At 41.8% G+C, this 144,179-nt stretch overlaps 1 protein-coding gene across 3 annotated transcripts; it reads right to left on the bottom strand.

Moving 5' to 3' along the window:
• Positions 1-71,597: 71,597 nt before the first annotated feature.
• On the bottom strand, positions 71,598-138,708 carry LOC139415896 (ankyrin repeat domain-containing protein 46-like). Of its 3 annotated transcripts, none has more exons than XM_071164046.1 (6): positions 138,606-138,708; positions 135,599-135,684; positions 134,487-134,743; positions 133,884-134,042; positions 124,149-126,507; positions 71,598-71,826 (listed from the first exon to the last, which is right to left on the bottom strand). In XM_071164046.1, the coding sequence occupies exons 2-5, from the start codon at positions 135,650-135,652 to the stop codon at positions 126,291-126,293; spliced, it is 687 nt and encodes a 228-aa protein (XP_071020147.1). In that variant the 5' UTR covers positions 135,653-135,684; positions 138,606-138,708; the 3' UTR covers positions 71,598-71,826; positions 124,149-126,290. The 3 variants fall into 3 exon arrangements, with proteins under 3 accessions (XP_071020147.1, XP_071020145.1, XP_071020148.1); XM_071164044.1 differs by lacking the exon at positions 71,598-71,826 and adding an exon at positions 75,919-76,147; XM_071164047.1 differs by lacking the exon at positions 71,598-71,826 and adding an exon at positions 113,504-113,724.
• Between the last annotated feature and the right edge of the window lie 5,471 nt (positions 138,709-144,179).

Below are 144,179 nucleotides of genomic sequence, written 5' to 3'. Positions count from 1 at the left end.
AGCTAAAATATAATTCACCGCTGTAAAACAAATGGTGTCTCATATCGTCTCTCTTTCTACTACCTTACTATTTGTATTGTATTGCCAGAAACATGATTTTAGACCATGGTCATGGAAAATGTTTAAAAAGATTGTTGAGTTCCTTCAGTTCTGTACAGTACTAATTAGAGTGTGGAAATGGCTTTAAACACAATTTTAGGCCATGTTCATGGAAAAATGTTTTAAAAGATTGTTGACAGTTGTAACACAAATGGTGTCTCCAATCATCTCTCCTTACAGTTCTGTACAGTACTAATTAGAGTGTGGAAATGGCTTTAAACACAATTTTAGGCCATGTTCATGGACAACTGTTTCAAAAGCTATTTCACATGTGTAACACACAAATATTGTCACCTACCAACTGTCCTTCTAGATCTGTAATAGTTGCATTGTGGACAATGTAACGGTTTTGACTTGAGGTTATTATTTATAGGGGTGCCAGGTAGGTTGTGCCTACCAGAGAAAACATTGGTTTCTCCTTTTGGTTTGGGAGGGAATGAGTCCCATCTGGTCCGTCAAGTCTACACCAATACAAAGGACTTATGTAAAAGTCAGGATGGAAATAAACTTTTCATAAACCTTAAAACATTGGAAAGAACTTCAAAAACAACTATATTCTTTTGCGTGGGTTGTATTAGCAACATCAATGATTACACACACATATAATAATATCACAATGAGTTCTGGTTCTCCTAGAAATGTCCTGTACCTCGGGCCTAAAAAGAGTCCAGCCCGGTAAAGGAGTTCAGGGAACTCCCGTGACCTTAGTCACGCAATGTTTGTCCGTTCATTCAAGTGTAGCGTAAACCCAGTATTAATCATACAATCAATATAACAATTATTTTACCACCGAACTTTAAAGCGTATCAACTCTTACTAAGTCCTCAACTACAACTAACTACATAAATCATCACAGTATACCTCACATCAAAACAAATGAAATACCGTATACAAAAAAGGTTGTAGTCAGTCGGTCAGTCAGACAATCCAATCCGCCAACAAATTATTCGTTGGAGCTCTCGCTCATATAGTAAGTAGCACGTACACAGTATACAGTAAAACAGTCACAAATAGAATATAAATAAATATAAATAGAACAACAACTAAAAGTTCAGAGTGGTAGGATTATAATAACACTACAGCCATGAATGCTAAAGTGTTAAAAACAGCAGTCAGATAAAAGCTATTCTTGAACCTGGTAGTGGAGGTGCTGCTGTCCTTCCTCCACACAGTAAGCCTGCCCGACTGTCCTGTACCTCCCTCTGGATGGCAGCGGTGGCAGAGTAGAGAGAAACCGACGAAGTGTGTAAATCATGCTGGTGGCTGGTAGCGGAGTCGAGTAGAGAGAGATCTTGGATTCACCGAGTGATAGCCGTACAGAATATTCCCTTTACTCAATATCTGACGGTCCATAGACTAAAGAGAAGGAGAGATGGTGAGAGACTGGTCCGTTCAGAGAACAGGGGGGAAACAGGCTCACGGGCTCTCCTCCATCTGTCCTTACAACATTACGCTTGTCCAACCAGTAGCGGGGCAAGTCTGGGTGAACAGGATAGAGTGTCAACAAATTACATGGGGTGGCAGCGGAGTGCGCGTAATGTGGGTGTGGTGTAGAGCGCGTGGTTGGGGCAGCCTTCTGACATTGAGGAAGTGAAAGACTCTCGGCCGAAGATCCTTAAGGAGCTAAAGCCCATATAGAGGAGGTGTTCCGCGGCTTCACTGGCAGCGCTCCCGATACGCTCACAGCCCAGCCGTTCTCCTCCTGACCGACACCACTACAGCTGCTACTCGGAGTTAAGACGCTTTTTCATTGTCAAAGCAACAGACTAATCCAACTACCATAACGATGTCCCTGTGTCCTCTGTTCCCTTTTCTTAAATATCGTCAAATATACACTATCATTCTGTACATTATACTATCGTTATATTTATGTGGTACCGAAATTCTGTTAAATTATCTGCTAAAACCAAGTTAGTTTAGTTAGTTAATATATTATTTACGTTATATTTGTGAAACGTATTAGTGTGTAATGTAATGTTCTTATAAGAAAATAAAAAATAAGAGTTGAGTTCCTTCAGTTCTGTACAGTACTAATTAGAGTGTGGAAATGGCTTTAAACACAATTTTAGGCCATGTTCATGGAAAAATGTTTTAAAAGATTGTTGACAGTTGTAACACAAATGGTGTCTCCAATCATCTCTCCTTACAGTTCTGTACAGTACTAATTAGAGTGTGGAAATGGCTTTAAACACAATTTTAGGCCATGTTCATGGACAACTGTTTCAAAAGCTATTTCACATGTGTAACACACACATATTGTCACCTACCAACTGTCCTTCTAGATCTGTAATAGTTGCATTGTGGACAATGTAACGGTTTTGACTTGAGGTTATTATTTATAGGGGTGCCAGGTAGGTTGTGCCTACCAGAGAAAACATTGGTTTCTCCTTTTGGTTTGGGAGGGAATGAGTCCCATCTGGTCCGTCAAGTCTACACCAATACAAAGGACTTATGTAAAAGTCAGGATGGAAATAAACTTTTCATAAACCTTAAAACATTGGAAAGAACTTCAAAAACAACTATATTCTTTTGCGTGGGTTGTATTAGCAACATCAATGATTACACACACATATAATAATATCACAATGAGTTCTGGTTCTCCTAGAAATGTCCTGTACCTCGGGCCTAAAAAGAGTCCAGCCCGGTAAAGGAGTTCAGGGAACTCCCGTGACCTTAGTCACGCAATGTTTGTCCGTTCATTCAAGTGTAGCGTAAACCCAGTATTAATCATACAATCAATATAACAATTATTTTACCACCGAACTTTAAAGCGTATCAACTCTTACTAAGTCCTCAACTACAACTAACTACATAAATCATCACAGTATACCTCACATCAAAACAAATGAAATACCGTATACAAAAAAGGTTGTAGTCAGTCGGTCAGTCAGACAATCCAATCCGCCAACAAATTATTCGTTGGAGCTCTCGCTCATATAGTAAGTAGCACGTACACAGTATACAGTAAAACAGTCACAAATAGAATATAAATAAATATAAATAGAACAACAACTAAAAGTTCAGAGTGGTAAGATTATAATAACACTACAGTCATGAATGCTAAAGTGTTAAAAACAGCAGTCAGATAAAAGCTATTCTTGAACCTGGTAGTGGAGGTGCTGCTGTCCTTCCTCCACACAGTAAGCCTGCCCGGCTGTCCTGTACTTCCCTCTGGATGGCAGCGGTGGCAGAGTAGAGAGAAACCGACGAAGTGTGTAAATCATGCTGGTGGCTGGTAGCGGAGTCGAGTAGAGAGAGATCTTGGATTCACCGAGTGATAGCCGTACAGAATATTCCCTTTACTCAATATCTGACGGTCCATAGACTAAAGAGAAGGAGAGATGGTGAGAGACTGGTCCGTTCAGAGAACAGGGGGGAAACAGGCTCACGGGCTCTCCTCCATCTGTCCTTACAACATTACGCTTGTCCAACCAGTAGCGGGGCAAGTCTGGGTGAACAGGATAGAGTGTCAACAAATTACATGGGGTGGCAGCGGAGTGCGCGTAATGTGGGTGTGGTGTAGAGCGCGTGGTTGGGGCAGCCTTCTGACATTGAGGAAGTGAAAGACTCTCGGCCGAAGATCCTTAAGGAGCTAAAGCCCATATAGAGGAGGTGTTCAGCGGCTTCACTGGCAGCGCTCCCGATACGCTCACAGCCCAGCCGTTCTCCTCCTGACCGACACCACTACAGCTGCTACTCGGAGTTAAGACGCTTTTTCATTGTCAAAGCAACAGACTAATCCAACTACCATAACGATGTCCCTGTGTCCTCTGTTCCCTTTTCTTAAATATCGTCAAATATACACTATCATTCTGTACATTATACTATCGTTATATTTATGTGGTACCGAAATTCTGTTAAATTATCTGCTAAAACCAAGTTAGTTTAGTTAGTTAATATATTATTTACGTTATATTTGTGAAACGTATTAGTGTGTAATGTAATGTTCTTATAAGAAAATAAAAAATAAGAGTTGAGTTCCTTCAGTTCTGTACAGTACTAATTAGAGTGTGGAAATGGCTTTAAACACAATTTTAGGCCATGTTCATGGAAAAATGTTTTAAAAGATTGTTGACAGTTGTAACACAAATGGTGTCTCCAATCATCTCTCCTTACAGTTCTGTACAGTACTAATTAGAGTGTGGAAATGGCTTTAAACACAATTTTAGGCCATGTTCATGGACAACTGTTTCAAAAGCTATTTCACATGTGTAACACACAAATATTGTCACCTACCAACTGTCCTTCTAGATCTGTAATAGTTGCATTGTGGACAATGTAACGGTTTTGACTTGAGGTTATTATTTATAGGGGTGCCAGGTAGGTTGTGCCTACCAGAGAAAACATTGGTTTCTCCTTTTGGTTTGGGAGGGAATGAGTCCCATCTGGTCCGTCAAGTCTACACCAATACAAAGGACTTATGTAAAAGTCAGGATGGAAATAAACTTTTCATAAACCTTAAAACATTGGAAAGAACTTCAAAAACAACTATATTCTTTTGCGTGGGTTGTATTAGCAACATCAATGATTACACACACATATAATAATATCACAATGAGTTCTGGTTCTCCTAGAAATGTCCTGTACCTCGGGCCTAAAAAGAGTCCAGCCCGGTAAAGGAGTTCAGGGAACTCCCGTGACCTTAGTCACGCAATGTTTGTCCGTTCATTCAAGTGTAGCGTAAACCCAGTATTAATCATACAATCAATATAACAATTATTTTACCACCGAACTTTAAAGCGTATCAACTCTTACTAAGTCCTCAACTACAACTAACTACATAAATCATCACAGTATACCTCACATCAAAACAAATGAAATACCGTATACAAAAAAGGTTGTAGTCAGTCGGTCAGTCAGACAATCCAATCCGCCAACAAATTATTCGTTGGAGCTCTCGCTCATATAGTAAGTAGCACGTACACAGTATACAGTAAAACAGTCACAAATAGAATATAAATAAATATAAATAGAACAACAACTAAAAGTTCAGAGTGGTAAGATTATAATAACACTACAGTCATGAATGCTAAAGTGTTAAAAACAGCAGTCAGATAAAAGCTATTCTTGAACCTGGTAGTGGAGGTGCTGCTGTCCTTCCTCCACACAGTAAGCCTGCCCGACTGTCCTGTACCTCCCTCTGGATGGCAGCGGTGGCAGAGTAGAGAGAAACCGACGAAGTGTGTAAATCATGCTGGTGGCTGGTAGCGGAGTCGAGTAGAGAGAGATCTTGGATTCACCGAGTGATAGCCGTACAGAATATTCCCTTTACTCAATATCTGACGGTCCATAGACTAAAGAGAAGGAGAGATGGTGAGAGACTGGTCCGTTCAGAGAACAGGGGGGAAACAGGCTCACGGGCTCTCCTCCATCTGTCCTTACAACATTACGCTTGTCCAACCAGTAGCGGGGCAAGTCTGGGTGAACAGGATAGAGTGTCAACAAATTACATGGGGTGGCAGCGGAGTGCGCGTAATGTGGGTGTGGTGTAGAGCGCGTGGTTGGGGCAGCCTTCTGACATTGAGGAAGTGAAAGACTCTCGGCCGAAGATCCTTAAGGAGCTAAAGCCCATATAGAGGAGGTGTTCCGCGGCTTCACTGGCAGCGCTCCCGATACGCTCACAGCCCAGCCGTTCTCCTCCTGACCGACACCACTACAGCTGCTACTCGGAGTTAAGACGCTTTTTCATTGTCAAAGCAACAGACTAATCCAACTACCATAACGATGTCCCTGTGTCCTCTGTTCCCTTTTCTTAAATATCGTCAAATATACACTATCATTCTGTACATTATACTATCGTTATATTTATGTGGTACCGAAATTCTGTTAAATTATCTGCTAAAACCAAGTTAGTTTAGTTAGTTAATATATTATTTACGTTATATTTGTGAAACGTATTAGTGTGTAATGTAATGTTCTTATAAGAAAATAAAAAATAAGAGTTGAGTTCCTTCAGTTCTGTACAGTACTAATTAGAGTGTGGAAATGGCTTTAAACACAATTTTAGGCCATGTTCATGGAAAAATGTTTTAAAAGATTGTTGACAGTTGTAACACAAATGGTGTCTCCAATCATCTCTCCTTACAGTTCTGTACAGTACTAATTAGAGTGTGGAAATGGCTTTAAACACAATTTTAGGCCATGTTCATGGACAACTGTTTCAAAAGCTATTTCACATGTGTAACACACACATATTGTCACCTACCAACTGTCCTTCTAGATCTGTAATAGTTGCATTGTGGACAATGTAACGGTTTTGACTTGAGGTTATTATTTATAGGGGTGCCAGGTAGGTTGTGCCTACCAGAGAAAACATTGGTTTCTCCTTTTGGTTTGGGAGGGAATGAGTCCCATCTGGTCCGTCAAGTCTACACCAATACAAAGGACTTATGTAAAAGTCAGGATGGAAATAAACTTTTCATAAACCTTAAAACATTGGAAAGAACTTCAAAAACAACTATATTCTTTTGCGTGGGTTGTATTAGCAACATCAATGATTACACACACATATAATAATATCACAATGAGTTCTGGTTCTCCTAGAAATGTCCTGTACCTCGGGCCTAAAAAGAGTCCAGCCCGGTAAAGGAGTTCAGGGAACTCCCGTGACCTTAGTCACGCAATGTTTGTCCGTTCATTCAAGTGTAGCGTAAACCCAGTATTAATCATACAATCAATATAACAATTATTTTACCACCGAACTTTAAAGCGTATCAACTCTTACTAAGTCCTCAACTACAACTAACTACATAAATCATCACAGTATACCTCACATCAAAACAAATGAAATACCGTATACAAAAAAGGTTGTAGTCAGTCGGTCAGTCAGACAATCCAATCCGCCAACAAATTATTCGTTGGAGCTCTCGCTCATATAGTAAGTAGCACGTACACAGTATACAGTAAAACAGTCACAAATAGAATATAAATAAATATAAATAGAACAACAACTAAAAGTTCAGAGTGGTAAGATTATAATAACACTACAGTCATGAATGCTAAAGTGTTAAAAACAGCAGTCAGATAAAAGCTATTCTTGAACCTGGTAGTGGAGGTGCTGCTGTCCTTCCTCCACACAGTAAGCCTGCCCGGCTGTCCTGTACATCCCTCTGGATGGCAGCGGTGGCAGAGTAGAGAGAAACCGACGAAGTGTGTAAATCATACTGGTGGCTGGTAGCGGAGTCGAGTAGAGAGAGATCTTGGATTCACCGAGTGATAGCCGTACAGAATATTCCCTTTACTCAATATCTGACGGTCCATAGACTAAAGAGAAGGAGAGATGGTGAGAGACTGGTCCGTTCAGAGAACAGGGGGGAAACAGGCTCACGGGCTCTCCTCCATCTGTCCTTACAACATTACGCTTGTCCAACCAGTAGCGGGGCAAGTCTGGGTGAACAGGATAGAGTGTCAACAAATTACATGGGGTGGCAGCGGAGTGCGCGTAATGTGGGTGTGGTGTAGAGCGCGTGGTTGGGGCAGCCTTCTGACATTGAGGAAGTGAAAGACTCTCGGCCGAAGATCCTTAAGGAGCTAAAGCCCATATAGAGGAGGTGTTCAGCGGCTTCACTGGCAGCGCTCCCGATACGCTCACAGCCCAGCCGTTCTCCTCCTGACCGACACCACTACAGCTGCTACTCGGAGTTAAGACGCTTTTTCATTGTCAAAGCAACAGACTAATCCAACTACCATAACGATGTCCCTGTGTCCTCTGTTCCCTTTTCTTAAATATCGTCAAATATACACTATCATTCTGTACATTATACTATCGTTATATTTATGTGGTACCGAAATTCTGTTAAATTATCTGCTAAAACCAAGTTAGTTTAGTTAGTTAATATATTATTTACGTTATATTTGTGAAACGTATTAGTGTGTAATGTAATGTTCTTATAAGAAAATAAAAAATAAGAGTTGAGTTCCTTCAGTTCTGTACAGTACTAATTAGAGTGTGGAAATGGCTTTAAACACAATTTTAGGCCATGTTCATGGAAAAATGTTTTAAAAGATTGTTGACAGTTGTAACACAAATGGTGTCTCCAATCATCTCTCCTTACAGTTCTGTACAGTACTAATTAGAGTGTGGAAATGGCTTTAAACACAATTTTAGGCCATGTTCATGGACAACTGTTTCAAAAGCTATTTCACATGTGTAACACACAAATATTGTCACCTACCAACTGTCCTTCTAGATCTGTAATAGTTGCATTGTGGACAATGTAACGGTTTTGACTTGAGGTTATTATTTATAGGGGTGCCAGGTAGGTTGTGCCTACCAGAGAAAACATTGGTTTCTCCTTTTGGTTTGGGAGGGAATGAGTCCCATCTGGTCCGTCAAGTCTACACCAATACAAAGGACTTATGTAAAAGTCAGGATGGAAATAAACTTTTCATAAACCTTAAAACATTGGAAAGAACTTCAAAAACAACTATATTCTTTTGCGTGGGTTGTATTAGCAACATCAATGATTACACACACATATAATAATATCACAATGAGTTCTGGTTCTCCTAGAAATGTCCTGTACCTCGGGCCTAAAAAGAGTCCAGCCCGGTAAAGGAGTTCAGGGAACTCCCGTGACCTTAGTCACGCAATGTTTGTCCGTTCATTCAAGTGTAGCGTAAACCCAGTATTAATCATACAATCAATATAACAATTATTTTACCACCGAACTTTAAAGCGTATCAACTCTTACTAAGTCCTCAACTACAACTAACTACATAAATCATCACAGTATACCTCACATCAAAACAAATGAAATACCGTATACAAAAAAGGTTGTAGTCAGTCGGTCAGTCAGACAATCCAATCCGCCAACAAATTATTCGTTGGAGCTCTCGCTCATATAGTAAGTAGCACGTACACAGTATACAGTAAAACAGTCACAAATAGAATATAAATAAATATAAATAGAACAACAACTAAAAGTTCAGAGTGGTAAGATTATAATAACACTACAGTCATGAATGCTAAAGTGTTAAAAACAGCAGTCAGATAAAAGCTATTCTTGAACCTGGTAGTGGAGGTGCTGCTGTCCTTCCTCCACACAGTAAGCCTGCCCGGCTGTCCTGTACATCCCTCTGGATGGCAGCGGTGGCAGAGTAGAGAGAAACCGACGAAGTGTGTAAATCATACTGGTGGCTGGTAGCGGAGTCGAGTAGAGAGAGATCTTGGATTCACCGAGTGATAGCCGTACAGAATATTCCCTTTACTCAATATCTGACGGTCCATAGACTAAAGAGAAGGAGAGATGGTGAGAGACTGGTCCGTTCAGAGAACAGGGGGGAAACAGGCTCACGGGCTCTCCTCCATCTGTCCTTACAACATTACGCTTGTCCAACCAGTAGCGGGGCAAGTCTGGGTGAACAGGATAGAGTGTCAACAAATTACATGGGGTGGCAGCGGAGTGCGCGTAATGTGGGTGTGGTGTAGAGCGCGTGGTTGGGGCAGCCTTCTGACATTGAGGAAGTGAAAGACTCTCGGCCGAAGATCCTTAAGGAGCTAAAGCCCATATAGAGGAGGTGTTCAGCGGCTTCACTGGCAGCGCTCCCGATACGCTCACAGCCCAGCCGTTCTCCTCCTGACCGACACCACTACAGCTGCTACTCGGAGTTAAGACGCTTTTTCATTGTCAAAGCAACAGACTAATCCAACTACCATAACGATGTCCCTGTGTCCTCTGTTCCCTTTTCTTAAATATCGTCAAATATACACTATCATTCTGTACATTATACTATCGTTATATTTATGTGGTACCGAAATTCTGTTAAATTATCTGCTAAAACCAAGTTAGTTTAGTTAGTTAATATATTATTTACGTTATATTTGTGAAACGTATTAGTGTGTAATGTAATGTTCTTATAAGAAAATAAAAAATATTGTATACAGGAACTCTTGAACAAAAACAGCAGCAGTATAAACCTTGTTAGGAGCAGTCCATTTTCGGGAAAGGGGGAGGAGTCTAACCGAAGATGTTACCTTTATAAAGAACGTCTTTGCTGAGTGAAAATAAATTAGAGCGAAGCTGCCAAGCAACAATAAAGTACCCTGAAGCCAGATTGAGTGTTTGAGAGCTGCCTTGATTATGAAGGGGAAAAGTGTAATGACTGTTTTCCTGTTTGCACTTGTTGCAAAATACTCCTTGTCCCATCCTATCAATTTAACAGTGATGTTGAATGACCCAGTTACACTCTGCTCTGGATCATGCCATGGTGGTGTCATCGAGTTGAGGCGTTATCAGGAATCTCAATCAGGGTCCATCATCACGAAGATGGTTGCTAAACTTGACGGAGATAATTTAACCACAGGTGAATGATTTTTTAAGAAGAGGTTTGAAAACAGGGATGGAAAATTCTCTCTAACCATCTCCTCAGCTGAGTACAATGACATGGGGTTGTACGAGTGTGTCTGTGGCGAGTACAACCAGCATGTAAATCTACAAGTTTTGGTCCCCAAAGAAAAATCTGCCCATGTTGGAGAAAAAGACACACTTGTCTGCCATGGCTTAACTAATAAAATGACTAAGGACAGTGAGATATATGTCCAGTGGATGAAAGATGGACAGAATGTGTCTACCATCAGTGCAGGGAATATAACCTATGGCTCTGGGTATAAGGACAGGGTATCTGTGTCCATGGATGGTTACCGAAAGGGAGACATTCTCCTCAACCTCACCGACTTACGCCTTTCTGATCAGGGGACATACTGGTGCTTCTTCGGTCCTGACCACCAGAGAGGAAATCCAGGAGCTGTCATTCTCACTATCACACCAAAAGGAAAGCACGACGACAACACAGGAATGCAAACATGGGTGAAGGTGGTGGTGGTGTTGGTGGTTGTTTTGGTGATCATCCTAGTTGCTGTTTACTGTTTTCTTGGAGGTAGATTGAAAGAGACAATGGCTGCTTGGTTTAAAGGGACTTGGTTGAGATCTCAGTTCAGTCCCTGTCCAGAAGGGGAACAGGGTGGGGAGCATCTCTCTGTCACCATAAGTGAAAGTGAATCAGAGACAGAAGAAGACAGGACTGGGACAAGGACATGTTTTGTCCCCTATGCACCTGCCTGTATCATCAGAGCCCTGTCAGGACCTCCCTCTACCACCGGCCTTGTTACCAAGGCTACTGCCGGACCTCCCTCTACCCCAGGCCTTGTTATCAAGGCTACTGATGGACCTCCCTCTACCACAGGCCTTGTTATCAATGGTACTGATTGACCTCCCTCTATCCCAGGCCTAGTTAACAATGGTACTGTTCGACCTCCCTCTATCCCAGGCCTTGTCACCAATGGTACTGAATGACCTCCCTCTATCCCAGGCCTTGTTACCAAGACTACTGATGGACCTCCCTATAATATCTATTTCATGATTGTTTACTGTCTCCAGTTTGTTTAATAAAATGTTAAACTTGAACTTTTGGGAGTTGAATGTATTTTGTACATGATCAATTCATTTTACACATTATGGATATACCTCAAATGTTATTCTACAAGATCCAGACACAAAACAATCGTAAAACTACATGCTTTACAATATGTGATGATGGATACTGTACCTCTGTGTGCTATGTAGGTCTACTATGATGGATGCTATGATTGACAAAGCAAAGAACATAACATCATATTAGAAATTATCTTTGTAGAATGTGGTTTCTATATTTTACAGCTATTGTAGCCTAACTATTTTTAACAATGTTTTAAATGCAGCTAAAATATAATTCACCGTTGTAAAACAAATGGTGTCTCATATCGTCTCTCTTTCTACTACCTTACTATTTGTATTGTATTGCCAGAAACATGATTTTAGACCATGGTCATGGAAAATGTTTAAAAAGATTGTTGAGTTCCTTCAGTTCTGTACAGTACTAATTAGAGTGTGGAAATGGCTTTAAACACAATTTTAGGCCATGTTCATGGAAAAATGTTTTAAAAGATTGTTGACAGTTGTAACACAAATGGTGTCTCCAATCATCTCTCCTTACAGTTCTGTACAGTACTAATTAGAGTGTGGAAATGGCTTTAAACACAATTTTAGGCCATGTTCATGGAAAAATGTTTTAAAAGATTGTTGACAGTTGTAACACAAATGGTGTCTCCAATCATCTCTCCTTACAGTTCTGTACAGTACTAATTAGAGTGTGGAAATGGCTTTAAACACAATTTTAGGCCATGTTCATGGACAACTGTTTCAAAAGCTATTTCACATGTGTAACACACAAATATTGTCACCTACCAACTGTCCTTCTAGATCTGTAATAGTTGCATTGTGGACAATGTAACGGTTTTGACTTGAGGTTATTATTTATAGGGGTGCCAGGTAGGTTGTGCCTACCAGAGAAAACATTGGTTTCTCCTTTTGGTTTGGGAGGGAATGAGTCCCATCTGGTCCGTCAAGTCTACACCAATACAAAGGACTTATGTAAAAGTCAGGATGGAAATAAACTTTTCATAAACCTTAAAACATTGGAAAGAACTTCAAAAACAACTATATTCTTTTGCGTGGGTTGTATTAGCAACATCAATGATTACACACACATATAATAATATCACAATGAGTTCTGGTTCTCCTAGAAATGTCCTGTACCTCGGGCCTAAAAAGAGTCCAGCCCGGTAAAGGAGTTCAGGGAACTCCCGTGACCTTAGTCACGCAATGTTTGTCCGTTCATTCAAGTGTAGCGTAAACCCAGTATTAATCATACAATCAATATAACAATTATTTTACCACCGAACTTTAAAGCGTATCAACTCTTACTAAGTCCTCAACTACAACTAACTACATAAATCATCACAGTATACCTCACATCAAAACAAATGAAATACCGTATACAAAAAAGGTTGTAGTCAGTCGGTCAGTCAGACAATCCAATCCGCCAACAAATTATTCGTTGGAGCTCTCGCTCATATAGTAAGTAGCACGTACACAGTATACAGTAAAACAGTCACAAATAGAATATAAATAAATATAAATAGAACAACAACTAAAAGTTCAGAGTGGTAAGATTATAATAACACTACAGTCATGAATGCTAAAGTGTTAAAAACAGCAGTCAGATAAAAGCTATTCTTGAACCTGGTAGTGGAGGTGCTGCTGTCCTTCCTCCACACAGTAAGCCTGCCCGACTGTCCTGTACCTCCCTCTGGATGGCAGCGGTGGCAGAGTAGAGAGAAACCGACGAAGTGTGTAAATCATGCTGGTGGCTGGTAGCGGAGTCGAGTAGAGAGAGATCTTGGATTCACCGAGTGATAGCCGTACAGAATATTCCCTTTACTCAATATCTGACGGTCCATAGACTAAAGAGAAGGAGAGATGGTGAGAGACTGGTCCGTTCAGAGAACAGGGGGGAAACAGGCTCACGGGCTCTCCTCCATCTGTCCTTACAACATTACGCTTGTCCAACCAGTAGCGGGGCAAGTCTGGGTGAACAGGATAGAGTGTCAACAAATTACATGGGGTGGCAGCGGAGTGCGCGTAATGTGGGTGTGGTGTAGAGCGCGTGGTTGGGGCAGCCTTCTGACATTGAGGAAGTGAAAGACTCTCGGCCGAAGATCCTTAAGGAGCTAAAGCCCATATAGAGGAGGTGTTCCGCGGCTTCACTGGCAGCGCTCCCGATACGCTCACAGCCCAGCCGTTCTCCTCCTGACCGACACCACTACAGCTGCTACTCGGAGTTAAGACGCTTTTTCATTGTCAAAGCAACAGACTAATCCAACTACCATAACGATGTCCCTGTGTCCTCTGTTCCCTTTTCTTAAATATCGTCAAATATACACTATCATTCTGTACATTATACTATCGTTATATTTATGTGGTACCGAAATTCTGTTAAATTATCTGCTAAAACCAAGTTAGTTTAGTTAGTTAATATATTATTTACGTTATATTTGTGAAACGTATTAGTGTGTAATGTAATGTTCTTATAAGAAAATAAAAAATATTGTATACAGGAACTCTTGAACAAAAACAGCAGCAGTATAAACCTTGTTAGGAGCAGTCCATTTTCGGGAAAGGGGGAGGAGTCTAACCGAAGATGTTACCTTTATAAAGAACGTCTTTGCTGAGTGAAAATAAATTAGAGCGAAGCTGCCAAGCAACAATAAAGTACCCTGAAGCCAGATTGAGTGTTTGAGAGCTGCCTTGATTATGAAGGGGAAAAGTGTAATGACTGTTTTCCTGTTTGCACTTGTTGCAAAATACTCCTTGTCCCATCCTATCAATTTAACAGTGATGTTGAATGACCCAGTTACACTCTGCTCTGGATCATGCCATGGTGGTGTCATCGAGTTGAGGCGTTATCAGGAATCTCAATCAGGGTCCATCATCACGAAGATGGTTGCTAAACTTGACGGAGATAATTTAACCACAGGTGAATGATTTTTTAAGAAGAGGTTTGAAAACAGGGATGTAAAATTCTCTCTAACCATCTCCTCAGCTGAGTACAATGACATGGGGTTGTACGAGTGTGTCTGTGGCGAGTACAACCAGCATGTAAATCTACAAGTTTTGGTCCCCAAAGACAAATCTGCCCATGTTGGAGAAAAAGACACACTTGTCTGCCATGGCTTAACTAATAAAATGACTAAGGACAGTGAGATATATGTCCAGTGGATGAAAGATGGACAGAATGTGTCTACCATCAGTGCAGGGAATATAACCTATGGCTCTGGGTATAAGGACAGGGTATCTGTGTCCATGGATGGTTACCGAAAGGGAGACATTCTCCTCAACCTCACCGACTTACGCCTTTCTGATCAGGGGACATACTGGTGCTTCTTCGGTCCTGACCACCAGAGAGGAAATCCAGGAGCTGTCATTCTCACTATCACACCAAAAGGAAAGCACGACGACAACACAGGAATGCCAACATGGGTGAAGGTGGTGGTGGTGTTGGTGGTTGTTTTGGTGATCATCCTAGTTGCTGTTTACTGTTTTCTTGGAGGTAGATTGAAAGAGACAATGGCTGCTTGGTTTAAAGGGACTTGGTTGAGATCTCAGTTCAGTCCCTGTCCAGAAGGGGAACAGGGTGGGGAGCATCTCTCTGTCACCATAAGTGAAAGTGAATCAGAGACAGAAGAAGACAGGACTGGGACAAGGACATGTTTTGTCCCCTATATGCCTGTATCATCAGAGCCCTGTCAGGACCTCCCTCTACCACCGGCCTTGTTACCAAGGCTACTGCCGGACCTCCCTCTACCCCAGGCCTTGTTATCAAGGCTACTGATGGACCTCCCTCTACCACAGGCCTTGTTATCAATGGTACTGATTGACCTCCCTCTATCCCAGGCCTAGTTAACAATGGTACTGTTCGACCTCCCTCTATCCCAGGCCTTGTCACCAATGGTACTGAATGACCTCCCTCTATCCCAGGCCTTGTTACCAAGACTACTGATGGACCTCCCTATAATATCTATTTCATGATTGTTTACTGTCTCCAGTTTGTTTAATAAAATGTTCAACTTGAACTTTTGGGAGTTGAATGTATTTTGTACATGATCAATTCATTTTACACATTATGGATATACCTCAAATGTTATTCTACAAGATCCAGACACAAAACAATCGTTAAACTACATGGTTTACAATATGTGATGATGGATACTGTACCTCTGTGTGCTATGTAGGTCTACTATGATGGATGCTATGATTGACAAAGCAAAGAACATAACATCATATTAGAAATTATCTTTGTAGAATGTGGTTTCTATATTTTACAGCTATTGTAGCCTAACTATTTTTAACAATGTTTTAAATGCAGCTAAAATATAATTCACCGTTGTAAAACAAATGGTGTCTCATATCGTCTCTCTTTCTACTACCTTACTATTTGTATTGTATTGCCAGAAACATGATTTTAGACCATGGTCATGGAAAATGTTTAAAAAGATTGTTGAGTTCCTTCAGTTCTGTACAGTACTAATTAGAGTGTGGAAATGGCTTTAAACACAATTTTAGGCCATGTTCATGGAAAAATGTTTTAAAAGATTGTTGACAGTTGTAACACAAATGGTGTCTCCAATCATCTCTCCTTACAGTTCTGTACAGTACTAATTAGAGTGTGGAAATGGCTTTAAACACAATTTTAGGCCATGTTCATGGACAACTGTTTCAAAAGCTATTTCACATGTGTAACACACAAATATTGTCACCTACCAACTGTCCTTCTAGATCTGTAATAGTTGCATTGTGGACAATGTAACGGTTTTGACTTGAGGTTATTATTTATAGGGGTGCCAGGTAGGTTGTGCCTACCAGAGAAAACATTGGTTTCTCCTTTTGGTTTGGGAGGGAATGAGTCCCATCTGGTCCGTCAAGTCTACACCAATACAAAGGACTTATGTAAAAGTCAGGATGGAAATAAACTTTTCATAAACCTTAAAACATTGGAAAGAACTTCAAAAACAACTATATTCTTTTGCGTGGGTTGTATTAGCAACATCAATGATTACACACACATATAATAATATCACAATGAGTTCTGGTTCTCCTAGAAATGTCCTGTACCTCGGGCCTAAAAAGAGTCCAGCCCGGTAAAGGAGTTCAGGGAACTCCCGTGACCTTAGTCACGCAATGTTTGTCCGTTCATTCAAGTGTAGCGTAAACCCAGTATTAATCATACAATCAATATAACAATTATTTTACCACCGAACTTTAAAGCGTATCAACTCTTACTAAGTCCTCAACTACAACTAACTACATAAATCATCACAGTATACCTCACATCAAAACAAATGAAATACCGTATACAAAAAAGGTTGTAGTCAGTCGGTCAGTCAGACAATCCAATCCGCCAACAAATTATTCGTTGGAGCTCTCGCTCATATAGTAAGTAGCACGTACACAGTATACAGTAAAACAGTCACAAATAGAATATAAATAAATATAAATAGAACAACAACTAAAAGTTCAGAGTGGTAAGATTATAATAACACTACAGTCATGAATGCTAAAGTGTTAAAAACAGCAGTCAGATAAAAGCTATTCTTGAACCTGGTAGTGGAGGTGCTGCTGTCCTTCCTCCACACAGTAAGCCTGCCCGACTGTCCTGTACCTCCCTCTGGATGGCAGCGGTGGCAGAGTAGAGAGAAACCGACGAAGTGTGTAAATCATGCTGGTGGCTGGTAGCGGAGTCGAGTAGAGAGAGATCTTGGATTCACCGAGTGATAGCCGTACAGAATATTCCCTTTACTCAATATCTGACGGTCCATAGACTAAAGAGAAGGAGAGATGGTGAGAGACTGGTCCGTTCAGAGAACAGGGGGGAAACAGGCTCACGGGCTCTCCTCCATCTGTCCTTACAACATTACGCTTGTCCAACCAGTAGCGGGGCAAGTCTGGGTGAACAGGATAGAGTGTCAACAAATTACATGGGGTGGCAGCGGAGTGCGCGTAATGTGGGTGTGGTGTAGAGCGCGTGGTTGGGGCAGCCTTCTGACATTGAGGAAGTGAAAGACTCTCGGCCGAAGATCCTTAAGGAGCTAAAGCCCATATAGAGGAGGTGTTCCGCGGCTTCACTGGCAGCGCTCCCGATACGCTCACAGCCCAGCCGTTCTCCTCCTGACCGACACCACTACAGCTGCTACTCGGAGTTAAGACGCTTTTTCATTGTCAAAGCAACAGACTAATCCAACTACCATAACGATGTCCCTGTGTCCTCTGTTCCCTTTTCTTAAATATCGTCAAATATACACTATCATTCTGTACATTATACTATCGTTATATTTATGTGGTACCGAAATTCTGTTAAATTATCTGCTAAAACCAAGTTAGTTTAGTTAGTTAATATATTATTTACGTTATATTTGTGAAACGTATTAGTGTGTAATGTAATGTTCTTATAAGAAAATAAAAAATATTGTATACAGGAACTCTTGAACAAAAACAGCAGCAGTATAAACCTTGTTAGGAGCAGTCCATTTTCGGGAAAGGGGGAGGAGTCTAACCGAAGATGTTACCTTTATAAAGAACGTTTTTGCTGAGTGAAAATAAATTAGAGCGAAGCTGCCAAGCAACAATAAAGTACCCTGAAGCCAGATTGAGTGTTTGAGAGCTGCCTTGATTATGAAGGGGAAAAGTGTAATGACTGTTTTCCTGTTTGCACTTGTTGCAAAATACTCCTTGTCCCATCCTATCAATTTAACAGTGATGTTGAATGACCCAGTTACACTCTGCTCTGGATCATGCCATGGTGGTGTCATCGAGTTGAGGCGTTATCAGGAATCTCAATCAGGGTCCATCATCACGAAGATGGTTGCTAAACTTGACGGAGATAATTTAACCACAGGTGAAGGATTTTTTAAGAAGAGGTTTGAAAACAGGGATGGAAAATTCTCTCTAACCATCTCCTCAGCTGAGTACAATGACATGGGGTTGTACGAGTGTGTCTGTGGCGAGTACAACCAGCATGTAAATCTACAAGTTTTGGTCCCCAAAGAAAAATCTGCCCATGTTGAAGAAAAATACACACTTGTCTGCCATGGCTTAACTAATAAAATGACTAAGGACAGTGAGATATATGTCCAGTGGATGAAAGATGGACAGAATGTGTCTACCATCAGTGCAGGGAATATAACCTATGGCTCTGGGTATAAGGACAGGGTATCTGTGTCCATGGATGGTTACCGAAAGGGAGACATTCTCCTCAACCTCACCGACTTACGCCTTTCTGATCAGGGGACATACTGGTGCTTCTTCGGTCCTGACCACCAGAGAGGAAATCCAGGAGCTGTCATTCTCACTATCACACCAAAAGGAAAGCACGACGACAACACAGGAATGCCAACATGGGTGAAGGTGGTGGTGGTGTTGGTGGTTGTTTTGGTGATCATCCTAGTTGCTGTTTACTGTTTTCTTGGAGGTAGATTGAAAGAGACAATGGCTGCTTGGTTTAAAGGGACTTGGTTGAGATCTCAGTTCAGTCCCTGTCCAGAAGGGGAACAGGGTGGGGAGCATCTCTCTGTCACCATAAGTGAAAGTGAATCAGAGACAGAAGAAGACAGGACTGGGACAAGGACATGTTTTGTCCCCTATGCACCTGCCTGTATCATCAGAGCCCTGTCAGGACCTCCCTCTACCACCGGCCTTGTTACCAAGGCTACTGCCGGACCTCCCTCTACCCCAGGCCTTGTTATCAAGGCTACTGATGGACCTCCCTCTACCACAGGCCTTGTTATCAATGGTACTGATTGACCTCCCTCTATCCCAGGCCTAGTTAACAATGGTACTGTTCGACCTCCCTCTATCCCAGGCCTTGTCACCAATGGTACTGAATGACCTCCCTCTATCCCAGGCCTTGTTACCAAGACTACTGATGGACCTCCCTATAATATCTATTTCATGATTGTTTACTGTCTCCAGTTTGTTTAATAAAATGTTCAACTTGAACTTTTGGGAGTTGAATGTATTTTGTACATGATCAATTCATTTTACACATTATGGATATACCTCAAATGTTATTCTACAAGATCCAGACACAAAACAATCGTTAAACTACATGGTTTACAATATGTGATGATGGATACTGTACCTCTGTGTGCTATGTAGGTCTACTATGATGGATGCTATGATTGACAAAGCAAAGAACATAACATCATATTAGAAATTATCTTTGTAGAATGTGGTTTCTATATTTTACAGCTATTGTAGCCTAACTATTTTTAACAATGTTTTAAATGCAGCTAAAATATAATTCACCGTTGTAAAACAAATGGTGTCTCATATCGTCTCTCTTTCTACTACCTTACTATTTGTATTGTATTGCCAGAAACATGATTTTAGACCATGGTCATGGAAAATGTTTAAAAAGATTGTTGAGTTCCTTCAGTTCTGTACAGTACTAATTAGAGTGTGGAAATGGCTTTAAACACAATTTTAGGCCATGTTCATGGAAAAATGTTTTAAAAGATTGTTGACAGTTGTAACACAAATGGTGTCTCCAATCATCTCTCCTTACAGTTCTGTACAGTACTAATTAGAGTGTGGAAATGGCTTTAAACACAATTTTAGGCCATGTTCATGGACAACTGTTTCAAAAGCTATTTCACATGTGTAACACACAAATATTGTCACCTACCAACTGTCCTTCTAGATCTGTAATAGTTGCATTGTGGACAATGTAACGGTTTTGACTTGAGGTTATTATTTATAGGGGTGCCAGGTAGGTTGTGCCTACCAGAGAAAACATTGGTTTCTCCTTTTGGTTTGGGAGGGAATGAGTCCCATCTGGTCCGTCAAGTCTACACCAATACAAAGGACTTATGTAAAAGTCAGGATGGAAATAAACTTTTCATAAACCTTAAAACATTGGAAAGAACTTCAAAAACAACTATATTCTTTTGCGTGGGTTGTATTAGCAACATCAATGATTACACACACATATAATAATATCACAATGAGTTCTGGTTCTCCTAGAAATGTCCTGTACCTCGGGCCTAAAAAGAGTCCAGCCCGGTAAAGGAGTTCAGGGAACTCCCGTGACCTTAGTCACGCAATGTTTGTCCGTTCATTCAAGTGTAGCGTAAACCCAGTATTAATCATACAATCAATATAACAATTATTTTACCACCGAACTTTAAAGCGTATCAACTCTTACTAAGTCCTCAACTACAACTAACTACATAAATCATCACAGTATACCTCACATCAAAACAAATGAAATACCGTATACAAAAAAGGTTGTAGTCAGTCGGTCAGTCAGACAATCCAATCCGCCAACAAATTATTCGTTGGAGCTCTCGCTCATATAGTAAGTAGCACGTACACAGTATACAGTAAAACAGTCACAAATAGAATATAAATAAATATAAATAGAACAACAACTAAAAGTTCAGAGTGGTAAGATTATAATAACACTACAGTCATGAATGCTAAAGTGTTAAAAACAGCAGTCAGATAAAAGCTATTCTTGAACCTGGTAGTGGAGGTGCTGCTGTCCTTCCTCCACACAGTAAGCCTGCCCGACTGTCCTGTACCTCCCTCTGGATGGCAGCGGTGGCAGAGTAGAGAGAAACCGACGAAGTGTGTAAATCATGCTGGTGGCTGGTAGCGGAGTCGAGTAGAGAGAGATCTTGGATTCACCGAGTGATAGCCGTACAGAATATTCCCTTTACTCAATATCTGACGGTCCATAGACTAAAGAGAAGGAGAGATGGTGAGAGACTGGTCCGTTCAGAGAACAGGGGGGAAACAGGCTCACGGGCTCTCCTCCATCTGTCCTTACAACATTACGCTTGTCCAACCAGTAGCGGGGCAAGTCTGGGTGAACAGGATAGAGTGTCAACAAATTACATGGGGTGGCAGCGGAGTGCGCGTAATGTGGGTGTGGTGTAGAGCGCGTGGTTGGGGCAGCCTTCTGACATTGAGGAAGTGAAAGACTCTCGGCCGAAGATCCTTAAGGAGCTAAAGCCCATATAGAGGAGGTGTTCCGCGGCTTCACTGGCAGCGCTCCCGATACGCTCACAGCCCAGCCGTTCTCCTCCTGACCGACACCACTACAGCTGCTACTCGGAGTTAAGACGCTTTTTCATTGTCAAAGCAACAGACTAATCCAACTACCATAACGATGTCCCTGTGTCCTCTGTTCCCTTTTCTTAAATATCGTCAAATATACACTATCATTCTGTACATTATACTATCGTTATATTTATGTGGTACCGAAATTCTGTTAAATTATCTGCTAAAACCAAGTTAGTTTAGTTAGTTAATATATTATTTACGTTATATTTGTGAAACGTATTAGTGTGTAATGTAATGTTCTTATAAGAAAATAAAAAATATTGTATACAGGAACTCTTGAACAAAAACAGCAGCAGTATAAACCTTGTTAGGAGCAGTCCATTTTCGGGAAAGGGGGAGGAGTCTAACCGAAGATGTTACCTTTATAAAGAACGTCTTTGCTGAGTGAAAATAAATTAGAGCGAAGCTGCCAAGCAACAATAAAGTACCCTGAAGCCAGATTGAGTGTTTGAGAGCTGCCTTGATTATGAAGGGGAAAAGTGTAATGACTGTTTTCCTGTTTGCACTTGTTGCAAAATACTCCTTGTCCCATCCTATCAATTTAACAGTGATGTTGAATGACCCAGTTACACTCTGCTCTGGATCATGCCATGGTGGTGTCATCGAGTTGAGGCGTTATCAGGAATCTCAATCAGGGTCCATCATCACGAAGATGGTTGCTAAACTTGACGGAGATAATTTAACCACAGGTGAATGATTTTTTAAGAAGAGGTTTGAAAACAGGGATGGAAAATTCTCTCTAACCATCTCCTCAGCTGAGTACAATGACATGGGGTTGTACGAGTGTGTCTGTGGCGAGTACAACCAGCATGTAAATCTACAAGTTTTGGTCCCCAAAGAAAAATCTGCCCATGTTGGAGAAAAAGACACACTTGTCTGCCATGGCTTAACTAATAAAATGACTAAGGACAGTGAGATATATGTCCAGTGGATGAAAGATGGACAGAATGTGTCTACCATCAGTGCAGGGAATATAACCTATGGCTCTGGGTATAAGGACAGGGTATCTGTGTCCATGGATGGTTACCGAAAGGGAGACATTCTCCTCAACCTCACCGACTTACGCCTTTCTGATCAGGGGACATACTGGTGCTTCTTCGGTCCTGACCACCAGAGAGGAAATCCAGGAGCTGTCATTCTCACTATCACACCAAAAGGAAAGCACGACGACAACACAGGAATGCCAACATGGGTGAAGGTGGTGGTGGTGTTGGTGGTTGTTTTGGTGATCATCCTAGTTGCTGTTTACTGTTTTCTTGGAGGTAGATTGAAAGAGACAATGGCTGCTTGGTTTAAAGGGACTTGGTTGAGATCTCAGTTCAGTCCCTGTCCAGAAGGGGAACAGGGTGGGGAGCATCTCTCTGTCACCATAAGTGAAAGTGAATCAGAGACAGAAGAAGACAGGACTGGGACAAGGACATGTTTTGTCCCCTATATGCCTGTATCATCAGAGCCCTGTCAGGACCTCCCTCTACCACCGGCCTTGTTACCAAGGCTACTGCCGGACCTCCCTCTACCCCAGGCCTTGTTATCAAGGCTACTGATGGACCTCCCTCTACCACAGGCCTTGTTATCAATGGTACTGATTGACCTCCCTCTATCCCAGGCCTAGTTAACAATGGTACTGTTCGACCTCCCTCTATCCCAGGCCTTGTCACCAATGGTACTGAATGACCTCCCTCTATCCCAGGCCTTGTTACCAAGACTACTGATGGACCTCCCTATAATATCTATTTCATGATTGTTTACTGTCTCCAGTTTGTTTAATAAAATGTTAAACTTGAACTTTTGGGAGTTGAATGTATTTTGTACATGATCAATTCATTTTACACATTATGGATATACCTCAAATGTTATTCTACAAGATCCAGACACAAAACAATCGTTAAACTACATGGTTTACAATATGTGATGATGGATACTGTACCTCTGTGTGCTATGTAGGTCTACTATGATGGATGCTATGATTGACAAAGCAAAGAACATAACATCATATTAGAAATTATCTTTGTAGAATGTGGTTTCTATATTTTACAGCTATTGTAGCCTAACTATTTTTAACAATGTTTTAAATGCAGCTAAAATATAATTCACCGTTGTAAAACAAATGGTGTCTCATATCGTCTCTCTTTCTACTACCTTACTATTTGTATTGTATTGCCAGAAACATGATTTTAGACCATGGTCATGGAAAATGTTTAAAAAGATTGTTGAGTTCCTTCAGTTCTGTACAGTACTAATTAGAGTGTGGAAATGGCTTTAAACACAATTTTAGGCCATGTTCATGGAAAAATGTTTTAAAAGATTGTTGACAGTTGTAACACAAATGGTGTCTCCAATCATCTCTCCTTACAGTTCTGTACAGTACTAATTAGAGTGTGGAAATGGCTTTAAACACAATTTTAGGCCATGTTCATGGACAACTGTTTCAAAAGCTATTTCACATGTGTAACACACAAATATTGTCACCTACCAACTGTCCTTCTAGATCTGTAATAGTTGCATTGTGGACAATGTAACGGTTTTGACTTGAGGTTATTATTTATAGGGGTGCCAGGTAGGTTGTGCCTACCAGAGAAAACATTGGTTTCTCCTTTTGGTTTGGGAGGGAATGAGTCCCATCTGGTCCGTCAAGTCTACACCAATACAAAGGACTTATGTAAAAGTCAGGATGGAAATAAACTTTTCATAAACCTTAAAACATTGGAAAGAACTTCAAAAACAACTATATTCTTTTGCGTGGGTTGTATTAGCAACATCAATGATTACACACACATATAATAATATCACAATGAGTTCTGGTTCTCCTAGAAATGTCCTGTACCTCGGGCCTAAAAAGAGTCCAGCCCGGTAAAGGAGTTCAGGGAACTCCCGTGACCTTAGTCACGCAATGTTTGTCCGTTCATTCAAGTGTAGCGTAAACCCAGTATTAATCATACAATCAATATAACAATTATTTTACCACCGAACTTTAAAGCGTATCAACTCTTACTAAGTCCTCAACTACAACTAACTACATAAATCATCACAGTATACCTCACATCAAAACAAATGAAATACCGTATACAAAAAAGGTTGTAGTCAGTCGGTCAGTCAGACAATCCAATCCGCCAACAAATTATTCGTTGGAGCTCTCGCTCATATAGTAAGTAGCACGTACACAGTATACAGTAAAACAGTCACAAATAGAATATAAATAAATATAAATAGAACAACAACTAAAAGTTCAGAGTGGTAAGATTATAATAACACTACAGTCATGAATGCTAAAGTGTTAAAAACAGCAGTCAGATAAAAGCTATTCTTGAACCTGGTAGTGGAGGTGCTGCTGTCCTTCCTCCACACAGTAAGCCTGCCCGACTGTCCTGTACCTCCCTCTGGATGGCAGCGGTGGCAGAGTAGAGAGAAACCGACGAAGTGTGTAAATCATGCTGGTGGCTGGTAGCGGAGTCGAGTAGAGAGAGATCTTGGATTCACCGAGTGATAGCCGTACAGAATATTCCCTTTACTCAATATCTGACGGTCCATAGACTAAAGAGAAGGAGAGATGGTGAGAGACTGGTCCGTTCAGAGAACAGGGGGGAAACAGGCTCACGGGCTCTCCTCCATCTGTCCTTACAACATTACGCTTGTCCAACCAGTAGCGGGGCAAGTCTGGGTGAACAGGATAGAGTGTCAACAAATTACATGGGGTGGCAGCGGAGTGCGCGTAATGTGGGTGTGGTGTAGAGCGCGTGGTTGGGGCAGCCTTCTGACATTGAGGAAGTGAAAGACTCTCGGCCGAAGATCCTTAAGGAGCTAAAGCCCATATAGAGGAGGTGTTCCGCGGCTTCACTGGCAGCGCTCCCGATACGCTCACAGCCCAGCCGTTCTCCTCCTGACCGACACCACTACAGCTGCTACTCGGAGTTAAGACGCTTTTTCATTGTCAAAGCAACAGACTAATCCAACTACCATAACGATGTCCCTGTGTCCTCTGTTCCCTTTTCTTAAATATCGTCAAATATACACTATCATTCTGTACATTATACTATCGTTATATTTATGTGGTACCGAAATTCTGTTAAATTATCTGCTAAAACCAAGTTAGTTTAGTTAGTTAATATATTATTTACGTTATATTTGTGAAACGTATTAGTGTGTAATGTAATGTTCTTATAAGAAAATAAAAAATATTGTATACAGGAACTCTTGAACAAAAACAGCAGCAGTATAAACCTTGTTAGGAGCAGTCCATTTTCGGGAAAGGGGGAGGAGTCTAACCGAAGATGTTACCTTTATAAAGAACGTTTTTGCTGAGTGAAAATAAATTAGAGCGAAGCTGCCAAGCAACAATAAAGTACCCTGAAGCCAGATTGAGTGTTTGAGAGCTGCCTTGATTATGAAGGGGAAAAGTGTAATGACTGTTTTCCTGTTTGCACTTGTTGCAAAATACTCCTTGTCCCATCCTATCAATTTAACAGTGATGTTGAATGACCCAGTTACACTCTGCTCTGGATCATGCCATGGTGGTGTCATCGAGTTGAGGCGTTATCAGGAATCTCAATCAGGGTCCATCATCACGAAGATGGTTGCTAAACTTGACGGAGATAATTTAACCACAGGTGAAGGATTTTTTAAGAAGAGGTTTGAAAACAGGGATGGAAAATTCTCTCTAACCATCTCCTCAGCTGAGTACAATGACATGGGGTTGTACGAGTGTGTCTGTGGCGAGTACAACCAGCATGTAAATCTACAAGTTTTGGTCCCCAAAGAAAAATCTGCCCATGTTGAAGAAAAATACACACTTGTCTGCCATGGCTTAACTAATAAAATGACTAAGGACAGTGAGATATATGTCCAGTGGATGAAAGATGGACAGAATGTGTCTACCATCAGTGCAGGGAATATAACCTATGGCTCTGGGTATAAGGACAGGGTATCTGTGTCCATGGATGGTTACCGAAAGGGAGACATTCTCCTCAACCTCACCGACTTACGCCTTTCTGATCAGGGGACATACTGGTGCTTCTTCGGTCCTGACCACCAGAGAGGAAATCCAGGAGCTGTCATTCTCACTATCACACCAAAAGGAAAGCACGACGACAACACAGGAATGCCAACATGGGTGAAGGTGGTGGTGGTGTTGGTGGTTGTTTTGGTGATCATCCTAGTTGCTGTTTACTGTTTTCTTGGAGGTAGATTGAAAGAGACAATGGCTGCTTGGTTTAAAGGGACTTGGTTGAGATCTCAGTTCAGTCCCTGTCCAGAAGGGGAACAGGGTGGGGAGCATCTCTCTGTCACCATAAGTGAAAGTGAATCAGAGACAGAAGAAGACAGGACTGGGACAAGGACATGTTTTGTCCCCTATGCACCTGCCTGTATCATCAGAGCCCTGTCAGGACCTCCCTCTACCACCGGCCTTGTTACCAAGGCTACTGCCGGACCTCCCTCTACCCCAGGCCTTGTTATCAAGGCTACTGATGGACCTCCCTCTACCACAGGCCTTGTTATCAATGGTACTGATTGACCTCCCTCTATCCCAGGCCTAGTTAACAATGGTACTGTTCGACCTCCCTCTATCCCAGGCCTTGTCACCAATGGTACTGAATGACCTCCCTCTATCCCAGGCCTTGTTACCAAGACTACTGATGGACCTCCCTATAATATCTATTTCATGATTGTTTACTGTCTCCAGTTTGTTTAATAAAATGTTAGACTTGAACTTTTGGGAGTTGAATGTATTTTGTACATGATCAATTCATTTTACACATTATGGATATACCTCAAATGTTATTCTACAAGATCCAGACACAAAACAATCGTAAAACTACATGCTTTACAATATGTGATGATGGATACTGTACCTCTGTGTGCTATGTAGGTCTACTATGATGGATGCTATGATTGACAAAGCAAAGAACATAACATCATATTAGAAATTATCTTTGTAGAATGTGGTTTCTATATTTTACAGCTATTGTAGCCTAACTATTTTTAACAATGTTTTAAATGCAGCTAAAATATAATTCACCGTTGTAAAACAAATGGTGTCTCATATCGTCTCTCTTTCTACTACCTTACTATTTGTATTGTATTGCCAGAAACATGATTTTAGACCATGGTCATGGAAAATGTTTAAAAAGATTGTTGAGTTCCTTCAGTTCTGTACAGTACTAATTAGAGTGTGGAAATGGCTTTAAACACAATTTTAGGCCATGTTCATGGAAAAATGTTTTAAAAGATTGTTGACAGTTGTAACACAAATGGTGTCTCCAATCATCTCTCCTTACAGTTCTGTACAGTACTAATTAGAGTGTGGAAATGGCTTTAAACACAATTTTAGGCCATGTTCATGGAAAAATGTTTTAAAAGATTGTTGACAGTTGTAACACAAATGGTGTCTCCAATCATCTCTCCTTACAGTTCTGTACAGTACTAATTAGAGTGTGGAAATGGCTTTAAACACAATTTTAGGCCATGTTCATGGACAACTGTTTCAAAAGCTATTTCACATGTGTAACACACAAATATTGTCACCTACCAACTGTCCTTCTAGATCTGTAATAGTTGCATTGTGGACAATGTAACGGTTTTGACTTGAGGTTATTATTTATAGGGGTGCCAGGTAGGTTGTGCCTACCAGAGAAAACATTGGTTTCTCCTTTTGGTTTGGGAGGGAATGAGTCCCATCTGGTCCGTCAAGTCTACACCAATACAAAGGACTTATGTAAAAGTCAGGATGGAAATAAACTTTTCATAAACCTTAAAACATTGGAAAGAACTTCAAAAACAACTATATTCTTTTGCGTGGGTTGTATTAGCAACATCAATGATTACACACACATATAATAATATCACAATGAGTTCTGGTTCTCCTAGAAATGTCCTGTACCTCGGGCCTAAAAAGAGTCCAGCCCGGTAAAGGAGTTCAGGGAACTCCCGTGACCTTAGTCACGCAATGTTTGTCCGTTCATTCAAGTGTAGCGTAAACCCAGTATTAATCATACAATCAATATAACAATTATTTTACCACCGAACTTTAAAGCGTATCAACTCTTACTAAGTCCTCAACTACAACTAACTACATAAATCATCACAGTATACCTCACATCAAAACAAATGAAATACCGTATACAAAAAAGGTTGTAGTCAGTCGGTCAGTCAGACAATCCAATCCGCCAACAAATTATTCGTTGGAGCTCTCGCTCATATAGTAAGTAGCACGTACACAGTATACAGTAAAACAGTCACAAATAGAATATAAATAAATATAAATAGAACAACAACTAAAAGTTCAGAGTGGTAAGATTATAATAACACTACAGTCATGAATGCTAAAGTGTTAAAAACAGCAGTCAGATAAAAGCTATTCTTGAACCTGGTAGTGGAGGTGCTGCTGTCCTTCCTCCACACAGTAAGCCTGCCCGACTGTCCTGTACCTCCCTCTGGATGGCAGCGGTGGCAGAGTAGAGAGAAACCGACGAAGTATGTAAATCATGCTGGTGGCTGGTAGCGGAGTCGAGTAGAGAGAGATCTTGGATTCACCGAGTGATAGCCGTACAGAATATTCCCTTTACTCAATATCTGACGGTCCATAGACTAAAGAGAAGGAGAGATGGTGAGAGACTGGTCCGTTCAGAGAACAGGGGGGAAACAGGCTCACGGGCTCTCCTCCATCTGTCCTTACAACATTACGCTTGTCCAACCAGTAGCGGGGCAAGTCTGGGTGAACAGGATAGAGTGTCAACAAATTACATGGGGTGGCAGCGGAGTGCGCGTAATGTGGGTGTGGTGTAGAGCGCGTGGTTGGGGCAGCCTTCTGACATTGAGGAAGTGAAAGACTCTCGGCCGAAGATCCTTAAGGAGCTAAAGCCCATATAGAGGAGGTGTTCCGCGGCTTCACTGGCAGCGCTCCCGATACGCTCACAGCTCAGCCGTTCTCCTCCTGACCGACACCACTACAGCTGCTACTCGGAGTTAAGACGCTTTTTCATTGTCAAAGCAACAGACTAATCCAACTACCATAACGATGTCCCTGTGTCCTCTGTTCCCTTTTCTTAAATATCGTCAAATATACACTATCATTCTGTACATTATACTATCGTTATATTTATGTGGTACCGAAATTCTGTTAAATTATCTGCTAAAACCAAGTTAGTTTAGTTAGTTAATATATTATTTACGTTATATTTGTGAAACGTATTAGTGTGTAATGTAATGTTCTTATAAGAAAATAAAAAATATTGTATACAGGAACTCTTGAACAAAAACAGCAGCAGTATAAACCTTGTTAGGAGCAGTCCATTTTCGGGAAAGGGGGAGGAGTCTAACCGAAGATGTTACCTTTATAAAGAACGTCTTTGCTGAGTGAAAATAAATTAGAGCGAAGCTGCCAAGCAACAATAAAGTACCCTGAAGCCAGATTGAGTGTTTGAGAGCTGCCTCGATTATGAAGGGGAAAAGTGTAATGACTGTTTTCCTGTTTGCACTTGTTGCAAAATACTCCTTGTCCCATCCTATCAATTTAACAGTGATGTTGAATGACCCAGTTACACTCTGCTCTGGATCATGCCATGGTGGTGTCATCGAGTTGAGGCGTTATCAGGAATCTCAATCAGGGTCCATCATCACGAAGATGGTTGCTAAACTTGACGGAGATAATTTAACCACAGGTGAAGGATTTTTTAAGAAGAGGTTTGAAAACAGGGATGGAAAATTCTCTCTAACCATCTCCTCAGCTGAGTACAATGACATGGGGTTGTACGAGTGTGTCTGTGGCGAGTACAACCAGCATGTAAATCTACAAGTTTTGGTCCCCAAAGAAAAATCTGCCCATGTTGGAGAAAAAGACACACTTGTCTGCCATGGCTTAACTAATAAAATGACTAAGGACAGTGAGATATATGTCCAGTGGATGAAAGATGGACAGAATGTGTCTACCATCAGTGCAGGGAATATAACCTATGGCTCTGGGTATAAGGACAGGGTATCTGTGTCCATGGATGGTTACCGAAAGGGAGACATTCTGCTCAACCTCACCGACTTACGCCTTTCTGATCAGGGGACATACTGGTGCTTCTTCGGTCCTGACCACCAGAGAGGAAATCCAGGAGCTGTCATTCTCACTATCACACCAAAAGGAAAGCACGACGACAACACAGGAATGCAAACATGGGTGAAGGTGGTGGTGGTGTTGGTGGTTGTTTTGGTGATCATCCTAGTTGCTGTTTACTGTTTTCTTGGATGTAGATTGAAAGAGACAATGGCTGCTTGGTTTAAAGGGACTTGGTTGAGATCTCAGTTCAGTCCCTGTCCAGAAGGGGAACAGGGTGGGGAGCATCTCTCTTCCACCATAAGTGAAAGTGAATCAGAGACAGAAGAAGACAGGACTGGGACAAGGACATGTTTTGTCCCCTATGCACCTGCCTGTATCATCAGAGCCCTGTCAGGACCTCCCTCTACCACCGGCCTTGTTACCAAGGCTACTGCCGGACCTCCCTCTACCCCAGGCCTTGTTATCAAGGCTACTGATGGACCTCCCTCTACCACAGGCCTTGTTATCAATGGTACTGATTGACCTCCCTCTATCCCAGGCCTAGTTAACAATGGTACTGTTCGACCTCCCTCTATCCCAGGCCTTGTCACCAATGGTACTGAATGACCTCCCTCTATCCCAGGCCTTGTTACCAAGACTACTGATGGACCTCCCTATAATATCTATTTCATGATTGTTTACTGTCTCCAGTTTGTTTAATAAAATGTTAAACTTGAACTTTTGGGAGTTGAATGTATTTTGTACATGATCAATTCATTTTACACATTATGGATATACCTCAAATGTTATTCTACAAGATCCAGACACAAAACAATCGTTAAACTACATGGTTTACAATATGTGATGATGGATACTGTACCTCTGTGTGCTATGTAGGTCTACTATGATGGATGCTATGATTGACAAAGCAAAGAACATAACATCATATTAGAAATTATCTTTGTAGAATGTGGTTTCTATATTTTACAGCTATTGTAGCCTAACTATTTTTAACAATGTTTTAAATGCAGCTAAAATATAATTCACCGTTGTAAAACAAATGGTGTCTCATATCGTCTCTCTTTCTACTACCTTACTATTTGTATTGTATTGCCAGAAACATGATTTTAGACCATGGTCATGGAAAATGTTTAAAAAGATTGTTGAGTTCCTTCAGTTCTGTACAGTACTAATTAGAGTGTGGAAATGGCTTTAAACACAATTTTAGGCCATGTTCATGGAAAAATGTTTTAAAAGATTGTTGACAGTTGTAACACAAATGGTGTCTCCAATCATCTCTCCTTATAGTTCTGTACAGTACTAATTAGAGTGTGGAAATGGCTTTAAACACAATTTTAGGCCATGTTCATGGACAACTGTTTCAAAAGCTATTTCACATGTGTAACACACAAATATTGTCACCTACCAACTGTCCTTCTAGATCTGTAATAGTTGCATTGTGGACAATGTAACGGTTTTGACTTGAGGTTATTATTTATAGGGGTGCCAGGTAGGTTGTGCCTACCAGAGAAAACATTGGTTTCTCCTTTTGGTTTGGGAGGGAATGAGTCCCATCTGGTCCGTCAAGTCTACACCAATACAAAGGACTTATGTAAAAGTCAGGATGGAAATAAACTTTTCATAAACCTTAAAACATTGGAAAGAACTTCAAAAACAACTATATTCTTTTGCGTGGGTTGTATTAGCAACATCAATGATTACACACACATATAATAATATCACAATGAGTTCTGGTTCTCCTAGAAATGTCCTGTACCTCGGGCCTAAAAAGAGTCCAGCCCGGTAAAGGAGTTCAGGGAACTCCCGTGACCTTAGTCACGCAATGTTTGTCCGTTCATTCAAGTGTAGCGTAAACCCAGTATTAATCATACAATCAATATAACAATTATTTTACCACCGAACTTTAAAGCGTATCAACTCTTACTAAGTCCTCAACTACAACTAACTACATAAATCATCACAGTATACCTCACATCAAAACAAATGAAATACCGTATACAAAAAAGGTTGTAGTCAGTCGGTCAGTCAGACAATCCAATCCGCCAACAAATTATTCGTTGGAGCTCTCGCTCATATAGTAAGTAGCACGTACACAGTATACAGTAAAACAGTCACAAATAGAATATAAATAAATATAAATAGAACAACAACTAAAAGTTCAGAGTGGTAAGATTATAATAACACTACAGTCATGAATGCTAAAGTGTTAAAAACAGCAGTCAGATAAAAGCTATTCTTGAACCTGGTAGTGGAGGTGCTGCTGTCCTTCCTCCACACAGTAAGCCTGCCCGACTGTCCTGTACCTCCCTCTGGATGGCAGCGGTGGCAGAGTAGAGAGAAACCGACGAAGTGTGTAAATCATGCTGGTGGCTGGTAGCGGAGTCGAGTAGAGAGAGATCTTGGATTCACCGAGTGATAGCCGTACAGAATATTCCCTTTACTCAATATCTGACGGTCCATAGACTAAAGAGAAGGAGAGATGGTGAGAGACTGGTCCGTTCAGAGAACAGGGGGGAAACAGGCTCACGGGCTCTCCTCCATCTGTCCTTACAACATTACGCTTGTCCAACCAGTAGCGGGGCAAGTCTGGGTGAACAGGATAGAGTGTCAACAAATTACATGGGGTGGCAGCGGAGTGCGCGTGATGTGGGTGTGGTGTAGAGCGCGTGGTTGGGGCAGCCTTCTGACATTGAGGAAGTGAAAGACTCTCGGCCGAAGATCCTTAAGGAGCTAAAGCCCATATAGAGGAGGTGTTCCGCGGCTTCACTGGCAGCGCTCCCGATACGCTCACAGCCCAGCCGTTCTCCTCCTGACCGACACCACTACAGCTGCTACTCGGAGTTAAGACGCTTTTTCATTGTCAAAGCAACAGACTAATCCAACTACCATAACGATGTCCCTGTGTCCTCTGTTCCCTTTTCTTAAATATCGTCAAATATACACTATCATTCTGTACATTATACTATCGTTATATTTATGTGGTACCGAAATTCTGTTAAATTATCTGCTAAAACCAAGTTAGTTTAGTTAGTTAATATATTATTTACGTTATATTTGTGAAACGTATTAGTGTGTAATGTAATGTTCTTATAAGAAAATAAAAAATATTGTATACAGGAACTCTTGAACAAAAACAGCAGCAGTATAAACCTTGTTAGGAGCAGTCCATTTTCGGGAAAGGGGGAGGAGTCTAACCGAAGATGTTACCTTTATAAAGAACGTTTTTGCTGAGTGAAAATAAATTAGAGCGAAGCTGCCAAGCAACAATAAAGTACCCTGAAGCCAGATTGAGTGTTTGAGAGCTGCCTTGATTATGAAGGGGAAAAGTGTAATGACTGTTTTCCTGTTTGCACTTGTTGCAAAATACTCCTTGTCCCATCCTATCAATTTAACAGTGATGTTGAATGACCCAGTTACACTCTGCTCTGGATCATGCCATGGTGGTGTCATCGAGTTGAGGCGTTATCAGGAATCTCAATCAGGGTCCATCATCACGAAGATGGTTGCTAAACTTGACGGAGATAATTTAACCACAGGTGAAGGATTTTTTAAGAAGAGGTTTGAAAACAGGGATGGAAAATTCTCTCTAACCATCTCCTCAGCTGAGTACAATGACATGGGGTTGTACGAGTGTGTCTGTGGCGAGTACAACCAGCATGTAAATCTACAAGTTTTGGTCCCCAAAGAAAAATCTGCCCATGTTGGAGAAAAAGACACACTTGTCTGCCATGGCTTAACTAATAAAATGACTAAGGACAGTGAGATATATGTCCAGTGGATGAAAGATGGACAGAATGTGTCTACCATCAGTGCAGGGAATATAACCTATGGCTCTGGGTATAAGGACAGGGTATCTGTGTCCATGGATGGTTACCGAAAGGGAGACATTCTCCTCAACCTCACCGACTTACGCCTTTCTGATCAGGGGACATACTGGTGCTTCTTCGGTCCTGACCACCAGAGAGGAAATCCAGGAGCTGTCATTCTCACTATCACACCAAAAGGAAAGCCCGACGACAACACAGGAATGCCAACATGGGTGAAGGTGGTGGTGGTGTTGGGGGTTGTTTTGGTGATCATCCTAGTTGCTGTTTACTGTTTTCTTGGAGGTAGATTGAAAGAGACAATGGCTGCTTGGTTTAAAGGGACTTGGTTGAGATCTCAGTTCAGTCCCTGTCCAGAAGGGGAACAGGGTGGGGAGCATCTCTCTGTCACCATAAGTGAAAGTGAATCAGAGACAGAAGAAGACAGGACTGGGACAAGGACATGTTTTGTCCCCTATGCACCTGCCTGTATCATCAGAGCCCTGTCAGGACCTCCCTCTACCACCGGCCTTGTTACCAAGGCTACTGCCGGACCTCCCTCTACCCCAGGCCTTGTTATCAAGGCTACTGATGGACCTCCCTCTACCACAGGCCTTGTTATCAATGGTACTGATTGACCTCCCTCTATCCCAGGCCTAGTTAACAATGGTACTGTTCGACCTCCCTCTATCCCAGGCCTTGTCACCAATGGTACTGAATGACCTCCCTCTATCCCAGGCCTTGTTACCAAGACTACTGATGGACCTCCCTATAATATCTATTTCATGATTGTTTACTGTCTCCAGTTTGTTTAATAAAATGTTAAACTTGAACTTTTGGGAGTTGAATGTATTTTGTACATGATCAATTCATTTTACACATTATGGATATACCTCAAATGTTATTCTACAAGATCCAGACACAAAACAATCGATAAACTACATGGTTTACAATATGTGATGATGGATACTGTACCTCTGTGTGCTATGTAGGTCTACTATGATGGATGCTATGATTGACAAAGCAAAGAACATAACATCATATTAGAAATTATCTTTGTAGAATGTGGTTTCTATATTTTACAGCTATTGTAGCCTAACTATTTTTAACAATGTTTTAAATGCAGCTAAAATATAATTCACCGTTGTAAAACAAATGGTGTCTCATATCGTCTCTCTTTCTACTACCTTACTATTTGTATTGTATTGCCAGAAACATGATTTTAGACCATGGTCATGGAAAATGTTTAAAAAGATTGTTGAGTTCCTTCAGTTCTGTACAGTACTAATTAGAGTGTGGAAATGGCTTTAAACACAATTTTAGGCCATGTTCATGGAAAAATGTTTTAAAAGATTGTTGACAGTTGTAACACAAATGGTGTCTCCAATCATCTCTCCTTACAGTTCTGTACAGTACTAATTAGAGTGTGGAAATGGCTTTAAACACAATTTTAGGCCATGTTCATGGAAAAATGTTTTAAAAGATTGTTGACAGTTGTAACACAAATGGTGTCTCCAATCATCTCTCCTTACAGTTCTGTACAGTACTAATTAGAGTGTGGAAATGGCTTTAAACACAATTTTAGGCCATGTTCATGGAAAAATGTTTTAAAAGATTGTTGACAGTTGTAACACAAATGGTGTCTCCAATCATCTCTCCTTATAGTTCTGTACAGTACTAATTAGAGTGTGGAAATGGCTTTAAACACAATTTTAGTCCATGTTCATGGACAACTGTTTCAAAAGCTATTTCACATGTGTAACACACAAATATTGTCACCTACCAACTGTCCTTCTAGATCTGTAATAGTTGCATTGTGGACAATGTAACGGTTTTGACTTGAGGTTATTATTTATAGGGGTGCCAGGTAGGTTGTGCCTACCAGAGAAAACATTGGTTTCTCCTTTTGGTTTGGGAGGGAATGAGTCCCATCTGGTCCGTCAAGTCTACACCAATACAAAGGACTTATGTAAAAGTCAGGATGGAAATAAACTTTTCATAAACCTTAAAACATTGGAAAGAACTTCAAAAACAACTATATTCTTTTGCGTGGGTTGTATTAGCAACATCAATGATTACACACACATATAATAATATCACAATGAGTTCTGGTTCTCCTAGAAATGTCCTGTACCTCGGGCCTAAAAAGAGTCCAGCCCGGTAAAGGAGTTCAGGGAACTCCCGTGACCTTAGTCACGCAATGTTTGTCCGTTCATTCAAGTGTAGCGTAAACCCAGTATTAATCATACAATCAATATAACAATTATTTTACCACCGAACTTTAAAGCGTATCAACTCTTACTAAGTCCTCAACTACAACTAACTACATAAATCATCACAGTATACCTCACATCAAAACAAATGAAATACCGTATACAAAAAAGGTTGTAGTCAGTCGGTCAGTCAGACAATCCAATCCGCCAACAAATTATTCGTTGGAGCTCTCGCTCATATAGTAAGTAGCACGTACACAGTATACAGTAAAACAGTCACAAATAGAATATAAATAAATATAAATAGAACAACAACTAAAAGTTCAGAGTGGTAAGATTATAATAACACTACAGTCATGAATGCTAAAGTGTTAAAAACAGCAGTCAGATAAAAGCTATTCTTGAACCTGGTAGTGGAGGTGCTGCTGTCCTTCCTCCACACAGTAAGCCTGCCCGACTGTCCTGTACCTCCCTCTGGATGGCAGTGGTGGCAGAGTAGAGAGAAACCGACGAAGTGTGTAAATCATGCTGGTGGCTGGTAGCGGAGTCGAGTAGAGAGAGATCTTGGATTCACCGAGTGATAGCCGTACAGAATATTCCCTTTACTCAATATCTGACGGTCCATAGACTAAAGAGAAGGAGAGATGGTGAGAGACTGGTCCGTTCAGAGAACAGGGGGGAAACAGGCTCACGGGCTCTCCTCCATCTGTCCTTACAACATTACGCTTGTCCAACCAGTAGCGGGGCAAGTCTGGGTGAACAGGATAGAGTGTCAACAAATTACATGGGGTGGCAGCGGAGTGCGCGTGATGTGGGTGTGGTGTAGAGCGCGTGGTTGGGGCAGCCTTCTGACATTGAGGAAGTGAAAGACTCTCGGCCGAAGATCCTTAAGGAGCTAAAGCCCATATAGAGGAGGTGTTCCGCGGCTTCACTGGCAGCGCTCCCGATACGCTCACAGCCCAGCCGTTCTCCTCCTGACCGACACCACTACAGCTGCTACTCGGAGTTAAGACGCTTTTTCATTGTCAAAGCAACAGACTAATCCAACTACCATAACGATGTCCCTGTGTCCTCTGTTCCCTTTTCTTAAATATCATCATATATACACTATCATTCTGTACATTATACTATCGTTATATTTATGTGGTACCGAAATTCTGTTAAATTATCTGCTAAAACCAAGTTAGTTTAGTTAGTTAATATATTATTTACGTTATATTTGTGAAACGTATTAGTGTGTAATGTAATGTTCTTATAAGAAAATAAAAAATATTGTATACAGGAACTCTTGAACAAAAACAGCAGCAGTATAAACCTTGTTAGGAGCAGTCCATTTTCGGGAAAGGGGGAGGAGTCTAACCGAAGATGTTACCTTTATAAAGAACGTCTTTGCTGAGTGAAAATAAATTAGAGCGAAGCTGCCAAGCAACAATAAAGTACCCTGAAGCCAGATTGAGTGTTTGAGAGCTGCCTTGATTATGAAGGGGAAAAGTGTAATGACTGTTTTCCTGTTTGCACTTGTTGCAAAATACTCCTTGTCCCATCCTATCAATTTAACAGTGATGTTGAATGACCCAGTTACACTCTGCTCTGGATCATGCCATGGTGGTGTCATCGAGTTGAGGCGTTATCAGGAATCTCAATCAGGGTCCATCATCACGAAGATGGTTGCTAAACTTGACGGAGATAATTTAACCACAGGTGAAGGATTTTTTAAGAAGAGGTTTGAAAACAGGGATGGAAAATTCTCTCTAACCATCTCCTCAGCTGAGTACAATGACATGGGGTTGTACGAGTGTGTCTGTGGCGAGTACAACCAGCATGTAAATCTACAAGTTTTGGTCCCCAAAGAAAAATCTGCCCATGTTGGAGAAAAATACACACTTGTCTGCCATGGCTTAACTAATAAAATGAGTAAAGGACAGTGAGATATATGTCCAGTGGATGAAAGATGGACAGAATGTGTCTACCATCAGTGCAGGGAATATAACCTATGGCTCTGGGTATAAGGACAGGGTATCTGTGTCCATGGATGGTTACCGAAAGGGAGACATTCTGCTCAACCTCACCGACTTACGCCTTTCTGATCAGGGGACATACTGGTGCTTCTTCGGTCCTGACCACCAGAGAGGAAATCCAGGAGCTGTCATTCTCACTATCACACCAAAAGGAAAGCACGACGACAACACAGGAATGCAAACATGGGTGAAGGTGGTGGTGGTGTTGGTGGTTGTTTTGGTGATCATCCTAGTTGCTGTTTACTGTTTTCTTGGAGGTAGATTGAAAGAGACAATGGCTGCTTGGTTTAAAGGGACTTGGTTGAGATCTCAGTTCAGTCCCTGTCCAGAAGGGGAACAGGGTGGGGAGCATCTCTCTTTCACCATAAGTGAAAGTGAATCAGAGACAGAAGAAGACAGGACTGGGACAAGGACATGTTTTGTCCCCTATGCACCTGCCTGTATCATCAGAGCCCTGTCAGGACCTCCCTCTACCACCGGCCTTGTTACCAAGGCTACTGCCGGACCTCCCTCTACCCCAGGCCTTGTTATCAAGGCTACTGATGGACCTCCCTCTACCACAGGCCTTGTTATCAATGGTACTGATTGACCTCCCTCTATCCGAGGCCTAGTTAACAATGGTACTGTTCGACCTCCCTCTATCCCAGGCCTTGTTACCAAGACTACTGATGGACCTCCCTATAATATCTATTTCATGATTGTTTACTGTCTCCAGTTTGTTTAATAAAATGTTAAACTTGAACTTTTGGGAGTTGAATGTATTTTGTACATGATCAATTCATTTTACACATTATGGATATACCTCAAATGTTATTCTACAAGATCCAGACACAAAACAATCGTTAAACTACATGGTTTACAATATGTGATGATGGATACTGTACCTCTGTGTGCTATGTAGGTCTACTATGATGGATGCTATGATTGACAAAGCAAAGAACATAACATCATATTAGAAATTATCTTTGTAGAATGTGGTTTCTATATTTTACAGCTATTGTAGCCTAACTATTTTTAACAATGTTTTAAATGCAGCTAAAATATAATTCACCGTTGTAAAACAAATGGTGTCTCATATCGTCTCTCTTTCTACTACCTTACTATTTGTATTGTATTGCCAGAAACATGATTTTAGACCATGGTCATGGAAAATGTTTAAAAAGATTGTTGAGTTCCTTCAGTTCTGTACAGTTGTTGACTAACAGTACTAATTAGAGTGTGGAAATGGCTTTAAACACAATTTTAGGCCATGTTCATGGAAAAATGTTTTAAAAGATTGTTGACAGTTGTAACACAAATGGTGTCTCCAATCATCTCTCCTTACAGTTCTGTACAGTACTAATTAGAGTGTGGAAATGGCTTTAAACACAATTTTAGGCCATGTTCATGGACAACTGTTTCAAAAGCTATTTCACATGTGTAACACACAAATATTGTCACCTACCAACTGTCCTTCTAGATCTGTAATAGTTGCATTGTGGACAATGTAACGGTTTTGACTTGAGGTTATTATTTATAGGGGTGCCAGGTAGGTTGTGCCTACCAGAGAAAACATTGGTTTCTCCTTTTGGTTTGGGAGGGAATGAGTCCCATCTGGTCCGTCAAGTCTACACCAATACAAAGGACTTATGTAAAAGTCAGGATGGAAATAAACTTTTCATAAACCTTAAAACATTGGAAAGAACTTCAAAAACAACTATATTCTTTTGCGTGGGTTGTATTAGCAACATCAATGATTACACACACATATAATAATATCACAATGAGTTCTGGTTCTCCTAGAAATGTCCTGTACCTCGGGCCTAAAAAGAGTCCAGCCCGGTAAAGGAGTTCAGGGAACTCCCGTGACCTTAGTCACGCAATGTTTGTCCGTTCATTCAAGTGTAGCGTAAACCCAGTATTAATCATACAATCAATATAACAATTATTTTACCACCGAACTTTAAAGCGTATCAACTCTTACTAAGTCCTCAACTACAACTAACTACATAAATCATCACAGTATACCTCACATCAAAACAAATGAAATACCGTATACAAAAAAGGTTGTAGTCAGTCGGTCAGTCAGACAATCCAATCCGCCAACAAATTATTCGTTGGAGCTCTCGCTCATATAGTAAGTAGCACGTACACAGTATACAGTAAAACAGTCACAAATAGAATATAAATAAATATAAATAGAACAACAACTAAAAGTTCAGAGTGGTAAGATTATAATAACACTACAGTCATGAATGCTAAAGTGTTAAAAACAGCAGTCAGATAAAAGCTATTCTTGAACCTGGTAGTGGAGGTGCTGCTGTCCTTCCTCCACACAGTAAGCCTGCCCGACTGTCCTGTACCTCCCTCTGGATGGCAGCGGTGGCAGAGTAGAGAGAAACCGACGAAGTGTGTAAATCATGCTGGTGGCTGGTAGCGGAGTCGAGTAGAGAGAGATCTTGGATTCACCGAGTGATAGCCGTACAGAATATTCCCTTTACTCAATATCTGACGGTCCATAGACTAAAGAGAAGGAGAGATGGTGAGAGACTGGTCCGTTCAGAGAACAGGGGGGAAACAGGCTCACGGGCTCTCCTCCATCTGTCCTTACAACATTACGCTTGTCCAACCAGTAGCGGGGCAAGTCTGGGTGAACAGGATAGAGTGTCAACAAATTACATGGGGTGGCAGCGGAGTGCGCGTAATGTGGGTGTGGTGTAGAGCGCGTGGTTGGGGCAGCCTTCTGACATTGAGGAAGTGAAAGACTCTCGGCCGAAGATCCTTAAGGAGCTAAAGCCCATATAGAGGAGGTGTTCAGCGGCTTCACTGGCAGCGCTCCCGATACGCTCACAGCCCAGCCGTTCTCCTCCTGACCGACACCACTACAGCTGCTACTCGGAGTTAAGACGCTTTTTCATTGTCAAAGCAACAGACTAATCCAACTACCATAACGATGTCCCTGTGTCCTCTGTTCCCTTTTCTTAAATATCGTCAAATATACACTATCATTCTGTACATTATACTATCGTTATATTTATGTGGTACCGAAATTCTGTTAAATTATCTGCTAAAACCAAGTTAGTTTAGTTAGTTAATATATTATTTACGTTATATTTGTGAAACGTATTAGTGTGTAATGTAATGTTCTTATAAGAAAATAAAAAATATTGTATACAGGAACTCTTGAACAAAAACAGCAGCAGTATAAACCTTGTTAGGAGCAGTCCATTTTCGGGAAAGGGGGAGGAGTCTAACCGAAGATGTTACCTTTATAAAGAACGTTTTTGCTGAGTGAAAATAAATTAGAGCGAAGCTGCCAAGCAACAATAAAGTACCCTGAAGCCAGATTGAGTGTTTGAGAGCTGCCTTGATTATGAAGGGGAAAAGTGTAATGACTGTTTTCCTGTTTGCACTTGTTGCAAAATACTCCTTGTCCCATCCTATCAATTTAACAGTGATGTTGAATGACCCAGTTACACTCTGCTCTGGATCATGCCATGGTGGTGTCATCGAGTTGAGGCGTTATCAGGAATCTCAATCAGGGTCCATCATCACGAAGATGGTTGCTAAACTTGACGGAGATAATTTAACCACAGGTGAAGGATTTTTTAAGAAGAGGTTTGAAAACAGGGATGGAAAATTCTCTCTAACCATCTCCTCAGCTGAGTACAATGACATGGGGTTGTACGAGTGTGTCTGTGGCGAGTACAACCAGCATGTAAATCTACAAGTTTTGGTCCCCAAAGAAAAATCTGCCCATGTTGGAGAAAAAGACACACTTGTCTGCCATGGCTTAACTAATAAAATGACTAAGGACAGTGAGATATATGTCCAGTGGATGAAAGATGGACAGAATGTGTCTACCATCAGTGCAGGGAATATAACCTATGGCTCTGGGTATAAGGACAGGGTATCTGTGTCCATGGATGGTTACCGAAAGGGAGACATTCTCCTCAACCTCACCGACTTACGCCTTTCTGATCAGGGGACATACTGGTGCTTCTTCGGTCCTGACCACCAGAGAGGAAATCCAGGAGCTGTCATTCTCACTATCACACCAAAAGGAAAGCACGACGACAACACAGGAATGCCAACATGGGTGAAGGTGGTGGTGGTGTTGGTGGTTGTTTTGGTGATCATCCTAGTTGCTGTTTACTGTTTTCTTGGAGGTAGATTGAAAGAGACAATGGCTGCTTGGTTTAAAGGGACTTGGTTGAGATCTCAGTTCAGTCCCTGTCCAGAAGGGGAACAGGGTGGGGAGCATCTCTCTGTCACCATAAGTGAAAGTGAATCAGAGACAGAAGAAGACAGGACTGGGACAAGGACATGTTTTGTCCCCTATGCACCTGCCTGTATCATCAGAGCCCTGTCAGGACCTCCCTCTACCACCGGCCTTGTTACCAAGGCTACTGCCGGACCTCCCTCTACCCCAGGCCTTGTTATCAAGGCTACTGATGGACCTCCCTCTACCACAGGCCTTGTTATCAATGGTACTGATTGACCTCCCTCTATCCCAGGCCTAGTTAACAATGGTACTGTTCGACCTCCCTCTATCCCAGGCCTTGTCACCAATGGTACTGAATGACCTCCCTCTATCCCAGGCCTTGTTACCAAGACTACTGATGGACCTCCCTATAATATCTATTTCATGATTGTTTACTGTCTCCAGTTTGTTTAATAAAATGTTAAACTTGAACTTTTGGGAGTTGAATGTATTTTGTACATGATCAATTCATTTTACACATTATGGATATACCTCAAATGTTATTCTACAAGATCCAGACACAAAACAATCGTTAAACTACATGGTTTACAATATGTGATGATGGATACTGTACCTCTGTGTGCTATGTAGGTCTACTATGATGGATGCTATGATTGACAAAGCAAAGAACATAACATCATATTAGAAATTATCTTTGTAGAATGTGGTTTCTATATTTTACAGCTATTGTAGCCTAACTATTTTTAACAATGTTTTAAATGCAGCTAAAATATAATTCACCGTTGTAAAACAAATGGTGTCTCATATCGTCTCTCTTTCTACTACCTTACTATTTGTATTGTATTGCCAGAAACATGATTTTAGACCATGGTCATGGAAAATGTTTAAAAAGATTGTTGAGTTCCTTCAGTTCTGTACAGTACTAATTAGAGTGTGGAAATGGCTTTAAACACAATTTTAGGCCATGTTCATGGAAAAATGTTTTAAAAGATTGTTGACAGTTGTAACACAAATGGTGTCTCCAATCATCTCTCCTTACAGTTCTGTACAGTACTAATTAGAGTGTGGAAATGGCTTTAAACACAATTTTAGGCCATGTTCATGGAAAAATGTTTTAAAAGATTGTTGACAGTTGTAACACAAATGGTGTCTCCAATCATCTCTCCTTACAGTTCTGTACAGTACTAATTAGAGTGTGGAAATGGCTTTAAACACAATTTTAGGCCATGTTCATGGAAAAATGTTTTAAAAGATTGTTGACAGTTGTAACACAAATGGTGTCTCCAATCATCTCTCCTTATAGTTCTGTACAGTACTAATTAGAGTGTGGAAATGGCTTTAAACACAATTTTAGGCCATGTTCATGGACAACTGTTTCAAAAGCTATTTCACATGTGTAACACACAAATATTGTCACCTACCAACTGTCCTTCTAGATCTGTAATAGTTGCATTGTGGACAATGTAACGGTTTTGACTTGAGGTTATTATTTATAGGGGTGCCAGGTAGGTTGTGCCTACCAGAGAAAACATTGGTTTCTCCTTTTGGTTTGGGAGGGAATGAGTCCCATCTGGTCCGTCAAGTCTACACCAATACAAAGGACTTATGTAAAAGTCAGGATGGAAATAAACTTTTCATAAACCTTAAAACATTGGAAAGAACTTCAAAAACAACTATATTCTTTTGCGTGGGTTGTATTAGCAACATCAATGATTACACACACATATAATAATATCACAATGAGTTCTGGTTCTCCTAGAAATGTCCTGTACCTCGGGCCTAAAAAGAGTCCAGCCCGGTAAAGGAGTTCAGGGAACTCCCGTGACCTTAGTCACGCAATGTTTGTCCGTTCATTCAAGTGTAGCGTAAACCCAGTATTAATCATACAATCAATATAACAATTATTTTACCACCGAACTTTAAAGCGTATCAACTCTTACTAAGTCCTCAACTACAACTAACTACATAAATCATCACAGTATACCTCACATCAAAACAAATGAAATACCGTATACAAAAAAGGTTGTAGTCAGTCGGTCAGTCAGACAATCCAATCCGCCAACAAATTATTCGTTGGAGCTCTCGCTCATATAGTAAGTAGCACGTACACAGTATACAGTAAAACAGTCACAAATAGAATATAAATAAATATAAATAGAACAACAACTAAAAGTTCAGAGTGGTAAGATTATAATAACACTACAGTCATGAATGCTAAAGTGTTAAAAACAGCAGTCAGATAAAAGCTATTCTTGAACCTGGTAGTGGAGGTGCTGCTGTCCTTCCTCCACACAGTAAGCCTGCCCGACTGTCCTGTACCTCCCTCTGGATGGCAGCGGTGGCAGAGTAGAGAGAAACCGACGAAGTGTGTAAATCATGCTGGTGGCTGGTAGCGGAGTCGAGTAGAGAGAGATCTTGGATTCACCGAGTGATAGCCGTACAGAATATTCCCTTTACTCAATATCTGACGGTCCATAGACTAAAGAGAAGGAGAGATGGTGAGAGACTGGTCCGTTCAGAGAACAGGGGGGAAACAGGCTCACGGGCTCTCCTCCATCTGTCCTTACAACATTACGCTTGTCCAACCAGTAGCGGGGCAAGTCTGGGTGAACAGGATAGAGTGTCAACAAATTACATGGGGTGGCAGCGGAGTGCGCGTAATGTGGGTGTGGTGTAGAGCGCGTGGTTGGGGCAGCCTTCTGACATTGAGGAAGTGAAAGACTCTCGGCCGAAGATCCTTAAGGAGCTAAAGCCCATATAGAGGAGGTGTTCCGCGGCTTCACTGGCAGCGCTCCCGATACGCTCACAGCCCAGCCGTTCTCCTCCTGACCGACACCACTACAGCTGCTACTCGGAGTTAAGACGCTTTTTCATTGTCAAAGCAACAGACTAATCCAACTACCATAACGATGTCCCTGTGTCCTCTGTTCCCTTTTCTTAAATATCGTCAAATATACACTATCATTCTGTACATTATACTATCGTTATATTTATGTGGTACCGAAATTCTGTTAAATTATCTGCTAAAACCAAGTTAGTTTAGTTAGTTAATATATTATTTACGTTATATTTGTGAAACGTATTAGTGTGTAATGTAATGTTCTTATAAGAAAATAAAAAATATTGTATACAGGAACTCTTGAACAAAAACAGCAGCAGTATAAACCTTGTTAGGAGCAGTCCATTTTCGGGAAAGGGGGAGGAGTCTAACCGAAGATGTTACCTTTATAAAGAACGTCTTTGCTGAGTGAAAATAAATTAGAGCGAAGCTGCCAAGCAACAATAAAGTACCCTGAAGCCAGATTGAGTGTTTGAGAGCTGCCTTGATTATGAAGGGGAAAAGTGTAATGACTGTTTTCCTGTTTGCACTTGTTGCAAAATACTCCTTGTCCCATCCTATCAATTTAACAGTGATGTTGAATGACCCAGTTACACTCTGCTCTGGATCATGCCATGGTGGTGTCATCGAGTTGAGGCGTTATCAGGAATCTCAATCAGGGTCCATCATCACGAAGATGGTTGCTAAACTTGACGGAGATAATTTAACCACAGGTGAAGGATTTTTTAAGAAGAGGTTTGAAAACAGGGATGGAAAATTCTCTCTAACCATCTCCTCAGCTGAGTACAATGACATGGGGTTGTACGAGTGTGTCTGTGGCGAGTACAACCAGCATGTAAATCTACAAGTTTTGGTCCCCAAAGAAAAATCTGCCCATGTTGGAGAAAAAGACACACTTGTCTGCCATGGCTTAACTAATAAAATGACTAAGGACAGTGAGATATATGTCCAGTGGATGAAAGATGGACAGAATGTGTCTACCATCAGTGCAGGGAATATAACCTATGGCTCTGGGTATAAGGACAGGGTATCTGTGTCCATGGATGGTTACCGAAAGGGAGACATTCTGCTCAACCTCACCGACTTACGCCTTTCTGATCAGGGGACATACTGGTGCTTCTTCGGTCCTGACCACCAGAGAGGAAATCCAGGAGCTGTCATTCTCACTATCACACCAAAAGGAAAGCACGACGACAACACAGGAATGCAAACATGGGTGAAGGTGGTGGTGGTGTTGGTGGTTGTTTTGGTGATCATCCTAGTTGCTGTTTACTGTTTTCTTGGAGGTAGATTGAAAGAGACAATGGCTGCTTGGTTTAAAGGGACTTGGTTGAGATCTCAGTTCAGTCCCTGTCCAGAAGGGGAACAGGGTGGGGAGCATCTCTCTGTCACCATAAGTGAAAGTGAATCAGAGACAGAAGAAGACAGGACTGGGACAAGGACATGTTTTGTCCCCTATGCACCTGCCTGTATCATCAGAGCCCTGTCAGGACCTCCCTCTACCACCGGCCTTGTTACCAAGGCTACTGCCGGACCTCCCTCTACCCCAGGCCTTGTTATCAAGGCTACTGATGGACCTCCCTCTACCACAGGCCTTGTTATCAATGGTACTGATTGACCTCCCTCTATCCCAGGCCTAGTTAACAATGGTACTGTTCGACCTCCCTCTATCCCAGGCCTTGTCACCAATGGTACTGAATGACCTCCCTCTATCCCAGGCCTTGTTACCAAGACTACTGATGGACCTCCCTATAATATCTATTTCATGATTGTTTACTGTCTCCAGTTTGTTTAATAAAATGTTAAACTTGAACTTTTGGGAGTTGAATGTATTTTGTACATGATCAATTCATTTTACACATTATGGATATACCTCAAATGTTATTCTACAAGATCCAGACACAAAACAATCGTTAAACTACATGGTTTACAATATGTGATGATGGATACTGTACCTCTGTGTGCTATGTAGGTCTACTATGATGGATGCTATGATTGACAAAGCAAAGAACATAACATCATATTAGAAATTATCTTTGTAGAATGTGGTTTCTATATTTTACAGCTATTGTAGCCTAACTATTTTTAACAATGTTTTAAATGCAGCTAAAATATAATTCACCGTTGTAAAACAAATGGTGTCTCATATCGTCTCTCTTTCTACTACCTTACTATTTGTATTGTATTGCCAGAAACATGATTTTAGACCATGGTCATGGAAAATGTTTAAAAAGATTGTTGAGTTCCTTCAGTTCTGTACAGTACTAATTAGAGTGTGGAAATGGCTTTAAACACAATTTTAGGCCATGTTCATGGAAAAATGTTTTAAAAGATTGTTGACAGTTGTAACACAAATGGTGTCTCCAATCATCTCTCCTTACAGTTCTGTACAGTACTAATTAGAGTGTGGAAATGGCTTTAAACACAATTTTAGGCCATGTTCATGGACAACTGTTTCAAAAGCTATTTCACATGTGTAACACACAAATATTGTCACCTACCAACTGTCCTTCTAGATCTGTAATAGTTGCATTGTGGACAATGTAACGGTTTTGACTTGAGGTTATTATTTATAGGGGTGCCAGGTAGGTTGTGCCTACCAGAGAAAACATTGGTTTCTCCTTTTGGTTTGGGAGGGAATGAGTCCCATCTGGTCCGTCAAGTCTACACCAATACAAAGGACTTATGTAAAAGTCAGGATGGAAATAAACTTTTCATAAACCTTAAAACATTGGAAAGAACTTCAAAAACAACTATATTCTTTTGCGTGGGTTGTATTAGCAACATCAATGATTACACACACATATAATAATATCACAATGAGTTCTGGTTCTCCTAGAAATGTCCTGTACCTCGGGCCTAAAAAGAGTCCAGCCCGGTAAAGGAGTTCAGGGAACTCCCGTGACCTTAGTCACGCAATGTTTGTCCGTTCATTCAAGTGTAGCGTAAACCCAGTATTAATCATACAATCAATATAACAATTATTTTACCACCGAACTTTAAAGCGTATCAACTCTTACTAAGTCCTCAACTACAACTAACTACATAAATCATCACAGTATACCTCACATCAAAACAAATGAAATACCGTATACAAAAAAGGTTGTAGTCAGTCGGTCAGTCAGACAATCCAATCCGCCAACAAATTATTCGTTGGAGCTCTCGCTCATATAGTAAGTAGCACGTACACAGTATACAGTAAAACAGTCACAAATAGAATATAAATAAATATAAATAGAACAACAACTAAAAGTTCAGAGTGGTAAGATTATAATAACACTACAGTCATGAATGCTAAAGTGTTAAAAACAGCAGTCAGATAAAAGCTATTCTTGAACCTGGTAGTGGAGGTGCTGCTGTCCTTCCTCCACACAGTAAGCCTGCCCGACTGTCCTGTACCTCCCTCTGGATGGCAGCGGTGGCAGAGTAGAGAGAAACCGACGAAGTGTGTAAATCATGCTGGTGGCTGGTAGCGGAGTCGAGTAGAGAGAGATCTTGGATTCACCGAGTGATAGCCGTACAGAATATTCCCTTTACTCAATATCTGACGGTCCATAGACTAAAGAGAAGGAGAGATGGTGAGAGACTGGTCCGTTCAGAGAACAGGGGGGAAACAGGCTCACGGGCTCTCCTCCATCTGTCCTTACAACATTACGCTTGTCCAACCAGTAGCGGGGCAAGTCTGGGTGAACAGGATAGAGTGTCAACAAATTACATGGGGTGGCAGCGGAGTGCGCGTAATGTGGGTGTGGTGTAGAGCGCGTGGTTGGGGCAGCCTTCTGACATTGAGGAAGTGAAAGACTCTCGGCCGAAGATCCTTAAGGAGCTAAAGCCCATATAGAGGAGGTGTTCAGCGGCTTCACTGGCAGCGCTCCCGATACGCTCACAGCCCAGCCGTTCTCCTCCTGACCGACACCACTACAGCTGCTACTCGGAGTTAAGACGCTTTTTCATTGTCAAAGCAACAGACTAATCCAACTACCATAACGATGTCCCTGTGTCCTCTGTTCCCTTTTCTTAAATATCGTCAAATATACACTATCATTCTGTACATTATACTATCGTTATATTTATGTGGTACCGAAATTCTGTTAAATTATCTGCTAAAACCAAGTTAGTTTAGTTAGTTAATATATTATTTACGTTATATTTGTGAAACGTATTAGTGTGTAATGTAATGTTCTTATAAGAAAATAAAAAATATTGTATACAGGAACTCTTGAACAAAAACAGCAGCAGTATAAACCTTGTTAGGAGCAGTCCATTTTCGGGAAAGGGGGAGGAGTCTAACCGAAGATGTTACCTTTATAAAGAACGTCTTTGCTGAGTGAAAATAAATTAGAGCGAAGCTGCCAAGCAACAATAAAGTACCCTGAAGCCAGATTGAGTGTTTGAGAGCTGCCTTGATTATGAAGGGGAAAAGTGTAATGACTGTTTTCCTGTTTGCACTTGTTGCAAAATACTCCTTGTCCCATCCTATCAATTTAACAGTGATGTTGAATGACCCAGTTACACTCTGCTCTGGATCATGCCATGGTGGTGTCATCGAGTTGAGGCGTTATCAGGAATCTCAATCAGGGTCCATCATCACGAAGATGGTTGCTAAACTTGACGGAGATAATTTAACCACAGGTGAAGGATTTTTTAAGAAGAGGTTTGAAAACAGGGATGGAAAATTCTCTCTAACCATCTCCTCAGCTGAGTACAATGACATGGGGTTGTACGAGTGTGTCTGTGGCGAGTACAACCAGCATGTAAATCTACAAGTTTTGGTCCCCAAAGAAAAATCTGCCCATGTTGGAGAAAAAGACACACTTGTCTGCCATGGCTTAACTAATAAAATGACTAAGGACAGTGAGATATATGTCCAGTGGATGAAAGATGGACAGAATGTGTCTACCATCAGTGCAGGGAATATAACCTATGGCTCTGGGTATAAGGACAGGGTATCTGTGTCCATGGATGGTTACCGAAAGGGAGACATTCTCCTCAACCTCACCGACTTACGCCTTTCTGATCAGGGGACATACTGGTGCTTCTTCGGTCCTGACCACCAGAGAGGAAATCCAGGAGCTGTCATTCTCACTATCACACCAAAAGGAAAGCACGACGACAACACAGGAATGCCAACATGGGTGAAGGTGGTGGTGGTGTTGGTGGTTGTTTTGGTGATCATCCTAGTTGCTGTTTACTGTTTTCTTGGAGGTAGATTGAAAGAGACAATGGCTGCTTGGTTTAAAGGGACTTGGTTGAGATCTCAGTTCAGTCCCTGTCCAGAAGGGGAACAGGGTGGGGAGCATCTCTCTGTCACCATAAGTGAAAGTGAATCAGAGACAGAAGAAGACAGGACTGGGACAAGGACATGTTTTGTCCCCTATGCACCTGCCTGTATCATCAGAGCCCTGTCAGGACCTCCCTCTACCACCGGCCTTGTTACCAAGGCTACTGCCGGACCTCCCTCTACCCCAGGCCTTGTTATCAAGGCTACTGATGGACCTCCCTCTACCACAGGCCTTGTTATCAATGGTACTGATTGACCTCCCTCTATCCCAGGCCTAGTTAACAATGGTACTGTTCGACCTCCCTCTATCCCAGGCCTTGTCACCAATGGTACTGAATGACCTCCCTCTATCCCAGGCCTTGTTACCAAGACTACTGATGGACCTCCCTATAATATCTATTTCATGATTGTTTACTGTCTCCAGTTTGTTTAATAAAATGTTAAACTTGAACTTTTGGGAGTTGAATGTATTTTGTACATGATCAATTCATTTTACACATTATGGATATACCTCAAATGTTATTCTACAAGATCCAGACACAAAACAATCGTTAAACTACATGGTTTACAATATGTGATGATGGATACTGTACCTCTGTGTGCTATGTAGGTCTACTATGATGGATGCTATGATTGACAAAGCAAAGAACATAACATCATATTAGAAATTATCTTTGTAGAATGTGGTTTCTATATTTTACAGCTATTGTAGCCTAACTATTTTTAACAATGTTTTAAATGCAGCTAAAATATAATTCACCGTTGTAAAACAAATGGTGTCTCATATCGTCTCTCTTTCTACTACCTTACTATTTGTATTGTATTGCCAGAAACATGATTTTAGACCATGGTCATGGAAAATGTTTAAAAAGATTGTTGAGTTCCTTCAGTTCTGTACAGTACTAATTAGAGTGTGGAAATGGCTTTAAACACAATTTTAGGCCATGTTCATGGAAAAATGTTTTAAAAGATTGTTGACAGTTGTAACACAAATGGTGTCTCCAATCATCTCTCCTTACAGTTCTGTACAGTACTAATTAGAGTGTGGAAATGGCTTTAAACACAATTTTAGGCCATGTTCATGGAAAAATGTTTTAAAAGATTGTTGACAGTTGTAACACAAATGGTGTCTCCAATCATCTCTCCTTACAGTTCTGTACAGTACTAATTAGAGTGTGGAAATGGCTTTAAACATTTTAGGCCATGTTCATGGAAAAATGTTTTAAAAGATTGTTGACAGTTGTAACACAAATGGTGTCTCCAATCATCTCTCCTTATAGTTCTGTACAGTACTAATTAGAGTGTGGAAATGGCTTTAAACACAATTTTAGGCCATGTTCATGGACAACTGTTTCAAAAGCTATTTCACATGTGTAACACACAAATATTGTCACCTACCAACTGTCCTTCTAGATCTGTAATAGTTGCATTGTGGACAATGTAACGGTTTTGACTTGAGGTTATTATTTATAGGGGTGCCAGGTAGGTTGTGCCTACCAGAGAAAACATTGGTTTCTCCTTTTGGTTTGGGAGGGAATGAGTCCCATCTGGTCCGTCAAGTCTACACCAATACAAAGGACTTATGTAAAAGTCAGGATGGAAATAAACTTTTCATAAACCTTAAAACATTGGAAAGAACTTCAAAAACAACTATATTCTTTTGCGTGGGTTGTATTAGCAACATCAATGATTACACACACATATAATAATATCACAATGAGTTCTGGTTCTCCTAGAAATGTCCTGTACCTCGGGCCTAAAAAGAGTCCAGCCCGGTAAAGGAGTTCAGGGAACTCCCGTGACCTTAGTCACGCAATGTTTGTCCGTTCATTCAAGTGTAGCGTAAACCCAGTATTAATCATACAATCAATATAACAATTATTTTACCACCGAACTTTAAAGCGTATCAACTCTTACTAAGTCCTCAACTACAACTAACTACATAAATCATCACAGTATACCTCACATCAAAACAAATGAAATACCGTATACAAAAAAGGTTGTAGTCAGTCGGTCAGTCAGACAATCCAATCCGCCAACAAATTATTCGTTGGAGCTCTCGCTCATATAGTAAGTAGCACGTACACAGTATACAGTAAAACAGTCACAAATAGAATATAAATAAATATAAATAGAACAACAACTAAAAGTTCAGAGTGGTAAGATTATAATAACACTACAGTCATGAATGCTAAAGTGTTAAAAACAGCAGTCAGATAAAAGCTATTCTTGAACCTGGTAGTGGAGGTGCTGCTGTCCTTCCTCCACACAGTAAGCCTGCCCGACTGTCCTGTACCTCCCTCTGGATGGCAGCGGTGGCAGAGTAGAGAGAAACCGACGAAGTGTGTAAATCATGCTGGTGGCTGGTAGCGGAGTCGAGTAGAGAGAGATCTTGGATTCACCGAGTGATAGCCGTACAGAATATTCCCTTTACTCAATATCTGACGGTCCATAGACTAAAGAGAAGGAGAGATGGTGAGAGACTGGTCCGTTCAGAGAACAGGGGGGAAACAGGCTCACGGGCTCTCCTCCATCTGTCCTTACAACATTACGCTTGTCCAACCAGTAGCGGGGCAAGTCTGGGTGAACAGGATAGAGTGTCAACAAATTACATGGGGTGGCAGCGGAGTGCGCGTAATGTGGGTGTGGTGTAGAGCGCGTGGTTGGGGCAGCCTTCTGACATTGAGGAAGTGAAAGACTCTCGGCCGAAGATCCTTAAGGAGCTAAAGCCCATATAGAGGAGGTGTTCCGCGGCTTCACTGGCAGCGCTCCCGATACGCTCACAGCCCAGCCGTTCTCCTCCTGACCGACACCACTACAGCTGCTACTCGGAGTTAAGACGCTTTTTCATTGTCAAAGCAACAGACTAATCCAACTACCATAACGATGTCCCTGTGTCCTCTGTTCCCTTTTCTTAAATATCGTCAAATATACACTATCATTCTGTACATTATACTATCGTTATATTTATGTGGTACCGAAATTCTGTTAAATTATCTGCTAAAACCAAGTTAGTTTAGTTAGTTAATATATTATTTACGTTATATTTGTGAAACGTATTAGTGTGTAATGTAATGTTCTTATAAGAAAATAAAAAATATTGTATACAGGAACTCTTGAACAAAAACAGCAGCAGTATAAACCTTGTTAGGAGCAGTCCATTTTCGGGAAAGGGGGAGGAGTCTAACCGAAGATGTTACCTTTATAAAGAACGTCTTTGCTGAGTGAAAATAAATTAGAGCGAAGCTGCCAAGCAACAATAAAGTACCCTGAAGCCAGATTGAGTGTTTGAGAGCTGCCTTGATTATGAAGGGGAAAAGTGTAATGACTGTTTTCCTGTTTGCACTTGTTGCAAAATACTCCTTGTCCCATCCTATCAATTTAACAGTGATGTTGAATGACCCAGTTACACTCTGCTCTGGATCATGCCATGGTGGTGTCATCGAGTTGAGGCGTTATCAGGAATCTCAATCAGGGTCCATCATCACGAAGATGGTTGCTAAACTTGACGGAGATAATTTAACCACAGGTGAAGGATTTTTTAAGAAGAGGTTTGAAAACAGGGATGGAAAATTCTCTCTAACCATCTCCTCAGCTGAGTACAATGACATGGGGTTGTACGAGTGTGTCTGTGGCGAGTACAACCAGCATGTAAATCTACAAGTTTTGGTCCCCAAAGAAAAATCTGCCCATGTTGGAGAAAAAGACACACTTGTCTGCCATGGCTTAACTAATAAAATGACTAAGGACAGTGAGATATATGTCCAGTGGATGAAAGATGGACAGAATGTGTCTACCATCAGTGCAGGGAATATAACCTATGGCTCTGGGTATAAGGACAGGGTATCTGTGTCCATGGATGGTTACCGAAAGGGAGACATTCTCCTCAACCTCACCGACTTACGCCTTTCTGATCAGGGGACATACTGGTGCTTCTTCGGTCCTGACCACCAGAGAGGAAATCCAGGAGCTGTCATTCTCACTATCACACCAAAAGGAAAGCACGACGACAACACAGGAATGCCAACATGGGTGAAGGTGGTGGTGGTGTTGGTGGTTGTTTTGGTGATCATCCTAGTTGCTGTTTACTGTTTTCTTGGAGGTAGATTGAAAGAGACAATGGCTGCTTGGTTTAAAGGGACTTGGTTGAGATCTCAGTTCAGTCCCTGTCCAGAAGGGGAACAGGGTGGGGAGCATCTCTCTGTCACCATAAGTGAAAGTGAATCAGAGACAGAAGAAGACAGGACTGGGACAAGGACATGTTTTGTCCCCTATGCACCTGCCTGTATCATCAGAGCCCTGTCAGGACCTCCCTCTACCACCGGCCTTGTTACCAAGGCTACTGCCGGACCTCCCTCTACCCCAGGCCTTGTTATCAAGGCTACTGATGGACCTCCCTCTACCACAGGCCTTGTTATCAATGGTACTGATTGACCTCCCTCTATCCCAGGCCTAGTTAACAATGGTACTGTTCGACCTCCCTCTATCCCAGGCCTTGTCACCAATGGTACTGAATGACCTCCCTCTATCCCAGGCCTTGTTACCAAGACTACTGATGGACCTCCCTATAATATCTATTTCATGATTGTTTACTGTCTCCAGTTTGTTTAATAAAATGTTAAACTTGAACTTTTGGGAGTTGAATGTATTTTGTACATGATCAATTCATTTTACACATTATGGATATACCTCAAATGTTATTCTACAAGATCCAGACACAAAACAATCGTTAAACTACATGGTTTACAATATGTGATGATGGATACTGTACCTCTGTGTGCTATGTAGGTCTACTATGATGGATGCTATGATTGACAAAGCAAAGAACATAACATCATATTAGAAATTATCTTTGTAGAATGTGGTTTCTATATTTTACAGCTATTGTAGCCTAACTATTTTTAACAATGTTTTAAATGCAGCTAAAATATAATTCACCGTTGTAAAACAAATGGTGTCTCATATCGTCTCTCTTTCTACTACCTTACTATTTGTATTGTATTGCCAGAAACATGATTTTAGACCATGGTCATGGAAAATGTTTAAAAAGATTGTTGAGTTCCTTCAGTTCTGTACAGTACTAATTAGAGTGTGGAAATGGCTTTAAACACAATTTTAGGCCATGTTCATGGAAAAATGTTTTAAAAGATTGTTGACAGTTGTAACACAAATGGTGTCTCCAATCATCTCTCCTTACAGTTCTGTACAGTACTAATTAGAGTGTGGAAATGGCTTTAAACACAATTTTAGGCCATGTTCATGGAAAAATGTTTTAAAAGATTGTTGACAGTTGTAACACAAATGGTGTCTCCAATCATCTCTCCTTACAGTTCTGTACAGTACTAATTAGAGTGTGGAAATGGCTTTAAACACAATTTTAGGCCATGTTCATGGAAAAATGTTTTAAAAGATTGTTGACAGTTGTAACACAAATGGTGTCTCCAATCATCTCTCCTTACAGTTCTGTACAGTACTAATTAGAGTGTGGAAATGGCTTTAAACACAATTTTAGGCCATGTTCATGGACAACTGTTTCAAAAGCTATTTCACATGTGTAACAACTGTTTCAAAAGCTATTTCACATGTGTAACACACAAATATTGTCACCTACCAACTGTCCTTCTAGATCTGTAATAGTTGCATTGTGGACAATGTAACGGTTTTGACTTGAGGTTATTATTTATAGGGGTGCCAGGTAGGTTGTGCCTACCAGAGAAAACATTGGTTTCTCCTTTTGGTTTGGGAGGGAATGAGTCCCATCTGGTCCGTCAAGTCTACACCAATACAAAGGACTTATGTAAAAGTCAGGATGGAAATAAACTTTTCATAAACCTTAAAACATTGGAAAGAACTTCAAAAACAACTATATTCTTTTGCGTGGGTTGTATTAGCAACATCAATGATTACACACACATATAATAATATCACAATGAGTTCTGGTTCTCCTAGAAATGTCCTGTACCTCGGGCCTAAAAAGAGTCCAGCCCGGTAAAGGAGTTCAGGGAACTCCCGTGACCTTAGTCACGCAATGTTTGTCCGTTCATTCAAGTGTAGCGTAAACCCAGTATTAATCATACAATCAATATAACAATTATTTTACCACCGAACTTTAAAGCGTATCAACTCTTACTAAGTCCTCAACTACAACTAACTACATAAATCATCACAGTATACCTCACATCAAAACAAATGAAATACCGTATACAAAAAAGGTTGTAGTCAGTCGGTCAGTCAGACAATCCAATCCGCCAACAAATTATTCGTTGGAGCTCTCGCTCATATAGTAAGTAGCACGTACACAGTATACAGTAAAACAGTCACAAATAGAATATAAATAAATATAAATAGAACAACAACTAAAAGTTCAGAGTGGTAAGATTATAATAACACTACAGTCATGAATGCTAAAGTGTTAAAAACAGCAGTCAGATAAAAGCTATTCTTGAACCTGGTAGTGGAGGTGCTGCTGTCCTTCCTCCACACAGTAAGCCTGCCCGACTGTCCTGTACCTCCCTCTGGATGGCAGCGGTGGCAGAGTAGAGAGAAACCGACGAAGTGTGTAAATCATGCTGGTGGCTGGTAGCGGAGTCGAGTAGAGAGAGATCTTGGATTCACCGAGTGATAGCCGTACAGAATATTCCCTTTACTCAATATCTGACGGTCCATAGACTAAAGAGAAGGAGAGATGGTGAGAGACTGGTCCGTTCAGAGAACAGGGGGAAACAGGCTCACGGGCTCTCCTCCATCTGTCCTTACAACATTACGCTTGTCCAACCAGTAGCGGGGCAAGTCTGGGTGAACAGGATAGAGTGTCAACAAATTACATGGGGTGGCAGCGGAGTGCGCGTAATGTGGGTGTGGTGTAGAGCGCGTGGTTGGGGCAGCCTTCTGACATTGAGGAAGTGAAAGACTCTCGGCCGAAGATCCTTAAGGAGCTAAAGCCCATATAGAGGAGGTGTTCCGCGGCTTCACTGGCAGCGCTCCCGATACGCTCACAGCCCAGCCGTTCTCCTCCTGACCGACACCACTACAGCTGCTACTCGGAGTTAAGACGCTTTTTCATTGTCAAAGCAACAGACTAATCCAACTACCATAACGATGTCCCTGTGTCCTCTGTTCCCTTTTCTTAAATATCGTCAAATATACACTATCATTCTGTACATTATACTATCGTTATATTTATGTGGTACCGAAATTCTGTTAAATTATCTGCTAAAACCAAGTTAGTTTAGTTAGTTAATATATTATTTACGTTATATTTGTGAAACGTATTAGTGTGTAATGTAATGTTCTTATAAGAAAATAAAAAATATTGTATACAGGAACTCTTGAACAAAAACAGCAGCAGTATAAACCTTGTTAGGAGCAGTCCATTTTCGGGAAAGGGGGAGGAGTCTAACCGAAGATGTTACCTTTATAAAGAACGTCTTTGCTGAGTGAAAATAAATTAGAGCGAAGCTGCCAAGCAACAATAAAGTACCCTGAAGCCAGATTGAGTGTTTGAGAGCTGCCTCGATTATGAAGGGGAAAAGTGTAATGACTGTTTTCCTGTTTGCACTTGTTGCAAAATACTCCTTGTCCCATCCTATCAATTTAACAGTGATGTTGAATGACCCAGTTACACTCTGCTCTGGATCATGCCATGGTGGTGTCATCGAGTTGAGGCGTTATCAGGAATCTCAATCAGGGTCCATCATCACGAAGATGGTTGCTAAACTTGACGGAGATAATTTAACCACAGGTGAAGGATTTTTTAAGAAGAGGTTTGAAAACAGGGATGGAAAATTCTCTCTAACCATCTCCTCAGCTGAGTACAATGACATGGGGTTGTACGAGTGTGTCTGTGGCGAGTACAACCAGCATGTAAATCTACAAGTTTTGGTCCCCAAAGAAAAATCTGCCCATGTTGGAGAAAAAGACACACTTGTCTGCCATGGCTTAACTAATAAAATGACTAAGGACAGTGAGATATATGTCCAGTGGATGAAAGATGGACAGAATGTGTCTACCATCAGTGCAGGGAATATAACCTATGGCTCTGGGTATAAGGACAGGGTATCTGTGTCCATGGATGGTTACCGAAAGGGAGACATTCTGCTCAACCTCACCGACTTACGCCTTTCTGATCAGGGGACATACTGGTGCTTCTTCGGTCCTGACCACCAGAGAGGAAATCCAGGAGCTGTCATTCTCACTATCACACCAAAAGGAAAGCACGACGACAACACAGGAATGCAAACATGGGTGAAGGTGGTGGTGGTGTTGGGGTTGTTTTGGTGATCATCCTAGTTGCTGTTTACTGTTTTCTTGGAGGTAGATTGAAAGAGACAATGGCTGCTTGGTTTAAAGGGACTTGGTTGAGATCTCAGTTCAGTCCCTGTCCAGAAGGGGAACAGGGTGGGGAGCATCTCTCTGTCACCATAAGTGAAAGTGAATCAGAGACAGAAGAAGACAGGACTGGGACAAGGACATGTTTTGTCCCCTATGCACCTGCCTGTATCATCAGAGCCCTGTCAGGACCTCCCTCTACCACCGGCCTTGTTACCAAGGCTACTGCCGGACCTCCCTCTACCCCAGGCCTTGTTATCAAGGCTACTGATGGACCTCCCTCTACCACAGGCCTTGTTATCAATGGTACTGATTGACCTCCCTCTATCCCAGGCCTAGTTAACAATGGTACTGTTCGACCTCCCTCTATCCCAGGCCTTGTCACCAATGGTACTGAATGACCTCCCTCTATCCCAGGCCTTGTTACCAAGACTACTGATGGACCTCCCTATAATATCTATTTCATGATTGTTTACTGTCTCCAGTTTGTTTAATAAAATGTTAAACTTGAACTTTTGGGAGTTGAATGTATTTTGTACATGATCAATTCATTTTACACATTATGGATATACCTCAAATGTTATTCTACAAGATCCAGACACAAAACAATCGTTAAACTACATGGTTTACAATATGTGATGATGGATACTGTACCTCTGTGTGCTATGTAGGTCTACTATGATGGATGCTATGATTGACAAAGCAAAGAACATAACATCATATTAGAAATTATCTTTGTAGAATGTGGTTTCTATATTTTACAGCTATTGTAGCCTAACTATTTTTAACAATGTTTTAAATGCAGCTAAAATATAATTCACCGTTGTAAAACAAATGGTGTCTCATATCGTCTCTCTTTCTACTACCTTACTATTTGTATTGTATTGCCAGAAACATGATTTTAGACCATGGTCATGGAAAATGTTTAAAAAGATTGTTGAGTTCCTTCAGTTCTGTACAGTACTAATTAGAGTGTGGAAATGGCTTTAAACACAATTTTAGGCCATGTTCATGGAAAAATGTTTTAAAAGATTGTTGACAGTTGTAACACAAATGGTGTCTCCAATCATCTCTCCTTACAGTTCTGTACAGTACTAATTAGAGTGTGGAAATGGCTTTAAACACAATTTTAGGCCATGTTCATGGACAACTGTTTCAAAAGCTATTTCACATGTGTAACACACAAATATTGTCACCTACCAACTGTCCTTCTAGATCTGTAATAGTTGCATTGTGGACAATGTAACGGTTTTGACTTGAGGTTATTATTTATAGGGGTGCCAGGTAGGTTGTGCCTACCAGAGAAAACATTGGTTTCTCCTTTTGGTTTGGGAGGGAATGAGTCCCATCTGGTCCGTCAAGTCTACACCAATACAAAGGACTTATGTAAAAGTCAGGATGGAAATAAACTTTTCATAAACCTTAAAACATTGGAAAGAACTTCAAAAACAACTATATTCTTTTGCGTGGGTTGTATTAGCAACATCAATGATTACACACACATATAATAATATCACAATGAGTTCTGGTTCTCCTAGAAATGTCCTGTACCTCGGGCCTAAAAAGAGTCCAGCCCGGTAAAGGAGTTCAGGGAACTCCCGTGACCTTAGTCACGCAATGTTTGTCCGTTCATTCAAGTGTAGCGTAAACCCAGTATTAATCATACAATCAATATAACAATTATTTTACCACCGAACTTTAAAGCGTATCAACTCTTACTAAGTCCTCAACTACAACTAACTACATAAATCATCACAGTATACCTCACATCAAAACAAATGAAATACCGTATACAAAAAAGGTTGTAGTCAGTCGGTCAGTCAGACAATCCAATCCGCCAACAAATTATTCGTTGGAGCTCTCGCTCATATAGTAAGTAGCACGTACACAGTATACAGTAAAACAGTCACAAATAGAATATAAATAAATATAAATAGAACAACAACTAAAAGTTCAGAGTGGTAAGATTATAATAACACTACAGTCATGAATGCTAAAGTGTTAAAAACAGCAGTCAGATAAAAGCTATTCTTGAACCTGGTAGTGGAGGTGCTGCTGTCCTTCCTCCACACAGTAAGCCTGCCCGACTGTCCTGTACCTCCCTCTGGATGGCAGCGGTGGCAGAGTAGAGAGAAACCGACGAAGTGTGTAAATCATGCTGGTGGCTGGTAGCGGAGTCGAGTAGAGAGAGATCTTGGATTCACCGAGTGATAGCCGTACAGAATATTCCCTTTACTCAATATCTGACGGTCCATAGACTAAAGAGAAGGAGAGATGGTGAGAGACTGGTCCGTTCAGAGAACAGGGGGGAAACAGGCTCACGGGCTCTCCTCCATCTGTCCTTACAACATTACGCTTGTCCAACCAGTAGCGGGGCAAGTCTGGGTGAACAGGATAGAGTGTCAACAAATTACATGGGGTGGCAGCGGAGTGCGCGTAATGTGGGTGTGGTGTAGAGCGCGTGGTTGGGGCAGCCTTCTGACATTGAGGAAGTGAAAGACTCTCGGCCGAGGATCCTTAAGGAGCTAAAGCCCATATAGAGGAGGTGTTCCGCGGCTTCACTGGCAGCGCTCCCGATACGCTCACAGCCCAGCCGTTCTCCTCCTGACCGACACCACTACAGCTGCTACTCGGAGTTAAGACGCTTTTTCATTGTCAAAGCAACAGACTAATCCAACTACCATAACGATGTCCCTGTGTCCTCTGTTCCCTTTTCTTAAATATCGTCAAATATACACTATCATTCTGTACATTATACTATCGTTATATTTATGTGGTACCGAAATTCTGTTAAATTATCTGCTAAAACCAAGTTAGTTTAGTTAGTTAATATATTATTTACGTTATATTTGTGAAACGTATTAGTGTGTAATGTAATGTTCTTATAAGAAAATAAAAAATATTGTATACAGGAACTCTTGAACAAAAACAGCAGCAGTATAAACCTTGTTAGGAGCAGTCCATTTTCGGGAAAGGGGGAGGAGTCTAACCGAAGATGTTACCTTTATAAAGAACGTCTTTGCTGAGTGAAAATAAATTAGAGCGAAGCTGCCAAGCAACAATAAAGTACCCTGAAGCCAGATTGAGTGTTTGAGAGCTGCCTTGATTATGAAGGGGAAAAGTGTAATGACTGTTTTCCTGTTTGCACTTGTTGCAAAATACTCCTTGTCCCATCCTATCAATTTAACAGTGATGTTGAATGACCCAGTTACACTCTGCTCTGGATCATGCCATGGTGGTGTCATCGAGTTGAGGCGTTATCAGGAATCTCAATCAGGGTCCATCATCACGAAGATGGTTGCTAAACTTGACGGAGATAATTTAACCACAGGTGAAGGATTTTTTAAGAAGAGGTTTGAAAACAGGGATGGAAAATTCTCTCTAACCATCTCCTCAGCTGAGTACAATGACATGGGGTTGTACGAGTGTGTCTGTGGCGAGTACAACCAGCATGTAAATCTACAAGTTTTGGTCCCCAAAGAAAAATCTGCCCATGTTGGAGAAAAAGACACACTTGTCTGCCATGGCTTAACTAATAAAATGACTAAGGACAGTGAGATATATGTCCAGTGGATGAAAGATGGACAGAATGTGTCTACCATCAGTGCAGGGAATATAACCTATGGCTCTGGGTATAAGGACAGGGTATCTGTGTCCATGGATGGTTACCGAAAGGGAGACATTCTGCTCAACCTCACCGACTTACGCCTTTCTGATCAGGGGACATACTGGTGCTTCTTCGGTCCTGACCACCAGAGAGGAAATCCAGGAGCTGTCATTCTCACTATCACACCAAAAGGAAAGCACGACGACAACACAGGAATGCAAACATGGGTGAAGGTGGTGGTGGTGTTGGGGGTTGTTTTGGTGATCATCCTAGTTGCTGTTTACTGTTTTCTTGGAGGTAGATTGAAAGAGACAATGGCTGCTTGGTTTAAAGGGACTTGGTTGAGATCTCAGTTCAGTCCCTGTCCAGAAGGGGAACAGGGTGGGGAGCATCTCTCTGTCACCATAAGTGAAAGTGAATCAGAGACAGAAGAAGACAGGACTGGGACAAGGACATGTTTTGTCCCCTATGCACCTGCCTGTATCATCAGAGCCCTGTCAGGACCTCCCTCTACCACCGGCCTTGTTACCAAGGCTACTGCCGGACCTCCCTCTACCCCAGGCCTTGTTATCAAGGCTACTGATGGACCTCCCTCTACCACAGGCCTTGTTATCAATGGTACTGATTGACCTCCCTCTATCCCAGGCCTAGTTAACAATGGTACTGTTCGACCTCCCTCTATCCCAGGCCTTGTCACCAATGGTACTGAATGACCTCCCTCTATCCCAGGCCTTGTTACCAAGACTACTGATGGACCTCCCTATAATATCTATTTCATGATTGTTTACTGTCTCCAGTTTGTTTAATAAAATGTTAAACTTGAACTTTTGGGAGTTGAATGTATTTTGTACATGATCAATTCATTTTACACATTATGGATATACCTCAAATGTTATTCTACAAGATCCAGACACAAAACAATCGTTAAACTACATGGTTTACAATATGTGATGATGGATACTGTACCTCTGTGTGCTATGTAGGTCTACTATGATGGATGCTATGATTGACAAAGCAAAGAACATAACATCATATTAGAAATTATCTTTGTAGAATGTGGTTTCTATATTTTACAGCTATTGTAGCCTAACTATTTTTAACAATGTTTTAAATGCAGCTAAAATATAATTCACCGTTGTAAAACAAATGGTGTCTCATATCGTCTCTCTTTCTACTACCTTACTATTTGTATTGTATTGCCAGAAACATGATTTTAGACCATGGTCATGGAAAAATGTTTAAAAAGATTGTTGAGTTCCTTCAGTTCTGTACAGTACTAATTAGAGTGTGGAAATGGCTTTAAACACAATTTTAGGCCATGTTCATGGAAAAATGTTTTAAAAGATTGTTGACAGTTGTAACACAAATGGTGTCTCCAATCATCTCTCCTTACAGTTCTGTACAGTACTAATTAGAGTGTGGAAATGGCTTTAAACACAATTTTAGGCCATGTTCATGGACAACTGTTTCAAAAGCTATTTCACATGTGTAACACACACATATTGTCACCTACCAACTGTCCTTCTAGATCTGTAATAGTTGCATTGTGGACAATGTAACGGTTTTGACTTGAGGTTATTATTTATAGGGGTGCCAGGTAGGTTGTGCCTACCAGAGAAAACATTGGTTTCTCCTTTTGGTTTGGGAGGGAATGAGTCCCATCTGGTCCGTCAAGTCTACACCAATACAAAGGACTTATGTAAAAGTCAGGATGGAAATAAACTTTTCAGAAACCTTAAAACATTGGAAAGAACTTCAAAAACAACTATATTCTTTTGCGTGGGTTGTATTAGCAACATCAATGATTACACACACATATAATAATATCACAATGAGTTCTGGTTCTCTTAGAAATGTCCTGTACCTCGGGCCTAAAAAGAGTCCAGCCCTGTAAAGGAGTTCAGGGAACTCCCGTGACCTTAGTCACGCAATGTTTGTCCGTTCATTCAAGTGTAGCGTAAACCCAGTATTAATCATACATTCAATATAACAATTATTTTACCACCGAACTTTAAAGCGTATCAACTCTTACTAAGTCCTCAACTACAACTAACTACATAAATCATCACAGTATACCTCACATCAAAACAAATGAAATACCGTATACAAAAAAGGTTGTAGTCAGTCGGTCAGTCAGACAATCCAATCCGCCAACAAATTATTCGTTGGAGCTCTCGCTCATATAGTAAGTAGCACGTACACAGTATACAGTAAAACAGTCACAAATAGAGTATAAATAAATATAAATAGAACAACAACTAAAAGTTCAGAGTGGTAAGATTATAATAACACTACAGTCATGAATGCTAAAGTGTTAAAAACAGCAGTCAGATAAAAGCTATTCTTGAACCTGGTAGTGGAGGTGCTGCTGTCCTTCCTCCACACAGTAAGCCTGCCCGACTGTCCTGTACCTCCCTCTGGATGGCAGCGGTGGCAGAGTAGAGAGAAACCGACGAAGTGTGTAAATCATGCTGGTGGCTGGTAGCGGAGTCGAGTAGAGAGAGATCTTGGATTCACCGAGTGATAGCCGTACAGAATATTCCCTTTACTCAATATCTGACGGTCCATAGACTAAAGAGAAGGAGAGATGGTGAGAGACTGGTCCGTTCAGAGAACAGGGGGGAAACAGGCTCACGGGCTCTCCTCCATCTGTCCTTACAACATTACGCTTGTCCAACCAGTAGCGGGGCAAGTCTGGGTGAACAGGATAGAGTGTCAACAAATTACATGGGGTGGCAGCGGAGTGCGCGTAATGTGGGTGTGGTGTAGAGCGCGTGGTTGGGGCAGCCTTCTGACATTGAGGAAGTGAAAGACTCTCGGCCGAAGATCCTTAAGGAGCTAAAGCCCATATAGAGGAGGTGTTCAGCGGCTTCACTGGCAGCGCTCCCGATACGCTCACAGCCCAGCCGTTCTCCTCCTGACCGACACCACTACAGCTGCTACTCGGAGTTAAGACGCTTTTTCATTGTCAAAGCAACAGACTAATCCAACTACCATAACGATGTCCCTGTGTCCTCTGTTCCCTTTTCTTAAATATCGTCAAATATACACTATCATTCTGTACATTATACTATCGTTATATTTATGTGGTACCGAAATTCTGTTAAATTATCTGCTAAAACCAAGTTAGTTTAGTTAGTTAATATATTATTTACGTTATATTTGTGAAACGTATTAGTGTGTAATGTAATGTTCTTATAAGAAAATAAAAAATATTGTATACAGGAACTCTTGAACTAAAACAGCAGCAGTATAAACCTTGTTAGGAGCAGTCCATTTTCGGGAAAGGGGGAGGAGTCTAACCGAAGATGTTACCTTTATAAAGAACGTCTTTGCTGAGTGAAAATAAATTAGAGCGAAGCTGCCAAGCAACAATAAAGTACCCTGAAGCCAGATTGAGTGTTTGAGAGCTGCCTTGATTATGAAGGGGAAAAGTGTAATGACTGTTTTCCTGTTTGCACTTGTTGCAAAATACTCCTTGTCCCATCCTATCAATTTAACAGTGATGTTGAATGACCCAGTTACACTCTGCTCTGGATCATGCCATGGTGGTGTCATCGAGTTGAGGCGTTATCAGGAATCTCAATCAGGGTCCATCATCACGAAGATGGTTGCTAAACTTGACGGAGATAATTTAACCACAGGTGAAGGATTTTTTAAGAAGAGGTTTGAAAACAGGGATGGAAAATTCTCTCTAACCATCTCCTCAGCTGAGTACAATGACATGGGGTTGTACGAGTGTGTCTGTGGCGAGTACAACCAGCATGTAAATCTACAAGTTTTGGTCCCCAAAGAAAAATCTGCCCATGTTGGAGAAAAATACACACTTGTCTGCCATGGCTTAACTAATAAAATGACTAAGGACAGTGAGATATATGTCCAGTGGATGAAAGATGGACAGAATGTGTCTACCATCAGTGCAGGGAATATAACCTATGGCTCTGGGTATAAGGACAGGGTATCTGTGTCCATGGATGGTTACCGAAAGGGAGACATTCTCCTCAACCTCACCGACTTACGCCTTTCTGATCAGGGGACATACTGGTGCTTCTTCGGTCCTGACCACCAGAGAGGAAATCCAGGAGCTGTCATTCTCACTATCACACCAAAATAAAAGCAGGACGACAACACAGGAATGCAAACATGGGTGAAGGTGGTGGTGGTGTTGGTGGTTGTTTTGGTGATCATCCTAGTTGCTGTTTACTGTTTTCTTGGAGGTAGATTGAAAGAGACAATGGCTGCTTGGTTTAAAGGGACTTGGTTGAGATCTCAGTTCAGTCCCTGTCCAGAAGGGGAACAGGGTGGGGAGCATCTCTCTGTCACCATAAGTGAAAGTGAATCAGAGACAGAAGAAGACAGGACTGGGACAAGGACATGTTTTGTCCCCTATGCACCTGCCTGTATCATCAGAGCCCTGTCAGGACCTCCCTCTACCACCGGCCTTGTTACCAAGGCTACTGCCGGACCTCCCTCTACCCCAGGCCTTGTTATCAAGGCTACTGATGGACCTCCCTCTACCACAGGCCTTGTTATCAATGGTACTGATTGACCTCCCTCTATCCCAGGCCTAGTTAACAATGGTACTGTTCGACCTCCCTCTATCCCAGGCCTTGTCACCAATGGTACTGAATGACCTCCCTCTATCCCAGGCCTTGTTACCAAGACTACTGATGGACCTCCCTATAATATCTATTTCATGATTGTTTACTGTCTCCAGTTTGTTTAATAAAATGTTAAACTTGAACTTTTGGGAGTTGAATGTATTTTGTACATGATCAATTCATTTTACACATTATGGATATACCTCAAATGTTATTCTACAAGATCCAGACACAAAACAATCGTTAAACTACATGGTTTACAATATGTGATGATGGATACTGTACCTCTGTGTGCTATGTAGGTCTACTATGATGGATGCTATGATTGACAAAGCAAAGAACATAACATCATATTAGAAATTATCTTTGTAGAATGTGGTTTCTATATTTTACAGCTATTGTAGCCTAACTATTTTTAACAATGTTTTAAATGCAGCTAAAATATAATTCACCGTTGTAAAACAAATGGTGTCTCATATCGTCTCTCTTTCTACTACCTTACTATTTGTATTGTATTGCCAGAAACATGATTTTAGACCATGGTCATGGAAAAATGTTTAAAAAGATTGTTGAGTTCCTTCAGTTCTGTACAGTACTAATTAGAGTGTGGAAATGGCTTTAAAGACAATTTTAGGCCATGTTCATGGAAAAATGTTTTAAAAGATGATTGTTGACAGTTGTAACACAAATGGTGTCTCCAATCATCTCTCCTTACAGTTCTGTACAGTACTAATTAGAGTGTGGAAATGGCTTTAAACACAATTTTAGGCCATGTTCATGGACAACTGTTTCAAAAGCTATTTCACATGTGTAACACACACATATTGTCACCTACCAACTGTCCTTCTAGATCTGTAATAGTTGCATTGTGGACAATGTAACGGTTTTGACTTGAGGTTATTATTTATAGGGGTGCCAGGTAGGTTGTGCCTACCAGAGAAAACATTGGTTTCTCCTTTTGGTTTGGGAGGGAATGAGTCCCATCTGGTCCGTCAAGTCTACACCAATACAAAGGACTTATGTAAAAGTCAGGATGGAAATAAACTTTTCATAAACCTTAAAACATTGGAAAGAACTTCAAAAACAACTATATTCTTTTGCGTGGGTTGTATTAGCAACATCAATGATTACACACACATATAATAATATCACAATGAGTTCTGGTTCTCTTAGAAATGTCCTGTACCTCGGGCCTAAAAAGAGTCCAGCCCTGTAAAGGAGTTCAGGGAACTCCCGTGACCTTAGTCACGCAATGTTTGTCCGTTCATTCAAGTGTAGCGTAAACCCAGTATTAATCATACAATCAATATAACAATTATTTTACCACCGAACTTTAAAGCGTATCAACTCTTACTAAGTCCTCAACTACAACTAACTACATAAATCATCACAGTATACCTCACATCAAAACAAATGAAATACCGTATACAAAAAAGGTTGTAGTCAGTCGGTCAGTCAGACAATCCAATCCGCCAACAAATTATTCGTTGGAGCTCTCGCTCATATAGTAAGTAGCACGTACACAGTATACAGTAAAACAGTCACAAATAGAGTATAAATAAATATAAATAGAACAACAACTAAAAGTTCAGAGTGGTAAGATTATAATAACACTACAGTCATGAATGCTAAAGTGTTAAAAACAGCAGTCAGATAAAAGCTATTCTTGAACCTGGTAGTGGAGGTGCTGCTGTCCTTCCTCCACACAGTAAGCCTGCCCGACTGTCCTGTACCTCCCTCTGGATGGCAGCGGTGGCAGAGTAGAGAGAAACCGACGAAGTGTGTAAATCATGCTGGTGGCTGGTAGCGGAGTCGAGTAGAGAGAGATCTTGGATTCACCGAGTGATAGCCGTACAGAATATTCCCTTTACTCAATATCTGACGGTCCATAGACTAAAGAGAAGGAGAGATGGTGAGAGACTGGTCCGTTCAGAGAACAGGGGGGAAACAGGCTCACGGGCTCTCCTCCATCTGTCCTTACAACATTACGCTTGTCCAACCAGTAGCGGGGCAAGTCTGGGTGAACAGGATAGAGTGTCAACAAATTACATGGGGTGGCAGCGGAGTGCGCGTAATGTGGGTGTGGTGTAGAGCGCGTGGTTGGGGCAGCCTTCTGACATTGAGGAAGTGAAAGACTCTCGGCCGAAGATCCTTAAGGAGCTAAAGCCCATATAGAGGAGGTGTTCAGCGGCTTCACTGGCAGCGCTCCCGATACGCTCACAGCCCAGCCGTTCTCCTCCTGACCGACACCACTACAGCTGCTACTCGGAGTTAAGACGCTTTTTCATTGTCAAAGCAACAGACTAATCCAACTACCATAACGATGTCCCTGTGTCCTCTGTTCCCTTTTCTTAAATATCGTCAAATATACACTATCATTCTGTACATTATACTATCGTTATATTTATGTGGTACCGAAATTCTGTTAAATTATCTGCTAAAACCAAGTTAGTTTAGTTAGTTAATATATTATTTACGTTATATTTGTGAAACGTATTAGTGTGTAATGTAATGTTCTTATAAGAAAATAAAAAATATTGTATACAGGAACTCTTGAACTAAAACAGCAGCAGTATAAACCTTGTTAGGAGCAGTCCATTTTCGGGAAAGGGGGAGGAGTCTAACCGAAGATGTTACCTTTATAAAGAACGTCTTTGCTGAGTGAAAATAAATTAGAGCGAAGCTGCCAAGCAACAATAAAGTACCCTGAAGCCAGATTGAGTGTTTGAGAGCTGCCTTGATTATGAAGGGGAAAAGTGTAATGACTGTTTTCCTGTTTGCACTTGTTGCAAAATACTCCTTGTCCCATCCTATCAATTTAACAGTGATGTTGAATGACCCAGTTACACTCTGCTCTGGATCATGCCATGGTGGTGTCATCGAGTTGAGGCGTTATCAGGAATCTCAATCAGGGTCCATCATCACGAAGATGGTTGCTAAACTTGACGGAGATAATTTAACCACAGGTGAAGGATTTTTTAAGAAGAGGTTTGAAAACAGGGATGGAAAATTCTCTCTAACCATCTCCTCAGCTGAGTACAATGACATGGGGTTGTACGAGTGTGTCTGTGGCGAGTACAACCAGCATGTAAATCTACAAGTTTTGGTCCCCAAAGAAAAATCTGCCCATGTTGGAGAAAAATACACACTTGTCTGCCATGGCTTAACTAATAAAATGACTAAGGACAGTGAGATATATGTCCAGTGGATGAAAGATGGACAGAATGTGTCTACCATCAGTGCAGGGAATATAACCTATGGCTCTGGGTATAAGGACAGGGTATCTGTGTCCATGGATGGTTACCGAAAGGGAGACATTCTCCTCAACCTCACCGACTTACGCCTTTCTGATCAGGGGACATACTGGTGCTTCTTCGGTCCTGACCACCAGAGAGGAAATCCAGGAGCTGTCATTCTCACTATCACACCAAAATAAAAGCAGGACGACAACACAGGAATGCAAACATGGGTGAAGGTGGTGGTGGTGTTGGTGGTTGTTTTGGTGTTCATCCTAGTTGCTGTTTACTGTTTTCTTGGAGGTAGATTGAAAGAGACAATGGCTGCTTGGTTTAAAGGGACTTGGTTGAGATCTCAGTTCAGTCCCTGTCCAGAAGGGGAACAGGGTGGGGAGCATCTCTCTGTCACCATAAGTGAAAGTGAATCAGAGACAGAAGAAGACAGGACTGGGACAAGGACATGTTTTGTCCCCTATGCACCTGCCTGTATCATCAGAGCCCTGTCAGGACCTCCCTCTACCACCGGCCTTGTTACCAAGGCTACTGCCGGACCTCCCTCTACCCCAGGCCTTGTTATCAAGGCTACTGATGGACCTCCCTCTACCACAGGCCTTGTTATCAATGGTACTGATTGACCTCCCTCTATCCCAGGCCTAGTTAACAATGGTACTGTTCGACCTCCCTCTATCCCAGGCCTTGTCACCAATGGTACTGAATGACCTCCCTCTATCCCAGGCCTTGTTACCAAGACTACTGATGGACCTCCCTATAATATCTATTTCATGATTGTTTACTGTCTCCAGTTTGTTTAATAAAATGTTAAACTTGAACTTTTGGGAGTTGAATGTATTTTGTACATGATCAATTCATTTTACACATTATGGATATACCTCAAATGTTATTCTACAAGATCCAGACACAAAACAACTGAATCAATCGTTAAACTACATGGTTTACAATATGTGATGATGGATACTGTACCTCTGTGTGCTATGTAGGTCTACTATGATGGATGCTATGATTGACAAAGCAAAGAACATAACATCATATTAGAAATTATCTTTGTAGAATGTGGTTTCTATATTTTACAGCTATTGTAGCCTAACTATTTTTAACAATGTTTTAAATGCAGCTAAAATATAATTCACCGTTGTAAAACAAATGGTGTCTCATATCGTCTCTCTTTCTACTACCTTACTATTTGTATTGTATTGCCAGAAACATGATTTTAGACCATGGTCATGGAAAATGTTTAAAAAGATTGTTGAGTTCCTTCAGTTCTGTACAGTACTAATTAGAGTGTGGAAATGGCTTTAAACACAATTTTAGGCCATGTTCATGGAAAAATGTTTTAAAAGATTGTTGACAGTTGTAACACAAATGGTGTCTCCAATCATCTCTCCTTACAGTTCTGTACAGTACTAATTAGAGTGTGGAAATGGCTTTAAACACAATTTTAGGCCATGTTCATGGAAAAATGTTTTAAAAGATTGTTGACAGTTGTAACACAAATGGTGTCTCCAATCATCTCTCCTTACAGTTCTGTACAATACTAATTAGAGTGTGGAAATGGCTTTAAACACAATTTTAGGCCATGTTCATGGAAAAATGTTTTAAAAGATTGTTGACAGTTGTAACACAAATGGTGTCTCCAATCATCTCTCCTTACAGTTCTGTACAGTACTAATTAGAGTGTGGAAATGGCTTTAAACACAATTTTAGGCCATGTTCATGGAAAAATGTTTTAAAAGATTGTTGACAGTTGTAACACAAATGGTGTCTCCAATCATCTCTCCTTACAGTTCTGTACAGTACTAATTAGAGTGTGGAAATGGCTTTAAACACAATTTTAGGCCATGTTCATGGACAACTGTTTCAAAAGCTATTTCACATGTGTAACACACAAATATTGTCACCTACCAACTGTCCTTCTAGATCTTTAATAGTTGCATTGTGGACAATGTAACGGTTTTGACTTGAGGTTATTATTTATAGGGGTGCCAGGTAGGTTGTGCCTACCAGAGAAAACATTGGTTTCTCCTTTTGGTTTGGGAGGGAATGAGTCCCATCTGGTCCGTCAAGTCTACACCAATACAAAGGACTTATGTAAAAGTCAGGATGGAAATAAACTTTTCATAAACCTTAAAACATTGGAAAGAACTTCAAAAACAACTATATTCTTTTGCGTGGGTTGTATTAGCAACATCAATGATTACACACACATATAATAATATCACAATGAGTTCTGGTTCTCCTAGAAATGTCCTGTACCTCGGGCCTAAAAAGAGTCCAGCCCAGTAAAGGAGTTCAGGGAACTCCCGTGACCTTAGTCACGCAATGTTTGTCCGTTCATTCAAGTGTAGCGTAAACCCAGTATTAATCATACAATCAATATAACAATTATTTTACCACCGAACTTTAAAGCGTATCAACTCTTACTAAGTCCTCAACTACAACTAACTACATAAATCATCACAGTATACCTCACATCAAAACAAATGAAATACCGTATACAAAAAAGGTTGTAGTCAGTCGGTCAGTCAGACAATCCAATCCGCCAACAAATTATTCGTTGGAGCTCTCGCTCATATAGTAAGTAGCACGTACACAGTATACAGTAAAACAGTCACAAATATAATATAAATAAATATAAATAGAACAACAACTAAAAGTTCAGAGTGGTAAGATTATAATAACACTACAGTCATGAATGCTAAAGTGTTAAAAACAGCAGTCAGATAAAAGCTATTCTTGAACCTGGTAGTGGAGGTGCTGCTGTCCTTCCTCCACACAGTAAGCCTGCCCGACTGTCCTGTACCTCCCTCTGGATGGCAGCGGTGGCAGAGTAGAGAGAAACCGACGAAGTGTGTAAATCATGCTGGTGGCTGGTAGCGGAGTCGAGTAGAGAGAGATCTTGGATTCACCGAGTGATAGCCGTACAGAATATTCCCTTTACTCAATATCTGACGGTCCATAGACTAAAGAGAAGGAGAGATGGTGAGAGACTGGTCCGTTCAGAGAACAGGGGGGAAACAGGCTCACGGGCTCTCCTCCATCTGTCCTTACAACATTACGCTTGTCCAACCAGTAGCGGGGCAAGTCTGGGTGAACAGGATAGAGTGTCAACAAATTACATGGGGTGGCAGCGGAGTGCGCGTAATGTGGGTGTGGTGTAGAGCGCGTGGTTGGGGCAGCCTTCTGACATTGAGGAAGTGAAAGACTCTCGGCCGAGGATCCTTAAGGAGCTAAAGCCCATATAGAGGAGGTGTTCCGCGGCTTCACTGGCAGCGCTCCCGATACGCTCACAGCCCAGCCGTTCTCCTCCTGACCGACACCACTACAGCTGCTACTCGGAGTTAAGACGCTTTTTCATTGTCAAAGCAACAGACTAATCCAACTACCATAACGATGTCCCTGTGTCCTCTGTTCCCTTTTCTTAAATATCGTCAAATATACACTATCATTCTGTACATTATACTATCGTTATATTTATGTGGTACCGAAATTCTGTTAAATTATCTGCTAAAACCAAGTTAGTTTAGTTAGTTAATATATTATTTACGTTATATTTGTGAAACGTATTAGTGTGTAATGTAATGTTCTTATAAGAAAATAAAAAATATTGTATACAGGAACTCTTGAACAAAAACAGCAGCAGTATAAACCTTGTTAGGAGCAGTCCATTTTCGGGAAAGGGGGAGGAGTCTAACCGAAGATGTTACCTTTATAAAGAACGTCTTTGCTGAGTGAAAAGAAATTAGAGCGAAGCTGCCAAGCAACAATAAAGTACCCTGAAGCCAGATTGAGTGTTTGAGAGCTGCCTTGATTATGAAGGGGAAAAGTGTAATGACTGTTTTCCTGTTTGCACTTGTTGCAAAATACTCCTTGTCCCATCCTATCAATTTAACAGTGATGTTGAATGACCCAGTTACACTCTGCTCTGGATCATGCCATGGTGGTGTCATCGAGTTGAGGCGTTATCAGGAATCTCAATCAGGGTCCATCATCACGAAGATGGTTGCTAAACTTGACGGAGATAATTTAACCACAGGTGAAGGATTTTTTAAGAAGAGGTTTGAAAACAGGCATGGAAAATTCTCTCTAACCATCTCCTCAGCTGAGTACAATGACATGGGGTTGTACGAGTGTGTCTGTGGCGAGTACAACCAGCATGTAAATCTACAAGTTTTGGTCCCCAAAGAAAAATCTGCCCATGTTGGAGAAAAAGACACACTTGTCTGCCATGGCTTAACTAATAAAATGACTAAGGACAGTGAGATATATGTCCAGTGGATGAAAGATGGACAGAATGTGTCTACCATCAGTGCAGGGAATATAACCTATGGCTCTGAGTATAAGGACAGGGTATCTGTGTCCATGGATGGTTACCGAAAGGGAGACATTCTCCTCAACCTCACCGACTTACGCCTTTCTGATCAGGGGACATACTGGTGCTTCTTCGGTCCTGACCACCAGAGAGGAAATCCAGGAGCTGTCATTCTCACTATCACACCAAAATAAAAGCAGGACGACAACACAGGAATGCAAACATGGGTGAAGGTGGTGGTGGTGTTGGTGGTTGTTTTGGTGATCATCCTAGTTGCTGTTTACTGTTTTCTTGGAGGTAGATTGAAAGAGACAATGGCTGCTTGGTTTAAAGGGACTTGGTTGAGATCTCAGTTCAGTCCCTGTCCAGAAGGGGAACAGGGTGGGGAGCATCTCTCTGTCACCATAAGTGAAAGTGAATCAGAGACAGAAGAAGACAGGACTGGGACAAGGACATGTTTTGTCCCCTATGCACCTGCCTGTATCATCAGAGCCCTGTCAGGACCTCCCTCTACCACCGGCCTTGTTACCAAGGCTACTGCCGGACCTCCCTCTACCCCAGGCCTAGTTAACAATGGTACTGTTCGACCTCCCTCTATCCCAGGCCTTGTTATCAATGGTACTGATTGACCTCCCTCTATCCCAGGCCTAGTTAACAATGGTACTGTTCGACCTCCCTCTATCCCAGGCCTTGTCACCAATGGTACTGAATGACCTCCCTCTATCCCAGGCCTTGTTACCAAGACTACTGATGGACCTCCCTATAATATCTATTTCATGATTGTTTACTGTCTCCAGTTTGTTTAATAAAATGTTAAACTTGAACTTTTGGGAGTTGAATGTATTTTGTACATGATCAATTCATTTTACACATTATGGATATACCTCAAATGTTATTCTACAAGATCCAGACACAAAACAACTGAATCAATCGTTAAACTACATGGTTTACAATATGTGATGATGGATACTGTACCTCTGTGTGCTATGTAGGTCTACTATGATGGATGCTATGATTGACAAAGCAAAGAACATAACATCATATTAGAAATTATCTTTGTAGAATGTGGTTTCTATATTTTACAGCTATTGTAGCCTAACTATTTTTAACAATGTTTTAAATGCAGCTAAAATATAATTCACCGTTGTAAAACAAATGGTGTCTCATATCGTCTCTCTTTCTACTACCTTACTATTTGTATTGTATTGCCAGAAACATGATTTTAGACCATGGTCATGGAAAATGTTTAAAAAGATTGTTGAGTTCCTTCAGTTCTGTACAGTACTAATTAGAGTGTGGAAATGGCTTTAAACACAATTTTAGGCCATGTTCATGGAAAAATGTTTTAAAAGATTGTTGACAGTTGTAACACAAATGGTGTCTCCAATCATCTCTCCTTACAGTTCTGTACAGTACTAATTAGAGTGTGGAAATGGCTTTAAACACAATTTTAGGCCATGTTCATGGACAACTGTTTCAAAATATATTTCACACTTGTAACACACAAATGGTACAAACTGTCTGTTGTATTTAATCTTTTATCCATACAACAGCTCTATCCTGATTAGTGTTAGAGAAGTTCTCAACTGTATTTTAAATTAAACAAACAAGAGTTATTAAAGTGGGAAAACGGTAAGAACTGGGGAAAACAGTCCCAGACTAAGGCCCTGATCCAAGCTGAGGCCCTGGGCCCTAAATCAGGGTTGTCAAACTCATTCCATGGAGGACTGAGTGTATGCTGGTTTTACAATTTGTGTCCAATTAAGACCTAGACAACCAGTGAGGGGAGTTGAACTAATCAATGACCTTAATTGATCAATCAAGTATAAGAGAGGGGTGAAAACCTGCAGAAACTCTGCCCTCCATGGAATGAGTTTGACACATGTGCCCTATATTCTCAGATGTCAGGGATGTAAACAGTGATGTATAACCCCTGGCTCATCAGGCCATGCAGATGGAGGTGGCAGCTTATTTGTCCCTCCCACCACACTTCCTGCCTCAGTCAGCAGGGTTTGCCAGCCACCATATCTACCCAGTCTTCCCCAGGGACAGTAGCAGTAATCCTGCTGGTCATCCAGGACAGTAGCAGTAACCCTGCTGGTCATCCAGGACAATAGCAGTAACCCTGCTGGGAATCCAGGACAGTAGCAGTAACCCTGCTGGGCATCCAGGACAGTAGCAGTAACCCTGCTGGCATCCAGGACAGGGTTGGGCTCAGGTCGTGTCTCCCCTGAGTTTTTGTCCCAAAATATGTCATTTTGTGTATTTCATTCAGTTAGCCTAGTAGCCAGAGTGCATTTTACCTGGTAGTTTTCTGTAGCAATAGTAAATGGATGAAAAACAGCACCTGTTAACCAGACAGAAACCCCTCCACACCCTTCGGTTTATGGTGAGAATAGAGAGACCTCGTCTGACATTCTCTCTGATACTGGGTAACTACCGCCACCCTGTGGAAAAGCAGGGTAGTTGAGACATTGGATAAATCCAGGTTGGTTCTATATTTCCCAATCTGTTTGAAGAGATGAAGAGACTAGGGGGACTACATTCTAATTCTCCAGTCTTCTCCTGAACTGTTCATTTATACACCTCCTCTCATGGATTTAAAATGAATGGAGTGGTTGTAGGAATATGGTGGGAAGTCTCTCCAGCTATACTTGCTCCATAGTAGTAGTAGTATCTAACAAGAGCTGTGTTGGAAGGTAACATTTGCAGGTCTTTTCCATGGAAAGACAGAAGAACAGAGAGAATTTGAATGATGATGGTACTGAGGAGGAGCCTCTGAGATCAGGAGATAACAGAAATGTCAATCATTATCTGTCAGTAACCATCTCTAAACTGTTCCCATAGAGATGGAGGAGCTGCCAGTAACCATCTCTAAACTGTTCACATAGAGATGGAGGAGCTGCCAGTAACCATCTCTAAACTGTTCACATAGAGATGGAGGAGCTGCCAGTAACCATCTCTAAACTCTTCACATAGAGATGGAGGAGCTGCCAGTAACCATCTCTAAACTCTTCACATAGAGATGGAGGAGCTGCCAGTAACCATCTCTAAACTGTTCACATAGAGATGGAGGAGCTGCCAGTAACCATCTCTAAACTGTTCACATAGAGATGGAAGAGCTGCCAGTAACCATCTCTAAACTGTTCACATAGAGATGGAGGAGCTGTCAGTAACCATCTCTAAACTGTTCCCATAGAGATGGAGGAGCTGCCAGTAACCATCTCTAAACTGTTCACATAGAGATGGAGGAGCTGTCAGTACCCATCTCTAAACTGTTCCCATAGAGATGGAGGAGCTGTCAGTAACCATCTCTAAACTGTCCACATAGAGATGGAGGAGCTGCCAGTAACCATCTCTAAACTGTTCCCATAGAGATGGAGGAGCTGTCAGTAACCATCTCTAAACTGTTCACATAGAGATGGAGGAGCTGCCAGTAACCATCTCTAATCCTGAACATGTGTCTCAGAGAGAGAAGGGATGAACCATGGAATAAACTCTGTGACAAGAAAACATCTCCTAGATCACAATAGAGCACCAGCATGTCCTGAAGCACCATCGTGTCTCTCTCTACTCCACTGTGCCAGTATCCAGCATGACTCACACACTTCATCTGTGTCTCTCTCTACTCTGCCAGTATCCAGCATGACTCACACACTTCATCTCTATGTCAGTGTGTGAATGTGTGTGAGTATGTTAGTGTGAAGGTGTGTGTGGGAGAATCCAGTATAAAATTAATTGTTTTGTACAACAGAGCAGCACGCTCTCGTAAATACATTTCCTGACTATTGAGGCTGGGCCTCCGCCTGATTCATTTCAACCAGTTTCTTACAGATTCTGGGTTTCAGGCTGATTAATTACTTGAATTGGGTTTATGAACACTGAGAACATAATTTGCGTGACAGTAACATCCTTCATTAAGAAAAAAATCTTAAGTTACCAAACCTGTTCACAGGACTGGATAACACTAGAGATCCCTCTGTCGCCAACTTCACATAAACTAAATCAAAGTAATGATATGGGTAAACAAGTCTTTATTTTTCCAGAACTGGTTTGACAACAACATTATTTGGGTTAAACAATTATTGAATTATGATGTACAATTATATGATTATCCAGAATGTATTAGAACACACAATGTTACATTCACTCCCCAGGAGTATCAAATAGTTGTTAGAGATGTTCCTAAAGCTGCTATTCTTCTTTTAGGAGAATAGAACAATACTCCAAGTGCAACTGTTGAGGATTTTGTAGCCTCAATACAATTAGAAGGAATTGACATTTTAAACTATAAATGTAATAACATGTATATAAGGAAACTATGTCAACATGTTACTATTCCCTCTGCTAAAATGTACTGGAGTGCAGCCCTAGGACAAGTGAACTGGAACAAAGTTTCGTTGTTGTCTGGTAAATATTGTATATCTAATAAAGTGAATGAAGTATCAAACACACTCATTCATAGAATCTACCCTGTAAAGACCTTTATTATACACAGATTTAAAATAGCTATTGATAACAAATGTGTGTTTTGTGATTGTGACCCAGAGACTCTTGACCATTTATTTTGGGACTGCTCTTATGTCAGAAGATTTTGGAGTGAGTTAGAAGATTTTAGTTTAAAAGAAACGACTATTAATGTTAATTTGAATGACTCTGATATTATGTTTAATTTTGAACCAAATGGAATGGACCCTGATTTAACTTTCATTGTTCATTTGTTTATCTTTCATGGAAAATTCTTTGTCCATAAAATGAAGTGGGCAGAGAACAAACCCCTCTTCACATTATTGAAGATATAATTTAAATATTATTTTGAAATGATCAGTAAATGTAAAAACAAAAAAGCAATAAGCACCATAAAAGTATTTAACAAAATGAAAATGAATCTTGATATGTAATACCCCTGCCGGTTAGGTTTATGTACTTTTGTTTGTATATTTCTGTTTGTTGTATTTGTTGTATTTATTGTGTCCATAATATATTTTTTACATTTAAATAAAACAAATAAAAAATTAGGAGCAGGCAGACCAACTTCGCAAATAGGGGAGAAGCACTCAAAACCCACTAGTTGTTCTTTCAAAGAAAATAATGCAAAAATGGTCCGAAGTCCGAAGACCTCTCGTAAGACCAACCTAACTAAAATGGCAGCAACTATGTTTATGAATTCAGTAACACATAATGAAACTAAACTTCATATCACCCCTTTTCCTGAGGTGAATGGTTTCACCCACTGCTCTACTGCGAACTGCGGTGTTCTTTGATATCTATATACATTGCGCGGGAGGTTGATGGAAAATCGACATTTTCACTTTTTCACTCCAGTCACCACATATTTGTGAAAATCTGAGTTTTGATTTCATGACCCAAATTTGTGGAATAATCTGCAAAATTCACTGGAGTTAGATGTACTGGTGCCACTCAGGCAGTTTAAATGATTGATTGAGGACCTCTATGTAGTTCAATGTGATTGCTTTTATTACATGTTTTTTATTCGTATTTTTTTCTTTTTTGTTGCGATGAATTTTATTGTTTTATACACATGTGTATATTGTTTTAATATTCTGTTTTTATTGTAATGTGTACAGGGCTATCTTGTAAAAGAGATTTTAATCTCAATGTGACTCCTTGTTGAAATGAAGGTTAAATAAATAAATAAATATTTTTAAATCCAGTCGATCTTGCGAGCTAAACAAACCCTTTCTCAACAGTCTTGATTTACTGACAAGGCTCCGCTTCCGCTGTAAAAATTCATGCCATTAATACCAACTCGGTATTAAAATTCCCTACACATTTCACATATAAATATTTACTCATGATGATTATTTTTTGGTAAGAAAACGTATTTACAAAATACCTGCCAGCATTATTTTCTTAAATGATTCTGTTGAGCGGTCTTCATTTCTCTCTACTGTTCCAGTGGTGATACCATCTCTCCATGCAGTGTCGAAATGATACCATCTCTCCATGCAGTGTCGAAATGATACAATCTCTCCTTGCAGTGTCGAAATGATACAATCTCTCCTTGCAGTGTCGAAATGATACCATCTCTCCATGCAGTGTCAAAATGATACCATCTCTCCTTGCAGTGTCGAATTTGACCCCCCCCCCCCCCCCCCCCAAAAAAAGTGATTGTATATCATGATTATGTGAAACTAAATAATAGAAAATATAATTCACAATTGTAAAATAAATGGAGTCTCATATCATCTCTCCTTCCAGTGCTGTGCAGTACTAATTAGAGTGTGGAAATTGCTTGCAACACAATTTTAGACCATGTTCATGGACAACTGTTTCAAAAGGTGTTTCAAATGTGTAACATACCAATATATATCCCTCTAGTACTATACTAGTTCAACACAATCTCACAAAACCGGAGCTACATGGCTAAAATAATGTAGGCCTGCCTACAATGTAAAAAGGCAGCAAATGTCAGTTCACAATTTTTCCCCTCTCGAACTTGATATTTTAACTTAATAAAGCATTGGTGATTAAGATTTATTTCCAGTCAGACTCACGAGCCAAACAAACCCTCCACGACAGTCTTGACAACTGCCAAATGCATTGGGCAGGACAAAAACAATTAAATATAGCTTCCCCTCCTCTCAATAAAGGCCATGTTTAGTTTATAATCACGTAAAACAAAACGGGAAAACTATTTTTGTTTGTTTATAAATATAGAGTAGCCTATACAGGCACCTAAAGCACATTACTCCTGTGCGCATATGTGCAGTGTGCATCAGGACTGGATAGACTCCGCTTCCACTGTCATAATTCATGCCAGAATACTGCTAAAACCAGCTTCTGGTTGGTATTAAATATCCCTACTAGCGCTGGCTGAAATGACCACTTATCATGATTTAAAGGACACACCTCAAATATGCCCACCCCTCCCATCTGAGCGCAAGCAAGCTGATATGAGACAGGTAAATGATTCATCTTTACGCAAAAGTTTGAAAACAGCAGAGCGCTAGCTTTAGTAGATCGAAGTTGTCCATGAACGTACGTGCATTTCACACAAGCGCCGCCTTAAAGCCAGCCGAAAACAGAGCCCCTCCTAAAATATATACAGTACCAATCAAAAGTTTGGACACACCCACTCAGTGCTAGAAACGTCACTACAGACACCTGGTTTGAATCCAGGCTGTATCACAACCGGCCGTGATTGGGAGTCCCATGGGCGGCGTACAAATGGCCCAGTGTTGTCCGGGTTTGGCCGTCATTGTAAATCAGAATGACTTGCCTAGTTAAATAAAGTTTTTTTTTTAAATGGTTGCATTAAGATTTCAAATATTACATGATATTTTTAGCTATGTCGTACTCTGTCAAACATCCATCCTCACACATATTGTAAACCACGTACTTAAATGTTTTGTTTTGTGTGTTAACTTGTAGAACAACATTGAAGGTTTGTATCTGTCATTTGATGTGGAACATGAATTAATCATGAATAGAATTCTGCATTACCAATTATCCTTTGATCTGTTAATTCAGTATTTAATCCAAAATGAAACATGGATACACAATGAATACAAATGTAAAATGAATTTGTCAACTTTAATGTCTATTTATTTATTTATGAATTGAAGAAAAATCATTAGAATAGTTTAATTGAAACAAATGTTTTATTTATAAATTTCATAATAAACTAGTCCATTTTAAAATGTAAAAATAAACTTAGTCTTTATTAAAAGTGATTAATATAAAATACATTAACATCATGAAATCCTTCAGCGTGTTAATTTGATTGTTCTCACATTTGCAGGATGACCAGTAATCACTTCCAGATATCAATAATATTACAAATGCAGCAGGAACCAAACAGGCACATTATACATTGATAGTATTATGAATTACAGGAGATGAAAGCAGGAGAACCTGAAGAAACAATGACTAACTGACCAAAGTGCAAGAAGTCTCCCCTTGTTCCCAAATAACTCTCAAACTCTGATATTTTAATTCCATAATCATCTTAACCACACACACACACACACACAACTCACTGTCTGCTTTAGACACACCAGGCTAGAGTATCTCCTCAATCTCTATGATGGTAGAGGATCCATTCACCTCTCTGGTTTCTTTCTCCCTCTCAGGACACATGGTAACTCTCATCACTATGACCATCAGAACTCTGTTGGGACTCTTTTGAAGGCTATGGTGATCCCCTGGGGCTGCGCCGAAAAATCACTCCTGAACAGTTCATTCTGGACCGCAGAGGACACATTGTGCTTGTAAAGAAACTCACAAACCATCCTACTGCAAATGCTAAAACTATCTTTATCCACGGTGACCGGGTTCCTGTGTCCTCAGAGCGGGTTTCTCTAGTAGTGACAGTGAGAGAGACATAGTCTGGAATTCCTCTCGCCTGTTTGTCAGGGCCGAGGAGACATAGGTATTTCCCCTGATCATAAAGGCTCAAGTCAGTGAGGGGGAGGGGAATGTGTCCCTGTCTGTAAGCATCGTTGGACCCAGAATCCCAGTTCACAAACCGAGGGCCATAGGTTATATTCCCTGCTGTGACATTCATTACAGTCTGTCCATCCTTTTCGCAGTAGATGTGTACCTCACTGTCAGGAGTTTGTCTTTTAGTTAAAACATAGAAGTTGAGTTGTAAATTAGATCCAACGTAAGCAGGTTGGCCTACAACAATGGGGACTAAAACTACAAATTGTACATCTTCTTGAGTCTTACCGCAGTGACACTCAAACCATCCCATATCATTAAATACAACAGAGGAGATGTTTAGATAGAGGTCTCCATCCCCGCGTTTAACCCTGTTCTCAAAGCCCACTCCGGGTGTGAATTCTCCTTGGTGCAGTGTAGCGACCGTGGTGTGTGTAACACCTGCTGATTCACTCTCATGGCGATGCTTCCATTCTATAAAACCATCACATAATCCAGAGAAGGGGAGTGTGACAGTGTCATTCAAAACGACTGTAATTGTAGGAAGCACGGAGGATTCCCCAACGTAGAAAAACACATGGTGGTAAACAGCGATAAACACTGTCTTCCAAAAACAATTAATTGTAGATTGCTGGACCTTCGGTGCGCCAAACTTCATAACGTCTGTTGTTGATAGCAGCCAGCGAAATGTCTGCAATCTATTCCAGATTTCTGTGAGGGTTTCGTTCCGTGTTAAATAACCCGTGTTTGACTGACTATGCTGCTCAGCAGTAGCGATCTTCAGGCGGTTAACAGCTTCCTTCTGGCTTCTCTGGGTGGCTTAGTGTCAGTGAGCAGAAAGGGAGTTGTTCTGGTTTATATAGGGACTACTCTGGACACGCCCACTTGAAAAGCGCCAAAAAGTGAAGCCTCTCCAGATCTAAACCACGAAACAACTGAAACCATGAAACGTGTCGTTTCGATCCGGAGCGGCTGCACTTTTTGACGCTTTTCAAAGGGGAGCTTTGAAAAGCTTTTCAGTTATACAGTAACAGTGTTTGTATGCCAAGTTGACATGCTGTTTTTCTCTGCAGTTTTAGCCATTGTGACAACTAAGGGATGTTGCTGGTTGTGTTTAACTACGACATTTGTTGATTGCTTATCTTCAACATGGACTTGATTTCCTCTATTTCTGTATCACCAGAACTAATAACCCTGAATACTATGTTGTGGAACAGTCCAGTCAGGAGAAGGGCAGGAGAAGGTCAGGAGATGCTTGGGACATGGCCCTTTGTAGCTTAGTTGGTAAAACATGCCGCTTGTCACGCCAGGGTAGAGGGTTTGATTCCTGGGACCACACATTCATAAAATGTATGAGTATATGACTTTAAGGCACTTTGTATAAAAGCATCTGCTACACGGCATATATTATGTTAAAAAAATAATCTGGAAATATGACATTTATAGGAATAATTTATATAATTTATAATGGGATAAATCAGGGTTTATATAGCTTGACATTAAGATATTCTATGAACCCTTTCTTTGTACATGAGACAATGCATTTATCCTATCAAATAAAATAAAATTGTATTTGTCACATGCCAAATACAACAGGCGCAGACCGTACCGTGAAATACTTACTGACAAGCCCTTAAGGAGCTAAAGCCCAAATAGAGGAGGTGTTCAGCGGCTTCACTGGCAGTGCTCCCGATACGCTCACAGCCCAGCCGTTCTCCTCCTGACCGACACCACTTCAGCTGCTACTCGGAGTTAAGACGCTTTTTCATTGTCAAAGCAACAGACTAATCCAACTACCATAACGATGTCCCTGTGTCCTCTGTTCCCTTTTCTTAAATATCGTCAAATATACACAATATCATTATATACATTATACTATCGTTATTATTCCGTGGTACAGAAATTCTGACAGTTCCCATGGAGGGCAGAGTGTCTGCAGGTTTTCAACTCTCTTATACTTGATTGATCAATTAAGGTCATTGATTAGTTAAACTCCCCTCACTGGTTGTCTAGGTCTTAATTGGACACAAATTGTAAAACCAGCATACACTCAGTCCTCCATGGAATGAGTTTGACAACCCTGATTTAGGGCCCAGGGCCTCAGCTTGGATCAGGGCCTTAGTCTGGGACTGTTTTCCCCAGCTCTTACTGTTTTCCCACTTTAATAACTTTTGTTTGTTTAATTTAAAATACAGTTGATAACTTCTCTAACACTAATCAGGATAGAACTGTTGTATGGATAAAATAGTAAATACAACAGACAGTTTGTACCATTTGTGTGTTACAAGTGTGAAATATATTTTTAAACAGTGTTCTTTGAGCTTGGTCTAAAATCATGTTTTAGGAAATGTCCACAATGCAACTATTACAGATCTAGAAGGACAGTTGGTAGGTGACAATATTTGTGTGTTACACATGTGAAATAGCTTTTGAAATAGTTGTCCATGAACATGGCCTAAAATTGTGTTTAAAGCCATTTCCACACTCTAATTAGTACTGTACAGAACTGAAGGAACTCAACAATCTTTTTAAACATTTTCCATGACCATGGTCTAAAATCATGTTTCTGGCAATACAATACAAATAGTAAGGTAGTAGAAAGAGAGACGATATGAGACACCATTTGTTTTACAACGGTGAATTATATTTTAGCTGCATTTAAAACATTGTTAAAAATAGTTAGGCTACAATAGCTGTAAAATATAGAAACCACATTCTACAAAGATTATTTCTAATATGATGTTATGTTCTTTGCTTTGTCAATCATAGCATCCATCATAGTAGACCTACATAGCACACAGAGGTACAGTATCCATCATCACATATTGTAAACCATGTAGTTTAACGATTGATTCAGTTGTTTTGTGTCTGGATCTTGTAGAATAACATTTGAGGTATATCCATAATGTGTAAAATGAATTGATCATGTACAAAATACATTCAACTCCCAAAAGTTCAAGTTTAACATTTTATTAAACAAACTGGAGACAGTAAACAATCATGAAATAGATATTATAGGGAGGTCCATCAGTAGTCTTAGTAACAAGGCCTGGGATAGAGGGAGGTCATTCAGTACCATTGGTGACAAGGCCTGGGATAGAGGGAGGTCGAACAGTACCATTGTTAACTAGGCCTGGGATAGAGGGAGGTCAATCAGTACCATTGATAACAAGGCCTGTGGTAGAGGGAGGTCCATCAGTAGCCTTGATAACAAGGCCTGGGGTAGAGGGAGGTCCATCAGTGGCCTTGATAACAAGGCCTGGGGTAGAGGGAGGTCCATCAGTAGCCTTGATAACAAGGCCTGGGGTAGAGGGAGGTCCATCAGTAGCCTTGATAACAAGGCCTGGGGTAGAGGGAGGTCCGGCAGTAGCCTTGGTAACAAGGCCGGTGGTAGAGGGAGGTCCTGACAGGGCTCTGATGATACAGCCAGGTGCATAGGGGACAAAACATGTCCTTGTCCCAGTCCTGTCTTCTTCTGTCTCTGATTCACTTTCACTTATGGTGACAGAGAGATGCTCCCCACCCTGTTCCCCTTCTGGACAGGGACTGAACTGAGATCTCAACCAAGTCCCTTTAGACCAAGCAGCCATTGTCTCTTTCAATCTACCTCCAAGAAAACAGTAAACAGCAACTAGGATGATCACCAAAACAACCACCAACACCACCACCACCTTCACCCATGTTTGCATTCCTGTGTTGTCGTCCTGCTTTTCTTTTGGTGTGATGGTAAGAATGACAGCTCCTGGATTTCCTCTCTGGTGGTCAGGACCGAAGAAGCACCAGTATGTCCCCTGATCAGAAAGGCGTAAGTCGGTGAGGTTGAGGAGAATGTCTCCCTTTCGGTAACCATCCATGGACACAGATACCCTGTCCTTATACTCAGAGCCATAGGTTATATTCCCTGCACTGATGGTAGACACATTCTGTCCATCTTTCATCCACTGGACATATATCTCACTGTCCTTAGTCATTTTATTAGTTAAGCCATGGCAGACAAGTGTGTCTTTTTCTCCAACATGGGCAGATTTTTCTTTGGGGACCAAAACTTGTAGATTTACATGCTGGTTGTACTCGCCACAGACACACTCGTACAACCCCATGTCATTGTACTCAGCTGAGGAGATGGTTAGAGAGAATTTTCCATCCCTGTTTTCAAACCTCTTCTTAAAAAATCCTTCACCTGTGGTTAAATTATCTCCGTCAAGTTTAGCAACCATCTTCGTGATGATGGACCCTGATTGAGATTCCTGATAACGCCTCAACTCGATGACACCACCATGGCATGATCCAGAGCAGAGTGTAACTGGGTCATTCAACATCACTGTTAAATTGATAGGATGGGACAAGGAGTATTTTGCAACAAGTGCAAACAGGAAAAAGGTGATGACTCGTCCCCCCTTCATAATCGACGCAGTTCTCTATGGCAATGCTCACGCCCTCAATTTGGCTTCGGGAAACTTTGTTGTTTCTTGGCGGTCTCACTTACTCACTTTATAAAGGGAACATATTCGGTTAGATGGTGACTCATCCTCCTTATCCCGAAAGTGTTCTGCTCCTAACAAGGTTTATACTGCTGCTGTTTGTGTTCAAGAGTTCCGTATGCAATATTTTTTATTTTCTTATAAGAACATTACATTACACACTAATACGTTTCACAAATATAACGTAAATAATATATTAACTAACTAAACTAACTTAGTTTTAGCAGATAATTTAACAGATAATATCGGCACCACAGAAATATAACGATAGTATAATGTATATAATGATATTGTGTATATATGATGATATTTAAGAAAAGGGAACAGAGGACACAGGGACATCGTTATGGTAGTTGGATTAGTCTGTTGCTTTGACAATGAAAAAGCGTCTTAACTCCGAGTAGCAGCTGTAGTGGTGTCGGTCAGGAGGAGAACGGCTGGGCTGTGAGCGTATCGGGAGCGCTGCCAGTGAAGCCGCTGAACACCTCCTCTATATGGGCTTTAGCTCCTTAAGGATCTTCGGCCGAGAGTCTTTCACTTCCTCAATGTCAGAAGGCTGCCCCAACCACGCGCTCTACACCACACCCACATTACGCGCACTCCGCTGCCACCCCATGTAATTTGTTGACACTCTATTCAGTTCACCCAGACTTGCCCCGCTACTGGTTGGACAAGCGTAATTTTGTAAGGACAGATGGAGGAGAGCCCGTGAGCCTGTTTCCCCCTGTTCTCTGAACGGACAGGTCTCTCACCATCTCTCCTTCTCTTTAGTCTATGGACCGTCAGATATTGAGTAAAGGGAATATTCTGTACGGCTATCACTCGGTGAATCCAAGATCTCTCTCTACTCGACTCCGCTACCAGCCACCAGCATGATTTACACACTTCGTCGGTTTCTCTCTACTCTGCCACCGCTGCCATCCAGAGGGAGGTACAGGACAGTCGGGCAGGCTTACTGTGTGGAGGAAGGACTGCAGCACCTCCACTACCAGGTTCAAGAATAGCTTTTATCTGACTGCTGTTTTTAACACTTTAGCATTCATGACTGTAGTGTTATTATAATCTTACCACTCTGAACTTTTAGTTGTTGTTCTATTTATATTTATTTATATTCTATTTGTGACTGTTTTACTGTATACTGTGTACGTGCTACTATATGAGCGAGAGCTCCAACAAATAATTACAATGTATGAATTACTATTAATACTTGTAAATGGCAATATCGTACTTGAGAAAAATTGAATAAACCACTAATAAACTTAAAAAGACTGTCCGATAATTTATGTATCACATGAATATAATGGTATATCATATAATGGTATAATGTATGAAATGATAGTGTAGGCAGCGATATTATGATTTATGAGAAAAGGACACTGAGGACATGGTTGATATGGGTAATGGCTGGTTTGACGCTGAAAATGGTTTGATTTCAACTGGCAGTTATAGTGTTGCTGGAGGGAGAATAACGTCTGGGCTGTGTGAGGAGACGACAGTCAGCGGCAGGTGAAGCGGCTGAGCAGCTCTGCTATCTGGGGTGTAGCTCGTTTTGGCTCGACGGACGAGCGTCTTTCACTTCCTTGTTTGATCAGTGCAGAATGCCCGGCAGTCTTGAAATAAAATTAATTTTAAAATGTTCTGCTCGTGGCATAGCTGATCAAAGCTGCTATCGCGGCTGGTAGGCAGATTTCCATGTGTTGCAGTGTCTGTGGTATCTCCAGTCTTTATTCTGTTATTATACTGACTGTCCTCTGCATTGTCAGTGTCTCGGTTCTGAAAAGATACTCGACTCCACAGTGCTCTAGTGGTCTACAGTCGTCTCTCAATATCTACAATTACACTCATTAGGTAGGCTGAGTGAACTGGGGTTTAATGGACAGTCACGTCAGTCACTATAAAATAAATATGTTTTAGAAAATAGTAGACACTATGTTATCTACCCAGGACCAAGCATACTACTATACTACTTTCCCAGTTACATTTACACGTCCAAGAACAAAGTTCATTTACTACATTCATGTACGTTGTATTTGTGAAACGTATTAGTGTGTAATGTAATGTTCTTATAAGAAAATAAAAAATATTGTATACAGGAACTCTTGAACAAAAACAGCAGCAGTATAAACCTTGTTAGGAGCAGTCCATTTTCGGGAAAGGGGGAGGAGTCTAACCGAAGATGTTACCTTTATAAATAACGTCTTTGCTGAGTGAAAAGAAATTAGAGCGAAGCTGCCAAGCAACAATAAAGTACCCTGAAGCCAGATTGAGTGTTTGAGAGCTGCCTTGATTATGAAGGGGAAAAGTGTAATGACTGTTTTCCTACTTGCACATGTTGCAAAATCCTCCGTGTCTCTTCCTATCACTATAACAGTGATTTTGAACGACCCAGTTACACCCCCCTGCTCTGGATCATGCCATGGTGGCAGAAATAAGAAGGGAAGGAAAGAACCATAGAATCAATGGACCATTCTGCTGTCACTCTGTGGATCCAAGACCAAGAAAACACATCCCCTCAGGAACAAACACTGGCATGTCACGCTGTCATGTACTCTGCAGCCCAGCCCACTGAATTCGTAGGAGGAGGTCTACATTCCACACGCCACATTGCATCAACCAATGGCTGTGTGCCATCTCATTGACAATAATAAAGTACATAATTCATGCAGAACGCTCCATTCTCAGTCTTTCAAATAATATGTTTAGATATTAAGGAGGCTGTTGGTTTGTATGATCATAGCATTATACTATCAGGGGTTCCTAGAAATCCATTGTGAGACTAATAACTTCATGGGGTTCTTCACTATCAATATATATATCACTATTACTATCTATAGACAGACAATAAGTGCAAGTCTAAAAGCGAGGTGCAGTAGAAACAACCTGGAGCTGACAACAAAGAAAAGAAAGGACATCATAGAGGATTTTAGGAAGGAGGAGATCATCACATGGCTGTCATCAAAGGTGGCCCTGAGGTAGAGGTGGTGAATGTTTTAATGCCACATTCAGAACAACTGGGAACTCGGATATATTGTTCGTGATTTACTGTTTTAAATTCCAGGCCATAAACATCTCTACCCACTGGGTACAGAGGTAAATTCAACTTGTATTTCAAGTGGGATCAGTATAATTTAATTAAAATGACGTGGAAACGTGTTTGCCCAGTGAGTCCGGACCTGAAATAGTCAACTAACACAAACCTACTTTGTGGAGGTATGAGACCGTTGGGTTGGCAGAGGTACAGGACCGTCCGGTAAGTTTACTGGCTGGAGGAAGGACAGGAGCACCTTCACTACCACATTCTAGTAAAGCTTTTATCTGACTGCTGTTATTAGCATTGATGACTGTAGTGTTTTATTGTTGTTCTACTTATATTTCTTATTGTTCCATTTATGACTGTTTTACTGTTTACCTCTGTGTGCTATGTAGACCTACTGTATGGGAGAGAGCTCCAACGAAGAATTCCACTGTATTACTTTTAATACATGTAAATGGAAAACATACTACTTGAATAAACTTATTTCATAAACTCCTTGAATAAATGTAGAAATCTTCTGATTTGAGTTTGGAACTGTCAGATAATTTATGTACCACATAAATATAATGGTAGTATATTGTATATATAATGATATTGTGTGTATATATGATGATATTTAGAAAAAGGGAACGGAGAACACGGGGACATGGTTACGGTAGTAGGATTAGTCTCCTGGTTTGACTGATAAAGCGGCTTGCCTCCGACTAGAATCTGTAGTGTTGCCGGTCAAGAGAACTAAGCTGTGAGCGTGTCACCGATCCCCAATTTCCGATCCGGCACCGAAAAATGCAAAGTTAATCAACTACATTATTTACATTATATTTGTGAAACGTATTAGAGTGTAATGTAATGTTCTTAGAAGAAAATAAAAAATATTGCATACAGAACTCTTGAACAAAAACAGCAGCAGTATAAACCTTGTTAGGAGCAGTCCATTTTCGGTTCGAGGGAGGTCCATCAGTAGCCTTGGTAACAAGGCCTGGGGTAGAGGGAGGTTCTAACCGATCTCTGATTATACAAGCAGGAGCAAAAGGGACACAACATGTCCCTGTCCTAGTCCTGTCTTCTTCTGTCTCTGATTCACTTTCACTTACGGTGACAGAGAGGTGCTCCCCACCCTGTTACCCTTCTGGAAAGGGACTGGACTGAGATCTTAAACACCTCTCATTAAACCAAGCAGGCCTTCTTTCTTTCAATCTACCTCCACGAAAATAGAAACAGCAACCAGGGGGATCACCAAAACCACAACCACCAACACCCATGTTGGCATTCCTGTGTTGTCGTCGTGCTTCTCTTTGGGTGTGATATTGAGAATTACAGCTCCTGGATTTCCTCTCTGGTGGTCAGGACCGAAGAAACACAGGTATGTCCCCTGATCAGAAAGGCGTAAGTCAGTGAGGATGAAGGAAATATCTCCCTGTCGGAAACCATCCATGGACACAGATACCCTGTCCTTATACCCAGAGCCATAGGTTACATTCCCTGCACTGATGGTAGACACATTCTGTCCATCTTTCATCCATTGGATATATATCTCACTGTCCTTTGTCATTTTATTAGCTAAGCCATGGCAGACAAGTGTGACATTTCCTCCATCATGGGCAGATATTTCAGTGGGGACCAAAACTTCTAGATTTATATCCTGTAAAACGTTGTTGTTGCAGACACACTCATACCACCCCATGTTATTGTACTCGCCACAGACACACTCATACCACCCCATGTTATTGTACTCAGCTGGGGAGATGGTGAGAGAGAGGTTTCCATTCTGGAGTTCAAGCCTGTTGTTGCAGACACACTCATACCACCCCATGTTATTGTACTCAGCCGAGGAGATGGTGAGAGAGAGGTTTCCATTCTGGAGTTCAAGCCTGTTCTCATAACCCTTTCCTGGGATTAATTTACTTCCATCAAATGTAGCAACCGTCTTTTTACAGAAGCTCCCTGCAGGACCCTGACAATGCCTCCACTCGATGACACCACCATGGCATGATCCAGAGAAGAGAAGAGTGATTGTTTCATTCAACATCACTGTTGTAGGATCAGACAAGGAGTATTTTACAACAAGTGTAAACAGGAAAAAGGTGATGACTTCATAATCGACGCAGTTCTCTCTGTCAGTGCTCACGCCCTCAATTCGGATTCAGGATACTTTGTTGCTTGGCGGTGTGCAGCTGTTACTCACACTTTTATGAAGATCTTCGGGAAGCTGGTGACTCATCCCCCTTATCCCGAAAATGGACTGCTCCTAACCTTACCAAGGTTTATACTGCTGCTGTTTTTGTTCAAGAGTTCTGTATGCAATATTTTTTATTTTCTTATAAGAACGTTACATTACACACTAATACGTTTCACAAATATAATGTAAATAATGTAGTTGATTAACTTTGCATTTTTCAGGGCCGGGTTGGAAATTGGGGATCGGTGACACGCTCACAGCTTAGTTCTCTTGACCGGCAACACTACAGATTCTAGTCGGAGGCAAGCCGCTTTATCAGTCAAACCAGGAGACTAATCCTACTACCGTAACCATGTCCCCGTGTTCTCCGTTCCCTTTTTCTAAATATCATCATATATACACACAATATCATTATATATACAATATACTACCATTATATTTATGTGGTACATAAATGATCTGACAGTTCCAAACTCAAATCAGAAGATTTCTACATTTATTCAAGGAGTTTATGAAATAAGTTTATTCAAGTAGTATGTTTTCCATTTACATGTATTAAAAGTAATACAGTGGAATTCTTCGTTGGAGCTCTCTCCCATACAGTAGGTCTACATAGCACACAGAGGTAAACAGTAAAACAGTCATAAATGGAACAATAAGAAATATAAGTAGAACAACAATAAAACACTACAGTCATCAATGCTAATAACAGCAGTCAGATAAAAGCTTTACTAGAATGTGGTAGTGAAGGTGCTCCTGTCCTTCCTCCAGCCAGGAAACTTACCGGACGGTCCTGTACCTCTGCCAACCAAACGGTCTCATACCTCCACAAAGTAGGTTTGTCTTAGTTGACTATTTCAGGTCCGGACTCACTGGGCAAACACGTTTCCACGTCATTTTAATTAAATTATACTGATCCCACTTGAAATACAAGTTGAATTTACCTCTGTACCCAGTGGGTAGAGATGTTTATGGCCTGGAATTTAAAACAGTAAATCACAAACAATATATCCGAGTTCCCAGTTGTTCTGAATGTGGCATTAAAACATTCACCACCTCTACCTCATGGCCACCTTTGATGACAGCCATGTGATGATCTCCTCCTTCCTAAAATCCTCTCTCCTATGATCATACAAACCAACAGCCTCCTTAATATCTAAACATATTATTTGAAAGAATGAGAATGGAGCGTTCTGCATGAATTATGTACTTTATTATTGTCAATGAGATGGCACACAGCCATTGGTTGATGCAATGTGGCGTGTGGAATGTAGACCTCCTCCTACGAATTCAGTGGGCTGGGCTGCAGAGTAACTCAGCAGTGGCTGGTAGCACCACATAGTAGAGCGTGACATGCCAGTGTTTGTTCCTGAGGGGATGTGTTTTCTTGGTCTTGGATCCACAGAGTGACAGCAGAATGGTCCATTGATTCTATGGTTCTTTCCTTCCCTTCTTATTTCTGCCACCATGGCATGATCCAGAGCAGGGGGGTGTAACTGGGTCGTTCAAAATCACTGTTATAGTGATAGGAAGAGACACGGAGGATTTTGCAACAAGTGCAAGTAGGAAAACAGTCATTACACTTTTCCCCTTCATAATCAAGGCAGCTCTCAAACACTCAATCTGGCTTCAGGGTACTTTATTGTTGCTTGGCAGCTTCGCTCGAATTTCTTTTCACTCAGCAAAGACGTTCTTTATAAAGGTAACATCTTCGGTTAGACTCCTCCCCCTTCCCGAAAATGGACTGCTCCTAACAAGGTTTATACTGCTGCTGTTTTTGTTCAAGAGTTCCTGTATACAATATTTCTTATTTTCTTATAAGAACATTACATTACACACTAATACGTTTCACAAATACAACGTACATGAATGTAGTAAATGAACTTTGTTCTTGGACGTGTAAATGTAACTGGGAAAGTAGTATAGTAGTAGCTTGGTCTTGTAGATAGATATTCAGTGGTAGAGAGGCAGCGGTAGCTTGGCATGTGAAGGCTACATTTCGCCTGTAGTGGAGTAGTATGCTTGGTCCTGGGTAGATAACATAGTGTCTACTATTTTCTAAAACATATTTATTTTATAGTGACTGACGTGACTGTCCATTTCAAACCCCAGTTCACTCAGCCTACCTAATGAGTGTTATTGTAGATATTGAGAGACGACTGTAGACCACTAGAGCACTGTGGAGTCGAGTATCTTTTCAGAACCGAGACACTGACAATGCAGAGGACAGTCAGTATAATAACAGAATAAAGACTGGAGATACCACAGACACTGCAACACATGGAAATCTGCCTACCAGCCGCGATAGCAGCTTTGATCAGCTATGCCTCGAGCAGAACATTTTAAAATTACTTTTATTTCAAGACTGCCGGGCATTCTGCACTGATCAAACAAGGAAGTGAAAGACGCTCGTCCGTCGAGCCAAAACGAGCTACACCCCAGATAGCAGAGCTGCTCAGCCGCTTCATCTGCCGCTGACTGTCGTCTCCTCACACAGCCCAGACGTTATTCTCCCTCCAGCAACACTATAACTGCCAGTTGAAATCAAACCATTTTCAGCGTCAAACCAGCCATTACCCATATCAACCATGTCCTCAGTGTCCTTTTCTCATAAATCATAATATCGCTGCCTACACTATCATTTTATACATTATACCATTATAAGATATACCATTATATTCATGTGATACATAAATTATCGGACAGTCTTTTTAAGTTTATTAGTGGTTTATTCAATTTTTCTCAAGTACGATATTGCCATTTACAAGTATTAATAGTAATTCATACATTGTAATTATTTGTTGGAGCTCTCGCTCATATAGTAGCACGTACACAGTATACAGTAAAACAGTCACAAATAGAATATAAATAAATATAAATAGAACAACAACTAAAAGTTCAGAGTGGTAAGATTATAATAACACTACAGTCATGAATGCTAAAGTGTTAAAAACAGCAGTCAGATAAAAGCTATTCTTGAACCTGGTAGTGGAGGTGCTGCTGTCCTTCCTCCACACAGTAAGCCTGCCCGACTGTCCTGTACCTCCCTCTGGATGGCAGCGGTGGCAGAGTAGAGAGAAACCGACGAAGTGTGTAAATCATGCTGGTGGCTGGTAGCGGAGTCGAGTAGAGAGAGATCTTGGATTCACCGAGTGATAGCCGTACAGAATATTCCCTTTACTCAATATCTGACGGTCCATAGACTAAAGAGAAGGAGAGATGGTGAGAGACTGGTCCGTTCAGAGAACAGGGGGGAAACAGGCTCACGGGCTCTCCTCCATCTGTCCTTACAACATTACGCTTGTCCAACCAGTAGCGGGGCAAGTCTGGGTGAACAGGATAGAGTGTCAACAAATTACATGGGGTGGCAGCGGAGTGCGCGTAATGTGGGTGTGGTGTAGAGCGCGTGGTTGGGGCAGCCTTCTGACATTGAGGAAGTGAAAGACTCTCGGCCGAAGATCCTTAAGGAGCTAAAGCCCATATAGAAGAGGTGTTCCGCGGCTTCACTGGCAGCGCTCCCGATACGCTCACAGCCCAGCCGTTCTCCTCCTGACCGACACCACTACAGCTGCTACTCGGAGTTAAGACGCTTTTTCATTGTCAAAGCAACAGACTAATCCAACTACCATAACGATGTCCCTGTGTCCTCTGTTCCCTTTTCTTAAATATCGTCAAATATACACTATCATTCTGTACATTATACTATCGTTATATTTATGTGGTACCGAAATTCTGTTAAATTATCTGCTAAAACCAAGTTAGTTTAGTTAGTTAATATATTATTTACGTTATATTTGTGAAACGTATTAGTGTGTAATGTAATGTTCTTATAAGAAAATAAAAAATATTGTATACAGGAACTCTTGAACAAAAACAGCAGCAGTATAAACCTTGTTAGGAGCAGTCCATTTTCGGGAAAGGGGGAGGAGTCTAACCGAAGATGTTACCTTTATTCAGGATACTTTGTTGCTTGGCGGTTTGCAGCTGTTACTCACACTTTTATGAAGATCTTCGGGAAGCTGGTGACTCATCCCCCTTATCCCGAAAATGGACTGCTCCTAACCTTACCAAGGTTTATACTGCTGCTGTTTTTGTTCAAGAGTTCTGTATGCAATATTTTTTATTTTCTTATAAGAACGTTACATTACACACTAATACGTTTCACAAATATAATGTAAATAATGTAGTTGATTAACTTTGCATTTTTCAGGGCCGGATCGGAAATTGGGGATCGGTGACACGCTCACAGCTTAGTTCTCTTGACCGGCAACACTACAGATTCTAGTCGGAGGCAAGCCGCTTTATCAGTCAAACCAGGAGACTAATCCTACTACCGTAACCATGTCCCCGTGTTCTCCGTTCCCTTTTTCTAAATATCATCATATATACACACAATATCATTATATATACAATATACTACCATTATATTTATGTGGTACATAAATTATCTGACAGTTCCAAACTCAAATCAGAAGATTTCTACATTTATTCAAGGAGTTTATGAAATAAGTTTATTCAAGTAGTATGTTTTCCATTTACATGTATTAAAAGTAATACAGTGGAATTCTTCGTTGGAGCTCTCTCCCATACAGTAGGTCTACATAGCACACAGAGGTAAACAGTAAAACAGTCATAAATGGAACAATAAGAAATATAAGTAGAACAACAATAAAACACTACAGTCATCAATGCTAATAACAGCAGTCAGATAAAAGCTTTACTAGAATGTGGTAGTGAAGGTGCTCCTGTCCTTCCTCCAGCCAGGAAACTTACCGGACGGTCCTGTACCTCTGCCGGTCTCATACCTCCACAAAGTAGGTTTGTCTTAGTTGACTATTTCAGGTCCGGACTCACTGGGCAAACACGTTTCCACGTCATTTTAATTAAATTATACTGATCCCACTTGAAATACAAGTTGAATTTACCTCTGTACCCAGTGGGTAGAGTTGTTTATGGCCTGGAATTTAAAACAGTAAATCACAAACAATATATCAGAGTTCCCAGTTGTTCTGAATGTGGCATTAAAACATTCACCACCTCTACCTCAGGGCCACCTTTGATGACAGCCATGTGATGATCTCCTCCTTCCTAAAATCCTCTATGATGTCCTTTCTTTTCTTTGTTGTCAGCTCCAGGTTGTTTCCACTGCACCTCGCTTTTAGACTTGCACTTATTGTCTGTCTATAGATAGTAATAGTGATATATATATTGATAGTGAAGAACCCCATGAAGTTATTAGTCTCACAATGGATTTCTAGGAACCCCTTATAGTATAGTGCTATGATCATACAAACCAACAGCCTCCTTAATATCTAAACATATTATTTGAAAGACTGAGAATGGAGCGTTCTGCATGAATTATGTACTTTATTATTGTCAATGAGATGGCACACAGCCATTGGTTGATGCAATGTGGCGTGTGGAATGTAGACCTCCTCCTACGAATTCAGTGGGCTGGGCTGCAGAGTAACTCAGCAGTGGCTGGTAGCGACTGCAGAGTAGAGCGTGACATGCCAGTGTTTGTTCCTGAGGGGATGTGTTTTCTTGGTCTTGGATCTACAGAGTGACAGCAGAATGGTCCATTGATTCTATGGTTCTTTCCTTCCCTTCTTATTTCTGCCACCATGGCATGATCCAGAGCAGGGGGGTGTAACTGGGTCGTTCAAAATCACTGTTATAGTGATAGGAAGAGACACGGAGGATTTTGCAACAAGTGCAAGTAGGAAAACAGTCATTACACTTTTCCCCTTCATAATCAAGGCAGCTCTCAAACACTCAATCTGGCTTCAGGGTACTTTATTGTTGCTTGGCAGCTTCGCTCGAATTTCTTTTCACTCAGCAAAGACGTTCTTTATAAAGGTAACATCTTCGGTTAGACTCCTCCCCCTTTCCCGAAAATGGACTGCTCCCAACAAGGTTTATACTGCTGCTGTTTTTGTTCAAGAGTTCCTGTATACAATATTTCTTATTTTCTTATAAGAACATTACATTACACACTAATACGTTTCACAAATACAACGTACATGAATGTAGTAAATGAACTTTGTTCTTGGACGTGTAAATGTAACTGGGAAAGTAGTATAGTAGTAGCTTGGTCTTGTAGATAGATATTCAGTGGTAGAGAGGCAGCGGTAGCTTGGCATGTGAAGGCTACATTTCGCCTGTAGTGGAGTAGTATGCTTGGTCCTGGGTAGATAACATAGTGTCTACTATTTTCTAAAACATATTTATTTTATAGTGACTGACGTGACTGTCCATTTCAAACCCCAGTTCACTCAGCCTACCTAATGAGTGTTATTGTAGATATTGAGAGACGACTGTAGACCACTAGAGCACTGTGGAGTCGAGTATCTTTTCAGAACCGAGACACTGACAATGCAGAGGACAGTCAGTATAATAACAGAATAAAGACTGGAGATACCACAGACACTGCAACACATGGAAATCTGCCTACCAGCCGCGATAGCAGCTTTGATCAGCTATGCCTCGAGCAGAACATTTTAAAATTACTTTTATTTCAAGACTGCCGGGCATTCTGCACTGATCAAACAAGGAAGTGAAAGACGCTCGTCCGTCGAGCCAAAACGAGCTACACCCCAGATAGCAGAGCTGCTCAGCCGCTTCACCTGCCGCTGACTGTCGTCTCCTCACACAGCCCAGACGTTATTCTCCCTCCAGCAACACTATAACTGCCAGTTGAAATCAAACCATTTTCAGCGTCAAACCAGCCATTACCCATATCAACCATGTCCTCAGTGTCCTTTTCTCATAAATCATAATATCGCTGCCTACACTATCATTTTATAAATTATACCATTATAAGATATACCATTATATTCATGTGATACATAAATTATCGGACAGTCTTTTTAAGTTTATTAGTGGTTTATTCAATTTTTCTCAAGTACGATATTGCCATTTACAAGTATTAATAGTAATTCATACATTGTAATTATTTGTTGGAGCTCTCGCTCATATAGTAGCACGTACACAGTATACAGTAAAACAGTCACAAATAGAATATAAATAAATATAAATAGAACAACAACTAAAAGTTCAGAGTGGTAAGATTATAATAACACTACAGTCATGAATGCTAAAGTGTTAAAAACAGCAGTCAGATAAAAGCTATTCTTGAACCTGGTAGTGGAGGTGCTGCTGTCCTTCCTCCACACAGTAAGCCTGCCCGACTGTCCTGTACCTCCCTCTGGATGGCAGCGGTGGCAGAGTAGAGAGAAACCGACGAAGTGTGTAAATCATGCTGGTGGCTGGTAGCGGAGTCGAGTAGAGAGAGATCTTGGATTCACCGAGTGATAGCCGTACAGAATATTCCCTTTACTCAATATCTGACGGTCCATAGACTAAAGAGAAGGAGAGATGGTGAGAGACTGGTCCGTTCAGAGAACAGGGGGGAAACAGGCTCACGGGCTCTCCTCCATCTGTCCTTACAACATTACGCTTGTCCAACCAGTAGCGGGGCAAGTCTGGGTGAACAGGATAGAGTGTCAACAAATTACATGGGGTGGCAGCGGAGTGCGCGTAATGTGGGTGTGGTGTAGAGCGCGTGGTTGGGGCAGCCTTCTGACATTGAGGAAGTGAAAGACTCTCGGCCGAAGATCCTTAAGGAGCTAAAGCCCATATAGAGGAGGTGTTCCGCGGCTTCACTGGCAGCGCTCCCGATACGCTCACAGCCCAGCCGTTCTCCTCCTGACCGACACCACTACAGCTGCTACTCGGAGTTAAGACGCTTTTTCATTGTCAAAGCAACAGACTAATCCAACTACCATAACGATGTCCCTGTGTCCTCTGTTCCCTTTTCTTAAATATCGTCAAATATACACTATCATTCTGTACATTATACTATCGTTATATTTATGTGGTACCGAAATTCTGTTAAATTATCTGCTAAAACCAAGTTAGTTTAGTTAGTTAATATATTATTTACGTTATATTTGTGAAACGTATTAGTGTGTAATGTAATGTTCTTATAAGAAAATAAAAAATATTGTATACAGGAACTCTTGAACAAAAACAGCAGCAGTATAAACCTTGTTAGGAGCAGTCCATTTTCGGGAAAGGGGGAGGAGTCTAACCGAAGATGTTACCTTTATAAAGAACGTCTTTGCTGAGTGAAAATAAATTAGAGCGAAGCTGCCAAGCAACAATAAAGTACCCTGAAGCCAGATTGAGTGTTTGAGAGCTGCCTTGATTATGAAGGGGAAAAGTGTAATGACTGTTTTCCTGTTTGCACTTGTTGCAAAATACTCCTTGTCCCATCCTATCAATTTAACAGTGATGTTGAATGACCCAGTTACACTCTGCTCTGGATCATGCCATGGTGGTGTCATCGAGTTGAGGCGTTATCAGGAATCTCAATCAGGGTCCATCATCACGAAGATGGTTGCTAAACTTGACGGAGATAATTTAACCACAGGTGAAGGATTTTTTAAGAAGAGGTTTGAAAACAGGGATGGAAAATTCTCTTTAACCATCTCCTCAGCTGAGTACAATGACATGGGGTTGTACGAGTGTGTCTGTGGCGAGTACAACCAGCATGTAAATCTACAAGTTTTGGTCCCCAAAGAAAAATCTGCCCATGTTGGAGAAAAAGACACACTTGTCTGCCATGGCTTAACTAATAAAATGACTAAGGACAGTGAGATATATGTCCAGTGGATGAAAGATGGACAGAATGTGTCTACCATCAGTGCAGGGAATATAACCTATGGCTCTGGGTATAAGGACAGGGTATCTGTGTCCATGGATGGTTACCGAAAGGGAGACATTCTGCTCAACCTCACCGACTTACGCCTTTCTGATCAGGGGACATACTGGTGCTTCTTCGGTCCTGACCACCAGAGAGGAAATCCAGGAGCTGTCATTCTCACTATCACACCAAAAGGAAAGCACGACGACAACACAGGAATGCAAACATGGGTGAAGGTGGTGGTGGTGTTGGGGGTTGTTTTGGTGATCATCCTAGTTGCTGTTTACTGTTTTCTTGGAGGTAGATTGAAAGAGACAATGGCTGCTTGGTTTAAAGGGACTTGGTTGAGATCTCAGTTCAGTCCCTGTCCAGAAGGGGAACAGGGTGGGGAGCATCTCTCTGTCACCATAAGTGAAAGTGAATCAGAGACAGAAGAAGACAGGACTGGGACAAGGACATGTTTTGTCCCCTATGCACCTGCCTGTATCATCAGAGCCCTGTCAGGCCCTCCCTCTACCACCGGCCTTGTTACCAAGGCTACTGCCGGACCTCCCTCTACCCCAGGCCTTGTTATCAAGGCTACTGATGGACCACCCTCTACCACAGGCCTTGTTATCAATGGTACTGATTGACCTCCCTCTATCCCAGGCCTAGTTAACAATGGTACTGTTCGACCTCCCTCTATCCCAGGCCTTGTCACCAATGGTACTGAATGACCTCCCTCTATCCCAGGCCTTGTTACCAAGACTACTGATGGACCTCCCTATAATATCTATTTCATGATTGTTTACTGTCTCCAGTTTGTTTAATAAAATGTTAAACTTGAACTTTTGGGAGTTGAATGTATTTTGTACATGATCAATTCATTTTACACATTATGGATAAACCTCAAATGTTATTCTACAAGATCCAGACACAAAACAACTGAATCAATCGTTAAACTACATGGTTTACAATATGTGATGATGGATACTGTACCTCTGTGTGCTATGTAGGTCTACTATGATGGATGCTATGATTGACAAAGCAAAGAACATAACATCATATTAGAAATTATCTTTGTAGAATGTGGTTTCTATATTTTACAGCTATTGTAGCCTAACTATTTTTAACAATGTTTTAAATGCAGCTAAAATATAATTCACCGTTGTAAAACAAATGGTGTCTCATATCGTCTCTCTTTCTACTACCTTACTATTTGTATTGTATTGCCAGAAACATGATTTTAGACCATGGTCATGGAAAATGTTTAAAAAGATTGTTGACAGTTGTAACACAAATGGTGTCTCCAATCATCTCTCCTTACAGTTCTGTACAGTACTAATTAGAGTGTGGAAATGGCTTTAAACACAATTTTAGGCCATGTTCATGGAAAAATGTTTTAAAAGATTGTTGACAGTTGTAACACAAATGGTGTCTCCAATCATCTCTCCTTACAGTTCTGTACAGTACTAATTAGAGTGTGGAAATGGCTTTAAACACAATTTTAGGCCATGTTCATGGAAAAATGTTTTAAAAGATTGTTGACAGTTGTAACACAAATGGTGTCTCCAATCATCTCTCCTTACAGTTCTGTACAGTACTAATTAGAGTGTGGAAATGGCTTTAAACACAATTTTAGGCCATGTTCATGGACAACTGTTTCAAAAGCTATTTCACATGTGTAACACACAAATATTGTCACCTACCAACTGTCCTTCTAGATCTGTAATAGTTGCATTGTGGACAATGTAACGGTTTTGACTTGAGGTTATTATTTATAGGGGTGCCAGGTAGGTTGTGCCTACCAGAGAAAACATTGGTTTCTCCTTTTGGTTTGGGAGGGAATGAGTCCCATCTGGTCCGTCAAGTCTACACCAATACAAAGGACTTGTGTAAAAGTTAGGATGGAAATAAACTTTTCATAAACCTTAAAACATTGGAAAGAACTTCAAAAACAACTATATTCTTTTGCGTGGGTTGTATTAGCAACATCAATGATTACACACACATATAATAATATCACAATGAGTTCTGGTTCTCCTAGAAATGTCCTGTACCTCGGGCCTAAAAAGAGTCCAGCCCGGTAAAGGAGTTCAGGGAACTCCCGTGACCTTAGTCACGCAATGTTTGTCCGTTCATTCAAGTGTAGCGTAAACCCAGTATTAATCATACAATCAATATAACAATTATTTTACCACCGAACTTTAAAGCGTATCAACTCTTACTAAGTCCTCAACTACAACTAACTACATAAATCATCACAGTATACCTCACATCAAAACAAATGAAATACGGTATACAAAAAAGGTTGTAGTCAGTCGGTCAGTCAGACAATCCAATCCGCCAACAAATTATTCGTTGGAGCTCTCGCTCATATAGTAAGTAGCACGTACACAGTATACAGTAAAACAGTCACAAATAGAATATAAATAAATATAAATAGAACAACAACTAAAAGTTCAGAGTGGTAAGATTATAATAACACTACAGTCATGAATGCTAAAGTGTTAAAAACAGCAGTCAGATAAAAGCTATTCTTGAACCTGGTAGTGGAGGTGCTGCTGTCCTTGCTCCACACAGTAAGCCTGCCCGACTGTCCTGTACCTCCCTCTGGATGGCAGCGGTGGCAGAGTAGAGAGAAACCGACGAAGTGTGTAAATCATGCTGGTGGCTGGTAGCGGAGTCGAGTAGAGAGAGATCTTGGATTCACCGAGTGATAGCCGTACAGAATATTCCCTTTACTCAATATCTGACGGTCCATAGACTAAAGAGAAGGAGAGATGGTGAGAGACTGGTCCGTTCAGAGAACAGGGGGAAACAGGCTCACGGGCTCTCCTCCATCTGTCCTTACAAAATTACGATTGTCCAACCAGTAGCGGGGCAAGTCTGGGTGAACAGGATAGAGTGTCAACAAATTACATGGGGTGGCAGCGGAGTGCGCGTAATGTGGGTGTGGTGTAGAGCGCGTGGTTGGGGCAGCCTTCTGACATTGAGGAAGTGAAAGACTCTCGGCCGAAGATCCTTAAGGAGCTAAAGCCCATATAGAGGAGGTGTTCAGCGGCTTCACTGGCAGCGCTCCCGATACGCTCACAGCCCAGCCGTTCTCCTCCTGACCGACACCACTACAGCTGCTACTCGGAGTTAAGACGCTTTTTCATTGTCAAAGCAACAGACTAATCCAACTACCATAACGATGTCCCTGTGTCCTCTGTTCCCTTTTCTTAAATATCGTCAAATATACACTATCATTCTGTACATTATACTATCGTTATATTTATGTGGTACCGAAATTCTGTTAAATTATCTGCTAAAACCAAGTTAGTTTAGTTAGTTAATATATTATTTACGTTATATTTGTGAAACGTATTAGTGTGTAATGTAATGTTCTTATAAGAAAATAAAAAATATTGTATACAGGAACTCTTGAACAAAAACAGCAGCAGTATAAACCTTGTTAGGAGCAGTCCATTTTCGGGAAAGGGGGAGGAGTCTAACCGAAGATGTTACCTTTATAAAGAACGTCTTTGCTGAGTGAAAATAAATTAGAGCGAAGCTGCCAAGCAACAATAAAGTACCCTGAAGCCAGATTGAGTGTTTGAGAGCTGCCTTGATTATGAAGGGGAAAAGTGTAATGACTGTTTTCCTGTTTGCACTTGTTGCAAAATACTCCTTGTCCCATCCTATCAATTTAACAGTGATGTTGAATGACCCAGTTACACTCTGCTCTGGATCATGCCATGGTGGTGTCATCGAGTTGAGGCGTTATCAGGAATCTCAATCAGGGTCCATCATCACGAAGATGGTTGCTAAACTTGACGGAGATAATTTAACCACAGGTGAAGGATTTTTTAAGAAGAGGTTTGAAAACAGGGATGGAAAATTCTCTCTAACCATCTCCTCAGCTGAGTACAATGACATGGGGTTGTACGAGTGTGTCTGTGGCGAGTACAACCAGCATGTAAATCTACAAGTTTTGGTCCCCAAAGAAAAATCTGCCCATGTTGGAGAAAAAGACACACTTGTCTGCCATGGCTTAACTAATAAAATGACTAAGGACAGTGAGATATATGTCCAGTGGATGAAAGATGGACAGAATGTGTCTACCATCAGTGCAGGGAATATAACCTATGGCTCTGGGTATAAGGACAGGGTATCTGTGTCCATGGATGGTTACCGAAAGGGAGACATTCTGCTCAACCTCACCGACTTACGCCTTTCTGATCAGGGGACATACTGGTGCTTCTTCGGTCCTGACCACCAGAGAGGAAATCCAGGAGCTGTCATTCTCACTATCACACCAAAAGGAAAGCACGACGACAACACAGGAATGCAAACATGGGTGAAGGTGGTGGTGGTGTTGGTGGTTGTTTTGGTGATCATCCTAGTTGCTGTTTACTGTTTTCTTGGAGGTAGATTGAAAGAGACAATGGCTGCTTGGTTTAAAGGGACTTGGTTGAGATCTCAGTTCAGTCCCTGTCCAGAAGGGGAACAGGGTGGGGAGCATCTCTCTGTCACCATAAGTGAAAGTGAATCAGAGACAGAAGAAGACAGGACTGGGACAAGGACATGTTTTGTCCCCTATGCACCTGCCTGTATCATCAGAGCCCTGTCAGGACCTCCCTCTACCACCGGCCTTGTTACCAAGGCTACTGCCGGACCTCCCTCTACCCCAGGCCTTGTTATCAAGGCTACTGATGGACCTCCCTCTACCACAGGCCTTGTTATCAATGGTACTGATTGACCTCCCTCTATCCCAGGCCTAGTTAACAATGGTACTGTTCGACCTCCCTCTATCCCAGGCCTTGTCACCAATGGTACTGAATGACCTCCCTCTATCCCAGGCCTTGTTACCAAGACTACTGATGGACCTCCCTATAATATCTATTTCATGATTGTTTACCGTCTCCAGTTTGTTTAATAAAATGTTAAACTTGAACTTTTGGGAGTTGAATGTATTTTGTACATGATCAATTCATTTTACACATTATGGATATACCTCAAATGTTATTCTACAAGATCCAGACACAAAACAATCGTTAAACTACATGGTTTACAATATGTGATGATGGATACTGTACCTCTGTGTGCTATGTAGGTCTACTATGATGGATGCTATGATTGACAAAGCAAAGAACATAACATCATATTAGAAATTATCTTTGTAGAATGTGGTTTCTATATTTTACAGCTATTGTAGCCTAACTATTTTTAACAATGTTTTAAATGCAGCTAAAATATAATTCACCGTTGTAAAACAAATGGTGTCTCATATCGTCTCTCTTTCTACTACCTTACTATTTGTATTGTATTGCCAGAAACATGATTTTAGACCATGGTCATGGAAAATGTTTAAAAAGATTGTTGAGTTCCTTCAGTTCTGTACAGTACTAATTAGAGTGTGGAAATGGCTTTAAACACAATTTTAGGCCATGTTCATGGAAAAATGTTTTAAAAGATTGTTGACAGTTGTAACACAAATGGTGTCTCCAATCATCTCTCCTTACAGTTCTGTACAGTACTAATTAGAGTGTGGAAATGGCTTTAAACACAATTTTAGGCCATGTTCATGGAAAAATGTTTTAAAAGATTGTTGACAGTTGTAACACAAATGGTGTCTCCAATCATCTCTCCTTACAGTTCTGTACAGTACTAATTAGAGTGTGGAAATGGCTTTAAACACAATTTTAGTTAAGGAGCTAAAGCCCATATAGAGGAGGTGTTCCGCGGCTTCACTGGCAGCGCTCCCGATACGCTCACAGCCCAGCCGTTCTCCTCCTGACCGACACCACTACAGCTGCTACTCGGAGTTAAGACGCTTTTTCATTGTCAAAGCAACAGACTAATCCAACTACCATAACGATGTCCCTGTGTCCTCTGTTCCCTTTTCTTAAATATCGTCAAATATACACTATCATTCTGTACATTATACTATCGTTATATTTATGTGGTACCGAAATTCTGTTAAATTATCTGCTAAAACCAAGTTAGTTTAGTTAGTTAATATATTATTTACGTTATATTTGTGAAACGTATTAGTGTGTAATGTAATGTTCTTATAAGAAAATAAAAAATATTGTATACAGGAACTCTTGAACAAAAACAGCAGCAGTATAAACCTTGTTAGGAGCAGTCCATTTTCGGGAAAGGGGGAGGAGTCTAACCGAAGATGTTACCTTTATAAAGAACGTCTTTGCTGAGTGAAAAGAAATTAGAGCGAAGCTGCCAAGCAACAATAAAGTACCCTGAAGCCAGATTGAGTGTTTGAGAGCTGCCTCGATTATGAAGGGGAAAAGTGTAATGACTGTTTTCCTGTTTGCACTTGTTGCAAAATACTCCTTGTCCCATCCTATCAATTTAACAGTGATGTTGAATGACCCAGTTACACTCTGCTCTGGATCATGCCATGGTGGTGTCATCGAGTTGAGGCGTTATCAGGAATCTCAATCAGGGTCCATCATCACGAAGATGGTTGCTAAACTTGACGGAGATAATTTAACCACAGGTGAAGGATTTTTTAAGAAGAGGTTTGAAAACAGGGATGGAAAATTCTCTCTAACCATCTCCTCAGCTGAGTACAATGACATGGGGTTGTACGAGTGTGTCTGTGGCGAGTACAACCAGCATGTAAATCTACAAGTTTTGGTCCCCAAAGAAAAATCTGCCCATGTTGGAGAAAAAGACAGACTTGTCTGCCATGGCTTAACTAATAAAATGACTAAGGACAGTGAGATATATGTCCAGTGGATGAAAGATGGACAGAATGTGTCTACCATCAGTGCAGGGAATATAACCTATGGCTCTGGGTATAAGGACAGGGTATCTGTGTCCATGGATGGTTACCGAAAGGGAGACATTCTCCTCAACCTCACCGACTTACGCCTTTCTGATCAGGGGACATACTGGTGCTTCTTCGGTCCTGACCACCAGAGAGGAAATCCAGGAGCTGTCATTCTCACTATCACACCAAAAGGAAAGCACGACGACAACACAGGAATGCAAACATGGGTGAAGGTGGTGGTGGTGTTGGTGGTTGTTTTGGTGATCATCCTAGTTGCTGTTTACTGTTTTCTTGGAGGTAGATTGAAAGAGACAATGGCTGCTTGGTTTAAAGGGACTTGGTTGAGATCTCAGTTCAGTCCCTGTCCAGAAGGGGAACAGGGTGGGGAGCATCTCTCTGTCACCATAAGTGAAAGTGAATCAGAGACAGAAGAAGACAGGACTGGGACAAGGACATGTTTTGTCCCCTATGCACCTGCCTGTATCATCAGAGCCCTGTCAGGCCCTCCCTCTACCACCGGCCTTGTTACCAAGGCTACTGCCAGACCTCCCTCTACCCCAGGCCTTGTTATCAAGGCTACTGATGGACCTCCCTCTACCACAGGCCTTGTTATCAATGGTACTGATTGACCTCCCTCTATCCCAGGCCTAGTTAACAATGGTACTGTTCGACCTCCCTCTATCCCAGGCCTTGTCACCAATGGTACTGAATGACCTCCCTCTATCCCAGGCCTTGTTACCAAGACTACTGATGGACCTCCCTATAATATCTATTTCATGATTGTTTACTGTCTCCAGTTTGTTTAATAAAATGTTAAACTTGAACTTTTGGGAGTTGAATGTATTTTGTACATGATCAATTCATTTTACACATTATGGATATACCTCAAATGTTATTCTACAAGATCCAGACACAAAACAATCGTTAAACTACATGGTTTACAATATGTGATGATGGATACTGTACCTCTGTGTGCTATGTAGGTCTACTATGATGGATGCTATGATTGACAAAGCAAAGAACATAACATCATATTAGAAATTATCTTTGTAGAATGTGGTTTCTATATTTTACAGCTATTGTAGCCTAACTATTTTTAACAATGTTTTAAATGCAGCTAAAATATAATTCACCGTTGTAAAACAAATGGTGTCTCATATCGTCTCTCTTTCTACTACCTTACTATTTGTATTGTATTGCCAGAAACATGATTTTAGACCATGGTCATGGAAAATGTTTAAAAAGATTGTTGAGTTCCTTCAGTTCTGTACAGTACTAATTAGAGTGTGGAAATGGCTTTAAACACAATTTTAGGCCATGTTCATGGAAAAATGTTTTAAAAGATTGTTGACAGTTGTAACACAAATGGTGTCTCCAATCATCTCTCCTTACAGTTCTGTACAGTACTAATTAGAGTGTGGAAATGGCTTTAAACACAATTTTAGGCCATGTTCATGGAAAAATGTTTTAAAAGATTGTTGACAGTTGTAACACAAATGGTGTCTCCAATCATCTCTCCTTACAGTTCTGTACAGTACTAATTAGAGTGTGGAAATGGCTTTAAACACAATTTTAGGCCATGTTCATGGAAAAATGTTTTAAAAGATTGTTGACAGTTGTAACACAAATGGTGTCTCCAATCATCTCTCCTTACAGTTCTGTACAGTACTAATTAGAGTGTGGAAATGGCTTTAAACACAATTTTAGGCCATGTTCATGGACAACTGTTTCAAAAGCTATTTCACATGTGTAACACACAAATATTGTCACCTACCAACTGTCCTTCTAGATCTGTAATAGTTGCATTGTGGACAATGTAACGGTTTTGACTTGAGGTTATTATTTATAGGGGTGCCAGGTAGGTTGTGCCTACCAGAGAAAACATTGGTTTCTCCTTTTGGTTTGGGAGGGAATGAGTCCCATCTGGTCCGTCAAGTCTACACCAATACAAAGGACTTATGTAAAAGTCAGGATGGAAATAAACTTTTCATAAACCTTAAAACATTGGAAAGAACTTCAAAAACAACTATATTCTTTTGCGTGGGTTGTATTAGCAACATCAATGATTACACACACATATAATAATATCACAATGAGTTCTGGTTCTCCTAGAAATGTCCTGTACCTCGGGCCTAAAAAGAGTCCAGCCCGGTAAAGGAGTTCAGGGAACTCCCGTGACCTTAGTCACGCAATGTTTGTCCGTTCATTCAAGTGTAGCGTAAACCCAGTATTAATCATACAATCAATATAACAATTATTTTACCACCGAACTTTAAAGCGTATCAACTCTTACTAAGTCCTCAACTACAACTAACTACATAAATCATCACAGTATACCTCACATCAAAACAAATGAAATACCGTATACAAAAAAGGTTGTAGTCAGTCGGTCAGTCAGACAATCCAATCCGCCAACAAATTATTCGTTGGAGCTCTCGCTCATATAGTAAGTAGCACGTACACAGTATACAGTAAAACAGTCACAAATAGAATATAAATAAATATAAATAGAACAACAACTAAAAGTTCAGAGTGGTAAGATTATAATAACACTACAGTCATGAATGCTAAAGTGTTAAAAACAGCAGTCAGATAAAAGCTATTCTTGAACCTGGTAGTGGAGGTGCTGCTGTCCTTCCTCCACACAGTAAGCCTGCCCGACTGCCCTCTGGATGGCAGCGGTGGCAGAGTAGAGAGAAACCGACGAAGTGTGTAAATCATGCTGGTGGCTGGTAGCGGAGTCGAGTAGAGAGAGATCTTGGATTCACCGAGTGATAGCCGTACAGAATATTCCCTTTACTCAATATCTGACGGTCCATAGACTAAAGAGAAGGAGAGATGGTGAGAGACTGGTCCGTTCAGAGAACAGGGGGGAAACAGGCTCACGGGCTCTCCTCCATCTGTCCTTACAACATTACGCTTGTCCAACCAGTAGCGGGGCAAGTCTGGGTGAACAGGATAGAGTGTCAACAAATTACATGGGGTGGCAGCGGAGTGCGCGTAATGTGGGTGTGGTGTAGAGCGCGTGGTTGGGGCAGCCTTCTGACATTGAGGAAGTGAAAGACTCTCGGCCGAAGATCCTTAAGGAGCTAAAACCCATATAGAGGAGGTGTTCCGCGGCTTCACTGGCAGCGCTCCCGATACGCTCACAGCCCAGCCGTTCTCCTCCTGACCGACACCACTACAGCTGCTACTCGGAGTTAAGACGCTTTTTCATTGTCAAAGCAACAGACTAATCCAACTACCATAACGATGTCCCTGTGTCCTCTGTTCCCTTTTCTTAAATATCGTCAAATATACACTATCATTCTGTACATTATACTATCGTTATATTTATGTGGTACCGAAATTCTGTTAAATTATCTGCTAAAACCAAGTTAGTTTAGTTAGTTAATATATTATTTACGTTATATTTGTGAAACGTATTAGTGTGTAATGTAATGTTCTTATAAGAAAATAAAAAATATTGTATACAGGAACTCTTGAACAAAAACAGCAGCAGTATAAACCTTGTTAGGAGCAGTCCATTTTCGGGAAAGGGGGAGGAGTCTAACCGAAGATGTTACCTTTATAAAGAACGTCTTTGCTGAGTGAAAAGAAATTAGAGCGAAGCTGCCAAGCAACAATAAAGTACCCTGAAGCCAGATTGAGTGTTTGAGAGCTGCCTTGATTATGAAGGGGAAAAGTGTAATGACTGTTTTCCTGTTTGCACTTGTTGCAAAATACTCCTTGTCCCATCCTATCAATTTAACAGTGATGTTGAATGACCCAGTTACACTCTGCTCTGGATCATGCCATGGTGGTGTCATCGAGTTGAGGCGTTATCAGGAATCTCAATCAGGGTCCATCATCACGAAGATGGTTGCTAAACTTGACGGAGATAATTTAACCACAGGTGAAGGATTTTTTAAGAAGAGGTTTGAAAACAGGGATGGAAAATTCTCTCTAACCATCTCCTCAGCTGAGTACAATGACATGGGGTTGTACGAGTGTGTCTGTGGCGAGTACAAACAGGATGTAAATCTAGAAGTCTTGGTCCCCACTGAAAAATCTGCCCATGTTGGAGAAAAAGACAGACTTGTCTGCCATGGCTTAACTAATAAAATGACTAAGGACAGTGAGATATATGTCCAGTGGATGAAAGATGGACAGAATGTGTCTACCATCAGTGCAGGGAATATAACCTATGGCTCTGGGTATAAGGACAGGGTATCTGTGTCCATGGATGGTTACCGAAAGGGAGACATTCTCCTCAACCTCACCGACTTACGCCTTTCTGATCAGGGGACATACTGGTGCTTCTTTGGCCCTGACCACCAGAGAGGAAATCCAGGAGCTGTCATTCTTACCATCACACCAAAAGGAAAGCACGACGACAACACAGGAATGCCAACATGGGTGAAGGTGGTGGTGGTGGTGGTGGTGGTGGTGTTGGTGGTTGTTTTGGTGATCATCCTAGTTGCTATTTTCTGTTTTCTTGGAGGTAGATTGAAAGAGACAATGGCTGCTTGGTTTAAAGGGAATTGTTTGAGATCTCAATTCTGTTCCCGTCCATAAGGGGAACAGGGTGGGGAGCATCTCACTGTTACCATAAGTGAAAGTGAATCAGAGACAGAAGAAGACAGGACTGGGACAAGGACATGTTTTGTCCCCTATGCACCTGCCTGTATCATCAGAGCCCTGTAAGGACCTCCCTCTACCACCGGCCTTGTTACCAAGACTACTGATTGACCTCCCTCTACCCCAGGCCTTGTTACCAAGACTACTGATTGACCTCCCTATAATATCTATTTCATGATTGTTTACTGTCTCCAGTTTGTTTAATAAAATGTTAAACTTGAACTTTTGGGAGTTGAATGTATTTTGTACATGATCAATTCATTTTACACATTATGGATATACCTCAAATGTTATTCTACAAGATCCAGACACAAAACAATCGTTAAACTACATGGTTTACAATATGTGATGATGGATACTGTACCTCTGTTTGCTATGTAGGTCTACTATGATGGATGCTATGATTGACAAAGCAAAAGAACATAACATCATATTAGAAATAATCTTTGTAGAATGTGGTTTCTATATTTTACAGCTATTGTAGCCTAACTATTTTTAACAATGTTTTAAATGCAGCTAAAATATAATTCACCGTTGTAAAACAAATGGTGTCTCATATCGTCTCTCTTTCTACTACCTTACTATTTGTATTGTATTGCCAAAAACATGATTTTAGACCATGGTCATGGAAAAATGTTTTAAAAGATTGTTGACAGTTGTAACACAAATGGTGTCTCCAATCATCTCTCCTTCAGTTCTGTACAGTACTAATTAGAGTGTGGAAATGGCTTTAAACACAATTTTAGGCCATGTTCATGGACAACTGTTTCAACATTTATTTCACATGTGTAACACACAAATACCAACTGTCCTTCTAGATCTGTAATAGTTGCATTGTGGACATTTCCTAAAACATGATTTTAGACCAAGCTCAAAGAACACTGTTTAAAAATATATTTCACACTTGTAACACACAAATGGTACAAACTGTCTGTTGTATTTCAGTTTGTATCCACACAACAGTTCTATCCTGATTAGTGTTAGAGAAGTTCTCAACTGTATTTTAAATTAAACAAACAAGAGTTATTAAAGTGGGAAAACGGTAAGAACTGGGGAAAACAGTCCCAGACTAAGGCCCTGATCCAAGCTGAGGCCCTGGGCCCTAAATCAGGGTTGTCAAACTCATTCCATGGAGGACTGAGTGTATGCTGGTTTTACAATTTGTGTCCAATTTAAGACCTAGACAACCAGTGAGGGGAGTTGAACTAATCAATGACCTTAATTGATCAATCAGGTATAAGAGAGGGGTGAAAACCTGCAGACACTCTGCCCTCCATGGAATGAGTTTGACACATGTGCCCTATATTCTCAGATGTCAGGGATGTAAACAGTGATGTATAACCCCTGGCTCATCAGGCCATGCAGATGGAGATGGCAGCCTATATGTCTCTCTTGTCATTCATTATATGTTGCCCTAGAAGACTGCTGTTATGATGAAGACATCACACCTACAGATGTTATCCAATGAGCATTGCATTCTCTCAAGATGCAGACATAAAAATATATATTTCTCCACTCCTGTTCCCAAGTCCACATTTTGCCAACATTTAGTGTATAATTTTACTGTAATAACTGTTTCATTCTGCAGGAGTTATTATTAAGGCTATAGTCTATTTACACTGGACTAGTATTACTAGAAGACGTTGGTTATGTATTTATTACCCCAGAATGTCCGTTATTCCAGAGGACCTTTCAGAACAGTGGTTTAACTGCCTTGTTCAGAAAGACAGATTTTTATCTTGTCCGGTCAGGGATTCAATTTCGCAACCTTTCGGTTCTAGTCTGACACTGTAACCACTACGCTACCCTGCCGCCCCTATTGGATTAGTAAGCAAACATATTTTTGTGATCCTCCAGAAATGTATTTTTCCCAGAAGTCCTGTTTCTAACATGTGTTTGAAAGTTGTTAAATGGAGTGCATTATAACATACTTACTCTCCCCTCCCCTCCCTTCCCCACGAGTTGATGAGTATTCCTGACTTCACTCGTTGGTGACGCATGCATTATATTTTAAACTTTAGCGCCATCTAGTGTATATATTTTGACATTGTATGGGCTGGAACAGGTACTCTTTTTCCACCATGAAGGTACATAGCCCTTTAAGATAGGGAGCATGGGGTGCATTACAAAGGGACATAGAGAGTTGGTTCTGACCACAAACTAGCAACTGTTAATATTCAGCATCAATATAAAATCAAAGATTCACAGAATAAATAACTGCTTTAGCTAGTGAAGATATCAAAACTATAAAATAACACATAACTCTGAAGTAACAAAAAAAAAAGTTACATTTTACAGTTGAGATTCTTCAAAGTAGCCACCCTTTGCCTAAATGACAGCTTTGCACACTCTTGGCATTTTCTCAACCAGCTTCATGATAAATGCTTTTCCAACAGTCTTGAAGGAGTAGTGTGGTAATTGTCCTGTTGAAAAACAAAATGCCAGTCTGACTAAGCGCAAACCAGATTGGATGGCGTATCACTGCAGCATGATATGGTAGCAATGCTGGTTAAGTGTGCCTTGAATTCTAAATAAATCACTGACAGTGTCACGAGCAAAGAACCCACACAGCATCACACCTCCTCCTCCATGCTTCACGGTGGGAACCACACATGCGGAAATCATCAGTTCACATACTCTGCGTCTCACAAAGAGTTAAAATAGTAGAAAACACAAAGTGTAATTTCGAAACTAGTGCATCAGCAATTTTCCTCTTGGTATATGTCACTCACTGTCTTATCACAGCCACTGCATCAAAGGGAACTCCCCCTAACCGAACACATTCAACTACACCTACAGAATAAATTCAACCACACCTATAACCAACTTCATGATGAATGCTTTTCCAACAGTCTTGAAAGGAGTTCCCACATATGCTGAGCACTTGTTGGCTGCTTTTCCTTCACTCTGCGGTCCAACTCATCCCAAACCATCTCAACTGGGTTGAGGTCGGGTGATTGTGGAGGCCATGTCATCTGATGCAGCACTCCATCACTCTCCTTCTTGGTCAAATAGTCCTTACACAGCCTGGAGGTGTGTTGGGTAATTGTCCTGTTGAAAAACAAATGATAGTCCGACTAAGCGCAAACCAGATTGGATGGCGTATCACTGCAGAATGGTATGGTAGCCATGCTGGTTAAGTGTGCCTTGAATTCTAAATAAATCACAGACAGTGTCACCAGCAAAAAAAAAACACACCATCACACCTCCTCCTCCATGCTTCACGGTGGGAACCACACATAAGGAAATCATCAGTTCACATACTCTGTGTCTCACAAAGACATGGCGGTTGCAACCAAAAATCTCAATTTTGTACTCATCAGACCAAAGGACAGATTTCCACCAGTCTAATGACAGTTGCTCGTGTTTCTTGGCCCTTGCACATCTCTTCTTCATATTGGTGTCCTTTATTACTGGTTTATTTGCAGCAATTTGACCATGAAGGCCTGATTCACGCAGTCTCCTCTGAACAGTTGATGTTGAGATGTGCCTGTTACTTGAACTCTGTGAATAATTTATTTGGGCTGGTAACTCTAATGAACTTGTCCTCTGCAGCAGAGGTAACTCTTGGTCTTCCTTTCCAGTGGCGGTCCTCATGAGAGCCAGTTTCACCATAGCGCCTGATGGTTTTTGAGACTGCGCTTAAAGTAATGATGGACTGTCATTTCTATTTGCTTATTTGAGCTGTTCTTGCCGTAATATGGACTTGGTCTTTTAACAAATAGAGCTACCTTCTGTATACCACCCTTACCTTGGAACGACATTCCACAAATGAACTTTTAACAAGGCACACCTGTTAATTGAAATGCATTCCAGATGACTACCTCATGAAGCTGGTTGAGAGAATGCCAAGCGTGTGCAAAGCTGTCATCAAGGCAAAGGGTGGCTAGTTCGAAAAATCTGAAATATAAAATAGAACACTTTTTTGGTTACTATATGATTCCTAATGTGTTATTTCATAGTTTTGACGTCTTCACTGCTATTCTACAATGTAGAAATAATAAAAATAAAGAAAAACCCTTGAATGAGTTGGTGTAGCCAAACTTTTGACGGTTACTATACATACACATATATATTAGGAGGGGCTTTATTTTCGGCTGGCGTTAAGGTGGTGCTAGTGTGAAATGCACGTACGTTCGTTGGCAATTTCGACCTGTTAAAGTCAAACTGTTGCGCAAGGATTGGTAATTTACCGGTCTTACAGTATATCAGCTCGTTTGCGTTCAGAGGGGACCCAAAGTCCTAATCTTAATACCAACCAAAAACTGGGGTTAGCAGTATTATGGCATGAATTTTGACAGCGGATGCGGGAGCCTTCCGGTAATCAAGGCTGTTGATAAAGGGTTTGTTTGTCTCGTGAAACCGACTGGAAATGCATCTTAATCAACAAAGCTTTATTAAAAGGTCAAGTTTGAGAGGAGTAAAATAGTGAGTTGACATTTGCTGACCTTTTTATATTGTAGGCAGGCCTACATTATTTTAGCCATGTAGCTCCGGGTTTGGGCGTGCGTAAAACACTCTCCATCCTGTAGGCTTCATGTGTCCAGGCCCATCCTGAAACTAGATATGAGAAGCTCGGTGAATACCTCGTATTTAGAAGTTATGATCGTGTAACAAGATCTTGTTTTCCGTTTCATATGTTCAAAACACAAGCCCCCCTTACCCTAGGCTGGTTCAACACCAATGCCTTGTGTCTTTTCTATACTGGCGATTTTATGATATCATTACACTTATTACATATTTTATTGTTGTTGTTGTTTAAAACAAACAGATTGCTTGTTATTCGTTAATTTAAAAAAACGAATTTGAACGATTAACCATCGTGATTCAACTTGTTGATTCATCAAAACCCATCCCCTTCGCCCATCATCTTGGTTGTGAAAATAGAAAACTATTTCTGACACAAGCCCTAACCTATAGATCCACCAACAGCGCTGAGATTTACCATTGCATTAGGTTTGTTAAAATAGATCCAGGGGTCTCAACTTGCTGTTAAGAGTTAGAGTAGTAGAATACACAAAGTGCATTCAAACTTGGTTATAAATCAGCAATTTTCCTCTTGGTATATGTCACTCACTGTCTTATCACAGCCACTGCATCAAAGGGAACTCCCCCTAACCAGCCATGACAGCAGAAAAAAATTCCAACAGACCTACAGTATATTTTATCACAAAACCGCATAACAACCTCTGTCCAGCGAAGACCACAAGGCTGAAAATAGGAACGGAATAATATTAAGAAATGCTCTAGATGTAAGGAAAAAATGAGGCAACAACAAATTCAAACCTTTTTAGACAACTTCTTGGATAAAGCGTTCCACTGTAATAGTGAAAGTGTAAACTTGGCAGTAGAAAACCTAAATATATTTGACGTCTCAACTTCCCTATCAAATTTTTTAAAATCAAACAGACAACTGAAGAAAATGAACAACAATGAGAAATGGTTTGAAATTGCAAAAACCCAAGAAAGAAATGAACAACAGCGTGCAGTGACACACATGAACTCCCCTCTGTCTGAATTGACTTTGCTTCGGGGACGCCTGAACACACGCACGCACGTGTAACCCGTGTGAAATGGCTAGCTCATTAACGGGGTGCGCGGTAACAATGCTTCGAGGGTGGCAGAGGGTCCCTGGTTCGAGCCCAGGTAGGGGCGAGGAAAGGGACAGAAGCTATACTGTTACACACACACACATATAGCCCAGACCAATGTACAGAACACAGGAAGACAAGGAGTCTTCTAGGGCAGCATTTTTTAAAGTTTGGGTCGTGGATCTGTTCATGGTGGGTAGCGACGTGTCAGAGTAAATGTATAATTATATAACGAATTGATTTGGCAAAGTGCAACTGCGGTCCCTGTTCAGTGCGCTCTCTGCTTTGCATCGGCCTCTGCTCAGTTTGGCAGCTGTGGGAGAGGGAGATGCCCGTGTCCTTCGCGGTTTAACAGATATCTTTCTGGAGTTTTCTTGAAGATCACTCAGCTACACACGCTGCAGCGTTGTCGTTGAATAGCAGATGTTTCGCTGTCAGCTACTGACTTGTCATTCCTACTCGCAAAATGGACTCATGCTCGCAACAAGTTCTAACTGAGCTCAATCGTCATGAAAAGCCAATGCACCGATTAGTTTCTCTCTTTCATATAAACTTTGAGAATTAACGAGGAGCTCCCTCAATGTGTTTTGTGCGGGGAAGTGCTTACTAATGAGTCAATCAAAACGAACAAATTCATATAACGGCACGTCCTGACCAAACATCCACAGCATGACGGTATACCCAGGGGATTGTTTCAGAACAGGGCAGAATGCTTCAGGAAACAGTGCTTCCACAGTGGAAAAGTCAGTCAGCTGGCAAAGCATTGTTGTCATTTTATAAAAGGTGATGAGCAGAAATAAGGGAGTACTATCTCATAGTAGTAGATGTGAGTTTCTCTTTCAAACAATCCCCTGGCCTTGTACACATCTAATAGCTAACGTTAGCCAAAGCAAGTTAGCTACCTACTGATAGTAACAGTACAGATGAAAAATGATCAGGCACACTGTACATCTTACTGTAGAAATTATTGTTGAAAACAAGTTGGAACCGTTGCGGTTGAAGTACCAGTCATCATTTCTATTCTGAACTGGAATAAACTGTGGCTCATCTACAACAGGAAGCTGTCCCCTGCCTGTCTGAGAAAGCAGTAGATGTTCTGGTCCAGTTTGGCACCACGTGACCATGTCAGTCTGGGTTCTCCACTCTGGATTACTTCAAAAACAAGTACAGAAACAGTCTAAATGCTGAGCATGACTTCAGTATTACACTGTCAAAAACTGATCCCAGAACAGACATGCGTGTTGAAAACTTCAACCAGCCACACACCTCTCATTAGGACTGTGTGTGTTTTCTGGTCTACATCCGTGTGATTGTTTTTTTAAATATGTTTTTTATTTAAATTGAACCTTTATTTAACTAGGCAAGTCAGTTAGGAACAAATCATTATTTACAATGACGGCCTACCCCGGCCAAACCTGGACGACGCTGGGATAATTGTGCGCTGCCTTATGGGACTCCCGATCACGGCCGGGATATGATACAACCTGGATCAATCAGTTTGTTCCAGTTCAGAACGAAAATTATTTCATGAATTTTAACAGCAACAGTTCCAACCTAGACGGATATGTCAGAGTTTTTAATGGGGAAATAAACATGACTAGCTATTTATATGGCCATTTCATTGTTATTTGTTTGTGTCTATATTGCATTTGTTTTAGGCATAAGGGCAATGAAATGTACCAATATTTACAAGTAGTTGCATATGTTCCTAAGCTTGGGTCCCAGGAAAACACATCATTTCTAATTTGGGTCCCAGAAAAACACATAATTTCTAATTTGGGTCCCAGGCTGAAAAAGGTTAAGAACCGCTGTTCTAGGGGATGGCCAAAGCCCACGGCCAAGTAACCAAGGTTTCTGTCCGTAAACCCTACTCCCTATATGGCACCCTTCTCCCTATATAGTGCTGGGGGGCTCTAGTGACCCGAATTGAGAAAAGGGTGCTATTTAGGATGCAGTCCCAGTGTGTAGGAAGACTACATGCATCTATAAATTATACAAAGTGCAATTTCGAAACTTGGTTGTGAATCAACAATTTTCCTCTTGTTATATGTCACCCACTGATAGTCACTCAATCACCCCACCATGTCAGTTAACATGTTTTACATTGGTAAATGAGTCTAGTTTAGCCTGCTAAACTTGTAGTAATCATGGCTGAATTACCAACCAGGCAATGAGGGCACATTCCCCAGGGACCCTGACCTCCAGGTGACCCTCATATATTTTGTTATTCACTCTCACTCAGATAGCATATTAACATGGCATAAGTCATGGAAAAATGTGTAGAATCGGACAAACCTTCAGTAAAAATGTGACCCCAGCTACTATGGCCCTGACACTCTTATGTTATTCCAACTCTGTGATGTGAGAAATGGTGTAATACTAACAACAGAAACATGGAGAGGAAACAAACAACCTGCTATGCTGACCACAACACAGTACCATACATTTTTCAGAGTAAATATGTCTTGCATAGTCATAACAGAACGACGGAAGATAACTGCCACTACACAGGGAATTTCTTCTAACCAGCTGATCCCCTCTGCTACCAGCAGAACCTTGTATAAGTACTGGTGGGAGGCACACACATTATGCATTGATCAAACATCACAAGATACTCTGCTGCCAATCCAAAACAAGCTACACCCACTGTAGTACAGCTGCTCTGTCAAGCTTATTATGAGTCGTCCTCCCCTCAGCAGCCTCCACTGTCACTGACACTGAGCTATCCAAAGTAGCCAGAAGGAGACTGAAGAACAACACCAACAAGGTAACCAGAAGAACAACACCAACAAGGTAACCAGAAGAACAACACCAACAAGGTAGCCAGAAGAACAACACCAACAAGGTAGCCAGAAGCCAGATTGCTTAATCATTGCCAGAGAGAACTGCCTTGGCCCCCCAAACCTCCCAGGACCTGAACCCCAACAGCCCAGTGGACCCCAACAGCCCAGTGGACCCCAACAGCCCAGTGGCCCCCAACAGGCCAGTGGACCCCAACAGCCCAGCGGACCCCAACAGCCCAGTGGACCCCAACAGCCCAGCGGACCCCAACAGTCCCAGACCCCTTTTCTAGGTGATTATTTTTTCTAAATTTTTTATTTACTCTACCTGAAAGTTATTAGGGACCGCTACTGCTGAGCAGCACAGGCAGGTATGCACAGGTTATTTAACACGGGTCAGAACCATCCCAGATATTTGGAATAGTTTGCAGACTATCAGCTGGTATAGCTGTTATCAACAACAGACGTTTTTAAGCTTTTCACACCACTGGCCAGCAATCGACAATGAATTGTTTTTGGAAGACAGTGTTTATCGCTGTTTATGTGTTTTTCTACGTTGGGGAATCCTTCCTGCTTCCTACAATTACAGTCGTTTTGAATGACACTGTCACACTCCCCTTCTCTGGATCATGTGATGGTTTTATAGAATGGAAGCATCGCCATGAGAGTGAATCAGCAGGTGTTACACACACCACGGTCGCTACACTGCACCAAGGAGAATTCACACCCGGAGTGGGCTTTGAGAACAGGGTTAAACGCGGGGATGGAGACCTCTATCTCAACATCACCTCTGTTGTATTTAATGATATGGGTTGGTTTGAGTGTCACTGTGGTAAGACTCAAGAAGATGTACAATTTGTAGTTTTAGTCTCCATTGTTGTAGGCCAACCTGCTTACGTTGGATCTAATTTTCAACTCAACTTCTATGGCTTAACAGAAAAACAAACTGCTGACAGTGAGGTGTACGTCTGTTGCAGAAAGAATGAACAGACTGTGCTGAATGTCATGGGGGGGAATATAATCACTGGCTCTGGGTTTAAGAACAGGGTATCTGTGTCCAAAGATGGATACCGACAGGGAGACATTTCCCTCACCCTCACTGACCTACGTCGTTCTGATCAGGGGACATACCAGTGCCGCTTCGGCCCTGACAAACAGACGAGAGGAAATCCAGATTCTCTCACTCTCACTGTCACTACTAGAGAAACCCGCTCTGAGGACACAGGAACCCGGTCACCGTGGATAAAGATAGTTTTAGCATTTGCAGTAGGAGGGTGTGTGAGTTTTCTTACAGGCAGAATGTGGCTTCAGTGGTCCAGAATGAACGGTTTAGGATTGATTTTTCGGCGCAGCCCCAGGGGATCACCATAGCCATCAGACCATAGTTCTGATGGTCATAGTGATGAGAGAGTTACAATGTGTCCTCTGCGGTCCAGAATGAACTGTTCAGGATTTATCTTTGGCTCCGCCCCCAGACGACCCCAACATCCAGTGCCTTCAAAAGAGTCCCAACAGAGTTCTGATGGTCATAGTGATGAGAGAGTTACCATGTGTCCTGAGAGGGAGAAAGAAACCAGAGAGGTGAATGGATCCTCTACCATCATAGAGATGGAGGAGTTACTCTAGCCTGGTCCCAGACCTGTTTGTGCTCTTGCTCAACTCCATTGATTGGTGTCTATTGTAGTGGTATGGTTTTGGTTATTGTTGGTGTAACAATACTTAAACCCAGTGTTAGCAATGAGAACATACTTGACGATTTGAATACAGCCACTCTCAAATTGTAGTATTGTTTACTGATCAGTTCTGATGTTACAACCATTCTAACGTAACAGTAATGTGCACCAAAGTGACCAGTTGATTGTAACTGAACAACCGTGTGTGTGTGTGTGTGTGTAGCCAAGCCATTAGATGTAGAACTAGTTTTTAAGATGATTATGGAATTAAAATATCAGAGTTTGAGAGTTTGTTGGGAACAACAGGAACATTTTCTTCACTTTGGTCAGTTAGTCATCGTTTCTTCAGGTTCTCCTGCTTTCATCTCCTGTAATTCATAATACTATCAATGTATAATGTGAGAACAATAAAATTAACACGCTGAAGGATTTCATGATGTTAATGTATTTTATATGATCACTTTTAAGACTAAGTTTGAAATATCATAGTTGTTTTAATGTAACTATTCTGATTTTTATTCCACTCTTTTGTAAGACTTAGTTGTCAATTCCATTTTACATTTGTATTCATTGTACATCCAAGTTTAATTTTGGATTAAATACTGAATTAACAGTTCACAAAGGATAATTGGAAGTGCAGAATGTTATTTATGACTCATGATCTTGTTCATGATCTTGTTCTACAAGATAACACACACAATAACATAAAGCGTTTAACTAGGTGGTTTACAATATGTGTGAGGATGGATGTTTGACAGAGTACGACATCGCTAAAAATATAACGGAATATTTGAAATAATCGTCATACAGGCAATGTAGTCTACAGATTCATAAACTGGTAGTTTTCAATGCAACGAAGCTGCATGCTGATCTGATCTACCATCTAACACAGACAGAATGTCAGATAAAATACAGCAAACATTTATTCATTTGTCTTTTCTGCCAAAGGCAACAGTCAAGGTGCAACTTTACAGTTCATATTGTACTTGACTTGGTGATGGAAGAGGGTCCTAGATCAGTCTGTGCTCTTGTCAACTTCCTACACTAGCCTGACCCCAGAACAGTTTGTGCTATCATTATCAGGCCATGACATGACAGTTCCATTAAGGAGTTGGTAAGAGATCAGAAACAGACTGACACCCAGGATAACTCTACACTAGCCTGATCCCAGAACAGTTTGTTGGTAAGAGATCAGAAACAGACTGACACCCAGAATAACTCTACACTAGCCTGATCCCAGAACAGTTTGTGCTCTCATTATCAGGCCATGAAATGACAGTTCCATTAATGAGTTGGTAAGAGATCAGAAACAGACTGACACCCAGGATAACTCTACACTAGCCTGATCCCAGAACAGTTTGTTGGTAAGAGATCAGAAACAGACCGACACCCAGGATAACTCTACACTAGCCTGATCCCAGAACAGTTTGTTGGTAAGAGATCAGAAACAGACCGACACCCAGGATAACTCTACACTAGCCTGATCCCAGAACAGTTTGTTGGTAAGAGATCAGAAATAGACTGACACCCAGGATAACTCTACACTAGCCTGACCCCAGAACAGTTTATGCTCTCATTATGAAGACGTTACATCACAGTACCATTAAGGAGTTGGTAAGAGATCAGAAACAGACTGACACCCAGGATAACTCTACACTAGCCTGATCCCAGAACAGTTTGTGCTCTCATTATGAAGCCATGACATGACAGTTCCTTTAATGAGTTGGTAAGAGATCAGAAACAGACTGACACCCAGGATAACTCTACACTAGCCTGATCCCAGAACAGTTTGTTGGTAAGAGATCAGAAACAGACTGACACCCAGGATAACTCTACACACTGTTAGATGTTTGTTCATTGTAAGATTCCACACAACAGTTATAGCCTGATTAGCATTATTAGCATTATTAGGGAAATGTGCAACTAGTGTGAGAGAAACAGACTTCAGTTAAACTGGTAAGAATGGAAATAAAACTAGAATATTGACTTTGCAAGAGGATTTGACCCTGTAGGGTAAATGAATTAACAAATGGGCCCTTTTCAAAACAACAAACAGAAGGAGAAGAAACAAAACACAAGTAAATAATTACACACAAAAACAACCTATAGCAATATACAGCTTGTTACTCCACACAACACAGAACAATACATGTTGTGACATTAGGAAAAAGGCCTATAATACAACAGTTTCTTCCTATAGAGCTGAATACTGTCAAAACTAAATCACACATGTAAGAAATGTACAGTACCAGTCAAAAGGGTTGGACACACCTACTCATTCCAGGTTTGTTTAAAAAAAAAACGATTTTCTACATTGTAGAATAATAGTGAAGAAATCAAAACTATGAAATAACACATATGGAATCATGTAGTAACCAAAAAAGTGTTAAACAAATCAAAATATATTTTATATTTGAGATTCTCCAAGTAGCCACCCTTTGCCTTGACAGCTTTGCACACTCTTGAATAAAAAAATATATCAACTCTTGAATGGGTTAGGTGTTTCCAAACTTTTGACTGGTACTGAATATTTTCTATATATATATATATATATATTCTTTTCTATAGTTATGCTATAAAAGCTCAGTATTCCAGAAAGAAGATGGTCACGTCGCTGGTCGATATTTGGTCAATTTAGTCATACAAATTAATGACACATGAAATGATGTGCATTCTCATGCATAACTGGCCACAGTGAGAAAATGTTCATATACCACACATAGGTAAGGAAATGAAGAATGCAGATGCCATGACTGAGTCCCCATTCGCCGCCCTTCTCCCGAAGTGTGCACTTGCACACTTTCTCGTAACGATTTCACAAAGGTTGAATCCAGCCAACGCTTACACCACTACTATGCTTTTAAAGCCATAAAAAGGGGAGTGTGCAAGTGCACACTTCTGGACAAGGGTGGATAACCAGAATGTGGCCCAAGCCAACTTTCACCCTCTGTCCATCCACCCCTCCCTCAGTGTACCAGCTCCAGCTGGCTGGCGGAGAAGGGCAGCACCCCGCTGACGTAGTAAGCGATGCCCAGAGAGAGCAAGGCGATGACCACCAGCAGTAGCAGCACCCTCCAGAAACCCAGGTCCTCAACAAACTCCTGCCAGGTGGTCCTGAAGCTGAACAGGACTCCCTCCCTGTTCTGGAGGTCGGGGTTCAGCAGGGAGTGGCTCTCCATTGCACTGACAGGAAGAGAAAGAAGTAGCCCAGTGTCAGCTTACATGCCATTACTTGATTATAAATAGGAGAGATAGACAGGAAAGACAGATAGGAGGGAGAGATAGATAGGAGAGAAAAAATAAAGATAGACAGGAGAGACAGATAGGAGAGATAGGAGAGACAGATAGACAGGAGAGACAGATAGGAGAGATAGACAGGAGAGACAGATAGGAGAGATAGACAGGAGAGACAGATAGATAGGAGAGACAAACAGAAAAGATAGACAGGAGAGACAGACATGAGAGATAGACAGGAGAGATAGATAGGAGAGATAGACAGGAGAGATAGATAGGAAAGACAGACAGGAGAGACAGATAGGAGAGATAGACAGGAGAGACAGATAGGAGAGATAGATAGATGGTACACAAGTACATAGGGGTCGGTTTGGGATGGAACCCCCTTGTGTTGGAGAGATAGCACAGACAGATATATAGGAGAGACAGATAGTTGAGATAGATAGGAGAAATAGCGCAGATACGAGAGAGATAGATAGGAGAGATAGATAAACTCAGCAAAAAAAGAAACGTCCCTTTTTCAGGACCCTGTCTGTCTTTCAAAGATAATTCGTAAAAATCCAAATAACTTCACAGGTCTTCATTGTAAAGGGTTTAAACACTGTTTTCCATACTTGTTCAATGAACCATAAACAATTAATGAACATGCAACTGTGGAACGGTCGTTAAGACACTAACAGCTTACAGACGGTAGGCAATTAAGTTCACAGTTATGAAAACTTAGGACACTAAAGAGGCCTTTCTACTGACTCTGAAAAACACCAAAAGAAAGATTCCCAGAGTCCCTGTTCATCTGCGTGAACGTGCCTTAGGCATGTTGCAAGGAGGCATGAGGACTGCAGATGTGGCCAGGGCACAATGTCCGTACTGTGAGACGCCTAAGACAGAGCTACAGGGAGACAGGACGGACAGCTGATCGTCCTCGCAGTGGCAGACCACATGTAACAACACCTGCACAGGATCGGTACATCCGAACTTCACACCTGCGGGACAGGTACAGGATGGCAACAACAACTGCCCAAGTTACACCAGGAACGCACAATCCCTCCATCAGTGCTCAGACTGTCCACAATAGGCTGGACTGAGGTTTTGTAGGCCTGTTGTAAGGCAGGTCCTCACCAGACATCACCGGCAACAACGTCGCTTATGGGCACAAACCCACCGTCACTGGGGTGCTCTTCACTGACGAGTCGCGCTTTTGTCTCACGGGGTTGATGGTGGATTCTCGTTTATCGTCGAAGGAATGAGCGTTACACCGAGGCCTGTACCCTGGAGCGGGATCGATTTGGAGGTGGAGGGTCTGTCATAGTCTGGGGCGGTGTGTTACAGCATCATCGGACTGAGCTTGTTGTCATTGCAGGCAATCTCAACGCTGTGCGTTACAGGGAAGACATCCTCCTCCCTCAAGTAGTACCCTTCCTGCAGGCTCATCCTGACATGACCCTCCAGCATGACAATGCCACCAGCCATACTGCTCGTTCTGTGCATGATTTCCCGCAAGACAGGAATGTCAGTGTTCTGCCATGGCCAGCGAAGAGCCCGGATCTCAATCCCATTGAGCACGTCTGGGACCTGTTGGATCGGAGGGTGAGGGCTAGGGCCATTCCCCCCAGACATGTCAGGGAACTTGCAGGTGCCTTGGTGGAAGAGTGGAGTAACATCTCACAGCAAGAACTGGAAAATCTGGTGCAGTTCATGAGGAGGAGATGCACTGCAGTACTTAATGCAGCTGGTGGCCACACCAGATACTGACTGTTACTTTAGATTTCCCCCCCCTTTGTTCAGGGACACATTATTCCATTTCTGTTAGTTACATGTCTGTGGAACTTGTTCAGTTTATGTCTCAGTTGTTGAATCTTATGTTCATACAAATATTTACACATGTTAAGTTTGCTGAAAATAAATGCAGTTGACAGTGAGAGGACGTTTCTTTTTTTGCTGAGTTTAGATAGGAGAGATAGACAGGTAGATAGATATATAGGTTTCCAGCTTAGAGTGGGTGTTATGGTGAGTGAATGAGGACCCAAAAGCGAACTAACTTAAACAGAGCTTCTTTAATAACCAAACATAGGTAGGCTCAGATAAACCGGCAGATTCCGACAGGACAGGACAAGGTTACAGCAAACATGACGATAGTCTGGCTCAGGCATGAAACACAACAAACAAGAATCCGACAAGGACAGGAACAGAAACAGAGAGAGATATAGGGACCTAATCAGAGGGAAAAAGGGAACAGGTGGGAAACGGGGTGAATGGGTAGTTAGAGGAGACAAGGAACAGCTGGGGGAAAGCGGGGGAGAAAAGGTAACCTAACAACGACCAGCAGAGGGAGACAGGGTGAAGGGAAAGGACAGAGACAAGACACAACATGACAGTACATGACAGTACCCCCCCACTCACCGAGCGCCTCCTGGCGCACTCGAGGAGGAAACCTGGCGGCAACGGAGGAAATCCTCGATCAGCGCACGGTCCAGCACGTCCCGAGAGGGAACCCAACTCCTCTCCTCAGGACCGTACCCCTCCCAATCTACGAGGTACTGGTAACCACGGCCCCGAGGACGCATGTCCAAAATTCTACGGACCCTGTAGATGGGTGCGCCCTCGACAAGGATGGGGGGGGGGGGGGGGAAGACGAGCGGGGGCGCGAAGGACGGGCTTGATGCAGGAGACATGGAAGACCGGGTGGACGCGACGAAGGTATCGCGGAAGAAGAAGTCGAACTGCGACAGGATTAATGACCCGAGAAATACGGAACGGACCAATGAACCGCGGGGTCAACTTGCGAGAAGCCGTCTTAAGGGGAAGGTTCTGAGTGGAGAGCCAAACTCTCTGACCGCGACAATATCTAGGACTCTTAGTTCTACGCTTATTAGCAGCCCTCACAGTCTGCGTCCTATAACGGCAAAGTGCAGACCTGACCCTCTTCCAGGTGCGCTCGCAACGTTGGACAAAAGCCTGAGCGGAGGGGACGCTGGACTCGGCGAACTGAGATGAGAACAGCGGAGGCTGGTACCCGAGGCTACTCTGAAAAGGAGATAGCCCGGTCGCAGACGAAGGAAGCGAGTTGTGGGCGTATTCTGCCCAGGGGAGCTGTTCTGACCAAGACGCAGGGTTGCGAAAAGAAAGACTGCGTAAGATGCGACCAATAGTCTGATTGGCCCGTTCTGCTTGACCGTTAGACTGGGGGTGAAAGCCGGAAGAGAGACTGACGGAAGCCCCAATCAAACGGCAAAACTCCCTCCAAAATTGAGACGTGAATTGCGGACCTCTGTCCGAAACGACGTCTGACGGAAGGCCATGAATTCTGAAAACATTCTCGATGATGATTTGTGCCGTCTCTTTAGCAGAAGGAAGCTTAGCAAGGGGAATGAAATGAGCCGCCTTAGAGAACCTATCGACAACCGTAAGAATAACAGTCTTCCCCGCTGACGAAGGCAGTCCGGTGACAAAATCTAAGGCGATGTGAGACCACGGTCGAGATGGAATAGGAAGCGGCCTGAGACGTCCGGCAGGAGGAGAGTTACCGGACTTAGTCTGCGCGCAGACCGAACAAGCAGCCACGAAACGACGCGTGTCATGCTCCCGGGTGGGCCACCAAAAACGCTGGCGAATGGAAGCAAGCGTACCCCGAACGCCAGGGTGGCCGGCTAACTTGGCAGAGTGAGCCCACTGAAGAACGGCCAGACGAGTAGGAACGGGAACGAAAAGAAGGTTCCTAGGACAAGCGCGCGGCGACGGAGTGTGAGTGAGCGCTTGTTTTACCTGCCTCTCAATTCCCCAGACAGTCAACCCGACAACACGCCCCTCAGGGAGAATCCCCTCGGGGTCAGTGGAGGCTACTGAAGAACTGAAGAGACGAGACAAAGCATCAGGCTTGGTGTTCTTAGAGCCCGGACGATAAGAAATCACGAACTCGAAACGAGCGAAAAACAGCGCCCAACGCGCCTGACGCGCATTAAGTCGTTTGGCAGAACGGATGTACTCAAGGTTCCTATGGTCAGTCCAAACGACAAAAGGAACGGTCGCCCCCTCCAACCACTGTCGCCATTCGCCTAGGGCTAACCGGATGGCGAGCAGTTCGCGGTTTCCCACATCATAGTTACGTTCCGACGGCGACAGGCGATGAGAAAAATACGCGCATGGGTGGACCTTGTCGTCAGAGAGGGAGCGCTGAGAAAGGATGGCTCCCACGCCCACCTCTGACGCGTCAACCTCGACAACGAACTGTCTAGAGACGTCAGGTGTAACAAGGATAGGAGCGGATGTAAAACGATTCTTGAGGAGATCAAAAGCTCCCTGGGCGGAAACGGACCACTTAAAGCACGTCTTGACAGAAGTAAGGGCTGTGAGAGGAGCTGCCACCTGACCGAAATTACGGATGAAACGACGATAGAAGTTCGCGAAGCCGAGAAAGCGCTGCAGCTCGACGCGTGACTTAGGGACGGGCCAATCAATGACAGCTTGGACCTTAGCGGGATCCATCTTAATGCCTTCAGCGGAAATAACAGAACCGAGAAATGTGACGGAGGAGGCATGAAAAGTGCACTTCTCAGCCTTCACAAAAAGACAATTCTCTAAAAGGCGCTGGAGGACACGTCGAACGTGCTGAACATGAATCTGGAGTGACGGTGAAAAAATCAGGATATCGTCAAGGTAAACGAAAACAAAGATGTTCAGCATGTCTCTCAGGACATCATTGACTAATGCCTGAAAGACAGCTGGAGCGTTAGCGAGGCCGAAAGGAAGAACCCGGTATTCAAAGTGCCCTAACGGAGTGTTAAACGCCGTCTTCCACTCGTCCCCCTCCCTGATGCGCACGAGATGGTAAGCGTTACGAAGGTCCAACTTAGTGAAAAACCTGGCTCCCTGCAGGATCTCGAAGGCTGAAGACATAAGAGGAAGCGGATAACGATTCTTCACTGTTATGTCATTCAGCCCTCGATAATCTATGCAGGGGCGCAGAGACCCGTCCTTCTTCTTGACAAAAAAAAACCCCGCTCCGGCGGGAGAGGAGGAGGGGACTATGGTACCGGCGTCAAGAGCTACAGACAAATAATCTTCGAGAGCCTTACGTTCGGGAGCCGACAGAGAGTATAGTCTACCCCGGGGGGGGGTGGTTCCCGGAAGGAGATCAATACTACAATCATACGACCGGTGTGGAGGAAGAGAGGTGGCCCTGGACCGACTGAACACCGTGCGCAGATCGTGATATTCCTCCGGCACCCCTGTCAAATCACCAGGCTCCTCCTGTGAAGAAGAGACAGAGGAAACAGGAGGGATAGCAGACATTAAACATTTCACATGACAAGAGACGTTCCAGGAGAGGATAGAATTACTAGACCAATTAATGGAAGGATTATGACAAACTAGCCAGGGATGGCCCAAAACAACAGGTGTAAAAGGTGAACGAAAAATTAAAAAAGAAATGGTTTCACTATGATTACCAGAAACAGTGAGGGTTAAAGGTAGCGTCTCACGCTGAATCCTGGGGAGAGGACTACCATCCAGGGCGAACAAGGCCGTGGGCTCCTTTAACTGTCTGAGAGGAATGTCATGTTCCCGAGCCCAGGTCTCGTCCATAAAACAGCCCTCCGCCCCAGAGTCTATTAAGGCACTGCAGGAAGCTGACGAACCGGTCCAGCGTAGATGGACCGACAAGGTAGTGCAGGATCTTGAAGGAGAGACAGGAGTAGTAGCGCTCACCAGTAGCCCTCCGCTTACTGACGAGCTCTGGCCTTTTACTGGACATGAAGTGACAAAATGACCAGCGGAACCGCAATAGAGACAGAGGCGGTTGGTGATTCTCCGTTCCCTCTCCTTAGTCGAGATGCGGATACCTCCCAGCTGCATGGGCTCAGCACCCGAGCCGGCAGAGGAAGATGGTAGTGATGCGGAGAGGGAGGCGACGGAGAGCGCGAGCTCCTTTCCACGAGCTCGGTGACGAAGATCAACCCGTCGCTCAATGCGAATAGCGAGTTCAATCAAGGAATCCACGCTGGAAGGAACCTCCCGGGAGAGAATCTCATCCTTTACCTCTGCGCGGAAACCCTCCAGAAGACGAGCGAGCAAGGCCGGCTCGTTCCAGCCACTGGAGACAGCAAGAGTGCGAAACTCAATAGAGTAGTCTGTTATGGATCGATTGCCTTGACATAGGGAAGACAGGGCCCTGGAAGCCTCCTCCCCAAAAACAGATCGATCAAAAACCCGTATCATCTCCTCCTTAAAGTCTTGATACTGGTTAGTACACTCAGCCCTTGCCTCCCAGATTGCCGTGCCCCACTCACGAGCCCGTCCAATAAGGAGAGATATGACGTAGGCGACACGAGCAGTGCTCCTGGAGTAAGTGTTGGGCTGGAGAGAAAACACAATATCACACTGGGTGAGGAACGAGCGGCATTCAGTGGGCTCCCCAGAGTAACACGGCGGGTTATTGATTCTGGGCTCCGGAGATTCGAAAGCCCTGGAAGTGGCCGGTGGATCGAGGCGGAGATGGTGAACCTGTTCTGTGAGGTTGGAGACTTGGGTGGCCAGGGTCTCAACGGCATGTCGAGCAGCAGACACTTCCTGCTCGTGTCTGCCTAGCATCGCTCCCTGGATCCCGACGGCTGAGTGGAGAGGATCCGAAGTCGCTGGGTCCATTCTTGGTCGGATTCTTCTGTTAAGGTGAGTGAATGAGGACCCAAAAGCGAACTAACTTAAACAGAGCTTCTTTAATAACCAAACATAGGTAGGCTCAGATAAACCGGCAGATTCCGACAGGACAGGACAAGGTTACAGCAAACATGACGATAGTCTGGCTCAGGCATGAAACACAACAAACAAGAATCCGACAAGGACAGGAACAGAAACAGAGAGAGATATAGGGACCTAATCAGAGGGAAAAAGGGAACAGGTGGGAAACGGGGTGAATGGGTAGTTAGAGGAGACAAGGAACAGCTGGGGGAAAGCGGGGGAGAAAAGGTAACCTAACAACGACCAGCAGAGGGAGACAGGGTGAAGGGAAAGGACAGAGACAAGACACAACATGACAGTACATGACAGTGGGTGTAACAGATCGTGCCGTTAGTGAGCTCCACAGCTCGAAATGTCACCAATCAAGTTGCTGAAGTGCTAGCTTTTCGGAGGCGTATTATTGTCAAGCGGGCGGTTAAGTGTGTTGGCGAGGCAGAGTACGAAACATCAAGTACCGGTAAGGACTTGTGAGTGAGGGAACTATACTGTTAAGCAGCATAGTAATGCCTGTAACATAGGCTCCCCTCCACTTCCTGCACTGTCCTCCCCCTGTTCTGCACCTCTCTCATTAACTCCCCCACCCCTCTCCTCACCTCTCGCTCTCAGCCATTTGCATGGTCTCCAGTTTGGAGTGGGCTCCCCTGTTGAATCCTTTCAGCTCCTGTTCCTCTAGGCCCTCCAGCAGGCGGATAGCGTCCTTGTTCACCCCGCGCCTCTTGGCCAGCACCAGAGGAGTGGACCCGTTGTGGTTACTGGGAGAGAGAAACACCCAATGTAGCATGATAATGTTCAAACAAGGGTCCAAACTATGTTTGAGAAACACATTGACTCTATGGGGAGTGGACTGTTGGACCAATGTGTATATCTGAAAAACCTAACAGGGTGACCTAAAGAGTTCCTCTATGTGATAGAACCCCTGTAACTCTAACCATGCTTTTACCCCTCAGTCAAAGCCCCTCTCAGCCCCCAAGCCAACTGTAAAACAGTCTCTACTCCCCCTCACTCCCTTCCAGGCCCTCCCAACCCTCAGCCCCTCTCAGGCCCCAAGCCAACTGTAAAACAGTCTCTACTCCCCCTCACTCCCTTCCAGGCCCTCCCAACCCTCAGCCCCTCTCAGGCCCCAAGCCAACTGTAAAAGAGTCTCTACTCCCCCTCACTCCCTTCCAGGCCCTCCCAACCCTCAGCACCTCTCTCACCAGATGTCTATCTTGAGACCGTTGGACACCAGGAACTGGATGGTATCCACGTGTCCACAGAGGTGTAGCGCCGTGTTTCCCTGGTAGTCTGTAGCCAGGAGGTCCGCCCCAAACTTATGGAGGAAACAACAGATGTCCACGTTCCCCCTGGCGGCCGCTAGGTGCAGGCCAGTACGGCCCCGGTTGTCCCGTGTGTTGGGGTCACAGCCCGTCTCCAGGAGCCGCTTGGCGAATAGCAGGTCCCCGTCGATGCAGGCCTGCAGTTAGGGATTTGCCATTATTTAACCAGGCAAGTCATTGAGAACACATTGTCTTTCACGATAACGTCCCAGGATGAGTTAGATGAATTAGTTGATTGATTGATTCTGTATTGAATCAGAGAATAAGGGAATTGATTAACAGACCCTAGCTAACTTAAACTTTAAATCGATTCTGAAGACCTGGGAGCACACCGTAGAAAAACGTATTGCAACCGAAACAAGAGTTTCTATTGGACAAATTCTGGTAGGTCCATCCCTGTTTGCTTCTGTTTGGTTCCTACACTGTTGCACAACACCACACCGGACCCTAGACCCTACACACGTGTGGGGATCTGAGAGGATTTGACAGGTGTCGTCAATATGGTGAAACCTCCATCTAACCTATCAGAGGGCAAGTGAAGCTACTACCAGATTGCTTACGCCTGTCAGATCCTCACAGACCTAAGTAAATAGGGCGTAGGGGTGGATTTGGGATGCAACCCCCTTGTGTTGGACTCAGCCCCACCAGGAGCAGGGGAGCAGACAATAGGGTTGTCAAATCACACGCGCCAAATAAAACAAGTGTAGAATATACAGTGAAATGCTTACTTACGAGTGTTTACCCAACAATAAAATAACAATAACAACACTACTGTTATTGGGGTGGATTTGGGATGCAACCCCCTTGTATTGGACTCAACCCCACCAGGAGCAGGGCAGCAGACATTAGGGTTGTCAAATCACACGCGCCGAATAAAACAAGTGTAGAATATACAGTGAAATGCTTACTTACGAGCGCTTACCCAACAATAAAATAACAATAACAACACTACTGGTACAGAGTCAATGTGCAGGGGTAGGCATCTTCCCTACCTGGAGCAGGGGAACGGAGGTCTGAGACGAGTCATTGATGAAGACATAGGACATGTCCGAGTGGGTGTCCGAAAATTCCAGCGTACCTGAAGGGGGGATATGGAGGAAGGGAGGGGAAGGAAGAAGACGAGGAGGAAGGCAGAGGGAGGAAACGGAGAAAAGAAAAGCTTTATTGGTTAGGACTATGTACGGTGCCTTCAGGAAGTAATTACACCCCTTGGCTTTCCCACAATATGTTGTGTTACAGGCCTACACACAATACCCAATAATGTCAAAGTGGAACTGTATGTAGAATTTTACTACCAACTAAATAAAAAATGAAAAACTGAAATGTCTTGAATCAATAAGTATTGATTTGATATGATGTGCTTGATATGCAGCTGTTCAGGGAAGCTAGAAACCATTATACACAGGCAGTTAGAAAAGCCAAGGCTAGCTTTTTCAAGCAGAAATTTGCTTCCTGCAACACTAACTCAAAAAAGTTCTGGGACACTGTAAAGTCCATGGAGAATAAGAACACCTCCTCCCAGCTGCCCACTGCACTGAAGATAGGAAACACTGTCATCACTGATAAATCGCCCATAATTGAGAATTTCAATAAGCATTTTTCTACGGCTGGCCATGCTTTCCACCTGGCTACTCCTACCCCGGTCAACAGCACTGCACCCCCAACAGCAACTCGCCCAAGCCTTCCCCATTTCTCCTTCTCCCAAATCCGTTCAGCTGATGTTCTGAAAGAGCTGCAAAATCTGGACCCCTACAAATCAGCCGGGCTAGACAATCTGGACCCTTTCTTTCTAAAATGATCTGCCGAAATTGTTGCCACCCCTATTACTAGCCTGTTCAACCTCTCTTTTGTGTCGTCTGAGATTCCCAAAGATTGGAAAGCAGCTGCGGTCATCCCCCTCTTCAAAGGGGGGGACACTCTTGACCCAAACTGCTACAGACCTATATCTATCCTACCATGCCTTTCTAAGGTCTTCGAAAGCCAAGTCAACAAACAGATTACCGACCATTTCGAATCTCACCATACCTTCTCTGCTATGCAATTTGGTTTCAGAGCTGGTCATGGGTGCACCTCAGCCACGCTTAAGGTCCTAAACGATATCTTAACCGCCATCGATAAGAAACATTACTGTGCAGCCGTATTCATTGATCTGGCCAAGGCTTTCGACTCTGTCAATCACCACATCCTCATCGGCAGACTCGACAGCCTTGGTTTCTCAAATGATTGCCTCGCCTGGTTCACCAACTACTTCTCTGATAGAGTTCAGTGTGTCAAATCGGAGGGTCTGCTGTCCGGACCTCTGGCAGTCTCTATGGGGATGCCACAGGGTTCAATTCTTGGACCGACTCTCTTCTCTGTATACATCAATGAGGTCGCTCTTGCTGCTGGTGAGTCTCTGATCCACCTCTACGCAGACGACACCATTCTGTATACTTCTGGCCCTTCTTTGGACACTGTGTTAACAACCCTCCAGGCAAGCTTCAATGCCATACAACTCTCCTTCTGTGGCCTCCAATTGCTCTTAAATACAAGTAAAACTAAATGCATGCTCTTCAACCGATCGCTACCTGCACCTACCCGCCTGTCCAACATCACTACTCTGGACGGCTCTGACTTAGAATACGTGGACAACTACAAATACTTAGGTGTCTGGTTAGACTGTAAACTCTCCTTCCAGACCCATATCAAACATCTCCAATCCAAAGTTACATCTAGAATCGGCTTCCTATTTCGCAACAAAGCCTCCTTCACTTATGCTGCCAAACATACCCTTGTAAAACTGACTATCCTACCAATCCTTGACGTCGGCGATGTCATTTACAAAATAGCCTCCAACACTCAACTCAACAAATTGGATGCAGTCTATCACAGTGCCATCAGTTTTGTCACCAAAGCCCCATATATTACCCACCACTGCGACCTGTATGCTCTCGTTGGCTGGTCCTCGCTACATATTCGTCGCTATACCCACTGGCTCCAGGTCATCTATGAGTCTTTGCTAGGTAAAGCCCCGCCTTATCTCAGCTCACCATGGTCACCATAGCAGCACCCACCCGTAGCACACGCTCCAGCAGGTATATCTCACTGGTCATCCCCAAAGCCAACACCCCTTTGGCCGCTTTTCCTTCCAGTTCTCCCCTTCCAATGACTGGAACGAATTGCAAAAAATCACTGAAGCTGGAGACTTAAATCTCCCTCACCAACTTTAAGCGTCAGCTATCAGAGCAGCTTACTAATCGCTGCAGCTGTACACAGCCCATCTGTAAAAAGCCCATCCAACTACCTACCTCATCCCCATATTTGTTTTTCTGCTCTTTTGCACACCAGTATTTCTACTTGCACATCCTTATCTGCACATATCACTCCAGTGTAAATTGCTAAATTGTAATTACTTCGCCACAATTGGCCTATTTATTACCTAACCTCCTTACTTCATTTGCACATTGTATACAGATTTTTCTATTGTGTTATTGACTGTAAGTTTGTTTATTCCATGTGTAACTCTGTGTTGTTTTTGTCGCACTGCTTTGCTTTATCTTGGCCAGGTCGCAGTTGTAAATGAGAACTTGTTCTCAACTGGCCTACCTGGTTATATAAAAATGTAATAAAAGGAGTATAAATACTCTCTTTAGGCACTGTAGCTAGAGCTAACACAAGGTAGGTAGCTAAGTTAGCTCTTATTACTGAAATGAGCAGAACATTATTATTCCCTAGTTAGATCCTTAAACTACGGTATTACGAAAGGCAAATCCTGAAGAAAAGTTCGCTTGGCGTATAAGTAAACGTTTAACTGCACATGCAGTGGATAGCTAGGCAGCTATCCAAGATAAACAGATATACAGCTAGCTAGCTACTTCTTGCCAGATAAGCTAACAAAAATATGCTAGCTAACGCACTAGTAATAACGTGACTATAAGCAATTATCAATATTATCCAACACATTAAAACATTCGGAAAGCATATTATACCACATCTTCAGATGTTGGTGATGATATTTACCTGTTAATGTGTTCCAAATCAGACGTCAAAATCCCCTTTTCTGCAAAACAGTGTTGTTGTGGCGATGCTGAACAAGCTGTGATTTTACGACGACAGTTTGGCGCAGACCGCTTTACGGCAGAGGGTGGCTCTAAGAATCGGACCAATCAATCTACATTTCCAGCAAGGCCTAACAGTACGTCTTTTTATTATCTAAAGATCAATTTATTTAAAAATTCAGTTGACCTTGCCAGACATGTCCAGCCATATAATGCATGATGGAATTCAACATAAAAAAAAACGTACAATCTCCATGGTCATCATTTGTTTCACTGTGGATTTGTATTATTTTTTTAAGGTATAATTAAGTTGCTATTTTGGTCAAGAATGACATGGTTTTGACAAACACTTTTTCAAACAGTATAATTAATTTGCTATTTTGGTCAAGAATGACACTTTTTCAAACAGTATAATTAATTTGCTATTTTGGTCAAGAATGACATGGTTTTGACAAACACTTTACCCTAAAAATATGCCAAATCAAATCACAATGTATTTATTTTATTAACAAGGTCTCAACACACTTTACCAAAATAATAATACAAACATTTGTAAACACAAAGTTTGTATTACACATCCAGCGGCAGTCTTCAAAATGTCACTCAACCCATAAGGGGTTTAAATCTATTGATTGGTCATTGGTTGATGATCAAATATGACCAGGGATGGACTGAGACCAGAAATCAGCCAGGGCATTTCCAACACATGCCCCATTTTCTCCTCAAGGCCCCCTTTATAAGCCAAAACATTATAATTTTGCACAAAACCAATTTAAACAGGCCCAATGGGATTAAACAGGCCCAATGGAATTAAACAGGCCCAATGGGATTAAACAGGCCCAATGGAATTAAACAGGCCCAATGGGATTAAACAGGCCCAATGGAATTAAACAGGCCCAATGGAATTAAACAGGTCCAATGGGATTAAAATGAACAAGCCCATCTGGCATTTGCCCGAACTGCCCTTTGGCCAGTCTGCCTCCAAATATGACTGCTGTGGCTTTCAGTGAAAGGATGAAGAAAACCTGGTCAAGAACTACAGGAAACGTATGATCTCTGTAATTGCAAACAAAGGTTTCTGTACCAAATATTAAGTTCTGCTTTTCTGATGTGTCAAATACTTATGTCATGCAATAAAATGCAAATTAATTACTATAAAATCATACAATGTGATTTTCTGGATTTTTTTTTAGATGCCGTCTCTCACAGTTGAAGTGTACCTATGATAAAAATTACAGACCTCTCTCTACATGCTTTGTAAGTAGGAAAACCTGCAAAATCGGCAGTGTATCAAATACTTGTTCTCCCCACTGTATGTGGCAGGGTCAACAGACAATCACGGACTATCTTTGTGGGCTATACTCGGCCTTGTCTCAGGATGGTAAGTTGGTGGTTGAAGATATCCCTCTAGTGGTGTAGGGGCTGGGCTTTGGCAAAGTGGGTGGGGTTATATCCTGCCTGTTTGGCCCTGTCCGGGTGGATCATCGGATGGGGCCACAGTGTCTCCTGACCCCTCCTGTCTCAGCCTCCAGTATTTATGCTGCAGTAGTTTGTGTCAGGGGGCTAGGGTCAGTCTGTTATATCTGGAGTATTTATCCTGTCCTATTTGGTGTCCTGTGTGAATTTAAGTATGCTCTCTCTAATTCTCTCTTTCGGAAGACCTGAGCCCTAGGACCATGCCTCAGGACTACCTGGCATGATGACCCCTTGCTGTCCCCTGTCCACCTGGCCGTGCTGCTGCTCCAGTTTCAACTGTTCTGCCTGCGGCTAATTTTAATTTAATTGTACCTTTATTTAACTAGGCAAGTCAGTTAAGAACAAATTCTTATTTTCAATGACGGCCTAGGAACAGTGGGTTAGCTGCCTGTTCAGGGGCAGAAGGACAGCTTTGTACCTTGTCAGCTCGGGGATTTGAACTTGCAAGTCCAACGCTCTAACCACTAGGCTACCCTGCCGCCCTAATGAACCTGTTCACCGAATGGGCTACCTGTCCCAGACATGCTGTTTTCAACTCTCTAGAGACAGCAGGAGCGGTAGAGATACTCTCAATGATCAGCTATGAAAAGCCAACTGACATTTACTCCTGAGGTGCTGACTTGTTGCACCTTCGACAACTACTGTGATTATTATTATTTGACCATGCTGGTCATTTATGAACATTTGAACATCTTGGCCATGTTCTGTTATAATCTCCACCCGGCACAGCCAGAAGAGGACTGGCCACCCCTCATAGCCTGGTTCCTCTCTAGGTTTCTTCCTAGGTTTTGGCCTGTCTAGGGAGTTTATCCTAGCCACCGGTCTCCTACACCTGCATTGCTTGCTGTTTGGGGTTTTAGGCTGGGTTTCTGTACAGCACTTTGATATATCAGCTGATATAAGAAGGGGCTATATAAATAGATTTGATTTGATTTGATGAATACAAAGGGAAAATCAGCCACGTCGCGGACACTGACATCTTGCTTCCGGACAAGCTAAACACCTTTGCCTGCTTTGAGGATAACACAGTGCCACCGACGTGGCCTGCTACCAAGGACTGTGGGCTCTACTTCTCTTTGGCCGACGTGTGTAAGGCTGCCGGCCTAGACGGCATCCCTAACCACGCAAGGCTGCCGGCCCAGACCGCATCCCTAGCCGCGTCCTCAGAGCATGCGCAGACCAGCTGGCTGGAGTGTTTTACGGATATATTCAATCTCTCCCTATCCCAGTCTGCTGTCCCCACATGCTTCAAGATGTCCACCATTATTTCTGTACCCAAGAAAGCGAAGGTAAATGAACTAAATGACTATCGCCCCGTAGCACTGACTTCTGTCATCATGAAGTGCTTTGAGAGGCTAGTTAAGGAACATATCACCTCTACCTGATACCCTAGACCCACTTCAATTTGCTTACCGCCCCAATAGATCCACAGACGATGCAATCGCCATCGCACTGCACACTGCCCTATCCCATCCGGAGAAGAGGAATACCAATGTAAGAATCCTGTTCATTGACTATAGCTCAGCATTCAACACCATAGTACATAGAATCAAACTTTATTTGTCACATGCACAACATGTGTAGACTTTACCGTGAAATGCTTACTTACAAGCCCTTAACCAACAGTGAAGTTCAAGAAAGAGTTAAGAAAATACTTACCAAATAAAGTAAAAAAAATAATGAAAGTAACACAATAAAATAACAACTAGGCTATATACAGGGGGTACAGATTAGTCAAGGTAATTTGTACATGCAGATAGGGGTGAAGTGACTATGCATAGATAATAAACAGAGCAGCAGCAGTGTACAAAACAACTGGGCGGGGGTCAATGTAAATAGTCTGGCGAGCTCATTATTAAACTCGGGGCCCTGGGTCTGAACCCTGCCCTGTGCAACTGGGCCCTGGACTTCTTGACCTGCCGCCCCTAGGTGGTGAAGGTAGGAAACAACACCACTTTGTTGATCCTCAACACTGGGCTCCACAAGGGTGCGTGCTCAGCCCCCTCCTGTACACCCATGACTGCGTGGCCACGCACGCCTCCAACTCAATCATGAAGTTTGCAGGCGACACAACAGTCATAGGCCTGATGACAAACAATGACGAGACAGCCTGCAGGGAGAAGGTGAGGGCCCTGGTGGAGTGGTGCCAGGAAAATAACCTCTCATTCAACATTAACAAAACAAAGGAGCTGATCGTGGACTTCAGGAAACCGCAGAGGGAGCACGCCCCTATCCACATCGACGGGACGGCAGTGGAGAAGGTGGACAGCTTCAAGATCCTCGGCGTACACATCACTGACGATCTAAAATGGCCCACCCATACAGACAGTGTGGTGAAGAAGGCGCAACGGTCCCTCTTCAACCTCAGGAGCCTTTAGAAATTTGTCTTGGCCCCTAAAACCCTCACAAACCTTTACAGATGCACAATTGAGAGCATCCTGTCGGGCTGTATCGTCGCCTGGTACGGCAACTGTACTGCCCCGAAACCGAGGGCTCTCCAGAGGGTGGTGCGGTCTGCCCAATTCATCACTGGGGGCACACTGCCTGCCCACCAGTCGGACACCTATACTACAGCACATGATGTCACAGGAAGGCCAAAATGATCATCAAGGACATCAACCACCCGAGCCAAGGCCTGTTCACCCCGCTATCATCCAGAAGGCAAGGTCAGTACAGGTGCATCAAAGCTGGGACCGAGAGACTGAAAAACAGCTTCTCTCTTAAGGCCATCAAACTGTTAAATAGCCATCACTAGCCGGCTTCCACCCGGTTACACGACCCTGCACCTTAGAAGCTGCTGCCCTATATACATATCTTTAATACTGGAACACTAGTCACTTTAACCATGTTTAAATATTCTTTACATACTGTTTTACTCATCTCATGTGTATATACTGTATTCTATTCTACTGTATTTTAATCAATGCCATTCTGACATTGCTCAATCTAATATTTATATATTTCTTAATTCCATTCTTTTACTTTTAGATTTGTGTGTATTGTTGTGAATTGTTAAGATACTACTGCATTGTTGGAGCTACAGTAGAACCACAAGCATTTCGCTACACCCACAATAACATCTGCTAAATATGTGGCCAATAAAATTGTTTTTTATTTGTATTGGTGGTCTATAATTTAGTTACATTGTTCTCACATAATCTTAATCATTCTTTTTAATCTGATTAAATCGTAATACTTTATTTCAGTGTGAACACAAGAATACACATTTCAGACTCATTCAATTCCGTTGTTTATCCTCTTTGAGGAAAATGTAGCACAACTGCATAATCATTGTAGGCACTTACGTATGTTTCTGTTATACATGTGGATTTGTATGAAGAAAAAAAAATATTCGTGTTTTCTCAAAATTCCTTTTAAAGATGGTGGAATTTGTTTACCATCAGAGGACTGTGTCAAAAGAGCGACAATAAAAATGTGTTTTATCCTTTTGGGTCATTCAAAAATAATCATAGTACTGTATGTATTTCCATATAAAAACATATCCTAAAAAAAACTTCCGTTCCTATCATCGAATGTACAGACCAGCTTCCACAAAATGCATTTGTAAATAACTTTTGAAACAGGGGATACATACTGTGAAGTAAAAATAATTATAATCTAGATTACAGAGAAAACAATGACAAATGAGGACAAATAATGTACTCAGGGCTACCAACGAGAGATGGGCCTATGTGATAGACATAGTGGTCATAGTGGTTACAATTTATTAAGTCACCCAGTACCTTTAACATAAATTCAGTGACAACGGCCACGTTCCAGGCCACCTACATTCCAGGTGTTGCTTTGCATCAACCACCAACCAATGGTTGTGAGCCACCTCATCGACTATGCAGTTAGGCATCAATCAGATTGCTAGATCATAGAATGTGAACAGCTGATATGTTAAATACCTATTCAGGTGTTGTGAGATCTGGTAGGCGTCTGTAATGTAGTCAGCTCTGGAACCTAATGTAGTCGGCTCTGGAACCTAATGTAGTCGGCTCTGGAACCTAATGTAGTCGGCTCTGGAACCTAATGTAGTCGGCTCTGGAACCTAATG

The sequence above is a fragment of the Oncorhynchus clarkii genome, chromosome 9 (assembly GCF_045791955.1).
Source record: "Oncorhynchus clarkii lewisi isolate Uvic-CL-2024 chromosome 9, UVic_Ocla_1.0, whole genome shotgun sequence".
NCBI lineage: Eukaryota > Metazoa > Chordata > Actinopteri > Salmoniformes > Salmonidae > Oncorhynchus > Oncorhynchus clarkii.
This window is presented reverse-complemented; position numbering and strand designations above follow the sequence as displayed.

Bases quoted from the DNA above. Each gene is read 5' to 3' on its own strand.
- LOC139415896 (XM_071164046.1), bottom strand. From the start codon at position 135,652: ATGTCCTATGTCTTCATCAATGACTCGTCTCAGACCTCCGTTCCCCTG. The intron at 134,744-135,598 runs GTAGGGAAGATG...CCCTAACTGCAG, and splicing joins CCTCCGTTCCCCTGCTCCAG to GCCTGCATCGACGGGGACCT. The intron at 134,043-134,486 runs GTGAGAGAGGTG...TCTCTCTCCCAG, and splicing joins GGTCTCAAGATAGACATCTG to TAACCACAACGGGTCCACTC.